We start from the raw sequence: 142600 nt of genomic DNA, 5'->3' as shown, positions 1-142600 counted from the left end.
AAATGATGCATTCAATAAGTGATAAATTGAGAATTTTTTTTAAAAAAATATATAAATGTAATTATATTTTTTTTATTTTGATAAAATAATTAAAAATAACTTATAAATAGAATTAAAGAAGTTATTAATATATAAATGAATATCTTAAGATTTTAAATAAACTTACGGTCAATATGATATATTATTATATAAAAAGGATATATATTTAGAGAAGTGCCACAAACATTCCAGCAATTTCTACATTCATGTTCTCCTATACCCAAGTTATCATTTATGAAATTCACTATAATTGTGTAAACGCAAGGAAGAAAATGTAGTGACATGATTAACAAGAATTGAATTTAATAAAGGGAGTTAGTTTTTTATAATATAATATTAATATTCAAATTCTTGTTAAAAAAAGTGCTTGTGGTATTAAGTACTTGTCTAGCTCTTAAACATAATTGTTTTTAAAAAACACAAGACTTTTACAAATATAGTTCATACTATAAAACCAAATTAAATAAACAGTCCAATGTTTAATATATGTATATTATGATCAGTTTATTATATTTATTAATGATATATCATTATATATCAATAATAAAGTCCTTGTAAATTTTTAAATTTTAATAATAAATTTTTTTACACCAATACTAAATCTCTTATATATTAATAATAAACTTGCCACACTTTTAATTTTTTTTAAAATTTAATTTTTTTTGGACGAATGGGCCAATTTATTCTAAAAGCATATGTACACGATTTAAAAAAAAATGCAGTGATATGACGTGAAAATTTAGGAAATATGCGGTTGGAGATATTTTGAGAAGGGAAGGTGGTTATCATTTCTGGTGGGGCTTCCGCCAAGCAACAGATGACTCCATGAATCATTGTATCTCGGCCACTGTTTGACTAATACTACCCAACCCAACTTACCAATTTACTGTATTTTCATTCACTTTCAAATCCTTTTATCATTTGTATCGTCACCTACGTTACTTCTATTCTATCACCTTTTTTAATTTTTCAAACGTATACGCATTGATACATTTGTTTGGAATGCAATATTTAAATGCTCCTGCGATATGCCGGATTTATATATTTGTTCCCACCATATAATTTTTTTTCTCCCTTCCTCACAGCACCGTTGGATTATCCTCTCTATTTTATTATATTTGAGTACATTCATTTATTATAGGGAAAGTATAATTCACGGACCATTGGCGGCATTTAACATCAATTAAGAATTAAAATATTCTGAAATATTATTGCAAGACTAGGAGAGTGATTTAAAAATAATTTTAGATGGAAAAAGATTATAATACCGTTGCTTGTCTTTTTTTAATTCATAAGTAGTCATTCATAAATTAATAAATAATTAACCATTCATATTTAATAAGAAACCATTAACAAATTAACAAGTTTAAGAATTTGTTTTGGGAAGGGATAGTTATAGATTGTATTTTCATAAATATTCATTTGCATTTAACAATGAGTTAGTCGATAATTGACAAGTTCAATAATTTAAAATAATTTAATTGTGAAAAAGGATAAGTGTAAATCATGTTTTAATAAATAACTATTAATTAAGTAATAAGTACCTGTTCACATTTAATAATAAGTCATTTGTTAATTAATAAATTCAAAAATTTGGTCATGAAAAGGGACACGTGTAAATTATATTTTAATAAATAGCCATTCATTAAGTAATAAGTACTCATTCACATTTAACAAGAAATTATTCTCTAATTTACAAGTTTTAAAAAAGGAAAAAAATAAGAGTATTGTAGTCTTTTCCCATCTGAAATTATTTTCACATCGGTTTCTTAATTCTACAATGATATTTTAAAATCATTTAATTCTTGTTTAATATTAAATTGCTTCTATGGTTCTTGAATGATATCTTCTTTTTATTATATATTGCTGTATTGATATAAATAGAGTCTTATTGGAGCATTTCAAAAGGAGGGAAGAACACAAAAATGGATTACCCAGTGATTTTAAAAGGACACATATAAATGAGTATGATATCACATCACACCTTAATATAAAATTTTAAGGCATTAACATTCCAATACAAAGAGTCAAGGGTTGATTAGAATGAGTGGTTTTTTTTTTTCTTTTTAAGGGAGAAGAAATAAAAAGTCCAGATGAAGGAAGAAGGATGGCCCAACATGAAAAAGTTGAGGGAAGGGGTACGGATGAATTCCGTCGCACGTAACAAATTTGATTAAAGCAATTAGGTTCAATGATCCGTTAATTATTAATATTAGGTATCCCCACTAAACACAAACATGATTAAAAATATAAACGTTAGTGCTTCCACACGCGCGCGCACGATCACTTGTGTCAATGCCCACAAAACTATCAATCTCTTCGTTATGTCAACCCTGTCCTCGCTCTCATTCAATATCATGACTCAGGTGTCATCAGTCATCACGCTTAATTTTTTGAAATCATATATAACTTGTTATACATGTAAACTAATGAGTATAAATGCGTTGAATCATTCACGCGATACACGTGTATATATATATATATATGTATGTGTGTGTGTATCACCACCATATATATATATGAAGTGAGAGAATTCTTTAAAGATCCTTTAACTCGAACACACAGCTTCTGATCATCACGTTAAAAAAAGATGGAAATCTACTTCATTAGCTCTCAATCATCATTCATCAGCTTTCCTTGATACTGTTTCCGTAATTTGTTAACATCATAGTGCCGATAATTAGTAAGAAGACCCACAAGACCCAATTGAGTTGAATATTGATGTCATTATCACGAGACTTGTAAACGCACTGAGAACAGGGCAAAGCACTGGAGGTGAAGAAAATATTGATCAGCCCAGCTAGTACGCAATTAAGATTGGAAAAATCACAATCAAGAAGAGACAATTAATTGCATTGCAGGGTCAAATATTTTGATATTATTCTATAGGATTAAGGGATCTAAATGTTTTTTAAATTTATTGTAAAAAAATAAAACTATCCTTAATAGATATTTGTTGTAATGGGGGAATTAATTATTTTTAAAATAAAAATTAGATTTTTTTTTCTCGAATGGAGATTGTTAACTAGATTACAATAATTTCTTTCTATCGAATTAATATTTTGTTGTTGTAAATAAAAAAATTGATTGTTATTGGAATGGAAATAGAACTTGTTCTTTCCTCTAAATAGAGACTTATTCATTAAATCACAACACTTATTCCTCTCCATCACCAAATTAATTTTTTGGAGTTATTAATAAAGGAATTGATAGTTGTTAAAATTGAAATGGAACTTGTTTCTTTCCGAATGAGAACTTGTTCACCAAATTCCAACACTCATTCTCATCCACTACCAAATTAATTTTTTAGATTTATTAATAAGAAAATTAATTATTGTTAAAGTGAAAATGAAACTTTTGTTTTTTGAGGGGGGAGTTGTTAAAGAGTGTATATATATATATATATACTCCCTTCATTCAAAAATATAAGATATTTTTTGAGGAGTTGGATGTTAATAAATGTAAGATATTTTTAATCTTTTGAGATGTAATTTTTTTTTCAAAAGTACCTGTATTAATTATGACTTTATATTTATTATAGGGTATTTAATAGAAATAAATATAGAAAGATAAGGTTAGTTTGAAAGTAGATAATTACTTTATTGAAAGGTGACATTCAATTCAAAATGCCTTATATTTTTGGAGGAAGGGAGTACATATTATGGGTAGTTTTGTCTTTTCATAATAAATTTTAATGGAAAATCAAATCAAGGACCACTAGAGATAATTAATTATGCTGTAGGAATGATTATGATATTATTACTCTGCAAGACCCAATGACCTAAATTGAATTAAAATTTATTGTGAAAAGATAAAACTACCCCTCATATATATTTATATACTCTTTTAACAATAATTCCCTATTTGGAAAAAAATCTCATTTTTATTTTAATAACAATCAATTTTTTTGTTAACAACTCCAAAAAATTAACTTAATGATGAAGAGAAAAAAATGTTGTGATTTGGTGAATAAGTTCGCATTCAAAAAAAAAAATCTCATTTTCATTTTAACAACAATCAATTTTTTTATTAACAATTTCAAAAAATTAACTTAATAGTAAAGGAAAAAAGTGTTGTAATTTGGTGAACAAATTTCCATTCAAGAAAAAATAAGTTTAGTTTTCATTTTTATTTTAACAATAATTAATTATCCCATCACAACAAATATACATTTGAGATAGTTTTATCTATTCATAATAAATTTAAATTATATTTAGATCTTTTGATTTTGCTGTGCAATTAATTATCTTACATGATTCTTGACTGTAATTTTCTCAATTTTAATTCAATTTATATCCTTTAATCCTACAAAGTGATGTCAAAATCATTTGGTTTGTATTGCAATTAATTATCTCTCCAGTATTCCTTAATTGTGATTTTACTTTTGAGATTCAACCATTTGCTTTTCCCTTGGCCAATGAATCTTTAATTAATTAATATTATTTCCCACCAAAACGATCGATGTTAGCGGCTAACAAAGAGCACGCGTGGAAGCAAGCCATTTGTGTGTCGATCTCAGGAATGAGGAAGAAGGTACACATTTTCGTACCCTAGGATTACAAAAGATAGTGTCACTTACACGTGTGTGTGTGTTGCCTGATCTCCTTTCCTTTTCACCTTAAAAAAACTATAAACCAAGGCGCGTCCCGTGCTCGCAGTCGCAGCTAGCCAGCCTTTCAGGCTCTTGATTTGCGTCAATAATAATAGGCGTATTAGAATCGAAAGTAGTTTATAGCCCTTAAAAAAACCCATCCTTTGTTAGTGCTCTCAATATTCACACCTTTTCTAGAATATACGATTTAATGTTAATCATGAAAGCAGGTGATCTTTAGACACGTGTGCGCGCGCGCGCGCAGTTTCTGGGAAGCTTCAAATGCAAAAGCAAACGTTAAAAGGAATCAACACACAGTTTATACGCGGTGTCTGTCAAGTGAATAATGCAGATTCATTTGCCAAATTAAATATAGATTGTGCTGCCAATCAGAATCAACATAGATCAACATAAAATATACGCGGTGCCTGTTAAGTGATGGTTAATTAACTCACTCTCGGTGCAATATAGTGGTCTAACTATCTGGTTCTGATCAGTGATCTGGAAATAAATGTGTAGAATGGATGATGATTTTGAATTTGAATGTTGAACTCATAAAATATATATATATATATATATAGAGAGAGAGAGAGAGAGAGACTTCTTAAGTTCTAACCATGATATGAGGGAAAACGCCAACTTGATCGCGCCAATAGACAATCAGAGGTTTTATGTTCTTTGCAATTCCCTTCCTCTATATCTCCCCCATTAATTGTGGTAAAATTCTATCCAAAATTATAATTCTCAATTATATGCTATGAACACGTTTAATAAATTGCTACATACACATACAAACACAATGCCGTGCGTAGGAGAAACTTCTCTTTAGTGTAATTCAGACAAACGCACTTACCAATTATCTTTTTCTAACTCGTGGTTTCATGCCCTCTTATTTAAAGATCGCAAGGGACTACCTAATTTTGGCTCGAACAGTGAAAGTGAGTCATACGAATGAGCGAGCTTGGTGATGTTGCTAGCTTGCTTAGCTATAAACCTTTCGGCACGAATAGCTGTGTTGCATTAATTGTAAAAATGCAGAGCATGATATGAGACATTCTTGACACAAACGTCCTTTAAAATATGATCATCTTTTGAACTCGGTACCTCTGAAACACATGTAAGAAACACGAATATGTCTCTTGCTTCACGATCGGACATGCACAAACACATATTATTGCTGTCTCCATATAGCAGCTTGCAGCGTGAGGTGCAAACCTGCTTTCTATAGTGGGATTTACCCCCACAACACTGCTCAAAAATCAAAATCATCCAATTCTATACTGCACTACCCTACGAAACATCGCACACCGAGGCGTTTTTGCGAAAAGACCTTTTATCTCGTCCTGCATAAGGGTCACAAGGGTCGCTGGCTTGTGTCTGCCAACGTGTTCCACTATGTCACTATGGTCGTACCATATGCATTTCGTCATGGGACTACCATAGTCTTGTCTCCTGTCTTGTCTTGAAGAATGAGAAAATGAAAGGGCCAGCTGGCCCACTTTGCCTGTGTTCCTATAAATGGGGTCTCTCTCCAACTAAAGCTTTGTCCAGAAAGAGAGAGTTTTTGAAGTCCGGCTAAGAGGAAAGAGGGCGAGAGAGAGAGAGAAGACAAAATGGAGTCAACTACTGATCATCATGTAATCTCAGTTAGGAATGGTGATGGAGAGGTTGTTGCTAATGAGGAGCACAAGAGGTTCAAGTTTTCAGTTTTCTCAAAGAAAATCCATTGCTCTCTTGTCCCCGTTTCTTCCAATCTGAGGGACAAGAAGAAAAGTGAACATGACACCATCAAGGTGATTCACAGTATCAAAGTTGGAATCTCTCTAGTTTTGGTTTCACTTCTCTATCTCTTGGATCCTCTTTACAATCAAGTCGGAGATAATGCAATGTGGGCTATCATGACTGTCGTCGTCATCTTTGAATTCTATGCAGGTTTCATCTCTTGTTTCAAAACACACACATTACTTATGCTATAAACAGACGTAATATATATTATTAATACATATGCTTCAAGTTAAATTAGATGTGATGAAGAATATTAATTAATTAATGTGTTTAGGAGCGACACTTGGGAAGGGCTTGAACCGTGGAATAGGGACCATATTAGGTGGTGGTTTGGGCTGCTTAGCTGCAGTTATAGCCCAATACATTGGTGGGGTTGGCAACTCTATCATCATTGCTGCTTCCGTATTCATCTTCGGTATGTGTTATGGATTATAAGAAATAATTCAACTTTGGGACCTTGCTCTGTTTGTGTGTCGTCATCGTCATCACCAACATCATTATATTATTAATTATCATGCGTGAACTGGATATTTCAGGGGCTGGTGCGACGTATTTTCGATTGGTTCCGAGCATAAAGAAGAGGTACGATTATGGAGTGATGATATTCATCCTGACATTCAATCTGGTGGTCGTGTCTGGGTTTCGAGCCAATGAAGTGTTGAAGATAGCACGTGATCGTCTCTTAGCGATCGTCACGGGTTTCATTGTCTGCATTTCTGTCAGCTTGTTCGTCTTCCCCTTGTGGACTAGCGACGAGCTTCATCACTCTACGGCCTCCAAATTCCATGACCTTGCCAATACAATCCAAGGTTCGATCAAGATTTATAATTAGTGTGTGTTTTTTTTTTTAGGCTTCCAAAGAAACATCCTATTGCACGGTCTAAAATAAAAGGCAGCTACGAACATGGACCAAAGGGAAATATGTGATATTACAACTGCGTAAGAAACAGGGGAATTCAGTTATGCATATGAACTGCTATACCTAAAAAGTGCAATGTTGTCTTTTCATTGAAGGGTGCTTGGAGGAATATTTCAAGTCCGACAGTGAAAAGAAAAACGCTAAAATGAACACCAGCTGCTGCAAATCGGTGCTGAACTCCAAGTCAAAAGACGAGTCACTGGTATTCTTCTGTCATTTAAAAGCAGAAACTCATTTATCGTTTCGTTGTTTTTATCAACAGAGCAAGAGAAAGGTACAAAACTCTACGTGTTGGGTTTTGCAGGCAAATTTTGCAAAATGGGAACCCTGGCATGGAAGATTTGGATATTCATACCCTTGGGGCAAGTATTTAAGTATTGGAGACATCCTGCGAGAGCTAGCTGCAGTTGTTCTTGCTCTCACCAGTTGCCTCCAATCATCCAGACAGGTACATAAACAGATCCGACCATGTCCATCCCTATCTAGTTCCAGTTATGACAAAAAGAAACAGCAAGAGATAACAGTTTGAATAAATTTGTGCGGTGGTGATATATGCAGCCAAAGGAATCCCTAAAAGAAGCATGTGAAGGAATTGGATCAAGCATTGCATGGAGTTTAAGAGAGGTTGGAGAGAGCATCAATCAGAGGAGGAAGTTGAAGGCAGAGAGTGAGATTTTACCGAAGTTGAAGGCAGTGAGGGCAGAGATGAGCTCCGTGTTTGGGAGGATCAAGATAGCAGAAGAAGAAGCTGAGAAGAACGAGGAAGATTTGACAACAGCAAGTTTATTAGTGTTGTTATTGACAGCGGTTGTGGAGAAGGTAGAGGAATTGGCAAAACAAGTGGACCAACTTGGAGAAATGGCTGCTTTTCATTCTAACGTGGCATTTACTAGCTAGCTTATAGCTAGTTGCACAGAATTAATAAGTACAAATACATGTACGTGCCAATTTTGGCCCCCCTGTATGTGAAAGGCAAACAGTGATGAAGTATATAAGCCATTGTACATTTGCACTACACTAATGGAGTTGGGGTATATATGTAATTCTCTGCTTTGAGGGCAAACAATGTCAAAGGCTCTAGCTAGAGCTAGACCATCATGTTTTCTAACTAAAAAGGTGTGGAAGTATAAGACAGTTCTATATTTTATAAAATACATGAAACCTATAGGAAAAAGCAAAGTCTGCTAATATACTGTGCTTTCACAACGTATACTCACTTAATATTTCCCATTTCTTTTGCCTTAATATTTCCCATTTCTTTTGCTCCTTTCTATAGTTGTTTTGGATTTAAAGGCCAACGTGTAAACAACCATTTTGGACTTTAAAAATTGAGTATTCGTTAGCAGGAAACAAAAAGAAAAGAAAAATAACTGGCCGGCAACCATGGTCATATTGAGCATCCACTGTACAAAAAGGTTTTGTCAACCACTGAAAAGATAGAGAAGGGGTAAAAAATAATTGAAGTTAAGCGACGGTCCTATCAAGACAATCTTGTAATCTTGTGGAAGGTTGAAACCGATTTCTTTTTGCACTTTGCTGCAAGCCAATAACTAACAACTTTTTTAAAGTTAATCGTATCGTAATTATAATTATAATTTTTATATGAATAACAGATCAACATTAGTACAGTAAATTACATAAATTCAATAACACTAGATAATGAATCCCATCCTATATGTAGAGTTTGAAATGAACACATTATTTATGACCTATATATAAATTTTATGTTGCATGATGATATAGCGATGAGTTAATAGCAGTGCAAGAGGACTCAAAATATTAAAATAAAATATACTCCACGCGATTTAATATAATTTTTTTTCCTTACTCTAGGTTAGGAGGTAGCGATATTCAATCTTCTAATGCTCTAAGAGTACAAAAAATCTACTGAATAGCTTCTTTTTAATAAAAATAAACAGATATTATTTGGATTGAATAGAACAGGGATGACCCCCTCATCATGCCTTCATTAATATTATCAAGTGGTTTTTGAAGCCTCAAAGTTTCTCCTGGCTTCAAGACCTAATCAAATGGTTTGTTCAAAAAGTATAAATGATAGCATTAAAATAATCAAAGAATACTATATCTATTCCCAGTTAAAAAACTAACAATAGACAAAGATTGGCATCAATAGACTTTTTTTCAAAAAAAGAATAAATAATGATGAAAACCAGGAAAGATCAAAGTTAGGTCAAGTCTAGAAGAAAAAGATCCCTAGGATCATTAAAAACGTTTAACATAAACAATATCATGAGATGTTTGATAAGTAACTATGTCCACATATTAATTTACTTCTCCAAAAAGCTTGTCCAAGGCAACGGTTTAATACAGAGCATCAAATAGCATTGTTGCATAGGTCAACGGAACAAGGCACTAGGCTTAGAACTAGGCTTAGAAAGATTAACAAAGTATCATTGTGATCGGCCATACAGGATGATGAAGAGGGTACCATCGCCCAAATATGCAGCAATTACGATTGCTATGGTATGCCTGTGGGCTATTGCTGAGTGTGTTCCCGATACCACCCTCATGAACGCTCTCTGCAACGCTGGTGTCTTCACCTCCGGCGATCCTTTCTCCATCAGCTTAGACTATGTTCTTCAAGAACTCCAGACGGTGACGTCAACGAGGACAACTTACGATTACCCCAACATTTCTCCTTATCCCAATGCCTTTGCCTATGGACATGCTTCCTGTAACACCAATCTCACCACCTCTGACTGCAATACCTGTCTTGCTGCTGCCAAAACGGCCTTGTTCGGGACGTGTCAGAATCGGATTGGGGCTCGCTCCTTGCTTCGTGATTGTACTCTCAGGTATGAGCAATATCCGTTTGATGATTAGAACGCTGTGGCTTTCGGTTTTCAGGTTGCAGTCCGAGGATTTGGATTCATCTCGTCAGGAACCGCACGACCTGTTTTATTTTAATCTTTATTAATACGCTGTGATTTCTTTCGTGTATGAAATTTGTATGACTATCTTGGCCTGGGTTTCAACGGCGCAGAGTCTTGTTTTGGGTTTTACTAGATGGCCAGTGTAAGCCGTGGAAAGTATAAAACGTGACACTCTGTTTTCTCCTTGACATGTTTCCATCGATAATTCATGGATGATCGTCCACAAGAAAAGTCAAAGCCAAACCCCACGTACTTTTTTCTTTTCCTGTCAAGAAAGGAAAAGGAACTACTCAAGGCACCATCTGAAGGATTTACACCTGCGTTTGCCTGTATAAAATAACATATGGCCATATAATCTAATCTAAGTACATAAACCTATATACGACGAAAAATTAGCTACAACAAATGTTCATCATTCTTCTATGTATAAGATTTACATCTTACGACATTTACATAGAGCTGCAGGTGTTTTCTGATCTATCACTATGGTTTCTCAGTGAAGCTTCTGTCACACGCTGTCCCTAAAATTCACCACCCAACATATAATTTCATGAATATGGTTGTGTTTTGACATATAATGCTGGAGACTACTCCAACAAGGATGAAGCAATCGTTTGCACATAAGGCAAAATAATATGTTAGATGCATTGACCACTGAACTGAAGTGACTGACCCCGCAGATTCCAACTTCAACCCAGCTTCACAATACTCACCCATCATAATGAAGGTAGCATGAAGAAAATTGGAAAAATTCTGTATACCTCAGCAAGCTTTCCAGAGAAATTACAATGAAACTTGTGAAACTCCTGTTGAATTTATTGCGCGATATGCCTCCCGTTTAAGGAGAAGTGCAAAGAGAATTTCATTCCATGAATCAGGAACACCAGGTAGGCACCAATGGCTGCAATCTTGTCTGCGCAAAGGGGCGGTACCCTTTTCAGGTCCAAGATAGTAAATAGAAGCATGGGCATCCTTTCTGCGTAATGTCATTTGAGTGATATTTAACAAGTCCAAATTCGTCACTTTCGATTTATTCAAGTGCCCTGATAATACATCCAAGACAATTTCGACATGGCTATCATGATATACGGGCAAGGGACCTAAATCAGGTAGTGTTTCCAAATGACAGCCTCCACCAGTATTCCAGTCACCACCTCTGATATACGCATCCAATGTGTCAGACCCATGCAAAACATCATTGACATTAAAAAAATTCAAGCAAATAAGGATACAATCATTCATGTATAAGCAAGACAATTAACAAGGAAAAGGCCAACCTGAAATGCACAGGAGCGTAAGTTCGAAAAAGGACATAAGTCTTGTTCATGTTTACTGCACCAGCAATCCAGTTAGTTACTGTCTCCATTGATCTTCTGAATGCATCTTCCATAGTCATATTCATCTTCACTTCCTGCCCCATTTGGTAATAACATCCCCTGTCAAAGTGAACCCAAGACCAGAGTCATGTTGCTGGTGTGTCCTCAGAACCATGATGGCAAAACCAAATAGTCCATCATGTTCATTATTGAGGAAACAACCACAAATTTTGGTAATTCAATCCTAACCAGCCCAAACTCAAGCTATAATCCCATCTTACATTCAGTATAGGGATATTCTATAATATATAGTTTAGCTCTTTTTTTTTTTTTTTTTTTACTATAACTTGCACGGAAGAATAAAATTAATGAACTCTGCAAAATTATCATCCCCTGAAAGTTACCACCACCAAAGCTAAGGCTACTCTAGTAGCCGAGTACCTTGACACTGAACATTTGGACTAAAAGATTTGTAATTCAAATTGATAGACAGGTTAAAAACTCCCTAGATAGCTTTTCAATGCAACGAAAGTAGTAGCTAGCCAAAAGTACTAAGTACAACAACCAGCTAATCGGAATAACTAAGCAGACCAACAATACCTACATTCTTATAGTCTTCTCATAATTCCACCAATGTCCAGCATTAAGAACGAGCAAATCTGCATCTCTCCAACGGTAAGAAGTCCAGTCCATGAGATCAATTCTCAATGTCATTTTTACCTTCTTAGGTGCTCCGGGAGGAGGCCTACCCTGCACCACCAGAAATGGTGATTTGTAGTATTCCACAGTGCAGTTGAAATCTTCAAACCTGAATGCCAAGAACCCTATGTGCTTTGTGATTGGACTCCCATTAATCTCATACACGGAAGTCTTGTTTTGAATAGCAGAAGAAAGCATACAAAGGAGTGATTCCCATTGGTTCCTTCCAATTGAGTCACCAACAAATACAAGGCGCTTGTTCCTAAACATTTCCAACATCTTCCCTGCATCAAATCTGTTCCAGGAGTAAGAAAGAACCCCACATAATAAGTACTTCAATGACAGAACCAAACACCACCAAGGATCACCAAATTAATTAATTAAATACAATGCTATCACGAAAGCCTCCCACCCCCTTTCACATTACGGGCTCTCAGCAAGCTACAAATAAGATTTACCAATGCATAGCTTATAAATACGAAGAAAGTCACACAATTTACACAGTAAGTAAAGCTAATTTCAAAGGCATTAGACATGTAAAACTAAATTACAACACGTGAAGATGAGATGTAGGAGTTTCTTAGCACCAGCTAAATGTCCCAGAATAGGCAAACTTAAAGAATATGATTGCTAAAATGCAATAAAAACAATAACAACCCTTATCCTATTAGGTGGGATCAGTTAGAAAAATTGTATGTACTCTATCATCAACCAAACTTTTATAAATATTATTAACTAAGAGATGTCGTTTAACAACTTCCATAAGTGTTCTTTTTAGTCTTGTTCTACCCTTTTTCACCAAAACTCAAGACTATCTGTTTTACCCTTCTTACTGGTACTCCCGACGGCCTTATCTGAACACGTCCAAACCATCTAAAGTAATGCAGTAAAATTTCCAGCTAAGAGAGGAAATACCAAAGCAGCACACCCCAACACAAAAGAATTATATAATCCTTAAAAAGGGGAGAAACAAAAGAAAATAGAAAGTGGGAGAAAGGTCGAGAGATCAACGCCAGAGTTTACGGAAATACAGGTGATGACAAGGGAGAATGACTCAAAAACGTTCCCACGTTCGCCTTTTGCTTTTGATCTGGGATGAAATATTTATCGTAGAGCCGTTAAGTAAAAAGTCACTATTCCTATTTCTAATTAACGTTACGCGAATTTCTAGGATGAGATTTCCGTATCCTTAAAGACCACGTACTATAGAATAGAACCTTTTCCTTCGTGCCAATTCATTAGAAGGTCAGAATCCAAGCGTCAAAGGGGTCAACACAGTCGAAAGGAGACTCCTCAAAACAGAAGGTTTTAGCGGCATAGAAATTTTGTCGCACCTAATTCACGGTGATCATGCAAGACGTAAGACAGAATAACACAGAACGCAATAGCCAAACACGACCTCAAGAAGGAACAAAGGAAAATGTCGTCTTCTTTTCCCCACTTTTTTTCTCACAACATGAAAAGCAGAAAGTAAAATCCGAACAAATAAAAATATTTACAACCTGGGCAACTTGCATTCTTTGGGCCGCCAGCGCCACTTGGTGTAGATGCTATCAGGCCTGCCATTCTCATTGCACCGAAAACCTTGATCCATGAAGGAACAAACAGTGGAATTATACAGAGGATAGCTCTCATCCCAAACCCAATTTCCATCAAACAGGTCGCAACTACCACCATCTCGGTGGAGGAATTCGGGGCGAGAATCCCCGATCAATGGAGAAGAAGAAGAAGACAAGGATGGAGTACCCCATCCCAGGAAAACAACTCCAGAGTGCAGCCCCCTGAAGATAGACTGGAAATCCAGGTAGAAGAAGCAGACGATGAAGAGAGAAGTGACCAAGAAGAAGCAAAATACTCCCAGAGTAGGTTCGAGAGGGCTAAAGCGCTTGGGCTTCTTCAGCATATCCTGGTGGGTCATGGTGTCGCCAGAGTGCTGAGAAGCTCGCGTACTCTTGGTCATTTCATCCGAGGGAAACGAAAAAAACATTCAAGCGTGTATCGCCAGAAGATGATATCAGAAACGGGAGAAGAGAGGGATAATCGCAGAACAGAGAGGGACGAGGAGGAGCAGGTGGGCCCAGGAACTCGGTGAAGGCATTAATGGCAGAACGACTCTGCTTTTTGCCTTTATGGGCTCGCCCACTGAACCAATGAGTTACTGAAACGAAAAAAGGAAAGAGAAGCTTTGTGAAATAGATGTGGATTGTGGCGTTCAACACGTTGCGCAGGCAAATACTAACAGTTATCAGTTAGCCCCGTGAAGGTGAAGCAGGTATAACGAATGGATTGGCTGGGAAGAGTTAGAGCCCAAAAAAAAAAAAAAAAAGGAACAAGACAAATTGGCAAACCCTTTATTTTCATTTTGGTGGGAGAAAAATATATGCTCTCTTTATCCGACAAAAATAGGAAAAAGCAATTTAGATTCCTTCTTAACACCAAAAAAAAAAAGAAAAAAAAAACAAGAACAACGCACGCAAGGAGAAAAATCTCTCAACAGATGGAAGGGAAAATGGAATTGTGCTGCTGCCTTCACTAAAAAATAGGAGAGATTCTGCTGCAACAAACCAGATAACAGAAACAGTAACTAAAAAAATAATCCCAGGAGTTAATGCTGGTGATAATTAAGTTAGGAAGCAACTAATAGTTGGATTTAACGAAAAAGGTAGTTTTTTATAACATGATGAATTAAAATTTAAATTATCATTAAAAAATATTATTTTCATAAAAATATTAATTAATTAAAAGAAATTAATTTGCAACTTATAAGTTTACAATAATTCTAAAAGGAGAGGGAGATTGAAGAAAACGCCAATAAATAATAAAAAAAAATGGAAAGGAAAAGGTTTGAAAGAGAGGGCGACGGCGACGAAGAGCGGAGGAGGAAAAATGCGTTTTTGAAGGCGCGTTTGGCGAATGGGCCTGTCCTACCATAAATGTCATGTCACCCAACACGGTGGACCCCTTGCTTATTTAAGTAAACAAACAAGCCCTTACTGTTCGATTTTTTACTCCTATTAAACTCAGGATTACTCTCATTTTCTCATTCACACGAGCATAATAATATGCCACTAGTTTCATGATCAACTCGTTCACCAGAGCTCAGAAGCATCCATTTGATTCTTTTGTCCTGTAAAGAGGCAAGTCCAATCCTTAATCACACACCTCACATAATCGTCACATCATCATCTTATCATGTAGGTGTGAAGGTAATTTTATGATACAGTGATTAACACCACAATTAATTGCATATATGCAAGTCATTGCTTAATTTCCATCACCCTTTCACTTGTCTTGCCGCATTCCTCCCTCACCTAATTTCTTCTTCTTTATGTCATGCTGCCTCTGAATCTTGATCCTTGAATTTTTTAGACAAGATAATCTTGCTAGTATTATATGTCTCCTTGAAAGAGACATTGTTCTCGTCCATAATAGTTAAAATAAATCAAATCTACGTGTCTTCTTTATTCTATTTAAGTTGTGATGTGGACCCAATGCAGAGGCGTGAAGGTCTTGCACGTTACATTGATTGATGGCTTGCTACATTTTGAGCCCAGAAATTTCCTTGCTTAATCTTGTTCACCAACGTCTTTTTAGCATATCCTTTTCTTTTATAAATATCAGAAAAAATATGTATGCATGTATAATTTAAAGTTTTGTTTGTGTGCAGATATTGTTATTTAACGTTAAAGTTTTACAATAAATCCCCTATAATTTTACCTTTATATATGTATGCAAATTATTCATGTCCATCGTTAATTTATCTGTTATTTCTAAGTCATTAAAACAATATAATATGATAAGGGGTTTATTTGCATATGACTTAAAATTTAGGGGTTATTTATGCATATATAACTCAAAGTTTGAGAAGGATTATCTAAAGAAACAGTTTAAGAAACTATTTCGTCAATGCTAACATATTATGCGTCATTGATGAATAATTAACAGCGAGTAATTATCTGCACAAACTTCAAATTTTAAGGTGGTTCTTTATCAAATTTTAAAAGTTAGGAGCCATTCTTATATAAATCAAAGTTAATGAGAGTTTAGAATAATTTAACTGAAAATTTTACAAACCTTAGTTTTGTTGCTGTTTTTTTTTTTTTTTTGGGTTCTTTGTTTGCCTTTTTGCTTTGGTGTTATTTGTTGTTTGGCCTGGGCTGTTGGACGACTCCTTTTTGTGGTAATGATATCCTTTTCTCTGGCAAAAAACAAAAAACAAAAATGAAAAATTTACCCGAAGTTATATATCCTCGCAAAATACGAATTCGGTGATTCACTTTGATTGCATGATCATATACCAATTTTTGTGTAAAATTATGAAAAAAAATAAGTATATATAATAAACTTTTTGCCCACGATAGTTAACATGTGCCCTCACTTTGATAGCGATCTCCCATCACGCTATCGCCTGCACTCAACTTGAACGAATTTTTTTGTGGTTGAAAAAAATTCAGATTTGTTGGATTTCGATAAGTTACGGATATCAGGACATGTCTCGACGTAGACGAAATTTTTTGTTTTCAATGACTCTCCTTAAAATTTAAAAAAAAAAAAATCAGAGGATTAGTTTGTTCTTTATATTCCATTCCCTCTCCAAATCTGGCAAAATATTTACGCCCTTGAAAATGAAAATGGCAGGCAAATACTACGATGTACGATGTTGGGGACCCCGCACAGGTTAACTTTTGAACTTTTCCAGTACCCACTGGGGATTGGTTACCACCCAAGAAAAAAAAAAGAGTTGAAAATTAATATAAAAATAAATTAAACTATCTTTTTTTATAATGAACATAATAAAACTTATTATATATACTACAAACATTAAAATCATCACATTTTTTAAAATTATCATAAATTATAATTTTTAATCTTATAAATTAAATTACTTATTTTTTTTATGAACGTGACTCATTTTTTTTTAATTATTTTATTTTTATTTTTATTTTCTTAATATATTCCATTGCATTCCTTTATACAAATCAAACGAGGCTTTAGAAAATATTACTTTTCCATAGGGATACTTCGAATCGTGTTATAATTGTTTGATTTCATATTTCTGACAGCTTAATATTCACGGACATTGTTGATGTTCATTAATAATCAGTTCATGCATTTGCTATGATGCCATTTATATGCCACAACGAATTATATGAGCTCTTGGATATTAGTAACTTTCCTTCTAAATATTTTTCTCTGGAAGGAAATTTTATTATATCAAACAATTTACATTTTTTATTAAGTGTGTATGTATATTGATATTACTATCTAATTGGGTCTGACGTCAGGGTAGCTCTACCAGAAGCATTTTATGCATTCAAATGAACTCAAATTAGAAATCTCATAATTAAGTGATCATAGCTTCTGTCACTGAGATCAATGCCTCTTAGTTTTATTAAGTTAAGCTAAGTGAATCTGTTCATGACTTCATACATTATATTTTTTCTTGATTCCATTCCATGGCTCGGTATCCTAAAAAACTCAATGGCCTGACGGGTATTTTGGAGATACTTTTAATATATTTGTTTAAAGCAACTGTATAATTTAAAATTTAAACTTGAAGTTCTAAAATAAACTGATTTAACTCTCTTAATCAGTTGGACCAAACACTACTCAAGTATTGTATGTTTATAACACTCAAGACACAAGATTATAGAAAAAGGAACACTTTGGTTTTGTAGAAAATAAATATATTAATTAACCCGCACTCTCTTGGTCAGATATTTAGCCCCAACTTAAAGCAGCTGGAATAGATAGCTAATCATCAAAGACCTGCTATACAGTATGAACTATAATCACACGGATAATTTTTTTTTTTAAATTTATAATGAAAAGATGACGATGAACTATTTATAAGTACAGTGTCTAATGAAAAGAATAATATGTGCATGTGCATCTTTCATCTATCCAATGTAACATATCACAGCTTTTAGAATGAGATCGTTCAGGCGATAGATTACGGTTACAAATTGAAGATTACTTTAAAAATGAATAGCCACCTAATTAATCATGTTGCTCATTCACTTCAGTAACAGCCAATAATAAAAATAATAAGGAAAATGATATTTTTGGATTTGAAAATTATAAAGCCATTGATAATTTTTTTTCAAACTATTTTTTGCCTTTTTCATTGGGAAAATGATAGGAAGGTTTCAAGGGATCAATTAATTTAAATTAAATCCTAAATACAAAACTTTAAGTATTTGAAAGTTTGACTTTCAATTTTATAACCTCGTTATGATGAATTTGCAGCTTAATAGGGAAACTAATTTTATTTAATTCTTTAACCATGTTAAAATTTAAAAAAACAAGTTACAAATTTATCATAACGAAAAGTTACAAAATTGAGAAATGAGTTAGCAAATTCCTAGAGTTTGGTACTTGAGACTTATCTATCATTTTCCTTTTTTTTTTATATTGCCAAAGTGTTATTTAACTGTAACAACAAAATAAAATATTCTAACTGTAAAAAGAACCAGGTTATGGCTTAAGAAACAAATAATGATTTCAAAAGATCTCTAACAGAATTGATTAAGTTCAAAAATTTTGGTTATTAAATTTACAACTTTTTTGCAATGTCATTCCTTTCTCTTTCCTTTTTGATTTTATACCAAATGGACTTGAAAGGTGTCAGCATATTTGATAAAAAGTTAAAGAGGCAAAAATACCTACAAATTGATCAGCTAGTACCACCCATACCATCCAGTAATTTAAAGTGAAGAAAATGACATAAACATTTAGAATGTTATATGAGTAGGTGCATAAGTGTCAAATCTATCTATTGGCTCTAACCTTCATTTATTTCAGGTGTTGACTGCTTATCTAACCTGCCACATGTCATTTGACTAATCTAACACTGATATGGCTTATTCTTGTGTAGCATTTACTTGTGGTTGGTAAAGGAAATAAATTGCCCACCTACTTTCACAAATTTATCATTTTATCATCCAAGAAGGAGAGCTTTAGTCAGTCTTCATCGTCTTTACTCTTTGTTTTTGACCTAATATATAGCATCATCTTCATCGTTGACCACCAAAATTAGCAAAAGGAGGGTGATACATATCAGATGAGCTCAACACAAAGAAGAAGATGAAATTCTAACTAAGCATTGCCACTGTGGCTTGGTGCTCCAAGATAGATAGCATGGACAAATGCTAACCTAGCAAGAAGATTTTATGGGTGTCCAAGGTATCACTAAGTAACATGATTTGAAATCATTTATTTCTCATTTATTTCCCAATTTCTTCAATTGCTACCTGGTGTCAATGTTAAACATCACAGGGGGTAAGTAGGGCTTCTTTTCTTGGCATGATGGTGATTTTAGTAAGAGGGAGAACTTGATGATATAGATAAGTTGTACAATGAGAATGCTTTGTTGAGAAGAGGATTATATGGTCAAAAATTCTATGAAGAGACTAATGTCATTTTAGCAAAGTTGAAGAAGCTCAAGGGAAGATATAAGAAGAATGAAACTGAACTTAGGAACCATAGATGGAGTTTTTAATTGGCAGTGGCGACATTGTTATTGCCATGGGTAATCTTCTTGTTTTGTTATAAGAATGATTGAGTAAATTGATATGGTTCTTGTGTATTGTATTGTAAGTTGCAGTGGTTAAATTTGTCCCCTATTATGATGCTAAATTTGTCTGATTGTCATTCAATTTCAATTTAGAATGTGGCCAAAAATTATCATTGAATTTATCTCCTGTTATGAGATGCTAAATTTGAGCCCTTCTAAATGTTGACATAAAAGCAACATAAGAATTTTAGTGTACAATTTACATCTCTATCAATGTAACAAAAGAATAGCCAAAGTATCATCAACTACAATTTATATCAGACTACTCAATATTGACAACCTAACAAGCTATTATACAAACTACATGTCAACTGTAAAATTTCTACACACTAATCACCATTAATTCTAAAATCCAAGGCAATTAAAGGATTAATTCAAGGAAGTTTACCAAGTTTATAAATTAAGAAAATGGGATTCCGAGTTTTCATAGTCTAAAATATATTGGAAATCATTTATTAAACCTTTCATCAAAGTAAAATAATGTTTGGAAAGCATGGGATACCTTAAAAGAGTAAAAAGAGACAAAAATAGTTGAAAAACCTCAAAATCTAAAAAACAGAGCTATGTGTCGCAACTTGTGCATGATATACCATGGCTCCTCACTCTCTGTGCCTCGTCATGCGTCGCGGCATGTTGCACGATATCAGACAACATTTTTGCTGTTAGTTGATAGCAATTTTAGGCAAATTTTGGTGTGCCTTATTTCTTCGTCTGACGTCCGAATGAGATAATCTAGGTGTCTATAAAAAAATCTTTTCATAAATTAGCTAATGGCATGAGTTTTACTTCTAAACTAAGTCACACAAGGAAGTTGAACGTCCAAATCCATTTTCATAACTTTTCACAATTTTCACCACTAAAGGGGTGTCTAAAACTCCATACTTGTGTCAAAAGCTATTCCTAACACCTAAACTATACTCAATCAATTTAGGACTACTTATACAACACACCACACACACATAATCCTAATTACATCAAAATTTTGCCCCTCAACCCCTTAATACAAAAATAGAAGGAGGAGGTTTTAACATTGCATTTCAACATCAATATTCACAATTGAAATCAAACAAATATCCCTACACTTGTACTAGTATTTTGGCCCTATAATACACTTAGGTAACATACACTTAAAATACATTCTAAAATCATAAACATCAAAAGTGCAAATGTATGCAAAATTTAAACCTAATTGGTAATATACTAATTATTACACAAAGATAAATAGGGTTAAGAGGTTATACAGTAGGAATCTTGGAGTCTTAAGCCTTTATAGCTTTTTTCCTTTCTGCATCAGAGTTAAAGCTTGTAAAAATATTAAAAGAAATAGGTGAGTTTAGCTACTCAGTAATCAAGATTCATCTATTTTTTGCAATTGTATATCAATTAATTTAAACACATAAAGTGAGTTGATTACTCAAAAACATTCAATTATATCTATTAAAAGTTATAATTCCACAATTCATTTCACCACACATATCACCTTGAGTCATAGGGTTTATTGCCATAAGATATACAAATATATGGTAATGACTCAAATTATTATCACAACTTGTTACAAACTTAAACAACCATGTGACACGTCAGGTAAACACATATGCATGATTAAACCATCCTTATACCCTTGTTATTTTCTGTAACTAAAACTGTGGGTCATAACATCAAATAGGGTTTCATTCATGTGACTAGACTACCTAAATTCATGAATTATGAGGTGTGACCCCGCCAAAGAACAAAGACTTATTCTCAAACTATGATTTCCCTCACTCTCGAATTTTTAGGGTATCATATACCCTAAGCTAACCTTCTTGATAAATTGGTAGAGATAGCTAGATTTTAGTCCCTTGACAAACTATGAGAAAATCTCTCGATAAACTATAGAACAAGGCTATACCCTCATACATTGGAAGGCAATCAAAAATACCATATGAATTTTAATATACTCCTTTTCTTAGAAAAACTCCCACCAACTGATTACGTAATGTATGATACTCATTGATTTCCCAATTTCATTACTTTAATATCAACACATTAAGCTTACAACAATGAGCTACCCAAGTGAGCATTAATCTCATTTTCACATATATCACCTATATTTACCATTTGCAATCTCAATACAATTATGTTTATCCCATTATACTTAATCACAATTCAAATTTATTATACCAATCGTCAACTACTTATTCCCATACCATATTGTAATTTGAAATCCATTTTAAATTCATGTTTGCATTTTTATTCAATGAAAGCAAATATACTAGCTCATGTTTCCTAGCATGTTTACACATTCACAAATCACAATTGTACATGCAAATAAACACATTTTTAGTTACAATGAAATTAATAAATAACTACTTAAAATAGGGTTCCTTTGGTTAACTTAAATTTTTGAGATGTTAAAGATTTACTCTTCAATAATTAGCTTTTAAGCTTGCTTTCTAAGCCAAATGTGGTGCTCAGACAATTAATTTACAATTAATAAAGTCCAACCTCAATTAACATTGCTACAAATACGCTTTTAACTCTCATTTTTCATGTCTAAAATATTCAATGCCCATATTTCTCACATTTAAGCCTACCTATTGGGTATATTAACTTTCTTTAGCATTATATAATTTCATTAAGCTCTTACATTGCCATAAATTCCTCAACCATCCCCATAACTCATATTTAATGCCCTATTTGGACATTTGTGCGCCATGACAGACATGTTACACGCCACGACAATTATGCTCGACAATTGCAATAGTTGTCATTTGTGCGCCATGACCATGACAGACATGTTACATGCCACGACATGTGGCATAGAGATGAAAATCAGAGGATGAATATCGGTGCTTACCCCTGCTTCCATAGATTCTTTTTCCTCTAAAACCTTAGCATCGATTCTTCTATCACATAGGCCCTACTTCCTTCGCTACCTCGTGTCTCAACCATTAGCGCTTTTCCCTTCTTCTTCCCAATGACAAAAATTGCAATTTCAGATGAACCCCATAGACCTCTTGATTTTTGATTTCGGATTAACATAGACAAGTTTATGTTAGATAACCTTAAAACCATTCATTTAGTATCTGACTCATCATTTTAAACCTAAGATAAGCCAAACGTCAATGTTAGACTAGTCAAATGATAGGTGGCCAGCTAGATAAACAATTAACACTTGAAATAAACAAAGGTTAGAGGCAATAGATGGATTTGTCATTTTCACATCCACTTATATAACATTATAAATATTTATACCATTTTCTTCATTTTGGGCTATTAAATGCTGGCCACTTTATGTATATTTTTACCTATTTACTCTTGATGGAAATATTAATCTTGATGGAAATAAAAAAGATTTCTTTCATCTATTTACGAAGAAATGTTCGCAGCCTTTTAAAAGCTAGTTCTCGTTGATGTCATTAATGATAGTGGTAGATTTATGTAATTGTTTCTAGTGGTTGGTCTTAGAAATAACCAAACATAAATCTCAATTATTTATGTCTCTCGCGTGCAGATCTCGTTAATTGTAGTTATTGGCAAGTCACTTCACATTTGATGAATGAATTTTCCTCATAAATGTAACTTTACAAAATGAATATCTGCAGAGGGACAAGACTTCGTTTAAAAACTTCTGATAGTTGATCGAAAGAGATCAAAATATAAGAATTAAAAAGGGCACGTTTATCATTAAAACTCATAAATAAATGACACTGTTTATTGAAAATGAATGTCTTAAACTTTAGATCTTGCAATTCTCCCTAATTAAAAGGATGTCATCAAGCAGAAGGCGATCGAATTAATACTGCATTTGATTGAACCATCATGATTCAGGTTGGTCCTGTCCTGTGACTTTCTTACGATAAGACACGTCGATCACAAAACAGGACAAGATCAGCTTATTCAATCAGCGGCCATGCCATTATAGGCTTCACTTGAATCCGTATACACTTTCCGAATTTCATATATGATGCATAAAATTCTATGGATCCAAAAAAAGGCAAAAGGACAGGAGAACAAGTCACGTCTTGATCTTAATAATCCATGTCTATGCAGGATCTAATATTCATGTGGCTAACGTAAGTTAACCCAGAGAATAAGTTAGCTGGGGAAAACTTTCGTGCTGCATAAACCTCGTAAAGATTGAGGATCCTTGCAGTTCTTAGATTGACGCTGACGGAGAGGCGTATCATACCTGCTGCAGATACAGACCCTTTGCGGGCCGATCATAATAAGGAATATTGAGGCTCAACACAGGAAACGTCCAATAAGCAACCTCTTTATTATAAGTAGCAAGCAAAATCAGATGTTACATACAAGAGGTGCCAAAGTCGAGCATTTGTTAGAGGAACATTAGCATTTCACAATACGCAGTACCAGAATGTCATGAAAGCAGCAATGCCACTTAGAATGCATAGTCTATCCAGCCTACTCTCGTTTCTCATTTTCTCCTCTCTTAACTCATTCTGTACTTTTGAATACATGCGACAAGATTCTAGAACTTCGCTATAATTTTTGCTCCTTCTGCAGCTAAGAGCTTCCTTGAGAATAAGCAAACTGTTTCTTCCATTAACATGAGCTCCCTCCATGTCTTCCAACTGCATGCTCAGCTCTGTTAATCTAAGCGTTGTTTGGGCTCCTCCCTCCTCACCGTGAACCATTCTAAACTTCATAATAAGGATGCATTCCACTACCTGACAAGGAAGAATGTCTTTGGCAGGAAGAACAGATCCAAAGCGTATCACAAAATCCTTATCAGTTGGCCAATGTCTTTGACCACCGAGAGGACTCCAGCTAGCAAGATTAGCTGCTTGGTTCATTTTTCTGTTTACAACTATCCAACTAAGCTGGAGCCCCTCTTGAAGCTCCCGCCATAGCTTCCCATCTTTCCTCTCTCTTTCCATGGATGTAATCGGTGGTAGACCATCAGATTCAGAAAGGGTAACCACTCCATCATTGTTATCATCTCTATCAGCGTAAGTGAGGAGATCAATCCGGAAAGGGCAGTTGTAAAACCAACCATTGAAGCTATTCGCATTTGGAATTCCCCATAATACTTTGGAGCAGACTGGTTTATCTTTATACCTGATATCTACGATAGAGACAAAATCTGATGGAGAGATGCTGTCAGATTCATTCATTTCTCCATAATATTCGGCCTCAGTCCAGTCTTCAGGGTATTCAAGATCATAACTCGGCTGATACTCCACAACCTCCTTGTTTACAATAAGTGGGAAACAATCTGCATAGAATTTTCTGAACCCACCAATAGAAGAGATTAAACTTTTGACATCCTCTCTATTCGTTGAAGGCCACATGGATGAACATACATTTTCCCATAAACTCTCTTCTTTTGAAATGGAACAGAATGCTGCACAAGTACATGCAGCACTAGCCAAAGTTACACCATCAAGACGTCGTAATATGTCATAGAATAGATCACTGCTTAGCGAGGCAGTACTCTCAACTGGTGCAACTGACATAGCGATAATTCTTGACTGTCAGACAAAAGAAAAAGATTAACAGAAAAGAAGCTTCTACTGGCTAAATTTTTTCCCCCTAAAAAGGAGTATTTTAGAAAAGGCACTTTTTGGCAATAATAAGGACTCTACAGTGGTTCCCTCCAGGACTATCATGAATCAAGTTATTTGTACCATCAAATTAAACAATATTTTCATCACAAATATGAACATAGTCAGATGTGCTCACATCATGAATATGTTTCTAAGCCATACAATACTAAATTCTATATAAGTGGAACACTCCCAAAATGCAGATTTTGTAAACTGTTTGGCATCACAGGATTGCAGCAGCATAAGCATGACCATATGCTATATCCCTGCCCCCGCATTAGGTGCCTCATGTTTATAGGAGCATAAAATATATAGGCAGCCCGAAGATTTCAGTGGCGTGTGCCAAAAACAAGCTCTCCCGTGCCATATCTGAGAGGAAAGTCTAGACCAAAGTCTTTAAGGAAAAGCAGCAGATTAGAAAATTTTGATGGTACCAAAACACCAATTTCTTTTTCATGTTTTCTGCAAGGATGGAGATGTCATGTCTGTATAGACTTTATTTTTGCCAATATTGACAGATGATAATTTGAGAAACTCATACTTATTTAGACAATGACCAAAATACAATGAAAAGAATGTCTGCATTGTAAATGTCATTGGATGTGAGCAAACCCTTTTTTTTTTTTATGGGCTGAGGATTAAGTAATTATGAGGAGAAATATAACCTAAAAAAGTCACTGATATTCAACAAAAAGCAACTTACCGATTCAATCTTCACTGTAAGTGTGCGGGAAAAAAGCTTTATCGTCATTTTATACAAGAAATCACATACATTTAGGCGTAAAGAAGCTTCCATATGTTAGTAGTGACTAATAATCTTTAATGAATTTGGATATCCCAAAATAACTTACAGGGTGTAAGTGTTTAAGTAACATAATGTTTTTAGCTTAGGTCTAAATGGCGGGTAGAATTGGCTCGTAACAATTCCATGCTGCAGATATAAATATGCATAGACAATTTATCATTCAGGCAAGAGGATTTCTTAGGAGTCTCATACTTAGAACTCATCCTTATATTGTGCTCAGTACAACACAATTAACAATACAGAATCCTGACCACTGCCTGGGAGAGGGCTTACTCAAGTGGCAACAAAAGCAACTAATTAACTAGTACACAAGTCAGTCATTATTACCAAAAATTCGCATACAAAGTTCAGATTTTAGAAGTAAATTGACAAAATTAACTTGCAACAAGTCGTATGAATATAGCGGAATGTAAATCCTTCGCCTTAAAATTTCCAATCCGCAAAACGAAAGGCTAAACGGACACAATACCCAAGCATAAGAAATGCCGCACATGCTTGGAAATTGAACAGATATTTCACCAAATTCAGCATCACGAGTTCATGATAACACAAGCCACAAACTCAGTAAAATGCAACTCATACATTGAAATTGAACCGATATTTGGTCGAATTGAGCATCATGAGTTCACGATAAAAGATGAAAGGCCGTGAATTTATTCAGTAAAAAGCGAGAGAGGGAGGTGATCACCTCAACTATCAGAGACAAGAAGCGGTCAACGACATGGAGAAGCCGAAGCAGACGAAGCGCGAGGCGAACAAAAGAGATGCACAAGCAGAAGGAAAATTAGGATTCGCACCGACAAAGATCGTAAAATATGGGTTTATGGTATGGGTCAGAATCCGTTTGTGATTAGAAGCAACGTCTCCCAGTCTGTCTGTGACTCTCTGAACCCTTCGCCACGGGACTTCAAAGGATCGTACCATCATTTCCCATAAGCAATCTGGATACAATAATAAAGATTAGGATTCTTTGTGATGCTATAAAATTCAATATATTCATTAAAAAAATCCTTTTTTTTTTCTTGGGTGTGGTAGTCATTAGTCAAGACGGTAATTACATTTGGTGAATTTATTTTTGACATCATCAAGTAAATTCAAGGACTCTCAGGAATTCACAAGAGAGAAGGGTACAGAAAATTCATGCAGTGGTCAACTGGTCATGCCATCGATGACGGGATGTACAAAATAAAATAAAAAGGTAGTAGTAAAAAGAATAGAAAACGTTGGGAGGTTGTGTTGTGAGAGTGATGAAAGAAAGAAACAAAAAGATGGGAAATCCCAGCGAAGCAGGCGATCAAAGGAGAGGGACGAGGAAGGTGGGGCAAGTGGCAAGCAATGGTCTTGACCTGTTCAATGTACATAGCGAGGCCTGCCTGTGACTTTATTTATGAGTCGCGGATCGTGACCAGTCGTTGAATGATCCCCTGCCTTCGCTACTCATCCATTGCTTTACACTCTTTTCTTTTTCCATTATCTTGGCACCAAGACAGTGAGGTCCCACCGACACCTCAATGCTTCTTGGCTTTGATTTAGTGTTTCAACTAATGCGTATCTGTACCCATTCATACGATTTAGTGCTGCAACTAATGTGTATCTGTAACATCTCCTTCTTATTAATAAACATGGTACTCCCTCTAGGTTGGAACTAAGAAAACAAAATGTTTCCAAGTTTTAGTTTTACCTCTTCGACGATTTTCTATTCAACTACTTTCATGATCTTCATTATGACCATCATCCCCCCATTTATTAATATGATACCACCTTGATCTCATTTTATAAGATGTTTTTTGAGGTAATTTAGTGTTTAAAATATAAGATGTTTTGGGGGGGAAAAGAGAGAGATTCCATTAATGATAACATTACTTCTTATTATTTCATTTTTAAAATGATTTTTTCTCTCTCTATCTCTTGTTAATAAAGAGTATATTTAAAAGTCTATAAAAAAAATTAAAATTTTAAATTATGTTTAATGAATTTTATTAGTATGTATAAATTTATTAAATAAATACATCGTAAATTTGGACAAGATGAGCACTATGTAATTGCACATGGTCCTTGTTATGAGATTAATTATGTTTGTTTTAATTTTTTAGAGTATAAATAATCATCTTTTTCGCGTATTATATGAAGTATAAAAAAGGTGTCACACTATTCAATACTTCTAAATATTACTACTTTTTTTTATTATTATTCATGCAAGTGTGGAGGAGCTAGTTAGATACTTGTTTTAATTATAAATGAAAGATTTTGTTTTAATTATAAATGAAAGATTTCCTTTTTTTTTTGGTCTTCTGTATTTTATTTTTGTTCAAAATACCCCATAATCATATTTTCATGCGGTAAATAAACTATGTTGATAATTATTGTGGTATAAATTATGAAATGGATATTTCGAGAAACCCAGTACAAAACTTGCACAAATAAACCAAGTTGCCTGATTTCATTAAGCTTTATGAATTAGTTTAGTTAACCAGTCACTACATTTAGAACGTAAGGGAATATAAATTGAATATTTCATAGAGAATTGATAATATATTGGATGGGACGTAGTTATCAAGAATGGTTGGATTAATTAAGATTATAAATTTTAAAAGATAACCATTATAGTTATACTGTTATATGCAAATAAATATAAGTAGATGCATATATTTGTGAAAGCCGTGAAGAGCAGACCTAGTTTTGAAATATTTCAGCAATAAAGTTTAATCGTGAAAACACTACATGTGTTGGCGGCGGGGGATGTGACTATAAACGCATCGCTGACATGTTAATAAAATTGGAAAGGCAAACGATAGCAGGTGAGGTAGAAACGTTGGGCCAGCTGGACTTTATATACTGGGAAAATGATCAAAAAAATTTTAAAAAATTAATTAATTTAAGTTAAGTTTTAAATACTAAATTTTAAAAATTTAAAAATTTATCTCTCAATTTTATAAGTGATAAATTTAAAATTTATTTTTAAAATTTTAACATGGTTGAAAAATAAAAAAATTATTTTTTTATTAAAATTTAAAATATAAATTATAAATTTATCACAATAAAATTATAAAATTAAGAGATTGAGTTATAAATTTTAAAAATTTAATATTTAAAATATAATTTGAATTAATTGATAGTTTAAAATCTCTATGTTTCTCTTTTTATATATATATATATATGTATGTATGTATGTATGTATGTATGTATGTATACGCGCGGGGCACAGGGAAGGATCACCCACTCACACTCACACATACAGTAACCGTGTATTACTTGGGCACAACCTCCTCTTTTGAAGGATGCCAAATCAGCCAGCTGGAATTAATTGCACTGATTATCATTTGTGTCGTTTCAATATAAATTTTTGTAAGCATTATTTATTCTGACATGAATAGATTTTTAATTTTTTTGGCTTTTGCACCATATTAAAAAATAAAAAAATATGATTTTTGGTCCTGTACTTTTTTCTTTATTTTAAATTTTTAAATTTTTATTTTTCAGTATTTTAATTTCTTTGCACTTGTTTGATGTTTTAGTTTTTACATTTTTATTTTTTAATATTTTAAATTTTTTTAAAATTCTTACATTTTGTTTATTTAAATATTTAAAATATTAAAAATAAAAATATAAAGATTCATAACATAAAAAAAATACAAAGACCTGAAATAAAATATAAATAAAATATACAGATTTAAAATTATTTTTTTAAAATAAGTAGGTGACCAAAATCCCATAAAAAAAGCGGCTAAACAATCCCATAAAAAAGGAGGCGCCACGTAGGCTTCACTCCCACCTCAGGTGGCTAAACTTAAGCCCCATGACATCCGCCAACACGCGCCCTTATCGTTCATATTTCTTCCTTCCCGACTTCAAAACATTATGTTTTCTTTACTTCCTAATTTTTTTAAATAAACATTTCCTATCAGATTTTTTTCGCAAAAAGTTCAAAACATTCGTTAAAAAGTATATAAAGTAGTATTTGACTTGAATTTAATATTAGAGTTAAAATTTTACATTTAAAACTCATATATTTAAAATATTTTATTTGAATAATATAAAAAATAAATGTACAGTAGAGCCAAATTGAAATTAGAAACAAAAAATTGAAAGTAACGAATTTACATATGCTTTTCAGATAGTAATAAATTAGAAGGAGAGATATAGAAGTGACAAAAATAATAAAGTTATCAATAATAAAAGTGTGAAAAAGATTAGAGATTCGAAATAGTTGGAATTTTAAATAACTAAGAGGGAATTTGAAATTATAAAAAAATTATTGTTTGCACCTAAATTATAAATTTAGAGACCTAGGTTCAAATTAATTTAATCAACTTTGATTAAAAAAAAGGAAAATATTTATGAAACCTTAGCCATTAAGTTAAGACCATCTATACTCCTTCCATGATGAATAACAACGATAGAAAAAGTGCTTCATAAATTTAAAGAAAGTGGCAATCATGAAATTTGGACACTAAACTAGGATCATTTATAAATAGAGGAGCCCTCTTTCAACAAGAATGATCAGCATCAACAAACTATCAATCAAAATTCCAAACTCCATGTCTGTTACTTTATTTCATTTTTTCTTTTATCATGTATTTTTAGTCTTTATTTTTCATTATATTGTCGGCATAGCCCTACCACCTCTTTCTTTAATTAATGTATCTATACTTTTTTGCATCTACTTTAATTTTCTTTACTTTACATTCTCACATTAGGATATACTGTAGTAAGGGAGCTCAGATTTTTCACATTTGATTAAAAGTCAGGTTTTTTCATCCTTTTGAGACTCTATATCTTTGACATGCCTCGTGACACTCCTTTTTATTTTTGCTGAACAATTATAACAAAACATGGATTTAAATTTTTGAATCAAATCCAAATTTATAAATTTTTATATATTCAAATGAGTAATTTAGTTCGAATCTAAACTCACATGCATATAAATACAACATATAAGTTCAAAGACGATGTCAAAAATAAAAAAAATAGAAGTTCAAATTAATTTGCTAAAAATGAACTAGTTAAGATAATAATTTAAATATTATTAGTTCAATTATAGTTGAAGTGTGATCAACCCACTTGTGTTTAAAACAATATGATTTAATTAAAATATACAAAAAAATATACATAAATAACCCTAACAATAATTATAATTAAACGAAAGGTCCTTAGTCCATGAGTAAATATATGAATGTTCCATTCATATAACCACAATAAGTCAATAAAAAATATAAACTAAAGTAATCCAACAAAACTATTGTTAATATTAAGATATTCATTATCTGAGGTTCTACAATATTTTTTTATTACTATAATATTTTTCAGTTATTATTATTTTGTGCATTTACTTTTTTAACAAAATCTTGTATATTTAATTTAATTTAATTGATATGTTTGTGCTCATAAATAGAAGGTACATTGGTTGTATTTTACACATTAAAATGAAAAAACTCACAATTCTCTTATCCTCTGAGTTATAGTTTTCTATTTACTCTCTCCTCTCCGTCTTCATTTTTATAATTATTAGCATGATTGTTCTACTCTTGACACCGTTGGGTGAGGGCTCTTATAATTATAAGATTAGAGATTAATTGTCATGCCAATGAACATCTCTAATAAAAATGGAGGCACATTCAATTGAATATTGAGTAAACATCTATCATCTATATACTCTTATTATTTTATACGTTACTCCTTTTCATTCAAAAATGTAAAGCATTTTTTAAGAAATTGAGTATTAAAAAATATGAGGTATTTTTAATCTTTCGATATGTAATCATTGCCTTTTTTTTTTTCAAAAGTGTCCTTATTAATAGTGACTTTATATTTATTATAGAGTGTTTAATAGGAATAAATATACAAAGATTAGGTTAGTTTAAAAATAAGTAACCACTTTATTGGAAGGTAAGATTCGGTTAAAAATGCCTTATATTTTTTAATGGATGGAGTATTTATTTATTAATTTTTTTCAATTATTTTTTCCTCCCTCTATTAATCAAAAAATTACATTGTGTATGTCACATTTAAAAATATGAGGCATAATTTAATTTTAAAATGATAGATCTTAAAATTATTCACACATAACATAAAATGGATTAAGAAATTATTCACACATAATATAGGGGACATCATGAAGTTATCTATATATAATATATAGTGAATTCTAAAATTTTTCCAATTTTGAAGATAACCACATACAATATATGGTAGATCCTAAAGATTACCACATAAAATACAAAGTAAATTTTGATGTTAGTTACGTTCAAGATACCTATCATTATATATCATGAAGTTATTCATAAAAAATATAAAGGGAATCATAAAGATATCCACATAACTTTTAGTGGATCTTGATGTTATATATCCAGGTGACATAACGTAGATCATAAAAATATCTACATTCAATCATTTATTTATTTATCCTCCATTCAATTTCCTATTTTTAATTCATTATATATATAATCCAATTTAGCTATATACATATATGATTTTTAGAGAAATGGATCATGAAGTTACCAACACATAATAGAATGGATCCTAAAATTATTCACATAAAAAATAAAGTAAATCTTAAGGCTATTCACAAAACTTAAAGTAAACCAAGTAAATATAATATTTACATTTAAATATTTATTTATCCTACAAATCCTTTATGTTTTATTATTTTATAATCAAGAATTGCAACTATCATATCTCCATTTGTTTACTTTATTTGATGGAACCATGTCTCAATTTTTTATTTTTGATTATATGATAATATGAAATTACGGGGATTATTATTATTAATGTATATATATATATATAGCGAGAGTTGCGTCCTCTTTTGAATTTTTAATAGATATACATATATATAGTGTTATATATATAGGGTGGCTTCATTATACTTGTTTATTTATATTTATATAGTTTTGTTTTCTTTTATTTACTTCTCTTTGATATTTTTACAGTAAGGTGATCAATAGCCATATTATTTTGATTGCGTAACTAGGTGGCCTAAAGCCACATAACTTTAAATTTTTATCATTTTATAAGTGATCAATTTATGATTATAATAAATTATATAGCTGGAAGCCGTTTTTGATTTTGTGATTATATGGTCAAAAAGTTATATTTGGTTTTGTGATTATATTGCTAGATATCATATTTGATTTAGTGACTATATGGCTGAAGCCATATTTGAATATCCTAAGAAGCATGTTTGATTTTATGATTATATGACTAGAAGTTATAATTAATTTTGTTATTATATGGCTAGAAGAAGTCATTTCACCTGGTTCATGACTATTCTATAAAAAGATGATTTTACTGCCCTAATGATTGATATAAATATTGTGAAATTTTAATGGGCATCTCAATTATCAATTCAATTAGGTCCTTGAAGGTTAATAATTCAAAAAGAATTGCCAGGTTTAAAATATTATTTTTTTATAATCTTAAAGATTATAGTTAATAAATTTTATGTTACAGAAAAATGATAGCAGCCTCTTAAATTTAATATGCTTATAAGCAGTTGTTGTAAAATGACGTGTGGCCATATAGACAAGATGTTTATTATTTATTGAACTTGAAAAATGCCAATGCCATTCGTTGTAAATGACCACGAGGTATTGGAAAAATGTCAATGAATGTTAATGAAAAGCTATTATAGTAATAAATTTATAAAAGTATTTATATATAGATAATTCTTATTATTGAGAAATTTTATTTCAAGGAAAAGCCTGCAAGTCATATAAGGGTATTTGGAGATTAATTTTGGAAGAAATTAGACATGAATAATCTTATTGTTTAAAAAAAAAAAACAGAAGGAGGAGGTGAGTAACATATCATATTTTTTTCTTCAAATTCTTTAATTATTTGTCCACATAGGTGATTGGTTATTTTTTTCTTATAATTTTGATGACATACAATAAATTTTAATTCACTTAGAATGAATAATATATTGCTTTCATTTAAAAATATAAGGTATTTTTTAAGAAGTGAGATTTTAAAAAATGTAAGGCATTTTTAGTCTTTTGATATGTAATCATTGCCTTTTTTTCAAAAGTATCCTTATTAATGAATGACTTTATATTTATTATAAGGTATTTAATATATTTAAATATGAAAAGATATAATTATTTTGAAAGTAGGTAACTACTTTATTGGGATAAAATTTAATTAAAAATATCTTATATTTTTTAATGAAGGGAGTAATAATTATGTTTTTATTTTGACTATCATTACTCTAAAGGCTAGAAAATAATAGCAAGAATTTTAAAATTAGTTTATGATTTAGTTCAAGAAATTTTTTTTTGAAAATTTGTATCATTTTTATTATTAAATTAAAACCATACAATGAAAAAAAATTCTCTTTAAATAATATTTAAAGGTGAGGATTAAAAAATCACTCATTAAAAAGCAAGTGATGTAATTTTTGTATGGGAAGGACAAAATTGATAGAGTCCTTCAAAAAAATTTCATACTCATAAAACAAAATTTATTTGTGATGCTATTAACTTTGTATAGTATATTTGAAGTACACTGATATTATTTAGCATGACCAGTTAGATTATCCTGGATTTGTATTGATGCAAAGTATTATTGATAATCCACAATAATATTTATTAAAGAACCAGGATATCCTTCCTAACTAGTAATGTGCCATATATTTAAATAATTTTTAAATGCTGTTTAAAGAAAATTATGAGATTATCACTAACTATGATTGGGATTGGATCCCAGCCATTTGCAAAATATATTAAGTTGCTATGAGCTCATTTAGGCACCATGTAAACCATGCAAAAATATAATGAAATTAACATATACATTTATAAGATGGTCACATGTGTATATATTAATCAATCCACAAAATGAAATTTGTGAGGAAAATTATGTTATGTGCATAATTTTTATCTTAGTGATTGAGATAATTCACTTAAAAATGTTAGTGATTTCATATCTCAGACTTTAATGGATTTGATATCAAAAATGCCTATTTATTAGAATGGTATAGTAAATATTATTGATGCTTCCAATAAAATGATTAGGCCAGTATTTGAAATACAGTATTTTTTATAAAAAATGCAAGTATGCATGTTACAGCACTTATATGCATAAAGTCAATCAAGTATCGTGAATAGTCCCTAAAATTGGTTGTCTAATAAGAGCCAAAGATGTTAATTGTGCAAACCTCACCATAGCTCAAAAGATATTCAAATAAAGTTGGGACTAGATGTTAGATAAGATACTTCTTATTTATTTCTAAATGAAACAAAATGTTGTTTATATAAGAAACAAATAGATCTAGAAGGCTTATATCTCATGGTTTGTCATCCCAAAATGAAAGAGAGATAATGAAGAGCTGTAAATGAAAAATTAAATAAAATACATTCTCTATATATTATATAGATCCTCATCTATATAGCTGAACCAAAAGTTCATAAAACATTGTATTCATGAAATATTAGAAAATAACTATTAGAAGTAAATATTGACAAAATGAAAGTTATTAAATTCATGTTTTAGTTGACATTGCTCTGGGATACATAGAAAAAAAAAAACTTAATCACGCCTAAAGCATAAAAGGCAAATTGGTTCTAAAGAAAAAAAATCCTAGAGAAAGAGAAAACAAAAGCATATGATCAAAATGATCATATTAAGGAAGTTAGCATTCTAAAAGAGGCTAAAACATAACTGACTTTAAATTTTCTAGAAGAGAATTAGGTACTTAATAGCAATAAAGAAATCTTGAGAAGTTATGTCAATATGAAAAATGAAGAAATCAAAGAGAATAAAGTTGTTGACAGAACTTTCAATGAGAATGAAATATTACAATTAAATGAAGATCTTAATAGAATGTGGATAGAAAGCTAATTAAATTAGAAAAGAGGATGCAATACAAGTAGAATTATATTTACTTATTTATGATTTCAAAGCTGTGAACTTATAGTTTAAGCAATTAAAGAATGATATTATACTTGATTATTTATGAGAAGGAGAAATATAAAATGTTACATGTAAAGCTTGACTTTTAATATAATAATATCTTATAAAGATTTAAGATATGCATTGGCATATTATTTTGTAGTGGATGAAATGATTTTTTTGTTTTACATGTTATTAGCCTAGTGGTATTGAAATCTAATATTAGTCTAATGAATGCAGCTTATCTATATGGCTTCTTATATAGTAACACCTACCTGAAAATTTTAGAAGAATTCAAGATAATAAAAGCTTATGAAGATTATTGAGAAATCTTCTTTATTATTATATCTATTCACATGATTATATACATATTAATTTGCATCAAAATTGATTAATTTAGCATTACTGAATATTTTAAAGAGTTTAAATAAACATTTGATTGTTGATAAGAGACGTTGAGATATTGAGGGACGTTGAGATATTGAGTGATTGGATGTGAATCAATATCATTTTTCTTAAAGAGAATAATGAAATATGATCTTAAAACACCACATATGAATGCTTTTATATCATAATTTATGGTTTTGCATTGATTTACAATGAAATTATGTAGTTGATATGATCTATCTAAGAAATTATTCATGATTATTTTACTAAACTCATTTAGAATCAAAATTAATTAATTATGCATGTGTTGTACATGTTTAGTTTGAACCATGAGAGTTAACCTCTAAGAGGTAATTTATTTATGAAAAATACATGTATATCAATATTATTTCAATATTATTTTGCTACTCCCATAGAAGAATATACGATAAGTGAAAAATATGTCTATGTCCAAAAGATGCATATAGAGAATATGTTTTAAAATATTTTATGAAATCAATGATTCATATATGGTCTAACAATAAGAGAATATTAACTTGCAAAGGCGTCAGCAACAACAATGTTTCAAATCAATGTGTAAGTTCATGGCATAGACTTAAGAAGACTCAAGAATAGTTAGATATATCATCATCAGGAGGATTAAAAGTTGTAATGTACTCTTTTTTCCTTGACCAATATTTTGTTCTATTAGGTTTTCCTAATGATGTTTTTAATAAGGCAACTTTAATAAATATGAAAATATTATGTACTCTTTTTCTTTCACTCAGTTTTTTCCCATAGGTTTTTCTTAGTTAAGTTTTAATGAGATATGATATCTGGACATCTAAGAAAGAGTGTTATGAATATTAAGATATTATGTAAATGTCCATTATCTCATATTTTCTAATTTTTTTGGTTATCTTAATATCTTTTAGTTATTATTATCTTATATATTTTATTTAATTTAATTGATATATTTGTACCTATATATAGAAGGCACCTAAATTATATTATACCCACTAAAATCAAAAAACTTTTAATTTTCTTAATTATAATTTTCTCTTTTCTTTCCTCTTCCCAACCTCTATTTTCATAACAAACAAAATTATTAAAGTACAAATATGTCAAATAGCTAATTTTTTAATTAAAAAATGATGTTGTTTTAAGCCCAATAAGGAAAGATAAAATATAAAATATAACTAAATCAAACCTTCCAAAACTCTTGATATGATGATATAAGAGACTGGTCCATAATTTCAGGGTTTAATTGGCTAATTTGGGTTGGATTTTAATATATTATGGTTTAGAGACAAAAAAAAAAAGTGAAATTGCCTTCTTCTGCACACAACAGATAACGAACGACCTTAAGCTTCGATCCAAGATTAACCAACTGAACAATTATGATGATAAATATGAAACTAAATGAAATCCTCTTGAACTTAGCTGTGTTGGACTCAACATTGATGGTTCAAATAATATTAACGGTGCTGTCGCTTGTAGAGGTATCATCAGAGATGATAAGGAAAATTGAATTAAAGAATTTTTCAACTATCTTGGCTACTACTCTAGCACAACAACTGGGCTCCTAAGAATCTTAAATAGCCTCAACCTTTGCTGGAATGAAAATCTTTCAAGAATTAACGTCTACTTTGATTTCATGAAGGTGTTATCGCTCATAGATAACAACTATTGCAATTTGCATCCCTTCTCTACAATTATCAAAAGCATCAAAGACCTAATTATGAAAGACTAGATAGTTATTTTTGATCATGTCTACAAAGAAACAAATAATTGTATTGATTTTCTATTCTACACAACATCTAACGAGGATTTCAATATTCTTATTTTTGACAATCTACCCCTAATGTAGAAGCCTTATGGCTTTTGACATGACCAGACATTAATCTTTTTTGCATGGTTTTCTTGTAGCCTTATATTAGAAAAAAAAAAAGACTAAAAAAAACCAATAAAGGCTGAACAACAACAACAGCAATAATAGACTTTTTTTGGACAGAAAAAAAAAGTTAGACATGAGTTTCATACATTGCGTATAATTAAAACACTCAATCACATCTGTATCCAAAAAAAAAAAAACACTCAATCACATCATCATCACCACCACCTAAAAAAAGCAATCATATTATCAACAAATTATGAATAATGATGAAGATGATGGCAGTTATTAAGCAATGCCGTCTTAATTTGATTTAGTGCCTAGTATGCCTTTGTCCATTTTTTAATGAGGCGTCCTTATATTGTATGCCTGTGATGGATAGCAGAGATTTTGGTGCCCCCTTTAAATTAAGAGCTCTTCCCAACTCATTATAGTGCATTTAACTACCCCCTGCTAGGGTTGAAAACAACAATGCAGGTCGGATGATTCAATAGGCCTATTACAATGATATCGATAACCTTCCTTAGAGGTGTATCAAAATTTTGGTAGCTATTCGTGGTGAGAGCCAACACCCCAGTTATTTTTAGTTTCTGCATAGATTAATTCCATAGCCGTGTTTTTTAGAAAAGAAAAAGAAAAATGATCATGCCCTGATTTTCTTATAAGTACCAGTGGCTATGTCAAATGAATTCGCCAAACTGTACTGTTATTCACGACCGGAAGCCGAAGCAGAAAAGTTGATTCCTAATTTTGATGAGCCATCGGTTCTCAAATGATGTATTATTACATGAAAAGAAAATTTATATACGAACAAGGGTTTGCAGAAGAGAGCCAAGGAATTAAGCTACGAGGTTCATCCATTTGAGTTCAGACTCGTGAACTTCCAGCGGAGAGAAAACAGGGCGAACATACCAGAGCATTAAAAAAAAAAAAACGATAATTGTAGTATCAACAGAGAAGGCAGACCGGGAATAACGCCTGAAAGCATAAGAATCAGGCGGTGTCTGCGGCTGCGGTAGAGGCGGCGTCTGCTGCTGGGGTAGAGGCGGCGTCTGCTGCAGGGGGAGAGGCGTCGTCTGCTGCGGGGGTAGAGGCGTCGTCTGCGGCGGGGTGAGAGGCGTCGTCGTCGGGGTCGCGATTCGGGTCGGACTTATCAATTGCAGCGCGGGTCTGTTGAAGGAAGGGCTTGAGAGCAATCTCTATGGCCAGCCACACGAAGGCTAGGCCTCCCACCACCACCAGCGCTTGCTTCGCTGCACTCCCTTCTCTCTTCCCCATTCCTGCTTCCTTCTCGAAACTCTTCCGATTTTTAATTTTATTTATTACATGGACAATGTAAGGAGAGAACGACATGTACAATTAATTCAAATAGGTCCTAATGCTAACTTGGAATTTGCAAATTTTTATTTTATAATTTTATTATAATAAATTTTTAATTTATGTTTTAAATTTTAATATAATTAAGAAACCATAAATTATAAATTTATTATAATAAAATTATATTATAATTTATAAATTATTAAAGTTTGACACTGACTTCTTTGTCATTTTTCCTAATGAAAATCTTCAAGAAAAAAATGAACGGCAAAGACGCGGGCCGCGCGTCTGACGGAGACCTTATCGGTGGCTGAACCGCGGAGTGTACATGACCATATCAGTAACAGCGAGGCTGAGATTTCTGCCGAAGTCATGATACAATGTAAATCGTTAAGCTGGTGAGAAATTCACAAGCAATGTTAATGGATGGTTAAGCTGTTAGAATATGGACCCAATCTCCGTTTATGCCTGGAGCTTTGGCACTGTAAAAGGTCTGTCGATAGTTCCTTAGCTGCGGGGAATGAAACGACTGCGTTTAACGTCCGCCTAGTCCCTTGGTCGAGGGCCAGAAGAAACGCACCGCTTTATCAGGACTGTGGCGAAAGAGAAGCCTTTTTATTCATTTATTTTTTTTGGTCAAAAAAAGAAGAAAGAAAAATGAAAGGAACAGGGTCAAGCAAAGTCGGTTGTCACGATTGCGGAGCGCCAGATCTTATAACGATTGCACTGCGTCGATGCTCTGTAGTCTTCATTTGGTTTTTCTCGCGTCGGTCCCTTAACCTAAACCCCTAATCGAATTCTCTGTCACTCCACTTTATCCCGTGTTTCAATCAGAAGCTGTAGTGAGACTTGTGACATGGTGAACACCTCGTTTAGGAGAGCATAAACTTAGTCTTTTAGATGTCATTCATGTTTTCGGTTGCTGCTTCAATCCATGTTGACGAAAAGAGTTTCATCAAGGGAAAGAAATTAAGTTAATTTACTGGGAAACGTTGTCATTTTTTTGGGTGACTTCTTTTGATCCTTATTGAGAGATTCAATATTTTTAAAATTAGCGGACGACATACCATTTTTAGTAGCGCATGAAAAATTCGCTAGTCTTACAGTTACTGAAGCTTTGCTGATATCTTTCTTTTGTACACTTGTCATTGGTTGAACACGAGCTAGGTCTGATGTCTGCTAGAGTGGCTTTTTCCTCATGAGCAACTTTAGATTTTAGAGACTGCTCTTTCCATCTTAAACCATTCTATCTTGTCTATAAATGTATTGAACTTTTTTTATTTTAGTTTAGGGTAAAAGATTGTCTGCACAAGTGTCAATTGACTCCATTATGCTTTGATGCGCAACTTTCAAATAGAAATGCTTGGAAACATAAATATTGCTCTTGTTTTCTTCCCCTTTCTTGGCAATTGCTTTTCCCTAATACTGAGAAATTGTTATCTCTTGCCAAGACAAATTTTTGTGCTTTGTTACTTATCATGACTTATTTATACGCTAGAATAATGAAGACACGCGCAGAGATTTAAAAAGAAAGTTCCCACATGTGGACCGGTTGCAGGAGCATGGATCTTATAACAAAAATTTGCTTCCTCCTGGTTGGTACCTTTAACATGCATAAACTTTATTGTTGTTGTTGTTGATTAAAAAAAAAAAAAAGTATTGTCATGACATATGGCACTGAAGTGAAATATTTGCCTTTTCTTTTCCTTTTCCATTTTTTTTTGGTTTCTCTTCAAACTTTTAGTAATAGGACTATAATTATGCTGCCCTTTGGTATCTCAATTTGAATTTTTCAGGTTGGTTGGGCTGCCCAGCGTATGGTCAAGAAATAGGATGCATTATCCCTTCGAAGGTTCCGCTTGGTGAATCCTTTGATGATATCATTACAAGTCAAAAATATTCTCCCAAGCAGGCAATTCTTCAACAAAGACATTTAGGTAGACAAGTAAGTATGCCAAAATCATGGTGGTACCCGTTTCTTAACTTGAGAAAAAGACATGTTAGTCAAAAGAGTGATGGTATATCTGTGTTTAATGTTTGAGCTTCTTCTTATGCAGTGAAAAATGAATTAAACAAAAATAAATACTGAATGAAAGGGCAAAATTTGCAACCCAGTGGGGCTTATGTGCATGCTAACTCTTACCAAGTAGCTGTGTTAAAGATTGAAGGATTAAGATGATGATTTTTAGTAATTTAGAAGTACCTATCACTCTTCTCATCTTTTCCCTTGCATAAGATGTCTGAATACTTTTGATTTTAATGACTTAGGCATTAATTTTTCCATCTCATTCCTTGACTTTATCAATTTTTCAGATCGGTCTAGTGATTGATTTGACAAACACTACTCGTTACTACCCAATATCAGATTGGACCAGAGAAAGAATTCGTCATGTTAAGGTGGGATAAAGCTTTCATACTATTGGTTTTTTAAAAGTTAATTAGAAGTTGTTCTTCTGTTCTGACTTGCTTGACGAGCATGATAGATAAGATGCAAAGGAAGGGATTCCGTGCCCGACGATGAATCTGTAAACAGATTTTGCAATGAGGCAAGTTTTCTTTTATAGCTTTGATTTTTGGCAGCGGTACAATTCATGGATTCTACTTTGAAGCACTGATTCCTGTGACTATGACAAAAGCTACCTGTTCTTGCCGATTCTTTGCTTGAGGTTTTGTAATTTACATTTGTTACACATGTTTTTTAGGTCCTGGGTTTTCTCTCCCGAAGAACAAACACAAATGAATATATATTCGTGCATTGCACCCATGGGCACAATCGCACTGGCTATATGATTGTTCATTTTCTTGTCCGCACAGAATCAATTTCAGTCACTGAGGTGAGCAAAACCTTGGGTCCTTGTAAGTTTATTTGCAATAGCTGCTTGCCCCAAATAATTTTTTTCTGGACATCATGTGTTGTTATTTTCCAGGCAATGAATAAATTTTCTGCAGCACGTGACCCTGGAATTTACAAGCAGGATTATATTGATGCTTTGTACATGTATTATCATGAAAGGAAGCCTGAAGAAGTTGTTTGTCCTCAAACTCCAGAGTGGAAGAGACTTGCTGATCCTGAGTTTCATCGCGCAGTTGACAAATCTGTAGAAAATATTGGTGGTGTTCCTTTGCATGTATGTGTTTACACCTTATTGTGGGCATGACTTCTCCTAGCATCACAGGGATATAATTTGCTTAATTGGTACTGACTTGAATTTTTTCTGGTTGCGTTGAAGTATATTATTATCCACATATTTGTATTTGCTTTAGGGTGCAAGTTGTGTGTAGTGATTGTGTTGGAGAGTATCTGATATGGAATGATAATAGAATTATCTGTACTCTTCTTATTTTGTCATATTACTTTTGTTCTTAGTTATTATAGTTGGTTGAATTCTTAGAATCACACTTGTTATTAGCCATGGAACTCACATTTTCTATGAGAAGTACCTTAATTTATTGCTTTTGCTATCAAAGCTATATGTTTATATTGATCATAAAATTTCCTGAAATTATAGGAGAATATCACGCGGAATGGAGTATTGACAAACGATGATGTTTTAGGAGATCCTGTACATTCAAATCAACTGCATTCAATGCGACTAGAGTGTTACCAACTGCTTAAGTTGGGCACAGGGGTGGGTAACAGAAGCACCTTGTGAAGTGTGTTTATCTTCTCGATTCATGAATATGATCTGGCATATTTTGGGGAATTAAGTGGGAATGGTGGTTTTGCCATGTTATTAAGGAATAAAGAACCTATGTAAGTCACGCTTATGTTCTATGTTTTATGGTTCTTCTAACTTCTTATTTTCGTTTTTTTATGATCTTTCTTGTTCAACTTGTTTAGATAACTATTGTACTTTTCTCATAACAGACGCCAACGTTGTATGTGATTTTGATCAACATACCTGGAAGGCAAAAAATAGTCAATAGTGTTTTCATCATATAACATCTTACTGAAGTAAACTTTAAGCTCTTTTATACAAAGGAGTTGCTTTTTAATAAAACATTCTGCCCGTTTACTGAAAAGAAGAAAATATGATAATTAGTTGGAAATGGGTGATCAGATCAAACATTGTCATGACTGGATTTATTGCCTTTTTAGGATTTTGGTCGTGTTTCAAATCCTGTAGCTTTTGGTCCGTTTGCCATTCTTTCCATTGTCATTTTCTGTTTCTTGATTATACCTGAAAGTATTTTTAAAATAATTATTAGATTTGGCACTGTATGGTTCTAAGTAATTTTTTTGCCCCCACACAATTTTATACAATGAATTACTTCCGTGTTTCCATTCAATACCCAGTTTTGTTATTCTGTTATGATTAACATGAGTTTTCTCAAATAATTTCTTTTTCCTAATCTATTTTTAGGGAAGGGGATCTTTGCAGTTTCCAGGATCACATCCTGTTTCCCTCAACAGGTTCAATATAGCCACATTTTATATTACCCAACTTAAGATGGACTAAACTAGATATAGAGACATAGTCATCAGGTCGATTTTAATAATTTCTCCTAGTCTAAAGATGAAGAGTACGTGTTCTGATTGTTTTCAATCATCAGTATGCTGTTGTTTGTAAAGTGTTCAGTTATTCATTGGACCAGGGCATTTTGTGGTGATTATGAATTTTGGTCGTCATCTTTTGCAAAAGTACTTAATTGAAATGTCTGTCTGGCTTCTGGCATTATATTTGTTACATTTATAATTCCTCACTATCTTATTTTGGGGACTTAATGTGTTAATTCTCCAATATTGACTCCTGATGAGAGGAGGAATAAAATCTGTAATCAATACTTCTGGAGGATCAGTTGGATCCAAGATCATAAGCTGATAGGAACTTTGATGCTAATATTGAGAAGTTTTACGCTTAACAAAGTTGTAATTCTTCAAATGTAAACTTGCTGGAGCCCAAGGACTTCAAAATTATTATAACTTTCAACAGAAACAACAACATAAACCCGGGATCACATTAAGGTGGATTTTTTTTTTTTGTCAAGAAGTCAACAAAAATGTGAACTTTTATATTATGTAGAACTTTCAGCATGTTAATGGGAATGAATCCATATGGGTATGAAAATGTAAAATATTGGTTACAAATATTAAGACATTCGCTTCTATCTTTGGCAGAAATTGAAATTGCTGTTCAAGTTTTGTTCCCAGTAAGCTGATGGGGAGGATTTTTTTCTGGGATAACTTATATTTTGTCTTATCATAAAAGGGATCTATTCTTTTCAATTTTGAGATTTGAAATTTTTTTCTCTAGAAATGAGTAACAGTAACACGAGTTCGGTGGCCATTTTTAGCTTTGGTTTTGTCAATTAAGATAGCAATTTATATTTTGCACTTTTCCAGGGACAATGTACAACTCTTAAGACAACGGTATTACTATGCCACATGGAAAGCTGATGGGACACGGTTTATGATGTTGATCACCTGTGATGGATGTTATTTGATTGACAGAAAGTTTCATTTTCGAAAGGTCCATATGCGGTTTCCTTGCAGATATTTGAATGGGGTATGCATTTCCAATTAATTCAAAAGTTGTTGCTAAGTGACTATTTTCAAAAGTTTCATTTTGATTAACATAGGGAAATTAATGGCTGCTTATCAAGTTCTATTTTGGATTTTTAATCAGCGTCTCCTAATGTTCTTTTTTTTTTTAACACAACCTATTCAAGGGCACACCTGAAAAGAATCACCACTATACATTACTTGATGGCGAGATGATAATTGACAAGGATCCACATACACAAAAGCAGGAGAGAAGATACCTTATTTATGATCTGATGGCTATTAATCGAGTTTCTGTGACTGAGGTACGTATTCCTTTCTGTGACTTGTTGGTTGCCTGATCCTATACAGCATGTTGTAGAAATTATTGTGAGTCCCTGTATGGTTAGCAAAAATATATCATATTGCACGGGTTAAATCTATTATGGTTTTGACAGAGAATTAAATGTCAGCAAACATTTTGGCTGGGTTTTAGACAAGTCTAATTGCTGGGCTCTAAGTTTGACTGAAGTTATGTAACTAGGATGATAGAGATGGATGTTCTTTTCAGTGGAATAATGTTTCTGTTTGTGAATAATGAACTGATAGTATGGAGATTATTTGCATAATTTTAGTTGCTTAGAGGGGTTCATTTTTCAAGTTTTGAACATGGTTCAAACTTTATAGGAGTTCTATGCTATTTAATTAAATATATATATATATATATTGTATGGATGTATCTTGGCAAACATCTTCAGTGATGTCTATGCATTTTGTTTATAGACTGTTCAATTTTTTTTTTTGGTTTGGGTTTAATACATGCAGCTGCCTTTCTATGAACGTTGGAAACTGCTAGAGAAAGAAGTAATTGAACCTCGTAACATGGAACGTGAGGCTCTTTGCAAGAGTATAAATCCTTATTATCGATATGACTTGGAGCCATTTAGTGTATGTCTGGTGATACTTACTGTTCAATTCTGTAGAACTTTTATTTCTTGTTCTGGTAGGATTAGGTATCTACCTACATATATATAATTTATTTATACATTTTTCAGATGAGGAGGAAGGGTTTTTGGTTACTGTCCACTGTGTCAAAGCTTCTCAATAAATTCATCCCGCAACTCTCCCATCCGTCAGATGGTCTTGTGTTCCAGGTAATTTGGCTAATTGGCTATCTAGAAAGCTGGTTGGCCATGTGAAATGGAGCAACCTGCCTAGATAAGGTGGACAAATTAAATAATTGCTAGGTGATATAAGAAAAAATGGCAGTTCTTTACCAGTGGTTTGCTGATGTGATGCTCGGGTGAAACTAATCTGATCTGTCCAAAAGCTTTTCGTGGTTCTTAGTTTAATGTTGACGGCGGTAATAAGTAATCCAATAATGAATACATAGATTGCGCCTGATGTATCAACTTGCTAGTGAATATTGTTGTTTTACTCTGTCAGGGCTGGGATGATCCTTATGTCCCCCGCACACATGAGGGTCTTCTGAAGTGGAAATACCCTGAAATGAACTCAGTTGATTTCCTCTTTGAGGTAGTATTAGTGGCTTTGGTTTAGGGATTGATTCAGTCCCATTTATAACCTAAACACCCAAATATTTGATATCTGTTCACAGTTGGGAGCAGGTGGTCGTTACCTGCTCTTTCTTCATGAACGTGGAAGGAAGAAGTTGATGGAAGGGAATAGGGCTTTTTTAAAAGGTTGAAGCTTGAAGGCCCTCAAGCTATCTTCAATTACCATCACCATTCCTGCTAATATTATTTTTGTTTTGTAAATCAATTTCAGACGCATCGGATGCATCTTCCTATTCAGGGAAAATCATTGAATGCTACTGGGACCCCAAGGAGAATCATTGGGTCTGTATGCGGATAAGGACTGACAAATCAACTCCGAATGAGATCAATACCTATAGAAAGGTTCTACATACCAATGTCTCTGGAATATCTTTTACGCTTATCTCACATTACATAATGATTTCATTGATGAGGAAAACCCTGAATTTTTGTAACGTGGATTCAGGTAATGCGAAGCATAAAGGATAACATCACAGAAGAAGTTGTTTTGAACGAGATGAATGAGATCATACGCCTGCCCTTGTATGCGGACAGAATAGAAAGGGATATCAAGGCTCACCAACAAATGGTCTCTGCAAAGCGAAAGTGAGGAGGAGGCAGTGTATCAGATAATCAATGACAGTGAGGAGGAGGCAGTGTATGAGATAATCAATGACGCTAAACATGTTTCTTTGGTTAGCCTCAAGGTGCCTCAGGCGAGCGGTTGAGCTCCTCTTAGTTGCTGTGGATTGGTATATAACACACACACACACACACACACACACACACACAGGCGGATTTTTCCCTAGATCCGGGACGTATTATCTATTTGGTTTTTTTGGTCTATTTGATTCATCCCCCTCCATTTATGCGACATGATCGCGAGTGTTCAAGATCATGCCAGATAAAAGCTTGACAAAAAAGCTTCAATGGGGTTATATTGAAGCTTACTAGTTGATTTGACATATTGACATTTTTTTGGCCAGATGACAAGTTAAGTTCCCTCTTTTATTATTATTTTTTAAACTATACCTCTATTAAGATTTTACTATCCTAAAATTAGGGAGAATTATGTTCTTTATATGATTTTGGAAGTTATATTACATCACATTCTTGTGCTGAATCAAATGACGAGTCATCAGATTTCTGATAACTGAAAAATGGTTGACAGTTAACTCAGTTGATAAGTATATGATGTAGCATGAAGTATGGATTAGACACCGGTAACAAAATCTAAATCTAAATAAAAGGGGGAAAAACATTTTTGGCAATTGTTTCAAGCTCTGGCTTGCCACTTAAAAAAAAAGGTATAGAACATAAAATCTTGTGAAAGATGCTAATTCATTTAACAGTCAAAAAAAGAAATCTTGAAATAAATAAATTCATCATTATTCTCTTAATATGAGTATACATTTATTAACTGGAATTGCAAAATTTGTCATAATGATTACCTAGTCCCTTGCGCTGCGAGTAAGTTTTTTCTAAATTGTCGTCATCGATGATGGCTACAAAAGCAGATCCAAGGATACGTTAAAATGGGGAATCGAATTAATTAGAAGGCTTAACTACTTTTAGTTTTTTCCCCTTGCATTGACTTTTGTAGGTTGGTATAATTATAAAAATTATCAAAGATTATGTATAAATAGTACCCTAAAAACTTTCAAGTTTTGTGAGACATCCTGATTTTTAAGTTAAAAATTAATTGAAAAAATAAGAGTATTTAAATATTTAATTGAGTTTGAGGACTTAATTAAAGGAATATGTGTATGGAGGATTTAATTTAGAATTTTTGTGAATTTCAGTTGTTAATTAAGGAATCATGTATGATTGAGATTTATTAAGGTTAATTAATTGTTTAGACACTTAATTATGATTAAAATTAGACCTAAGGTCAACATGAGGGTTGGTTGAAATCTACATAAAGTTTTAGGTTAGACCTCAACTCAATGTATTGGGCTTAAGTAAGAATTCAAGAGTTGTACTATTCATCATGGCGAACAAACAAAAATCAAACTTAATTGTCTGTTCGCGAAATATATGCCAGAGAAAAGGTTTTTGAAGAGTTCTGGGCAATTTTCTTTAACTTTGCTAGGGTTTTGACTTTTCCATTACTAGGGTATGGATTCTAACCCTTAATTGTTTAAGGCAACACTTTTAATCCATTTCCTACCCTCTAATCTCCTTTTTAAGCAAGTTTAAATAGTGATTAAGGTTAGGATTTTGAATATGAAGTAACTCCAGCCACGAGGATTGAAATTTATGGGTTGTCTGAGATTAAATAAGTGTTATTTAGGTTGTTTCGATAATAGTTATCATAATGGAGCTTTTACATCCAAAACCCTAAACTTGAAAGAGAATGATTAATAATGATTAAAGTAATTAAAGGCTAAATTTATGATTAAGAAGTGTAATGAGGATGAGAATAATTAAGTTTGATTATTAAAGTGTATGGGAATGCATTAGGGTTATAGATTAATTAACCTAACCCTAAGATTAGGGGGTGATTAATGCTTAATCATAATTGTTAATTATATTTAGTATTTAATATTTTTGTAGATTATGGTATTGAAGTCATTGGTGGTATTAAACCATGCTTACTAGGAAGTTATTTGCTAAGGTATTAAGGTAACCTTTATTTTTATGTTGTGGTGTATGTTGTGCAATTGATTGTGTGTAAATTGTTGAAAATAATTGTTGTTTGGAAAGTGCATGTTTGGAAATATATATAATTATTGTTAGAAAAAAATGTATTGTTAGTGGAATGAAAAACTATATATCATTATGTTAGGTATGAAATTATAATTATGGTGAAAGTATGATTAATTATTGGCAATCGCAATTGTTTGGAGATTCTATATGTATGATATTAACACATATGGGTTTTGTTAAGAGGGTGTATTGAGACTTGAATCAGTGCCACGTGATATGCCCTCATTTGAATGCAATGAGTGGCAAGTAGTCGACTTTGGCCAGGTAGTTAAGCACTAGGAATGGACATTGGTCCATGGACTGGGGAGGAGATAAGGTGTAGATATGTATCATTTGTTTAGTTTCCTTGCATCTAAATTGTTTGAAAATATGTTTTGTATCCTCACTTAACAATCATATAATTAGTTACATGACATGCATTATGGCATAATAGCATTAGTTATTGAGACCTTATGTCTCATTTTCTATAGTTAACATTTTTACATGACAAGTTCAACCAAAAAAGTTGTGGTGTTTGTGACACCACTTTGTTTTATTAAGCCTCATTTATTGTCAATGTATACTTATACCCGTTTAGGAGCATATTTTATGAGATTCAACATTTGTAACTTTATATTTTGGATTAAATATACATATGACAACTGGAAGTGAACTTTTGCCCCTCATTGTCTCGTTTTGATATCATCTAAGTATTGTTTTTTAGTATGTTTGGGTGATAATATTGAGTACACTAAAAATATGTTAAGTTTATCATTATATTTATATTAGGTAGCTGTAACCTAACTAGTAAAATTCTATGTATATGATAAATATGATATTTCATCTAAGTTATTTTGTTCATATGTGATGTAGTTAAGTGGTTTACACATGTGTCTAGGCTTTGGTTGTGGTTTTGGTAAGTGAAAATATTTGGGAAAAGTATTTTTTTGACCTTTAATGATGCTTTGGGGATAAAATTCTCACATAGAAATTTTTTTTATATCAAGCCGAAGTCATTAATTAAATTTTGTTATAAATTTTAAATCACTTAATTTGGAGTGGCGTATCAAAAGCTATGCATCTCTGAACTTTGCTGTTTTGTTCATTTTGTCAAGTTGCTGTTAGAATTAGTTGGACGTGGCGCATAGCTATTCAGCTGCGACGCACGATGCATCAAGTTGTTGGCACTTGGCCTGTCGTGGCTAACGTTCCTAGCCGCTGCTTAGTGCCTCTATGCTGCTCGTCATGATGTACGGGGAGTTGGCAAAGGCGGATGGCACACTTTGGACAAAATGTCCTTGTTCTACTTCTGATTTTTGAAATAATTCCTTTTGGTCTTGTTATTCTTTACAAACTTGTTTTTGAAAGAATTAGTCCATGAGGATTATGCTTCTATATTATTTGAGTTTCATTACAATATTTTAAATTTTAAATTAATATTTGAAAGAGATCTCAACTTGAATGTAATTTATGGTTGGGATGTAAAGACAATACTATCCTTATCAAAATATATTAAATTATATATAAAAAATGATGTATTTATATTTATAAAACATGAAAAATGACTTATAAATTAATAATTTTTACTTGTAAATTTTGAAATTATAGTTATAAATGAAAGGTAAATATAACTTTAGTCTATTATTTATTATATATAAAATATAACTTGTAAATTTAAAATTTAAAATTATAGTTATAAATAAAAAGTAAATATGACTTTATTTTATTATTTATAAATGAGTTAAGGGTCATTTTCATCCTTTAATTGTATTCTGAAGGCCATTAAAAATCTTAAATTTAATTATATGTCATTTATATTTTTTAATTTTAAATATTTTTTATTCCATCGTTTTGTCTTTTCCTTCATTTAATTTTTTTTTTGTGGGCGGAGTTTATATTTAAATTTTTTAATTTTTTTATTATTAATATTTAAATGAGTCCTACCATTTAATTTTTTTTAAACATTTTTTCTCCTTTCTTCCCCCCCTCATCCCCCACTCTCTCTCACTCCCTAAGTCCGTCTTCCATGGGCTTCTTCCACTGATCCTGTATCTCCTGTCCCACAGCCGGCAAATGGCTCGCTGAAATCTTCGATGGTTCCGAATTCCGTTCATGGAGCTCCCGAAGCCCATCCATCTCTCCAAAGATCTCTACTTCCTGAAGGCCTCCGGGAACGTCTTCCTCTTCTCCAACATCGTGAGAACTGCCAGTGGTCTTCGTGTACGACGTCATCACTGACACATGAAAGGCCATGGAAGCAGAAGAGGACACAAATAGAGGACAAAAAGAAGAAGAAGGCATATTCCTGAATGTGATCAACGGTCGGAGAGAAAGCATGCTGGCGGAGGTTGAAGTGAAGCGACGGTGAGGGCGAGAGAGACAAAGAGATGAGGGTAGGGTTCAGCTGGGGGAAGGTGATAGACAGACTACATGTGTACGGTGACGGGTACATGATGATTGTGGAATCAGGAGGAGGAGGAGGAGGAGGAGACGGGAAGAAGAGGGCAATGAAGGGGATAGAGATGTGGGGCGGGAAGGGAAGAAACGGGAAGGAATGGCAATTCATGTCAAAGGCACCAATCGAGGTGATCAGATGAACGGAGGATGGGGTCATGATGGGGTGCTTGGAGCAGAGGAACGGAGTAGTCAGAGCATCTCTGGTGACGAATTGGGAAGGAGTTTTAGGACATCATGTGGATCTCCTTCGATGCCCCCACGAATCAGTGGTCATGGATTCCCACTGCCGGACTGCAATATGAAAGGCTATAACTTGGCTTGAATCAGCTTCTCCTTCGGCCTCATGCTGCCATGATTCATTAGAAATCCAGGCAAGTGCATTTCATGAAGCAACTGAGGTTGTGAGTAGTCCGGCTTGGCTTGCTTGTCACTTGTGATGTTTGTGTATGAATCAGATTTCTTTTTTTTTTTTTTGGTTTTCTTGGGGAACAAGGCCTTGTAATTGGAATGGCAGGTGGAGTGCGTTACAAAAAGAGGAAGTAAAGGTGATTGTTAAATGTGAATTGATGAAGGCCTAAACGTGAAGGTGTCAGGGAAAAAAAAAAAAAAAAGGAAAAGCAAGTGACTGATGAAGGTAATCGACACTCTCTGCTCATGCTTCATCCTGCTTGTTTTGCTGGTGCTTGTGGCCAGGAGAAGGAGGCGGGTAATGCAAGCCTGCAAGGAGTGCAAATGAATGGGATCTGCATGGAGCCAGACGGGAGAATGAGAGGTAGCGGGCAGGAGAGTGAGGGAGGAAGAAAAAAATAAATAAATAAATGGTTGGCCCCACTGAATATTTTATAATAAAAATTAAAATGTAAGCCCCACTAAAAAATATTTTAAAGTTGAGAAATATAAATGACTCATAATTAAATTTAAAATTTTTAATAACTTTTGTGTATAATTGAAAGATAAAAATAATCCTTAATCATTTATAAATAATGAAATATGACTTATGAATTAAGAATTTATATTTATAAATGATGAAATTTCAATTGCAAAAGTAAGATAAATATGATTTTAGTCTGTTGGTTCCTTTTGTTTTAATGAGTAGGGGCACGAAGGTCTTTTGGCTAAAATTTTAATTGGAAGAATCATATTCAATGAGCATTCAAGTAAATTATTCACAGATAAAAATTAACAACAAATTTATTTGAGAAAAAATAAATTATGTTCATATTTTGATAACAATTTATTTTGTGTTGATCATTGTCTGTAAATTTTTTTAAAATGGTCTTTAAATGTGATTCTTCCATTTTAATTACATTTGGATTCTAAAAGAATTGTCTGCATTTTTTTCAAATTTATGAGACTTCTATAAGACTTATACATAATTTTTCCTTTAATCTTTGAATAATAATTTTATAAAAAATTAAATCTTAAGTCATCCAAACATAGTTAGAGAAGGGAAAAAAAAAAGAAAGAAAGAAAGAAAAGAAAAGAGATAGAGAATGGGAATGGTAGGGAAGAGAATCTGGCTCCTTCTTTTGAGCCTTGTTTTCAGAAAAGTTTCATTTTACTTCATTGTGAAAATTTAATTTTTTTAATAGATAATATGTTTAATTCATTGAATATATTTAATAATATATTTGGTCTCATATAGAGTTTAAGCCACTTTAGTTTTGAATTTTCTTTTGTGACAGTAACAACCATTGCATATATTATGGATGAAAATTTTATAAAACAACGTATGCATTTCTTTTAAAAAAATTATTGTTTTTGTATATTTTAATATTTTATTGAATTATTAATATCTCATAATAACATTTCTCTCAATAATATTAATATGAAATCCATATGAAAATTAATATTAAAAAATTCTCTAAAGTATACAAACTTTTCAAGGTTAATATATTATGTTTTTAATTCATCATCATATAAAATTTCATATCATTTGAATTAAAAATAATAATATTTCATTTTAAACAACCGCTTTCAGGTGAATAACATTAAAAAAATAAAAGATTGAATTAAATTTAAATAAGGATAGAAAAATTTAAAAATCCAAAATTAGGACCGAAGATCCTTTATTAAATTTGTTTAAAAATTCGTTCAATATATGATTTGCAACTATCAAAATAAAAATTTGCTAGTGAAATTCACTAATTTACGAAAAACTAATATTTTATTTTAAAAAACTATTTAAAGGTGAATAAGATGAAATAATTAAAAGATTGAATTAAATAATCCAAAAGGTGAATAATATGAAACTTTTTAAACATATAATTATTTTCAATAATTTGCTACTCTTATTTGTTACCCTCAAAATATGAATGTGGAAGTAAGATTTTTCAATTTTAAAATAAAATTATTTCAAAACAATGTTATATTTGACAAATTTTTCTTTCAACTTTTAGATCAATTCACTAAAAAAATCTTTGATCAGTATTTTGAATTTTCAATTTTTTTGTCATTATTTGAGTTTAATTCAATTTTTTCATCATGTGATTACCCCATGTTTAAATCTGTTATAATAAAAGAATATATTGACTCAATACCAAAAAAACAATCTTGATTTAGTGAATTTAATTGTGTACATAATCCCACCACTAAAAGTCTACGGAAAGGCTTTTTTCTATGAATCATATATATATATATATATATATATATTCAATTATTACCCAAGAAAAATAGTAGCTGATACAAGGCTTGTTTAGATGATTAATCCTTGCGGAACAAGGCAAGGCAACTGTCTAAATAGTTCCAGGGTTTGTATTTCACCGCCCATGGCGAGAAGCTCAGGATTATGCGGATACAGAGAACAGAGGAAGAGAATTGGTGGAGTTCCACTCTTGAACTCCAAGAAGAGAAAAGAAACCTTGTTTAGAAAATGTCATGAGCTTACTGTGAAGAGCGACGCTCGCGTGAGTTTAGTGTGCATTGGGCCTAATGGAGAAATTGAGACATGGCCAAATCATGAGATAGTGAAGGCCGTGCTCAGGAAGCACAGAGAAAAGCAAGCTGATGAGAAGATGAAGAATGGCGGCATTAAGAAGGACAAACACTCGCACGTGTCGGAATCAGAGGAAAAGAAGAAACCAACGAACGATTCGGCGGGGAAGCTTTCTGCAGAGTCACTGATGACTCTACTGAGGGAATTGGACTCGAAACTGGAAACTGTGGATGAGAAAATCAAGATGCTGAGTACCCAAAAAGCCACTCATTTCTGTGCTGGTGCGAATAATTCTGAGAGCTTCTTGGAGGTTTGTGAATATCGGGATGATCTGTCAACACACAAGATAGAATCATACGGCCAACCTACGGTTTCTTCTGTACAACCAAATCAGCCAACCCAATTTACAGAAGAATCGCTGGCTGTTACTGCTGATACAGATTGTTCATTTATGAGCAGTATCGGCAACAAGAGTCTGTGGGTTCCGCAGAATACTGATAATTTCGTGCCGAACCATATTTGGGAGCCAGAAATAGAATTGCTTTGTACTTGTATGAATGGGGCACAACCCTCGACGGGGAATGGAAGAGATGATATCGGAGCATTGCGGAATTACTATACGGGAAGCGATTGGAATCACCTGCTTCAGTGGTGAGAGGAATTTCATCCATATATCTTGGGTTTGGGAAGATGAGGCTGAGATGTAGCCTCAATTTTCAGAGCCTTTCTGTAATTGTTTAGGTGGGATGAAAATTTCAAGCTGTGCAAAGGAAAAGGCATAGTCTTTTTGTTCAAGTTTTGGACAGTAACGTTAATGGTTAATACTCAACATCTACTGTATCGGTTAGATATTATGGGAATACATATTGTACTGCTGTGGTTCAGCTGATTCAATAAATTTGAGTTTTCACTTATCTTGTTTTTCCAATCTTTGGTAATTGGCATGGCATATTAGAAATTATATTAATCAATATAACTTCTGTTGGAGTTGGGGTTGCCTCAATGAAGTACTTTTGCTTTGTTTAACCATGGATATGCAAGAACATGAAACACTCCATTCTGATACTAAATCTGATTAAATATTTATTTTTTAATTAAACTTTGAATATGAACTCATTAATTATCATTGAAATCTTTACACATCCAAAAGATCTCACAGGATCTGTAGAAGAGAGAGAAACGGGTGATTTAATTTGATGGGATTTTTTAATTATTAAGATTTCTTACATATAAATGTATGTAACAAAATTAAACAGCTGTAAGAAGATTGTTAAACAATCATAATTGATAATCGTGTTCATTAATTGAAACTATATGAAGTAAATACGGTGGATCTGTAGAGAACTAGAGATCGTAAAAATATAATTTGAGTCTCAGTGCCAAAATAAGGAAAGTACTAAATATGCTTGGAGTTAGAGCATTTCTTGTTCTTTTCCTTCTCCCGGGCAAACTTTTGGTATTCGAACATCAAACTCAACAAGATATTTAAATAGAGAACCATCCATACGAAATCAAAGCAGGATAGGTTGTATCAACTCATTTTCATGTGGATTAAGATTTTACTAACCCAACTTGACTCATGTGAATCGTTAAATCAGATAGGTTAACCTACAAAAAGCCACACAATGTTTTCCCATAAATTCTAATAATTTTTGACATATAAATTTAACTCACATAATGCATTATTTAATTTAAACCCACATACTACATTATACACATTATCAACATAAGCTTGTTCAACATAACATAATTTACCACTGAAGAAAATAAATTGATACCAACGTCTATAATATATTTAAAAGGCAAAAGATAGTCATGAAACATAACATGTTTATCATCCTTGATCCATCACGAATATAAAATAGGACAAAACTTTTATACTTAAGGTGATATGTATATCCTTTATAAATTATTTATTCCATAACAAGTTTTTGTTATTAATATTATTAACATTAAAATTCACTTAAATTAATTTAATTAGGTAAAAAAATATAAAGTATATAAAAGTAAATATCTAAATCTTGCCCTATAAAATGTGGGTTTTAGCTTTTAGGGTTTGAATGTGTGGGAGATAACCCTCCGTTTTTTAAAAAACAAAAAACGAAAGGGTTAAACCGGCCAAATCCTAACCCCAAATATGCGGGTTCATTCACAAGAAAATGCAACTAGAAGGGTTGGAAACTTGGAATCACCATTAGCATAGCATGCATGCCATACTACTTTTAACTCTACAGCCTGTGCATGAGTTACATTCTCTCATTACAAATATTCATATCCAATCCCATCAATCTATTTAATTATTCATTTGATTTAATATAATCATATATTGAAAACGAGTAAGATTTATTATAAGAAAATATCGAAAACGAGTCAGAATCTAATCCTGTGTGTGTGTGTGTGTGTGTGTGTGTGTGTGTGTGTGTGTGTGTGTGTGTGTGTGTTGACACACGAGCGTGTAGAAAAGCCTATGTCAAAGTGTGTAATGTATTGGTACATCAACAGTTGAAGAAATATCTAAGATGTGTAAAAACAGGAGATCCTGATTCCACCTGAAGGAAGCAAAGAGAAGCTGGGGCCGGATTAGAATTACACTATTAGTCTATTCCTATCTTGTAATTGCATTAAAATACAATAAACAACCCACAATCATGCACCGTCACCGACACCATCCCACTTCATCTTCCTCCCCTGTCTCCGTGTCTCTTCCTCCGTTGCCTCCATTTTCACTGCAATTCCCAAACATGTCCCTTTCCTTCTTCATCCTCTTCCTCATTCCCCTTTCCCTCTCCCCCATTCCCTCCCTCCAGACGCCTCTCCTAGCTCCCATCTCAAAAGACAATTCTACCCTCCTCTACATCCTCTCCCTCTACCTCAAGACCCCTCCCCAACTCACCCTCCTTCAGCTCGACCTCGGTTCCTCCTTCTCCTGGCTCCTCTGCGACTCCAACTACACCTCCTCCTCCTTCCTTCACACTCCCTGCAACTCTTCCCTCTGCTCCTCCTTCCACGCCGCCGCTTGCTCCGACTGCTTCCGTCCCCCTGGCCCGCATTGCGCGAACAACACTTGCGCTCTCTTCCCTGAGAATCCTGTCACCCGAAAGGCCCTTCTAGACATCGCGCTCATCGATTCCCTTGCTCTTCCCACCACAGACGGCTCCTCTCTCGGTTCCCTCGCTCTCGTCTCCGATTACATCTTCTCTTGCGCCACCACCCCTCTGCTTCAAGGCCTCCCTCACGGTGTCACTGGCTTAGCCGCGCTGGGTCGCTCTAACCACTCTCTCCCCGCGCAAATTAGCACCGCCTTGTCGTCTCCGCGCTGCTTTGCGCTCTGCTTACCTGGCTCCCTCTCCGGCCCCGGCGTGGCCTTCTTCGGTTCGCGCGGGCCTTATATTTTCTCTTCCAAAATTGACCTCTCCAAATCGCTTGTTTACACGACTCTTATCTTGAACCCAGTCGGTGACACCGTGATCACCTACAACGGACAACCGTCCGATGAGTATTTCATCAACGTCACTTCAATTCGTGTCAACGGAAATCCCGTACCTCTCAACGGGTCACGCTTGAGCATTGATGAGAACGGATTTGGTGGCTGCAAGGTCAGCACAGCCAGTCCCTACACCATCATGGAGACTTCTGTATACAAGGCATTCACTCAACTGTTCGTGAACGAATCCTCTGCTTTCAATCTCACAGGAACGGTGGCGGTGGAGCCCTTCAGCGTGTGCTATCCTGCGGCGGACCTCACAGAGACAAGAGTGGGACCTGCGGTTCCGACCGTTGATCTGGTGATGCAGAGCGAGGAAGTGTTCTGGAGAGTGTTCGGGTCGAACTCGATGGTGAGGATTTCGAGGGAAGGAGGGGATTTATGGTGCCTGGGCTTTGTGGACGGTGGGACCAATAGGAGGACGCCGATTGTGATCGGAGGGCATCAGTTTGAGGATAATCTGCTGCAGTTCGATCTACAATCTCGCAGGTTGGGTTTTAGCTCTTCTGTGCTGCTTCAGGGAACCGCATGTTCTAATTTCAATATCACCAATTTCGCCCATTTAGGGAAATAGTTCAGGAAAATGTGGGACATCATTGTTATTCATAATATATTTAGTTACATGAATAACATGTGCAAATGGTTGAAGAGTGAAGTATGGAAAAAAGACTCGCCCTGTAACCTGCAAGATAGCTTTCGATGCCTCAAACTTGGTGACATGGTGGTCTTGGACCATCGATTCTTGTACCAGATGCAAAATAGAATATCATTATAATTTAATTTCACAATTTCAGTGGGGAAACTTTAAGCAAATAAAATGGACTCAATTGGATAAAGAATCTGAATATATTAATCAAAGCAACTTGGCTACCTCCCCTCTTTCTCCCCACTATTGTTGCTGCACTGTCAGGGGGCGGGGGAGGGGTGTGGCAGTACTTTGATGAAGCAGCAAACTAAGCAGATGTGAACATCATCTGAATCATAAGAGACAAATTTATAAATGACTTATTTCCTAAGTTTCCCAGATCCAACAATCAACTACTACTGTTGACTCATGGTATGTTACAATTTACAGGGAGACCAATTAAATTGCAATGTTATTTAGGAACACTGAACACATCATATTAAGCTACAGCCTACAGGAGGAAGCTTTATCTACAGCTACAGCAACGTCATCTCTGCCTCCACCTAGTGCAGTTACCAACTGCCTTCCTTAGACATTTTCAGGAAGTGGGACAGAGTGATACTTGGGAGCACCGGAGAACCCTTTTTCTTCTTCTTTATGGTTGTCACCTTAGAAGCCTCCATTCCATTTCCTCCCGTCACTGTAACGGAGACTAAGTTGTAGAACTGTGTACAGAAGAAAACCCCCACGAATTATACACTTTCAAGCACAAGCACATGATTCTCTCTTTACATTGTTAGTTTGCATGGCGATAAGTATAGAATGTTCCAGTTTTAAGGGAGCCGCATAGCTTAGATACCTCACAGACACCATGCAGCAGCAACCTATGAAAAGGATCTCGTATGCGTAGTTCAAGAACATCCTGATCGGTGCTCTCACTGACGAAAGTCCGTATACATTCCTAAAAGAAAAGGTTAATCTTTCTGTTATCTGCCATTAACATATTCTATAAAAGTCCGTTCTCCATGCCTTTGTACAGTTGGCTGAGGCAGGGAATACAATTCATCAATAAAATGTAATTACCTCATAACCATCTATCAGCTCCCATAAAAAGCTGCGGCGTAGTGCCTCTCTTGTTCGGGAATCCACCCTACGCCAAGCATTCAATACTTCCGCCTTGTCGGCATCAATATGACCTTTCTTCTTAGTGACAGAGCTTTCCAGGGCATGAATAATATTAACCTAGAAAAAGAAATAACACCTAGGTTTAGATGATGGTCAGCCATCCCTGCATCCCATTACTGATTACCACTGGCTACCCAAAATTTGCACATATTAGTAATTTATAAGGTATCACAATCAAATTGCGTTTTCAAAGCAGTGGAAAATTTTCAAGGATACTAAAAAAGATAAAAGAAGCAACTCCAACCTCTTTATCCATGTCTATATTCCTAAATCTATCCCACTCTCCCACATTTGTCATGCAAAAAACCGAAGGTGGAACTTCATCACCTGTAAAATGAATCCAAAATTATTAAAATGAAATACTAAATAAAAAAATAATCAGCTGAGGTTTATAGAATGCTGCAAGCTTGGAATCAGTTTCACCTGGAATTACAGTAACATAAAGACTTGAAGCAGATTTTCAGGGCTGACCCATAATTATCTCACATAATGTGCATGTATATAGAAAGAGAGATGAATGATAACTATATTTCCATCTCCGATGCATTTAATGCAATAATGAAACATGCACATAGAGAAGAAGCTAAAAGTGGAACTATCAATTAATGACTTACAAAGGCAACAAAACTTCTGCTAACAATTCAATTGTGAAGAAAATCTTGAAGATGCAAAACGCCTGATTGAATGCAATGAATAGCGCGTGCATCAGATAACAATCCAGATTATTACCCCATGGTGGTGGAGCGAACAAGCCCCTAATTTCCTCGGCATCCAGTCGAGGAACAAGTTCCATTAAGAGACGATCATTTAACCACCTACGAGACCTTCGATTTGTAACCTGATAAAATTAGCAAGTCACCAATTAATCGATAAACTATCAAAAGGATGAAGAATATAGTTCTTCTGATCGTCATCATTTTAGTTTAAATAAGATGGAGTTCATGTCAATGAGTTTACAAAATTTATTTAAACATTTATTGAAAAAGAGTCAAATTAATATTTAATAACAAGCTTATAAAGAACGTCTTTCACGCTGTAAGTACCAAAATCATGAAATTGATGAGGGTTCTCATAAATAAAAAGAGATAGTTGCTTCCCCCACAAGTATTGTCAGTGGCATAAGATGGCAGGCTAAAAAACTATTATGCCACCATGGCAGATGATGGCATGGCAGCTGCCATGTGCATATGCTTAGCTGCCTTTTGGAAAACAACAACAACAAAACCTAATCAAAATGAAGAAAGGCTACTCACTTGTGGTCTGCTAATATAAACTCCAAATCACTACGAATCTGCCTCTTATCAGAATGTCTATTGTCCATATCCATGTGAAATTTAACATAGTTTTATCTGAGTCTAACACAGCTCTCTTCTTTTATCTGGGCTTGGGACATGCTATAAAACATAAGTGGACCTGGAAGGTATCCATGCTCATGAATACTAACAAATTTAAGGTAACCAAGTTTTAATATACAAAAGCATATCAACAATCTTTAATCTCCGAACCCCTCCGAACCTAATAATTTCATCTTAGATCAACCAAAGAAAGCATTGAACTCACTAATGTACTCATAAGATTCCCGTAAAAGAAAACACCAACATCCACCATTTGTCATGAGTCTTATGACACAACCAGCACTAAATGAGATACACAAAAACAGTAATGTAAAATCTTACCTTTCCAGTCAAGCTCTCGAGGAATTCGATCTTTTTCTCAATTGTCATCCTCTCGGATTTAGCATCATCTCCTGTTCATTGAAAAAAATTATTCGATGCTATTCTAAACAGCCTTGCCAGGAAGAGTAGGAGCGAATTCACTGATCTCGGCATGTAAAATTAAAACAGAAAATTCGGAAAGGAAAAACAAAATCAATCCCGACAAAAGGTAACTTATAAGTATTCCTTGTCATATCGCAAGAGGTAAGTCTAGAGCTTTATTTCGCTATTATGATTCTCAGTTAGCAGGACGAAAACTTCATAAATCATAGAACATTGGAATAGGAGATGGAAGATTAAAAAAGAGTACCTCTTGGAGGTTCAAGAAAAGAACGAAGAAGGTCGTCTTCTCTGAGAAGAAACTGAGAGGTCGCCATGATTATGTGTAGCAGCAAGGGAGGGCGATCTTGGAGTGCGAACAGGGATCCAAAAGTAAGGTCTCTCTGACCTCCGACTGATGTTTCTGTTCTGTTAGGTCTCTTTTCTGATCCGGATGTGGCTCGTGGGGTGGAGAGAAGGATTAGATTGGGAAAACTTAAGGAAATGATGGAGAGGGGGCAAATCACAGAAACCAGATAACAAATCAACACATGAACGCAAAGAAGTGTTTCTCAATTAAAAAAGGAATGTAGAATAGTAGGAATATGCTTTCTATATGTTTCCGCGATTCGGCGATACCTTACATCAACCCGGGAATAATAGGTCCCAGCCCCAACTACCCACTTTTTTACTTTGTGAACAAGTAATGGGCTCGACCCATTCTTAATGGGCTTGCAATCCTTCCTATGCCTCGTATCCAGGCCCATCTTCTACTTAATGCTCCGAGTCCGACAGTCCAACTAACGATCATCAGATTGCTTAGTTGATTTATCCTTCCCTTCAAAAATCAGTAGTTAAATTTTATTATGATATTCATACCTACGAGGTTTCAACTTTATTTGCTTTTTTTTTTTTTAACACTCACATCCTACGCTTTTTTTTTTTTCCATGGAAAATCCCCACACACTTCATTTTTGACCTAAACCTTACCTTGTTAGAAATTGCGACCTTTTCAATTGGAGACGTCTTATTGTCACTGATGACTAAACTAATTGGGCATGAGTGAAGTAGTAATTTTATTTACGGATAACAGATCTTAGAGCTCTTTCGTAGACTTACAAGTACATTTCCGTTGGGTGAACTTGCATTGGAAATAGAAGATTAAAAACTTTATTTTACGGATATAAAAGATTATTTTGCATGTTGATGCAGATACCGTATGCTTGATGTCTTCATATCAACTAGGTTTAACGGTAAAAGTGATAGACTCTGCAGGTGAGATATTCCTTATATAAACTCAAATATTTTTCATATATGAGCTAGCAAGGGAAGCAATCAAAATATATATATATATATAATTCTTTATAGATACCTTTTTAATTAACTTGAATTTAATCTCATATTTTTGAGTTTTTTAATTCGGTCATTTATAAATAAAATTACTGCCAATTATCAATTTAAAAAATAAATTTAACATATTTGATTATATTATTATAATGATTATATTTCAAATGAAATATGTTAAGACTTTTTTTTTTTGTAGACTCACCCGATATCCTAAAACATTTGAATATACTGGGTTCATTATCTGTCAAGTTCATTTCAGACTAATTCACATGTTTGTTTAGCTTACCCTCTTAGAAAGGATTTTGCAAGCACCACTGGCGTTACTGCATGGTCTGAGAGACTGAGACTCAAATATGGGATTTCAGGTTCAATTGTCTTAAGTTCATGAGAAGTTATGGTCTCATCACAGGGCGCATCGGCCCAAAGTGCAAGCCCTAGTCCATATAAAGTAGGGTCAAAATCGGTATTTCATTAGAGTATTTCAGTAATGGCCAGCACATCATCTTCGTTGGGCGGACATGCGACAACGTACCCGCTCACTGACACAGCAGAACACGCGCATCCCCATTTTATCTCTCGCTCGCTCTCGATTCAAGTAGATGCCCCAAAACGCCTCTCTTCTCATTCTTCAGGTCTATCAAGCAACCGCCTTTCTCCTCCATCGTAATTCTTTCTCCTTATCGCGCTGTTGTTTGGCGATGGCTATAGTGCGATATCTGTGTTCGTTTAGAAAGCTTTTGGCTCAAGCAACTATCTTTTATAGCCTTCAACTCGTGTAGATTCTAGATTCTTATCCCCGGATGTTTCAAAAGCTCCCCGTAGTTTTATTTCCGTTTCAGTTCCTGTTTTTTATTGAATCAAAGAATTTCCCACTTCCTGATTCACTGCATTTCATTTCATTCATAAATAAGTTGGACTTCTTGAAATACCAAGTCTTGCTATCCAAGGGTTTTAACACTTAGATTTTTTTTTTTCCTTTTTATGTATATTCCTTGCAGATTATATAAGTGATCAGAAAGCTCTTCAATGGAAGGACAAAGTGACCAAGAGAACCCTCCGAAGATGATGCCTTCCAACTCTAGAGGAAGTGGTGAGGATTCCGCCACAGCTGATGGAAAAATTGGGAATGGAAGCCAGGGGACCTGCCTCCCAGAACCATTTCATAACTATGTGGAGTATCTCACAGAAGCCTCACCATATCTGCCAAATACTACCGCCGAGTATGTACTTGGCAGCTGTTATCCTCCTGTTGGTAGCTTACACGATGTTAATGGGGTCAATGGAACAGACAGGAACTTCTTTTATAATGATCCAGGAAAAGCATGCTGTTTTAAAGCTCCTGATTCTTCTGCTGGCATAGACTTTAGGAAGGTGAAGACTGAAGACATTGAACACAAAATCACTTATTGAAATAAACCTCAGTGATGATGTTGCCGTTCACTTAATATGCCTGAACAGATTACAGAAGTTGACTATTTCTCTCTGTTTTATTACTTTTCTCCCGTGTTTCACCAGGTGGGTTTTTGGAGACCAAATAGTGAAGGCCACCAATCGAAGAAATTCGCAACTAACCAACCCGACCATCATTCTGAGGTTAATTATTCCCTTAATATTTTATTAACAAGCATATCTCTAGTTTTAACGTCAGTGATAGATTGTGCTTGAAGCGTTTCAATTCTTGAGATTCTTCAACGTTATAAAATTTCTGACCCTAATAATAACTTGGACTATAATTCTGTAGCAGAGCCAAGCTCCGTGGAAAGCAGAATCAACTGGAGATAAGCATTCTGCTTCAAAACTTGATCGAAGGGTAACAGGAGGTGAACCTGGTTTCCTTCCCAAATCACGAAGTAGTTCATCAAAACAGAAAGCCATGGCAGCTGACCGTGTAAGTAAAACACTAACCGTTGACCACACTGAATGTTTTTAACTTACAGCCCATATCAAGGCCACTTATTAATTTCAAGATCATATTTGGCTTACAGTCTAATATCAAGGCCACTTACTCATTTATTGATTTTCTGATTTTCTTATACTGACTATATTCTAGCTTCCTCATTTCATTTTCTGACATATTTTAGCTTCCTTATCTATCTTTTCTACATCCAGCAACGCAGGCAACGTATTGCTGATAACCTTAAAGCTTTGCACGACTTGCTACCGGCTCCAGCAGAGGTAATCTGTTGTTTATTTCTGAATGTGACCTGGTCTACAGAGGAGGACCTTTTCATTATTTGTCATTGGTGCGATGTTTCATAGTTGGTCGCGTTAGCTAGATAATCCAAAAATTAATAAATAAATCAAAACTGTAATCCAGGCACTTGAATTAGTGTGATTACTGTGCATATAAATGCCAGCTGATGAACTGACTTCAAACCACAGAATTTACTGAAGGTCTAGCGAGTAAATTACAGTAAGTTTGGTTAAAAAGGGACAAAGGAAAGACATGAAACGGATTCTAGGCCATTGGTAACTGTAGTAGTGCTTGCTACTAAGTTGGTTTCAGCAATGTGAGAGTGGCTTTTAGTCAAAATGTGGTTTTGACTAAAACCAAAGCAATCCCCAACATACTTGTAAACCATTGAACACTTTTTACTGTGGCACCTCACCGGCAAGGGAAAAAGTATATAGATACTTAGCTTTAGAAATTGGTGCGGGAGTGAACAGTTCATCTGGGAAGAATATGGTGCTGAAAACAGGTTAATCTGCCAAATAATGTACTTTTAGTACATTCAGATTACCACTGGGGTCATGACCTTCCTAGTAAACAAACAATACCCAATTTTTGTCACGTACTGATTTTTTTTCTGCAGGGTTGCTCGACATATATACTGGATGACATCATTGACTATGTCAAATATTTGCAGCTTCAGATAAAGGTATCACTCTTAATGTTCTCATCAATCACGTGCTTAGGTAGTCTCACGTGCATACAGCGCAAGTTTGTCATACTATACAATAGTCTATTTCATTAATTACAAGATTGTAGGAGAATGGCAGCGATTAGAAAAATGTAAATACTAAAAGAAGAAGGGAGGCTCAACTTGCTCAGAGAAAAAGGCCATTTCTGTTATTAAAAAAAGAAAAAAGAAAAAGAAAAAGGGCCATTTCTTTATGTTTATAACACAAGCTGAAATACATTTATGGATAAAATTGCTGAACAACATCTAATAATAATAAACATGCAACTGAAGTCATATTTGATTCTCTTGCATGCCTTCCTCTATAGATCCATTTACAGGGATATCAGCATTAAACTTCGATGACTGGGTGAGGAGATCTTCTTGTTGAATTTTTTGAGCTTCCGAGTAGGTTACAATCAGAATCTAAGCATGTTTTTATATTTCATCATTGACTGATCTAGAAATGAGACATCAGATAGTTCCCTTTCCATATGACATGATGACATATATGTGCGTCGAATGGTAAGATAACCTGAAACTTCTGTAACCAGAATTTGTTGTTCCTTAATATTTCCTTGCAGGTATTAAGTGGAAGTAGATTGCAAGGCGAATCACCTGCCATGCCACTCACATTCCGTGAGGTATTACACCCAGAATCACGATAAAACTAATATTTCCAAAATCAAACCCCGTGGAATTAGTTTCTCTTCACTGTTTCTTTTCTTTCTTTCTTTCTTTCTTTCTTTCTTTCTTTTTTGCTGAAGGAAGAACCTTCTGCTGTATTTATGATTTTGCAGGGTTATGGCCACTATATTAGCCAGCAGATGCTGAATGAACCTCTTGAGGAGATGATGGGAAAACTGGTTGAGGAAAATCCAGCAGCAGCAGCTCAGCTGTTAGAGAGCAAGGGCCTTTATCTGTTGCCTTTGACCTTGGTTGAAGACTTACGCCAAGCTATGCAGATGTTTGGCGGGAATCCACGTGTCTAAATAAAGGAAAGGATTTCGTTTGTGGTGAAATTTATCTTCCACAAAAATCTCAAAACCAGAACGCTTTTTCTTTAGCCTTTTGGTCATTTCTCCTGCCCATGCAATGCGGGCCAAATTGAGATTAATTGACATTGTAGCTCTAGAGAGATTTTCATTTCGGGCCCACTATATGGTTAAAACTTATACGGACAACATGATCCTGTATTATCCAATTCCACAGTGCATGCTCGATGGACATGCCTTAAGCGCACTGGCATTGAGCATTGACTTGCTTGAAATTTTGGAATTATTTCATCTGGAATGCGGCCAACTGGCCCGCATATTCCTAAAGCCCATGAATTAAAAGTCTACTCTATCATCTTCCCTCGACCTCTAGAGGTAAGGAGGCCAACAGCCGGTTTTTGAAATGGCTATCTCACAGTATTTTTTTTTTCTTTTTTCCATATGTCAAATAAAACCTACGTTAATCCTATGGTAATGTCACATATCAGGTGAACTACTGGGGAAAAATATGTAACAAAAACCTAGCATCCATTCCGAAATCATAACCTTTTGCTAGGGCCAACAGCCCCATAAAGTAAATATCAAAGGTAGTTTCCCTTTAAAAATAAGCAGTATAAACTATAAAGTAGGAGGAGGAGACGATTTGATTTTACTTTTTCCACATCTGGTGAACAGAGAGTGAGACGCAACGAGGTCAAAAGTGATAAAGAAAGCAAGTACTAAGTGGGAAGGAAGTCAAGATAGGAACAAATGAGACGATAATTTAGTGCAGTCTGCGTTTTTCAGGAATGATATGAGAAATAATGAATGGCACAATTGATTAGTGTAGCGTGACTTGTCATGAAGTCTAGTTTGGGCCACTGGGATTGCATTTTCAGTACTCCTATAACTTCATTAATGCTATCAAAGTCCACTCACTCGTCTCCCACCATGGCAGGCTATGTGCATTATGCAGTGCTGGCTTACAACCGGCAGGATCATATCCGCATTCCAAGGAATTACTTACTTTACAGTCCATATATTACCGGAATTAACTAACAGTATGGCCACTTAACTTTTTTTTGTCAGACTTGTACGTAATTAAAGATGGTCAATTTGTCAATCGTTAATCAAAGTATCAATACTGATAGCTTTATAGCTACTCATTAATTACAACGTGTTTCTGAGCAAACTAAATTAGTACGCATGTCCCTTTCAACCTACGTATGTACATTGGTTGGACCCCTCCTTGTGCTGCTCTCCAGTAAACCCAACAAAAGCATGTAACTGCAGCTATTATATATTCTCGTTCCCATCCTCACAACCAAATAACATACTCCCTCTTGTTCCTTTTTTTTTTTTTTTTCTTTTTTCAAATACACGTAACTGTCACCCATACATATATACCGTAAACTATATTGAGATTTTAAAATAAACAAAGGCTAGTTAATTATGAATAGTAGGATCATAATAATTAGAGAGGGACCTACTTGGTAGCCAGAGAGAAGCAAATTCTCCCGCAAGGGAAAGAAAAAATTGAATAAACTGGCCCAAAAAATTTCAGTTGCCCCCCTATTGAAGGGAAAAATTCATCTGCCCCCTTGAAAAGGTTTGCTTATCGCCCTAAAAGTTTATTCAACTCAAATCTAATTTATATATTATAACTTCAAATAATGATATAGTTTAAGAATGAAGGAATAATAATTTAAAAATAATTTTTTAATTGTTTAAATAAAAATTACCACAAAAAACCATCTACAGCACATGAGTGGTTAAATTTTATTTATATTAGACAGTTTTATCTGATAAACTATTATAATGTTACGCTTCATGTCTTATTCTCTAATAATTATTTAATAAATATTTAAAATTATATTTTTTAAAAAAATAAATATTTATCTTCAGTAAAAATTTTGCCCCCACTACTTAATTTTTCTGGGTTCGTCACTTATACTAATTAGTGTTTATTTATCTTTTTGGTGGGTGTAAAAAAAAGGCGATTAATGTGAATCACGCAGTAGTGTTTGAAGATCTGAAGCGGGTAAGTCATAAAGAGAGCAATTAATCTTGAAGATTTTGATATTGACAAGCATTCACTCTATGTTTGATACCATGAGTCTATGACCATATTGTCACGTCATGAAGGCATGCTTAATCTTCGGATGCACTAATTAATGACTTCCACACCAAAACTTGTAGGCTTTGGTTAGAAAGTGGACTCCAAAAATGCGTTGGCGCAATTAATCATTCTCGTTTTATATTTTTTTTTTTTGGCACGAGATAGTCATATTCATTCAGAGAAAAATGATGTTAAAGACCGAAAAATAAATAAAACTTCTGCTCATATTGAAGGTGTGTGGATGGATCAGGATGTTCTTACGAAATAAAAATGCACGTGTGAATAATTTTTAAATTTAAAATACTTAAGTGATTATTATTTATTAGTAAAATTTATTGAGTCGAAATTATTTTGGATTCGCATCATTTAGTGAACGCATGCTTTGGTTGTTTCCATATTCTACCATATCCCTGAGATATCGGCTCGCGTGCCACAAGCATGATTGCTCAACATTCAACGCCCTTATAATCCCACAACCAAGATGGAAATGCGCGCGCGCGCACACTATGACGAATAATGTATACTGATGTATGATTAATATGTGTGTGTGTATATATATATATATTTCTTTTATTTAAAAATATAAAATATTTTTAATTAAATCTCATCCTTTAATAAAGTAGTTATTTATTTTTTAATTAACCCTATCTTTTTAATTTTTTTCTATTAATATTATAAATAGGGACATTTTTTTAAAAAAGACAATGAATATATTTTGAAAGACTAAAAATACTTTAATTTTTTTAACGTCTAATTCTTTAAAAAATACCTCACATTTTTTAACGGAGGGAGTATATATATATATATATATATAATAAAAATTATTACAAATCATAATATGATCCTAATTTTGGGAGGAAAGAAGAAGCTATTAGTGAATTTAACAATATTTTTAAAATCGGACCTAATATTAAATCAGAAAGATTAGCTATCCATAGTTCATATGGTCCAACTGATAATGTAATAATTAAAGTAAAAATTATATATATATAATAATCTAAATATAAAAAATAAATATAAAATTACTACTTAACTAAAAAATAAAATAAAATATTTTAAGTTTATCATAATTTAATAAGTCACATGATGTAACATAATATTAAATAATTAAAAAATTAATTTTTTTGTTAAAAAATTGATAAAAATGAAAAAAATAGTATTTTTTTAGTAGTTTAATTTTTAAAAATTTAGTTTAATTTTTAATTTAACCTTGATTCTTGACTTGATTATTAGTCCAAAGTGGCCCAACCTTCAAATAATTTTTTCGTCGAAATTCAAACCGATCGATGGTATGCAGGTGGATTCGATTTAGCTTTTTCAATCATTGGAATTTAATCGATGGCGGGGATATATGCTGTGGTGTCCAGTGATTTATGGCTCGTGCACATAGTACCATTTAAATAAAAAAGAAAAACAGAGAGAGTTATGTATATATATATATATATAAAAGCTGACAATAATCTACCTGATGTGACAGTGCATGGATACCTGATTATTTCTCAATACAAGTTTAATATTTATACTTCCCTCACACCCCAATCCAATCCCATCATTCTTTAAAATTTCTTGTGATCCCCCTTCCGCTCTTTGAAAAGGGTCATCCATTTTGTGGCGGCATAAAAGGTCAAGATATTATCAGTAAAAGTAAGTCTGTACAAAAAATAAGAGGGTATTAAATTTTACTCTAACTCGAAGTTCAGTCTCTTTCATAAAAAAAATTGGATTAGATAATCCATAATCTAGTCTTGTTCAGTAATAACTCGAAGATTAATAAAACCGAACTTGATCCATAGGACTGGGAGACTGGTCTTGTCAGTCTAGTACTCACTTAACTTTTTTTTTTATTCTATGAGAGACAATAATTCATTTCAACATAATAAACTTAATTAAGATAGTAAAAACACTTATAATAATAAATTCATAATAATTTCTAATAATAAAAAAATATTCTTGTTATAGTTCAAATGATTTAAATTTATAACTTTAACAAAAACAGCACTCAATAAAATTCAACAACACTATATTGTAATAATAATTTAAAAATAAACTCAACAAATCTTTATATAATCATCTCCTTGGCATCAATTACACTTTAAACATTTGTCAAAAATAAATTAATTATAATTGTAATAAAAAATTTAATAGGACTGGACTGGACCAAGTGGTCCGAATGCCCAGTCTCTTGTCCAGTCCAACCCGAAGAAATAATTTGATCTTTTTAGTCTTTTTGGTCTTGAAGGATCAGTGTCTATACGGACCGAATAAGACTGAGACCATCTCGGGTTGGACTGGACCAGACAGGATTGGAAGACTTTTGCACAGCCCTAAGTAAAAGTTAGTTCGGGTTTATAAAAATTTGGTTAATAATATATAAATTTATAAATTTAAATCTTCTTGTTAATATAACAATATTTTTATGAACAATTTATAAATATTTTTATAATTTTTATTTGAATTTAAAGATGTATTTTAATTTTAATAAATCTCCTAAACATAACTCATCACTTAAACATTTTTTATGCTATAAAATAAACTATAAAGAAAGAGGTTACGCTTTACTCTCTCCGCTAGAAAAATATAAGATATTTTTAATTAAATTTAATCTCTTAATAAAATAATTATTTACTTTTTAATTAATCTTATCTTTTCATATTTACTTTTATTAAATACCCTACAATAAATATAAATTTATTATTAATAGGGACACTTTTGAAAAAAATAATAATTACATCTCAAAAAATTAAAAATTCCTTACATTTTTTAATATTTAAATTCTTAAAAAATGTTTTATATTTTTTAATAAAGGGAGTAGATATATTTTGAGAAAAAATCATGCACCTGGTATTTTATTTTTTAAAATTAAGATATGATGTCAAATTTATCTATATAATTCCATATAAAATTTAATGAGAAATGAAACAATTAAATATCTTGTATTTGATCTTTTCAATTCCTCACAGTGCATGCACGCATATTCCTCATCTTTACACACACTAGCTAGAAGGATTATTTGAACCTTTATTACTGTTATAAGCGCGTATTTTTCTAAAAGAAACAAGTGAGATATATATGTACTTAATTAATTATAAAGTCTTAAGAATAATTATAAGAAAAAATTAATTTTTTCATGAGTCTTAACTGTAGATTTTAGAACCATTCAATTTGATACTCCTAACCAATACAAGTTGAGTTGGACCGCATACATGATGAGTTAAAGATCTCCCAATATGGTTTATTGATTCACAAAACTTGAATTGAAGACAATGCTCGAAGACGTGGAATCTTTATATATATATATATATTAGACTAAATCATTATGTAAAGATACCTGATAATAAAATAATTAGGAAAAAAAGTGAATACGAATATAATCTTAAGTGTAAGTCCTAACGTTAGAGAAATATTACAGGAGATGCGAGACTGGAAAGTTAGTTAATTAATAATGAGAGGATACCTAATCTTTGGTTAAATATAAATTCGCGATAGATGTGCCTTGATAGTCAATAAATAAACGTGCCCATTAACTCTGTCGCCGAATGAAATGCTTGGAAATTATGCTTGCTTGATCTCTTAGATAAAATTAAGATATTATTATATGTAGTTCTGATGATATTCTCTGGGACAACACGGGTGATTAGAAGTTAATGAATGCTCAGGCATAACTAATATTATCCAAATGAATCCTTTTAACGTATTCGGGGCAATTTATCAATGGTGAAGTGAAACATGGTATCTACTTTGATCATGGAGTCAAAGTATTGGGGGTAGGCACAGCACAAATCCATGCACGATACTTGTATATATAAGACGTATGATAATCTTGCACTGGATGATTAGAGAATTAATCACAACTGTATCAATATGTGACGAGTCTTCTCAATGCAACTTAAGTTATTTTAATATAAGTGACAAACTTTAGCTTGTGATTAATATAATACTATAATATGATATCAAGAGAGGGCCAATTTAGAACTAAAAAAAATTGATATTAAAAACACAAAAGAAGAGAGAGGAAGGAAAAAGTAGTCATGTTCAAGGTATCAAGAAAGTAAGTTATTGTTGTATTAATGACAAGCCTTCATTTATAATTAATGTATAACCCCAACAACTTGTATTCAATTCAATTTGAATTTGAATAATTAACTGGCAATTTGAGGGAGGAATTTGTGCTATTCTGTTCTGTGGGGACAGGCTTCAATTAATGAATCCAATAAACGCAATACATGCCACGAATTACACACACGGAACTGTGCCTTCTCTCATCACAACGTCGCTCTAACTTATTACGCCCCTGAAAAATTCCACCGCGTTATTTACAGGCATCGAATCTTTTCTCTTCTTTCAGATCAGTTCAATTATGGTATATATTTTTCCTGTTCGAGTTAAATCAAATATATTCCCTTTGATTTGACTTGTTTGTATTTTTCTTCAGTAACTATTTCTGTGACTGACTGATTTGTTCTTGAGGCTCGCGAGGCATAACTAAAATTTGTTTTTTTCCTTTTGATGTAGTTTTTTTTTTTTCCCTCAGTGACAATTCAATCCACAGCCTCATTTAAGGGGGAATTTCAATCGACCTAGCTAGCTAGCTACAATATTTGCGCTAACATTCTACCAATATGCTAATTCAACCAAAAGTAGTTAAACTTAAACCCGATGATAAATCAGTATCAAAACACGTGTGTGTGGGTGTGTGAATCTCAATATCTGCGGAAAACGACAATGTTAATGTATATATGTTGTGTATGGAATATAACGTCAAGTTCAAGTCGATGACTTGTACAACTAAGGAAGAACCATCTGGAACGTCTGGCATCAAAATCGCTGCATAAATATGGAATTTGGGACCAACTTAGCAAGGTGAGAAGAGTAAAGTCTATTTTGACAAATTAAAACATGTTGCAAGAATCTCAACTCCAAGTCACACAAATTGCGACACGGTCAACCTCCATCCATCTTCCATGCACGGAGCCTCTTTCCATCAATGTCGATTTCACAACTTACTCTCATACTCAGTACTACTCCTTACGGCTCACTGTTCTCGTCCCCAGAACAAATGCCTTCGATTGCTTACGTCACCTTTCTTTATTTCCCTTTTGTCACATTCTCCTCCGCCACTCACCGCAAATATATGTTGAAGTGCCTGTTTTCGTGTTGCATGTTAACTAGCATGGACTCTCCCACGCGATGCACACGGAGAACATTCTGCAAGGGGGAAAAAAAGCTAAGCAAGCTCTTTCAAACCAACCATTCAACATTCATTTCATAAGAGAACTGACAATCAAGAAAAAATCATTCACTAATCAGGAACAAATTTTGTGTGTTGTATGTTAATTATACTCCAAACACACCAAAAAAAAAAGGCATTAATCTTCTCTTCTCTTGACTCCCACCTCGAATTTTTCTAATGGGTTTTGAGAACTTTGAAATCTCAATGTGGATTCAAATATTTTATATTTGTACAGAGTAAGAGTTGCATCAAATATATTTAAGCCTATCTTGTGAGATGGAATTTCGTGGGAAAGTGCGTGGTTGTAGTTGCTAGATATTATTAGATAGCTAGCAAAGAAAGGATATACAAGACAAAAACCGTAACCTACAAACAAAATGGAATAATTAGAAAGACCTTATCAATAGCCATATTCTAATGCAATTTGCTGTTCTTTCCACAAAATGAGCCCACTATGAAAATTGAAAAGAACCTCCCTATGCCCACTGAGTCTAATTACCTAGACGGACAACACGGCGTCGCAGTTCCTCTTTCAGCAATGGCTCAATTGAAGCTATGGCCATTCATATGGCATAAATCTAAAAGCCTAAAACACTTTGGGACAGAGAGTTATTGGGCAGAATATTGGGCAACGCCACTTTTCCTAGTTGACCATTTAATAATTCTTGCTTTAACGAGAAATGCAAGTCCACTAACAGGGGCAGAGAGTGACCCTATTGACGCAAGGTTGCACGCTATAAATACCACACTCATTCTCTTCTCACAAATCAACCTTGACCAGTTCTTGTGTCAGCAATCTAAATTAAGAAATAATGGGACTTTTTCCTCATTGATCAGTCTTACTTCTCTTGGTTTCTTCTGTTAATCATCTGTTCTCCTTTGTCTAGATTTCTTTCTCAGTCCCGCTGAGAGAGTGAGAGAGGTGCCAACTTTAGTGTGAGCAATAACAAAATTTCTTCCTTATTCGCCATGACCATCACTATGGTAACGTGCAGACTAACACAACCACTAATAAATATTTCTTCTGTTAGCCCAAAAATAAACGTTACCTCTCTTCCACGGCAGAAGGAGAAGGTTTTGCTCGTGATGGGAACCACCGGCGCCGGCAAGTCCCGGCTCTCCATCGACCTCGCCACCCATTTTCCGGCGGAGATCATCAACTCCGATAAAATGCAAGTGTACGAAGGACTCGACATAGTGACAAACAAGATCGCCGAGGAAGAACAACGCGGTGTTCCTCACCATTTACTAGGAACAGAGAATCCCAACTCGGAATTCACGGCGAACAATTTCTGTGACATGGCCTCGCTCGCCATTGAGACAATCAGGGATCGTGGAAAGCTTCCGATCATCGTCGGAGGCTCAAATTCGTTCCTGGAGGCTTTAATCGACGACGACGACTATAAATTCCGATCAAGGTACGATTTCTGCTGCGTCTGGGTAGACGCGGGCTTACCAGATCTTTATTCGTACGTGGCACAACGGGTGGATCAGATGCTGGAGAAAGGAATGGTGAATGAATTGAGGCCGTTTTATAATCCAAAAGGGGACTATTCACGAGGGATCAGGAAGGCAATCGGAGTTCCAGAATTCGATAAATATTTTCGAAGGGAAGCAAGCGGGGACGAGGAGACGAGGCGGAGGCTGCTGGAAGAAGCGATGAGGGAAATGAAGAAGAACACGTGGAAATTGGCGAGAAAACAGCTGGGGAAGATCCAGAGGCTGTGGAGCGTGAAGAGATGGAAGATACATCGCGTAGATGCGACGTCGGTGTTCCGGAAGCGCGGGGAAGGAGAGGAGAATGACGAGTGGAGGAAGGTGGTGGCGGAGCCAAGTGCGAAGATCGTCGCCCAGTTTCTTCGCAACTCGACAATGACGAAGAGTGGGGTGGCTGGGGGGCTGAGGTTGGCGTCCTGGGAGAGCGCCATTGCTTCGTCGGCTCAACTTCAGTCTCTGGGTCGGTGCCCTGTCTGATCAATAAAAAAAAAATTAAAAATTTAAAAATCACGCTCCATGAGAAGCTTGACCGTGTTGCTCTAAATTGTATTATTCATATAAAAAAAAAAAAGGTGAGTTATTATAATAACCAATATGTGGTGATATTAATAAGGAGAGATTGGATTAGCCGATTAGGAAGGAAGGAAGGAGGGTGTCAGGTGTGGCCGTGTGGGTGTATTAGGACTTGGGAAAGGGAGGAGAACATGAAGGGAGGGAGGGTTGATAAGATGCGAGGAGCAAAACGGCGTCATTTCCTATCACGTGTTTTTAAGAAAGCCGTACAGCGAGAGGTGGAAAGGATGCGAGGGGATTAAACTCAAAAGTTAGAAGCGCAGAGAGAGAGAGAGAGAGAGAGAGAGAGAGAGAGTCACGCCGCTTTCCGTACACGAACCAGAATGGGATGCGCCGATCGGGTCCCGTCCCAGTCCTATTTCCCAATCCTGGATAAGCGCCCTTGGGACCACATTCCCTCCTCCTTCATTTTCTAATCTTCTCTTTTCACCCATTTTTTAATGTTAAAAAAAAGTATATTAAAGTTTCACGTTAAAAATTTATTATAAAATTTATTAACAATTAAATTAAATGTTCTATTAATTGTCAATACATTTTATAATGATTAATTATCATTATAAAATTTATTAATAATTAAATTAGATGTCTTTTTAGTTGTCAATATATTTCGTAATAATTAATTTTTTTATGTAAAATCTGATTATATTTTTTTTTAGAAAAATTAATACTAATAGATTCAATTGTGCCATTTTCAAGTGTGCCTTTTCCAACATGTTAACATGTTAATTTTTTTTTGGGTTTTCAAATATTCTACTTGCCAAAGAAATATGTATATATTTTAAAAAATTAGGGATGTATATTTAATTTGTTATTTGCTTGAAATGAGGTTGGGATGTATTTTGAGAATAGAAGAGTGATCTATATATTTTTAATAAAATAAAAAATATTTGTATTAGCTTGGAAATATCAAAAAATTGCATACCTCTAATGAGATTTTTGAGATGTAGTGAAATTCACCCCTTTAGTCATGACTCTAAGCAGCTGGAGTTTTTAAATATGGAATTTTGGTTTGGAATTACTGAACAATGTTGGATGGAAAGCGGCTCTTGAGAAGGATATAATTGAGTAATTTGTCGTTTTGCTGTAGGCATCGTATTTTTTTCTTTGACCAACAGTGAGATGTGATTTCTTTTTCAATTGAAAAATGGTCCAAGCAGAGTATATAATCCTTTTTTTTTTCCAAACAACGCATAAAAAGCCTTAACTTTTTGTCTTGTTCCTCCCCGATAATGACATTTATTAATTTATCTTTCTTTTGATTTGGATTCCCACAAGCCTTCCCCCATTGCTGCAAGTTGAGTTACCTCAGCTTTTGGTCAAAGCAGTAGTCCCGCTACCTCCAAACACCATCTTCATCAACCACACGACCTCACATATCCTCCATCAACTTCGTGCATTTTAACGGCTACCGAAACGAAGTTTCATTTAACTCAAAAGCTAATTGTTGCATTAGCGGATTCATTGAAGCTTGATGAAGGTAGCACCACTGATATATACTTAATTACGAGGGGAATGTGGAAAGAGTGTGAAAGAGGAAATTAATAACCACTTGCAGAGGATCAAAGTGAACGCTCAAGTCGAAAAACCTATAGATACTGGAATCACCGTCTTTTAAGCTTCGTCTCTGCGCCAACTGCCCCTACCTAGTGACGCAAGCTTCTTATCAAATACGAATCTTCCAGTGAGTCGCGTGCTTGTGCTTAATTTCGATTCTTTGCTCTTGGACCTTCTCAAGGGTCGTCATTTTTACAGTAATTCATTGGAGATTTTGACGTTAAACAGTTTTTGTAATTGTTCACGTGGTATATTATTGTCGCTCAAAGCACCACACTTTCCCAACACACTTGGGACTCATTCCCAATTTTAGATGGCAGTGAGAAAGGAAGTACACACCAGCCAAATGTGAATAACAACAAAAGGCAAAAAAGACTAAAGACGACAGATGAGCAAAGCTTCAAAACACCTAAAACGGAACGCTACCGCGTTAAATCATTTTCCGGCTAGTCGTACGGTTCAAACTCGCGAATCAAATGGGGCCACCGCACGAGTAAGTGACCTCGCAGGATTCTCCAATGGTGAGCGAGTACTGATGCGATGGCCTCGTAAGAAAAGTGGGCAAGCGAAAGTGAAGCAGAAGTTCACACACACATTGACCGTCTACATTCTTAGCCCACCGGCAGCAGTTTTCTTCTTGAGGACTGGGCTGCAGGTGCCGGTGATGGTGCCCGTGGTGATGGGCATGGCCATGTTCTTGGTCATCGGGGTGTGCAGGTAAACTTGGGGGCCTTCGCACGAATAGCAGTGATGAGCAAGCATAGTTTACTAGGGAAAACTGGGTTGCACAGAGTGGGCGAGGTTCAGGCGATGTCACAACGTGGCTCTCCCGCATCGGCACTAATGCCAGAAATGTCACAGTCATTGTTATTAACCTAAAAGCCACCACTTTCTCCATGCTTGATTTTCTCTCTCTCTTGGGCTAATGTTTCAGAAACTGGAAAAAATTTTCAATGCCCCTACGACCCCGTAATCCTGCTTAAATACTTGCATACCGTTATGCTTCTCGATCCCATCGGGTTGTTTATTGCCAAGAGAATGGTTATGGCTTACTCGTTTATATTCTTCATCCATTGTGTGTGACGACTTTGTAGGTGGCATGCAAAGTTACCTTAATCAGTATCGCACCACCAACCTGCTTCCAGACTCATTTTAAAATTTAAAGAACAACTCCAACATCAGGGAAGAGTGTGAGGGAAAGGATGGTTGAGATATAAACCGCAAATAAACAGAAGATCCCATGAGGACATGATTTAGTAGGAAATTGTTTTCCATTGAATCATTTGGCTGCGACAACCCTCTTCATGAAACTTGCATGACCTCCCATCGAACTTTAGTTCATTGCCAGGTAAACAATTGCTGCATCGCTGCTCTGAGGCCGAGGCGCGGTAGCAGAAAAGTTTTCCACTCAGACTCGGAGTAATCAGACTTCAGCGCATCAGAGAGTATTCAGACACCAGATATTCATCATTAGCATAGACAATACTTCTTACACGTCTCCCAAAGAGTTTCATTGCGCTTTAATCCTACCACATCACTAGCATACCATGTCATTGACTTCTTATAGCACGCCATTCAACAATGATTGAAAATGCTCAAATGTGAAAGCAGAAAAAGGGGATTCGTTGTATGCTCCCTCCTCTCCTGTTTATAGAACAGGAAGAGAAGATTTTTTTTTTTTTTACCTATTTAAAATAATATCTCATAAATTACTCTTTACTTTTTTATTAGATGTTAAAAAGAGAAAATATCATATTAAAATACGTATATTTGATAGTGACAAAATAAAAAAGTTTTTAAATTTTTAGATTTTACTTATTTCTGAAACACGTTGGAAGATTTGACCAGAGGAGTAGGTTAATAAAGCAGCGTGGACAAGTTCATGAATTAAGCCCATCTTACCAAGATGAAGTTAGACTTCGACTCAAGTTCTCAAATTGGAAATTCAATTTGTCGTTTCCAAATCAAGTCAGCAACACTGCGAGTGAAAGTGCATATGATTCAAACCGCAATCTTTCAAAGTTTTATTGCTCTACAAACATGATGAAATTGACCTCAACAACATAGACCAAGAAAAATGTGAATCACTAAATAAAATTACTCTACAGCAAACTTACAGCTTTCTTTATTAAAAAAAAAACATTTATAACAGGGTATTAACTACAATCTCGACATATATAATAATATATAAGGCTTAATCTCAATTTACCTGCCGTTCTTATTACGGTTACCAAGGCCATCTGCCGCTATAAGCCTTTCATACTTCAATAACGCCCTTTTTATATTCACTATCTTTCACAGCTGAAATTTCCATGTCATTCTTAATTCATTCACTCGCTTTCGCAGCTAAAATTTTCATGTCTTTCTTAATTTGTTCTCCTCGCAAACGCAAGTCCTCTGCTCTTTGCTGCCAACCGTCTTGCAACAACTCAGCAAATTTAGCTTTGATCTCAAGCAGTGGATCTCGATCAATCAACTCACCATTTTTGTAAGCTTCTCTCAACATTGTTGTTTTAATCCCTCCTTTTAAGGAAACATAGAAAATCCCCGAGTGCCTTGTAAATGCACTCGAAAATGCATTTGAAAACCTATATTCGTCACAAAACTTTCCCAGTATTGGCACTGGAATCCTTTTATACAATGAAAGAGAAAGCAACTCGTGGAATACCCCAACCGTCCTCTTCTCCATTTCTCGTGATGCTTGATCCAAATGGGACACGTCCTCATATGGCGATATGTAATCAAGCTCCATCCAATCTCTAGTCCACTCTCTCATCTCTTTCCTTAAGAAAAAACCTGGAGGAAGCTTCACATTGAAATTTGGCCGAACCCTAATCCCCGTCAATTTCGTCTCCTCTTCAGCCCTTTGCTCAATAACAGATTTTGCAAATTCGGGGTTCCATGAAACCAATTCAATAAATGATTTTTCCTCCCCAGGACACCCAATTAGCCTAAAATACTGCGGATACTGAGGAATCAAATTAACTAAAAAATCATTCGGGAACCCAAATTCCCTCTTCACGTGAAGCAATTTATCTGCACTAATCACCTTGTTCTTCGACATCATTAACAATTTACACAACTTCGACACGACCAAGGGCTCGTTTTCTCTATAAACCCTTTTTTCTTCATACAGAAAATTTCTAAGCCGATCGCTAACCCTTAGAAAGGGAACGCGATCCGATTTTGGTTTGATACGATCATAGTAGACATCAAACAGGCCAGGGTTTTGGTTTAAAAAGGTTGTAATTTTAACATTAAGACGCATCCTCTCACGTCGTTTCTCAAGATATCGCAATGGGATTACTTGACCTGGTTCATTAAGAACCTCCTTAACAACACGAGCGCAGAGCTTATATCGCTTGTCCTTCTCTATCGCTAGGTCCAGTTCAGGGTCTTTCCTCCATACTACTTTGAGGCTACTTATAGATTTTTTCACGCGAAGATTGAACTTGCGATCAGCAAAAAGAGCATCTAGATTGTGAACGAAAATGTTGCGGGATTTGTTAAACATACCTGATGCGGAAGAGCAGCCTGGCCTCACAACCGCCACTGTGCCTTCAAACAACAGTGGTCAGCAAGGACAACCACGTATCGAGGGAATTTCTAACAAAACCAAAATGGGCTCATAGTTTCAGATTTCACATACGAGAGGATCCACTACAATTTGGGTCGAAAGCTTAATGGCTTCGTTTTCATTACTAACTTATCGTAAAATTATAACGGTTCGGGCAAGGGGAAGAAACTTTCCTTGGCGACACCGTGGAGGCGTGGTCACACTCGACAGCGACGAATAGAAGCCTCAGTTCAGTGTCTCAAGCTCTCAGTCGAGCCGCGCAGATTGGAGCTCTATGACTGTAAGTGGAAGCTTCACCGTGAACTCACGTGGTGGCGATGAGCTTGAGAAGACAAGGTAAACTCGAAGAGAGTCGAAGGTGGGGGATATCGCAAGACTGGACTGGTGGGCTGGAGGAGGACAAGAGCTGCGCCGTCATGGAGATTCAACTTAGGGCAGGGCACCAAATGAAGCGATTATGAATTAGTTAGGGTCGCGGCAATTAAAGGGAGGGAAAGTGGGCAGGCAAGTGATGCAACAGCATTTTTTTTTAAAAAAAAAAAGAACCCAGCTTGTATGTAAAATGGGCTAATTTTGATAGCCCATTTTGTAAAACTTTACGGGCTAACAGAGTGGCCTGTTGTGTTGAGCCCATTTTAAAAGAGATTTGTTGATAAAAATTAAAATCGTTAGATGATCTGATAAAAATATTTATATTTAAATGATTTTAATTAAAAAAATTTAATTTATAATTATTGAATAGAGTAGGAGTTGTATAAAGTAATATTAATATTATTCCTCTTTCAAAAAAATTACTATTTTGTTATAAATATTATCATATTTTTATAGACGTTATATTTTTTATAATTCAAATAAATAGATCATAATTTTCATGAATTACTTCATTTTATTTCTCACCGTTCATGAATCTAGGTTATTAAATACAAGATTGTTCATATATATCAAATATGTCAATGATTCTTTGATTTTGAAAAATCTACATTACTCCTATAATGTTAGTAGAGAAATATAGTGTAATTTATCACGTATTAGAAAATCCACCTCATGAGGATTTACACGTCCATTGAGAGATGTTCCAATCGTGCTTGTCGAAATGATGACCATCAAAACTAGACTTGAGGTTGCCTTCCAACTTGAATGTAGCAAAATTATTCTATACTCTGACATGTTGAATGCCATTAACATGATACTATAAAATTATGTTGTGGATCATTCTTGAAGGATTGATGTCAATGATGTACGAGAACTCATTTATAGCAACAAAAAGGTGGAGATCCATCATGTTTATCGAGAAGTCTGCAATGTGCTGATTATTTGGCATTAAATAGTCATCAAATTGATACAAAAGTTAAATTCCTTCATATAATACCTCCTGTTTTGCATGCAATATTGTGTGAAGACAGCTTAAACATTATTTAGTTTGTTGTACTTTTCTCCAAGCCTCAGGCTTGCCTTTTCATTCAAAAAAAAATGTATTTAATGATTTAAAACTTAACGATAAAAGCCCTCCTCAAAATCTTGCACCCATGCTGATGAATCAAAGTGAATGAGAAGATTTTTTTTTTCCTCACTTCTTTTATCTAAAATTTTCTCTTGCTCTTATTTTCATTGGTTTCATCAAGATTTTCTTTTTTACTAGATTTTTTTAAATCAACTATTGTAAAGGACGTCCTAAATTAGGACTTAATCATCATACTAACCATGGTTAATCAAGGACTAAGCCAAATGGATTATCCAATACGAGATTAACCCAAATGAATTCTTAATATGTATTTTTTTAAACTATTTAATATAAAGGGATCCCAAGTCTTTAAAATATTTTAAAAACTCATATCATTCAATTAAACCTATACGGAAGCATGATAATAATTATTTTTTACTTGCACAAATATTTTGGCCTATTAATATAACACAAGCATCAAAACACATTCTCAAGAGCCCAAAATACCTTTCCATCCTACGCAAAACCCATAGTACAAGTAGATCAAGAATATATTATCTTAGTTGGCAATATTATAAACTAAATACACATATCAAATAAAAGGAGAGAGGCCTACAGAAGTGATTATTATCACTCGGCCTAATACTCCTTTCCTTTGTTCTTCTGAGATGAGCTAGCTCCTGTAATATGTTAAAAGAGAGGAGTGAGTACAATCACTTAATAACCAAAGTATATCTAAGTTATACAAATGCGTGATAATTAATCATGAATGCAAGTGGCCAATAAATTTATCAAGGTGACCATTCAAACAATCACATTAATAACATGTTAATCACATTAACATTTAACTCATGTGAATAATTTTAAGAATAAAGTCAAGTATAAAATTTGAACAAATAGCCACATATACATTATTCACATAATTACTACATATTTTCATTTTCACAATTATAATCATATTCTCAACATAGCCATCAATCACTCAAATGGCATGATAATAATAATATGCATAATCGATCTTTTCCTTATATCCTCCCTTATTTCCTCTGACATGAAATTCATGGGCCAACAACCGAAAGGGATCGTCCATGTGGTGAGACTACCCAAGGCCTTAATCATATCATGAGGGACTGCCGGGCCAGGGTTACCTTACTCATCGATGAACACGGTTTCTCCCAAATCACACACTATAGGGTGTCGTATTCAAAACTAGCTCTACCCAAAACTCCAAGTAGGCCAGTAAGGTCAAGTCCCTTAATATGAACAATGCTATAGTACCTTACAAGGTAAGTAGCGGCTATAACCCCTAGGATTATTGGTTAATAGCCAAGTACTATATGAATTTTGTATAACCGCTAACTCTTTCACTAAGGCGAACTCCCGCCATATGATCATACTTATGAGAAAATACATTTCAAAAACTCATATATATAATTTAAAATTATCCCACATGCTCATCAACTTTCTTGCTCAACAAACATTAAGAATCATCATATTTCAATCATGCCTTTTGCATTAATTTTTTTTAAATTATCATACAAAACCACATTAGCATCATGCAAAACTCAACATGCTCATACCATTCATCACTGTGCATAATCCATGACTTATATCCAAGAGTATACACATAATCATCAACCATCAATCTCATTACTCACACCAAGTCATAATTAACTTGGTCATAAGTCATAGAATCTCAACAAAGTCACATGCATTACAAACAACTATTTCAAATTTATATATATATATATATATATATATTCTTTTATTTTACTAACATAATTAATTAATTAACATACAAATGCATAAAATAGATTTTCCTCGATTATCTCAACCTTTGAGAGGTCAAAGGTTACCCCTCAAGTTACAATACTTCCAAAGCTTGAATGGTGTCAGAAGGAAATTAATCTACAATTAATCATACCCCAAGGTGTCAATAATATTATTAACACAATTTTCACTCATATTATAACACTTAAGTATTTATTTTATTTTATTTCATTTTTTTAAGACCTTAGTCTTAGCCTCTTAAGTTTTAAAATTTAATTTTATGTATTTGAACCTATCTACTAGATTCAATAGTCTCCTTTACAATAATTTCATTCAAATAATTTTCTAATATCAAGATTTCCCTTTTTATTTCAAAAATTCGCATATAAAAATACCCAAAAATTACGAACTTGATTTCAAGCCTAGAATCATTATTCTATAGCTATAATAATTTATTTTTCATCTCAAATAATCATCTAAATATCAATAAATCAATTTATATTTTTAAATTTAACCAAAAATCTACCCATAGGGATCCAGGGATAAACTCAAATGCCTCAAATTTTAATTCTATCAACAAAATAATACTCTAGAATATTTATTACACTACCAACAATCTCAACAATTAGATTTTCTCACCAAAAATTCATTCCTCTTTCAAACCTTAGGTTTTCTAAAATTTTAGAATCTACAGCTCAAAGGGAAAAATGACTAAAAAAATATTTAGAACACTTACCTAGTCTTAGAATACTTAAAATCTCATCTGAAATATCCTAATATGGAGCTTCACCTTCTAAATCAGCTCTGTCGCAGGTGTCACGCTCGTCGTCTCTTTTTTCATTCTCTGTGTTACGCAAGAAAGAATGAAGAAAAGAGAAGAGAAATGAAAAACACAAGAGAAGTCTGGTGATTTTAAAATAAAGAGTGAGTCCCACTTCCCATTACCTCTTTCTTCTTTCTTCTTTTTTTTATTATTATCTAATGTCAAACTTACACACACGCGTAGAGAAGGAAACAAAAGAAAGTGAGTGGGAAAAACGGTTTGTCTCTTTTTCCTTTTTTCCTTTTTTTTTTATCATATCAAACACACACACTCACAATAAACCGTCCCTATCCCCCTTTTTATTTTATTTTTTTTATTTTACATATCCTTTTTCTCTTTTAATAATAATAATAATAATAATAATTTTATTTTTTTTAAAAATCATAACTTAAAATTTAGATTTATACTAAATTAAATCTAATAATAATCTCCTTACTAATTTGCTTACTTTTAAATATTTTTTAAAATTTCTATTAATTCAAATTAACTATTAAAATTTAAATTGAGATGTTAAAACTATCATATTGAAATAAAATATATTCAAATGAATTTTTGATAAGAAAAATATAGCAATTATTTTCAAAATAAATTTTTTATTTTTAAATTATTATATATATAAAAGTTGGGTTAAAGGCTACGAGAGAATGCCACATGTCCAATCTAAAATATAAATTAACTCAAAATAATCAATTTAATGTGTGTAAAGCATGTTGATTATTTGATGTATATATGCAGTTAAATGTGAATAAATTAATTCTTAAATTAATTTAATTTTTATTTATATAATCCACAGAGCTACATTTTGTCATTTTATATTTTAACATTTATGAATTTTTTTATCTAAATAATTATGCTTTCTTTTTTTTTATCAGCAATTACACTTTGTCAATTTATATGGTTGCCATTAATATTTTATAGTTTATGTCAACATATTTTAATTGTGTTATCTTCTCTTTAAACAATAAGGATCATATCAATAAAAGTTAATATCTATCTATTTAAACACTCTATCCAACTTAAACATATATAGAAGATAAAAGGTGAGAGTGAGAAAAAAGTGCTAATTTCACACTCTTGATTGTATGTTTCTCTATAATCAAGAGTGAGAAACGTATGACATTTCCGATGCTGTAAAAGAAAGCCACATTAATAACAAAAAATGGATGATTGAAAAATATAATTTCTAAAAAATCCCAAGCATTATATATTTTGGACTAAATTTAATTGAGAGAAAATATCTTATAATTTAGATCCGATGCAGCAAGACTTTAAACACCCTATCCAATCTAAACATATAGAGAAATTTTAGGGTATTTGTATGCAAATATATTATGTGTTTTAAAATTTATTATTACCTATTTGAAATTGAAATTTGATTATATGTGTATTTAAATTAATATCTATTTATTTAAACACTCTATCCAACCTAAATATATGGTAAAATTTTAGGTTCATAATATTTAGAGTTTTTGTATATATATATATATATATATATTGAGATTCAAATTTAAATTAATACATATCCATTTAGATTAAAAATTAAAAAAGTTTTAACTACTTAAATCTATCCTCTTTAATCTCAAAAATTATAAATATAATTTTTATTAATATATGAAATTTGACATAATATATTTACAATTATTATATCTAATCTTGACGCCCATAATTCTGTATATATATATACCACACACACACACACACACACATTATGATTAAAATTTATATTAATATATGCATCTGTTTAAATATTCAGAAAAAGTATTATGTGTTTAAAAATTTATTATTACATATTTGAATTCAAATCTAATTATATGTGTATTTAAATTAATATCTATTTATTTACATACTCTATTCAACCTAAATATATGATAAAATTTTAGGTTCATAATATTTAGAGTATTTGTATATGTATATATATATATATATATATTTCTATTCAAATTTAAATTAATACATATATATTTAGATTAAAAATTAAATTTTTTTACTATTTAAATCTATCCTCTTGAATCTCAACAATTATAAATATAATTTTTATTAGTATCTAAAATTTGACATAATATATTTACAGTTATTATATCTAACCTCAACATGCATAACTCCATGTCTACATACTACATATATATATTATGATTAAAATTTATATTAATATATATTTGTTTAAATATTCAGAAAAAATACTATGTGTTTAAAAATATATTTTACCTATTTAGAATTTAAATCTGATTATATGTGTATTTAAATTAATATCTATCTATTTAAATACTCTATTCAACCTAAATATACTGTAAAATTTTAGGTTCATAATATTTAGGGTATTTTTATTCAGATATATATATTAAAATTCAAATTTAAATTAATGCATATGTGTTTAAATTAAAATTTAAAAAAAATTCACTATATAAATCAATCCTCAGGAATCTCAACAATTATAAATATGAATTTTATTAGTATCTGAAATTTGACATAATATATTCTCAATTATTAATGCTAGGCTCAACGCTCATAATTCTGTGAGACTTAAAAAATTTTAATTTTTACCTATTTGAAATTTAAAAAATGATATGTTATGAAGGAGTTTTGAGACATGTATATTTAGTTTAACATATATCTAAATATACACAGACACACACACACACAGAGATTAGGTTTTCATGAGGCACTTTGGAACTCAAAATATATTAATTTCATATATTAAGTTTGGTAAAATCTAAATTCCTTAAATATCTACATTGAATAAAATAATTTTAATATCAATCATTTTGATTTTTTTTAAATAACCTCTTAATTTTTCCTTCTAAATCATCCTTATTCAATTTTAAATTACTAGGTTACACTAATAGAATATTTTACAACTTCACGTTAGAGTTTTATTGCGTTAAGTTCATCCTCTTTTCCACCATTATTCATACTACCCATGGCTTCTATTTTTGAGATCCGTGCTATTCGTGCTATCAACACAACAACAAAAAGTTTGGCGCATTATGGTTAGGGTGATTCATATTTGAAGATTGTCAAGTAAAAATTCATTCAAAAAATCCAATGGTGTTAAATTAGTCTTCCAAGATGCTGGAGTAAGTGTTTATGCATTTTATTTTTCGGATCCCCTTAATTATATCTAATATATAATACTTATCCTATCTATGGGACAATGTTGTTGTAGGTTGTATCGCCTTAAAATATATAATAATTTCAAAATTGAGGGTCTCTTAGTGCTATACATTATTTATCAATAATTCATGTTTTTTTAATAAAAAAAGGTGTTGAATATGATTTATGCTTTTTGCTACAATTATATTGCCATGATGTTTCCAACAGCATGTGCAATTCATGAAATCATTATTTGTTAGACAACTTTAATAGTATCATTTAGTGAAATTCAAATAGTGTGATCGCATGTGTCATGTTCACTAATATTATGGCTAAACTCAATCGTGTATATATTTATATCCAACATCATAGTTCATAAAAATATTTATTTCTAATAATTCACCATTAATTACCTTTTATTCATATAATACAAAATATAATAGTATGCATTTATTAAAAATCTAAGTGAAGTTTTCATTTAGTAAAGTTTAATTGTCAACAGCATGCGCAATTTGTGAACTATAAAATATCAACATTTTAATAGTTTCCATTAATTACCTTTCATTTAGTAAAGTTTTCAACAGCTTGCGCAATTCGTGAAATCATTATTTGTTAGAGAACTTTTATAATATCATTTGGTATTATTAAATTAACCTTGCATAAAAAATATTTGTGAAATTCAAACAATGTGATTGCATCTGTCATGTTCCTGAATAGTATTATTTGTTCTTATATTTCATATTAATTCATGATTAAGTATTACTCTAATAATCAACTTATCATAGGGTGATCGGATTTCTGCAATCATTTGAAAACCTTTTGTGATGTTTATTAGTATTTAAATCTATCCTCATAAATCTCAACAATTATAAATATGATTTTTATTAGCATCTGAAATTTGACATAATATATTCCTGATTATTAATGCTAGGCTCAACGCTCATAATTTCGTGAGTCTCAAAAAATTTTGATTTTTTGATATTTGAAATTTAAAAAATAATATGTCATGAAGGAGTTTTGAGACATGTATATTGAAACTCAAAATATATTAATTTCATATATAAAGTTTGGTAAAATTTAAATTTCTTAATGATTTATACTTTTGTATTGTTTGTTCTTATATTTTATATTGATTTTTGATTAAGTATTCCTCTAATAATCAACTTATTATAGGGTGATCGGATTTCTATAATTATTTGAAAACCTTTTGTGAGACGTTTTAAAGATAGGTTGCATCCTTTTAAAATATATGAAATTTTAAAATTTGAAGTCTCTCAGTGCTCTGGATTGTATCGAACAACAGATCATCCTTATATGATTAGCTTCATGTTCTCTACTACTATAAAGTTGCATCCTGAGATAGGTTCAATTTATTGTTTTGGGTTCAATTTTATTAATATCTCAAATATTGCAGATAGAAAGGCAATGAATAATAATAACTTAATTGGTATATATTTAAATTTTCTAAATTTGTTCTTCAAAAAACTCTATTTGATAATATCCTATTTTAATTTTTTTATCTATTAAAAATCTTATTGCTTTTTTTTTGGAAAAAACACTTGCCAATCAAATAAAAGTAGGGCAATTACCAAGTTTAATTTATCTATTTTGATCTATCTTAATCTTTAATGGTCTATTGTTCTTAATGACATGTGATTAAATGGCATACTTTTCTTTCATGACAGATATGATTGAAAGATTATCTAGAATTGGAGAGTTGGAGGAGCCAATTAAGGATGGGAAAAAACAAAAACAAATAGAAATAAACCTAAAAGATGCAGAGTAATATGACACAAACTTCACCAATTAATATACTTGAAACCTTCTTTAATTTGTGGTGCCTGTGATGAAAATTCATTTGATACTATTCTTATCATTATAGGAAAAATAAGGTGAGTTGTACTTTATGGGGGGCCTTTAAAGATGATATACTAAACTTGACAGAAGAGGCACTAAAAAAGCTAGTTATTATCATATTGCAGTAGTTTAAGATTAGGGGGTTCAACAGTACGTGTCCTTACATAAATGTCTGAACGATATTGATTCAATTATATATGCATTCTCTCTAAATGTTTTGATTCTTACATAGAAATGAGGAGGCTTACTAGCATAATGTATTACTCACGAGTTTTTGTACACCCTTCAATTCCAGAGGTCTTCAGTTTTATTTCTAAGTGAGTCTGTCATACCATAAAATTTTGATTTAGTATGTTATGCCATGTTTATACTATTGTCAGTGGGTTATGATTATGGTTTTGATAAGCAAGTTATATGAATATAATCTTATTTTATTTTTAATCTTAAGGTGTCAGGTAATCACTTAGATGAAGACATAGAGCTATTGACTAGCCAAAATTCTCAGTCTATTGGTGAATCTTTGCTTGCAATGCCAAATAGGGTTAAGATTTAAGAACTATCAGATTGTAAACATGTAAGTGTTGTGTATATTGTAGGTATATTATGAATATTATATTGATTTTGTATGATGATTGGAGTATGATATGACAAGCTAATATAAATGTAGAAGGATGAAGTTGTGACTCTTAGCATTGTTATCGATATTAATACTGATAGAGATTGGTTCTACAATGCATATAAGAAATGTAATAAGGGAGTACACCTTGATTGTGATGGGTTCTATTGCACTCTGTGCAATAGAAAAGTCAAGACTGTTGTACCAAGGTATTTGTTAAAATTGTGTATTAATGCAAATGATATTCATTTATATTCTAAAATTTTACATGTATGTTTGTAGGTTTAAGATGACATTTACTGCAGCTGATAATACTGGATCCAACACATTCATTATGTTTGATCCTGTATTTTCTAAGTTTGTAAACTGCACTGCTGCTGACTTAAGAAAGTATATTCTTAAGGTATGTATTCGACGCTGTTCCTAAGGTATGTGTTCAACACCATTTTTATGTTTAATAGCAATATGAATATTGCACACACATATTGAATATCAAATTGCAATAGCAATACACATATAATAGATATTGAATTAATGACAATTTTAATTTAATTGATATTGATGACTCTATTAATTTTTTTAAAATCTTATATTAATAATTAAATTTTATAAAATCAAATATGATATTCAACCATAAAATACATTATCATAAATGTAGGAATCTAAAGATGAGGTTGTGCTTTTGGATTGTTTTTATGAGTTTATTGGGAAGGAGTTTGTGTTCAATGTCTCTATTAGAGATCCTGAGAAACAAGGTTTCTCGGCTGGCCACATAGTGACCCATTTTTGTGAAGATTCAAAAGTATTAAGAGCATGTAAGGAAGGCATAGATGACCTTCCAAATAGTCCACACAATGACAGTCATATTGAAACCACAACTGTAAGTATTTTTTAAATTTATGTTCTAAATATAAAAAAATACATGAAATATTGATTTTTAATACAAATTTTATTCTATTGGGAATGTGATACTTCGCATGTAGACTTAGAGGTTGGTAATACAGGTGAAAGCACTCCTTCAAAAAGTATTAGCTCTAAAACATGTCCAAAGTTAAGTGAAAAAGATGCTAATAGTGGTGATTTTTTCACGAATGTGAACAAGATGCATGCCCTTCCAATTGGTGCCTCAATAAAGGAAAAAAATATGCGTGACATGACTGTCGATAATGATAGTAGTGATCATGAACTTATTTCGTCAGTTGTGAAGCGTGTGAAGATAGAGAAATGATCAAATGTTTTTTATATTCATTAATTATGAGCACTGATCAAACTTTTTCTTAGTCTAACTACTTAGGATATTATTTTTAATTTTTTCCAATGTCTTCGAGATCTTTATATTTTTTTGTTGTGTCCTTTTATTGGTATGATGACAATAATTTTATCCTTTATAAATTTATTTGTTCTTTATTATTCTACACATGGGACCTCTTTATTATTTTATATTTGTTTAAGAGCCTTTTACAAACATACAGGGTAAATCCTTCTAGCAATAGAGTAAGCAAAGGAATGACATCGAAATAAATGTTTAGTTATGTTTATATGTCTATTTAATTAATTAAAGAAGTCAAATTAATATCGATCTTTCTAATAAAAATTTAGAAAAATTAATCTATATTTAAAACTCTCAATATACCTTGATTAGTCTATGCATTTCAATCAATCCTAATGTTTTCCTAAATTTTAGCTTTATATAGTAAAGTATATATAAATCTATTTGAATTCAAAACAAGCATCTATCTAAGCATTTAGAAAAAATAACCTGAGTTTAGAAAAAAAGTATATATATTTGAAATGCACTACAATTCTTTCCTTCAAAATGGTTTTAGTTGCTAATTTGGCTATGTTGGATGCACAGGATGTTGTCAATCAAGTTCTTTTGTAAATAATCAAAGCAATGGGTGTGTTGTTTCAGCTAATTATCCTGCATATATCTCAATGTCGGAGCAAGGTAATTTTATTTTTATTTTAGCATAAGCACTAATATTAGCCCACCTCTATGATATTATTTTTATGATGTATAGATTACTATGATAATAGAGATCAAGTTTAAACATGTCAATATTGCCATATGAAGTTTTGGTCTGATGAGAGGTTAAAGAAGGATGCCGACAAATCTTGCCCATCATTTGGCGTGTGTTGTCTCCAAGGAAAGATTGAGCTACCTCAACCTAAGATGCCACCTAAATCATTATATGAACTATTTAATAATAGGGACTGTCGAAGTAAAAATTTTTACAGTAATATTAGGATGTACAACATGATGTTTGCATTCACATCAATGGGGGTAAAATAGATAGATAGATAAATGATGGTCATGATCCTTACGTATATAGAATGAGCGGCCAAAATGTTTACCTTATTAGAAGTGTCTTCCCAATAAATAGGGCACCTCCCAGGTTCGCTCAACTTTACATTTTACAACACAAACAATGAGATTTCAAATAGGATGAGGGCTGTTTGGTGAGTTTGATAATCATAGATTTTTATTAATGGTCTTTAGGTTTAGTCATGTGAATGTTTAAAGTTAACGAACTAGTTCTTTATATGGCTTGTAGTGGAAGTAATAAGATAAACCTATGCTGCCATGATATTGTTGAGGAATTAAGGAGAACGTTAGATTCATGCAGCATTTTTGTGCAAACATACAAGAAGGCAAGAGATATGATAGGTGCAAATGATTCGCAATAGGTTAAGAGATTGATATATAAACATCATACAGATGGTAGGAGCTATAACCTTCCAACCACATCAAATGAAGTTGCAGTATTGATTGTTGGTGACATTCATTATACTGAAGTTGGTCGAGACATAATTGTACAACATAAGATTGGCTTGCTAGAGCGTATATTTGAAAAGCATCCCCTCTATTTACTAATGCATTATCCTTTATTATTTCTATATGGTGAGGATGGGTATAGAGAGAATATTCCCCATAATGTTGAAAAGCTGAGAGGTAAAGTTACTTATGTATCACTGCAGGAATACTTTGCATATATGATTCAAGATCGTGATATTGATCATTTGTTAATTAGACGAAGTTGGAAATTGTTCCAACAATTCATAGTTGATGGGTATACAATGGTTGATTCATAAAGATTATCATTTGTAAGGCACGTTCAAAAGAAATTAATATCAGAGTTGTACCAAGGTTTTGCAGATGCTGTATTAAGGGGTGAAAATACTCTGTCTTCAATGGGTAATAGAATCATCTTTCCATCATCATTTACTGGTGGTATTCACTATATTGTTCAAAATTACCAAGATGCAATGACGATTTGCAAGTGGGCGGGATATCCAGATTTGTTCATAACTTTCACATGCAATCTAAAATGGCATGAGATTTCTCGATTCCTAAATTTCATAAATCTTCAAGTAGAAGATCGTCCTGATATATTAGCACGTATTTTTAAGGTTAAGTTAGGCATGATGATAAATGACATTTATAAGAATGAAATTTTTAGAAAGGTCAAAGCAGGTATATATTATTCACTGACATTATAATATCAATTTTTTATTATCTTTATTTTTCATTTAATATAATGCAAATTGTTTCTAAGTACAATTACTCTTTCTTTTCCAGTGATATATACAATAGAGTTTTAAAAGCGTGGACTCCCATATGTGCATATTTTAGTTTGGTTGTGCAACAAGGATAAGTTTCCAACATCTCAGGATGTTGATAAGGTGATTTCAGTGGAGATATCAAATAAGGATGAAAATCCAAAGCTATTTAAAGTAGTCAATTTTTTTATGATGCATGGTCCTTGTGGCTCGATGAATACCAATTCACCATGTATGGTTGATAGTAAATACTCTAAACACTATCCTAAGTCATTCAACTCTAGCACAGTTATTGATGAAGAAGGTTACCCACAATATAGGAGATTAGACAATGGGAGGATAATAACAAGAAATGGTATTGATTTGGACAACGGGTATGTAATACCATATAATTCATATTTATTGCTAAAGTATAATGCTCATATAAATATTAAAAGATGCAATCAAGCTTAGTCAATTAAATATCTTTTCAAGTATGTGACAAAAGGACATGATAGGGTCACAATCATATTTTGTACTGATTCGTGTGACCCAACTACTGGGAGAATCCATGATGAGATTAAATTGTATTATGATTGTAGATATTTGTCTCCTTCCAAATTTGTATGGAGGATATTTTCTTTTAATATCAATTACAGAAAACCATCTATTGAGAGGTTAATTTTTCATTTGCCTAACCAACAAAATGTCATATTTGATGACGATGAACCGTTAGATTCAGTTATTAATTGCAATACAGGAAAGACCACAATGCTGGAGGTATGGTTTAATACTAATGATAATGAGGATAATGATGAGGCTAAGGGCTTAACATATCCTGAATTGCCAACTAATTTTGTTTATAAGAAATATTTATGTGAGTGGAAGCTTAGGAAGCACGGTTTTTCAATTGAAAGATTATACTATACCCCTCCAGGTAATGGTGAATTGTATTATTTACGAATCTTCCTAGCCATCGTCAAAGGCTGTACTTCATATGAGAGTATACGTACCATTAATGGAGTCATTTACCCTACTTTTAGAGATGCCTGTTATGTATTAGGATTATTAGATGATGATAAAGAATATATTGATGGTATTATAGAAGCAAGCCAATGGGCATTTGGACAATTTCTAAGAAGGCTGTTTTATACTGCTCATATCTGCAATTCTTTCTCTCGACCAAAGGTTGTATGGGATATTACATGGTCTTCTTATTAGATGATATTGTGTACAGGCAAAGAAAATATTACTGGACACCACGGTATATAGTAATTACATTTGCATTCTTTAATTTTTTTTCTACAATCTAATAGTAGTAATAAAGTTTATATAAATTATCAAACAATATTGCTGATGTAACAACAATATTTTCATAGGATTACAATTAGATGATGCTAATTTACACAACTTTACATTGATTGAGATTGTGAAAATACTTTAATCTAATGGGAAAAGTCTCATAGATTTTGAGCCTATGCCTTTACCTGACATAGCAAGCTTGGATGTAAGTGAGAACAAGCTCATAAGAAACGAACTAAATTATGATAGGGTTGTGTTATCTACTGAATTGGCAAGGTTGTTGCAGACACTAACACTTAAGTAAAAGATAATTTATAATAAAATCATGAGTGCTATTACATCTAACAAAGGAGGAGTTTTTTTTTCCTCTACGGATATGGTGGTATTGGAAAAATATATGTTTGGAAGACACTATATACTTCATTAAGATTTAGAGGTAAAATTATTCTCAATGTAGCATCAAGTGGGATAGTTTCTTTATTGCTTCCAGGAGGATGAATAGCTCACTCACAATTTTGCATTTCACTTTTTGTGACAGAAGACACTATATGTAGCATAAAATAAGGAAGTAACTTAGCTAAATTATTAGTTCACACGTCATTAATTATATGAGATAAGGCTTCAATGGCACACAAGTTTTATTTTGAAGCTCTTGATAAATGCTTGAAAGATATTTTAAAATTTAGTAACCCATTAACTGCAATCTTTCATTTAGAGGAAAAGTTGTTGTGTTTGGCGGAGACTTCAGCAGATCTTTTCTATTATTCTAAGTGGATCCAAAAAAGAGATTGTTTTTGCTACCATTAACTCTTCATACATATGGAATAATTGTTAACTTCTTACATTAACAAGAAACATGAGACTTATGGCAACAAATAATATGGCATCTAACAGTGATATTTAAGATTTTGCTGATTAGATTATCTCAATTGGTGATGGGACTGCTGTTGGAGTTAATGAATAATCTGTGGATATTAAGATCCCAACTAATTTATTATTGGATGGTTTAGAAAATCCAATAAAGTCTATTGTTGATTCAACTTTCTCAAATTTCCTTAACAATATCAATAATTCTTCATATTTTAGAGAGAGAGCTATCTTAGTCCCTACATTGGCTGTGGTTAGAAGTTTAAAAATACATGTTATTCATGATCCTTGGAGAGGAAGTTGTATACTTGAGTTTTGATAGTGTTGTAAAAGATGATGGGGACATAAATTCACTCAATGACTTGCACTCTACAGATTTTCTAAATTCAATTCTGATGTCAGGACTCTCGAATCATGAAATAAGATTGAAAGTCAGTGCCCCAATTATTTTGATGCAAAACATTAATAAGTCTATGGGATTGTGCAATGGTACACGTCTCATAGTTACAAGAATCGAAAAAACATGTTATTGAAGCCCAAGAAATGTCTGAGTCAACTATAAGGATAAAAGTATGTATACCTCGTATTGCTATATGTCCATCTAATTCTAGGTTTCCATTTACTTTGAAAAGGAATTAATTTCCTATTATGTTGGCTTTTGCAATGATCATTAATAAAAGTCAAGGCCAGAGCCTGTGTAATGTCTGTTTGTACTTGTCTCGTCCTATTTTCACAATTATATGTTGTTGTTTCTTGTGTTTGAAGTAGGGAAGGTTTAAAAATATTGATTCTTGATGAGAACGGTCAATCCATAGACAAAACTTTTAATGTTGTTTATAGGGAAGTTTTCGATAATTTGGTCTAATTAATTATAAATTTTTATGAATATGCTTATTGTATCCATTCACACTATATTCATTTAGTTTTTACATTGACTTAATACTAATATGCATATTTAACATTAAAAATGATAATTATATAGCTCCACTACATTTATGATGATATGGAGTATTAGAGATGATATGCTATAAGTTATTCTTTTAAGAAAAATCTTTTCACAAGATTGACATTTATTTATAAAAACTTTAATTCATCATAAATGATAAATATGTTACTCATTAAAAAATTATTGTATATAACCCGTGCATCACACGGGTACTTTACAAGTTATATTTGGTAGCATAATTATCATATGAAAAATCTATGCAAAACATGAAGGAATAGCGAGGAACCAGAGAAAGAAAGCATCTTCATTCAAGGCTCATCATAGTGTTCACCTAACCCTCCATTTTAGCTTAAAATAATATTTGCCATTCTTTTAAATTAATTTTTAACTATTTTTAATATTATATTTATTAAAATAAAAATAAAAAAGTTTAATATTAAATCTGCACTATTTAATTATTTAATTTGTAAAATTTATAAATATTTTAATATTAAATTAGGTCATATAGATTATATCTAAACTATCCAAAATTTATCTGGATATTCAAAATGTAAAATTTTAATTTTTTAATGTCAAATGGCTAGATTAAATCCGTATTGGTTAAATTGATAATAAACATATTTATTAAATTTTTGAAAATTTTATATTAATAAATATAATATTAAAAATATTAACAAATAAAATTAAATAAACAATAAAGATCAATTTAGATTGAAATGGAGAGCTAGGATTACTCTTGGCCCTGGTTAGCACACGGCATCGAATGCGAATCTAAGAAAGAAAGGTAAAGGGTACTATGGGCTTATTTGACACTATTTTTATTTTATTATTTTAAAAATTGATATTTTATAGAATATGTTTTGAGAATGAAAAAAATAAAAATAAAATCCTTTAATTCTCCCTTTTTTCTAAAATAATCATTCCAGAACATCTAAAAAATATTTTTATTTTTATTCTTCAAAATAATATTCTATTTTTTATTTTTTATAATACTTTTTACAAATACATTACCAAACAAATTTTTTTTATTTTTTATTTTAAAGAACATAAAACTTTTTTCAAAATATATTGTCAAACAGGCTCTATATCATCATCCAAGATTTTGAAAATTAGCTTTAAAATCTCTCCCACAGCAAAACTATGGAGGAGAATCGCATCTAAAAATCTCTTAAAGAAATTATCCATAAACAAAGATCAACAATAAGTTTCATTTGAGAAAGAATAAGTTACACTTTCATTTTAACAATAATTTATTCTGTATGAATTTTTATTTGGGAATAATTTTTTTAAAGAGTCCTTAAATACGTCTCCCAAACTACAAATGCAGAATCAACCCCCGCTGCTTCCATACTCAAACTGGGTTCTGGAGAATGAATTGCATTCCGTCAATGTAAATAATGTTTGGTTTCCATTTTCGGCTTAAGGGAGTTTGGCCTTCAAAACTTAATTTTGAGCATTCTTAATGGCCTATTTAGATTTCCATTTGAAATTAATTCTAGGCACTGAGATCATAGTTTTGCAAAAGCTCATCCAAATACTCATGATTTTGCAAATTTTCATTTGACTTGTGAAACTTCATTTTGTTTTTCAATATAAAAATCAACTCTTAACATTTGAGCATTTTCTATTTTCCCCCATCTTTACAATCGATTATGAAAAATTATCCAAATATTTTTTAATTATCAAAATTAATTTCAGAAGATAATATCAAAATGTAATCACATTTTATTAATCAATTTTTTTATCATTAAATTTTGTCAATTAAAATTCGAACACACCCTATAAGCGATTGCTTCCTGAAAATGCGGGGACGTCGGCATTATTTTCGCTGTAAAAAGAGTAACAATAACACAACAAAATCAGAGGTTAGGTGGACTTCTTCCATAAAAAAATTAATCACGCTCATTTCATCAGCAGGTACATATATTTTTTGAAACCGTGATAAAATAATTTCTGAGCTACTTGGCGCGTGCTTCAAGTCATCCCATCCATATGTTACAATAGTACTACAGAGCAATAAAAATATTTGAGATGAATTAATAATGACCAAAGCATGAAAGTAACGCTTGGTTAATAGAAAGGAAAAGAATAGAATGAATTAAAAAAAATAAATATAAAAATTTCCTCCTTTTAGTAAATATGATAAAAATTATTAATATATATGATAAATGTGAGAATCATCATACCTTTTAAAAATTTTATGAATTATAATTATCAATTTTATTAACTAAATTATCTTTTTTTTATGAATGTAATTCACAATTTTTTTTGATAATTTTATTTTTATTTTTATTTTTTATTTTATTTTATTTTAATAACCAAACGTAACTAAAGTGATTTATAAGAAATACCAAGTACACATATAAAACTCTGTGTCCTTAAACCACGCATGCATCTTATTGAAAAACTTATTGCGCATTACCGAAAAATCTCGTCAGCCACCAGCTCATACAATCAGTGATGATTTCATTACAGCAATTAGTTTAAATTAAGCCAAAAATGAATAGCTGAGAGCCAAAAAAACTAAATAAAAGAAATTGACAAAATACATGATCTAGTTAGTAATTAGGATAATACAGTTATGTGGATGTGCAAGTTCAAGCAATATTCAGGCCAATCGATGTGTTTCCTTAGTAAGATACACTGGCTAAAAACAAACGGAGTTTGCTGCCCTATTTGCATGAACGTACATTATTGTTTCGCTTTCACGCGCAGTGACACCAACGTAATTAGAAAAACGACAGCTTCTGGAGCACATATTTGAAACGCGCAAACGTCGACCGTTTATCAGCATGGGACGGTGGAGCCCACGTCCACTATCAAACGGTAGTTGGTAGAATGAATTATTGAAGCCCACGCACTGGATAGAAGTGCATTATGTAAATGCAATGATGTGTTCATGCCTCTCGCCATATTTAAATCACCCCGTGAGGCCCTTTATATAATTCAATACAATATTCATTTGGGTCGTTTCATGCACTGTGCTACTACCTCTTTTAGCTACCATCATTGTTTTCGTCTCGGCCACTATGTTGCCGCTGAATTCCCTGAGATTGAAGCTCGCTGGGACGAAGTTGTCGCCGGACCACATCGTATACGATGCAGAGGATATTGAGTTCGAGACCTTATGGTGGTTCGTTTATGCTGGGGTTTCTTGCCTTCTCGTCCTCTTCGCTGGCATCATGTCTGGTCTCACCCTCGGCCTTATGTCTCTGGGCATCGTTGACCTTGAAATTCTCCAGCGCAGTGGCACCACCACAGAGAAAAAGCAAGCAGGTACGTCAACCTAGCTCCTTAGTCCTATATGCATGTTGCTGTCTTTGTACGCTGTGCGAGAGAGATTATTAATTAAGCCGTTGTCTTCTACTTTTTATCCCCCCGCCGGGCCTCCCTGGGATATTCCATTTCATATAGCTGCTATATTACCAGTTGTTCAGAAGCAGCATCAACTGCTCGTTACTTTGCTTCTCTGCAATGCTTGTGCCATGGAGGTATCCGCGAATCACTACTTATTTACTTCTTTTTATCTTTTTGGCTCTACTATGCTCCTACTTAGTTATTTCGGAAGTTATCTTGCTTCTGGCTTATTCGAAAGCAAGTGGCCAGAACTGAACACTCATTCCTCAGTAATGAAAACAGTCTGAGAATACAGTACGTACTGACAGTAGTATCCGGATAGTAACCGACATTTGTCTCTTGCTGGCATATATCCGTTTGCATATTCTGAACAATCAACGCATTTCTCATCGCAAATCTGAAGCTATGACAATATTCTCTTGCTAGTTCTTGGATCACTCGTAACTGACCTGTAACGTCCTTCACTTGTTCTGTAGGCTGTTGCTTATTAGTACATATTATTATTGGAATATGAAAATTACCAAATGTTCCTAAATGTAGGGTCATTAGGTTCTAGATGGTTCCTTTTCCCCTTAATTAAAGAACGTCCTTGTTACTAGATAGTCAGTTATCAGTCATTCAGGTACAAAGATGCTGAAAGATGCCGAGTTTGACAAATATTGAACTGAAAATATATTCAAACCCCATCGAATTGGATCTAGCGGACCTTTACAATGAAGTTTGAATCTCTTGTAGGAAAAGTCCCCGCGCGTAAATTTTGCATCTCCGATAGGACAAGTTCCCGCACTTAGTACCCAACTGTGTTTTAAACAATATTTCTTCTAATAGTAGGACACCTTTGTGCATAAGATAAAATATACTTAACCCTCCTGTTGTTTATCTGGCTTTCCAATTTTCCACTGATAGATCCTCCTGTCCTGTATTTATCTTTGGTTTTTCCTCTGCAGGCAGTTCCAATTTACCTTGACAAAAATTTTCACCCTCTTGTGGCAGTAATATTGTCTGTAACATTTGTTCTGGCTTTTGGAGAGGTAAAACATACGTGTTTTCCCAACCCAGCACTATACACAGATATTGGAGCATTTCATATCTGCTAACTGTATGAAATTTGAGCTCAGGTTATCCCACAAGCTATATGCTCAAGATTTAGGCTCTCTGTAGGCGCAAATTTTGTGGGGGTGGTGCGTATTTCTGATGATAATCTGGTATCCAATCGCTTATCCTATTGGAAAGGTAATGTCAAAATTTGCAAGTTTGCTTGAACATATTATTTGAATTTTGTATCGCATTCTGACATAGCATGAAGCAAAGTTCATATAGCCTATTTCACTTGAAAAGGTCATGGCTTTTTCAGCATATAGTTTTTTAATAATTATGGTTGTTTTGAACCGAGACAATTCATATATGCAATATAACGAGTTCAATAAATTATCAGTACCAACACTAAAAGGCCCAAACTACAGTCCAGCTCAAATACATACTTCTGAGACTCAAAAGACTAGAAACACACAACCAGACGGAAGACGAAACGAAAGAACATAACAAAAGCAATGAACAAGAATCTTGACCGGGTTTCCATAGCCTAAGGGTAAGTCATCCAAATGACTAAATTACCCACCATCCTAATAAGGCAAATATGTGGGCTAGATTTGATTTCTAATGAAGTCCATTCGCTATAGATGAAAGGAACACAAAAACGGGCCAGGACTCGCTTAAAATTTAAACAAGGGGCTGACTCGACTCTAAATGACGAAATTTCAAGAATGTGCGGTCCTCCAATTTTGTTTATAATATTTGACCAATATATAACGAAGAACCCTGATCGGCTGGTCCATACAAAAAAAAAACCCCCTGTTCGTTACAGAGGTATGCCACGCTACAAACAACCAAGTAATAGTACCCCATGACTTTATTATTATTCTCTTTTGGATGCAAAATCAAGAAGAGGAAGTCACTTCAGCTTCCACATCCACCATCTCAGTAGCCTGTCCATCTCCATTGCGATCAATCTCCAACCTTTGTGTTTGGGAAGCATTGTTGAGGAGATGCAAGAGATAACTGTAACACAAGAATGTGGCCACGACCAGTACCAGCGAAGACACGTTGACGAGGAACCACTTGACAGGAGAGACGAGGACCAGCAGAAGCAGCTGACAGGCCAGAGTTCCAAAAACATGGCAAACCACAATGTTAAAATTGCGTGAGCGTTCATTGAGTCAATCAAATAGAAAGGTGAAGAGGGAAATGACGTAGACAAATTGTGTGATGAGGAAAAGCAGCATGATGGAAGGGTGGTCATGGAAAGGGTTGTTGATGGATCCTTGGTACTTTATTTCCACCAAAGTAAGTAACAAGCCAACTACATATGCGTATATGGTGTGTGGTGAAATTAAATTTGAGGCTCTTCGCAAAAAATGCATTAGAAAAGTTTAAGAACTGGTCAAATAAGAGAAACAACAAGGATAAAAAACACAAATAAATAAATAAATAGGCGGTAACCTGTTATGTGATGAAATTTGAATAGCATGGCCACTTGAGGAGGAAGCCTGGGAAGGAACAGAGAAGGAATGAAGGAATGAAGAGATGGAGCTGATGAAGAAAGGAAGCGAAAGTAGAGGCATTCTTAGCTCTGTGTTGTCCAAATGTTTAATACTAGTTGGAGGGCCATCTTATACATACATATATATATTAGATATTTGAAAATAATCGATAAATAATCTTCTCTTCTCTTGACACCCAGTCTCCCACCTCGAATTTTTCTAATGGGTTTTGAGAACTTTGAAATCTCAATGTGGATTCAAATATTTTACACTTGTACAGAGTAAGAGTTGCATCATATATATTTAAGCCTATCTTGTGAGATGGAATTTCGTGGGAAAGTGCGTGGTTGTAGTTGCTAGATATTATTAGATAGCTAGCAAAGAAAGGATATACAAGACAAAAACCGTAACCTACAAACAAAATGGAATAATTAGAAAGACCTCATCAATATCCATATTCTAATGCAATTTTCTGTTTTTTCCACAAAATGAGCCCACTACGAAAATTGAAAAGAACCTCCCTATGCCCACTGAGTCTAATTACCTGGACGTACACCACGGCCTCGCAGGTCCTCTTTCAGCAATGGCTCAATTGAAGCCATGGCCATTCATATGGCATAAAGCTAAAATTAAACACATTGGGACAGAGAGTTATTGGGCAGAATATTTGGCAACGCCACTTTTCCTAGTTGACCATTTAATAATTCTTGCTTTAACGAGAAATGCAAGTCCACTAACAGCGGCAGAGAGTGACCCTTTTGACGCACGCTATAAATACCACACTCATTCTCTTCTCACAAATCAACCTTGACCAGTTCTTGTGTCAGCTCTCTAAATTAAGAAATAATGGGACTTTTTCCTCATTGATCAGTCTTACTTCTCTTGGTTTCTTCTGTTAATCATCTGTTCTCCTTTGACTAGATTTCTTCCTCATTCCCGCTGAGAGAGTGAGAGAGGTGCCAACTTTAGTGTGAGCAATAACAAAATTTCTTCCTTATTCGCCATGACCATCTCTATGGTAATGTGCAGACTAACACAACCACTAATAAATATTTCTTCTGTTAGCCCAAAAATAAACGTTACCTCTCTTCCACGGCAGAAGGAGAAGGTTGTGCTGGTGACAGGAGCCACCGGCGCCGGCAAGTCTCGTCTCTCCATCACCCTCGCCACCCATTTTCCGGCGGAGATCATCAACTCCGATAAAATGCAAGTGTACGAAGGACTCGACATAGTGACAAACAAGATCACCGAGGAAAAACAACGCGGTGTTCTTCACCATTTACTAGGGGCATAGAATTCCAACTCGGAATTCACGGCGAACAATTTCTGTGACATGGCCTCGCTCGCCATTGAGACAATCAGGGGTCGTGGAAAGCTTCCGATCATCGTCGGAGGCTCGAAATCGTTCCTGGAGGCTTTAATCGACGACGACGATTATAAATTCCGATCAAGGTACGTATTTCTGCTGCGTCTGGGTAGACGCGGGCTTGCCAGATCTTTATTCGTACGTGGCACAACGGGTGGATCAGATGCTGGAGAAAGGAATGGTGAATGAATTGAGGCCGTTTTATAATCCAAAAGGGGACTATTCACGAGGGATCAAGAAGGCAATCGGAGTTCCAAAATTTGATAAATATTTTCGAAAGGAAGCAAGTGCGGACGAGGAGACGAGGCGGAGGCTGCTAGAAGAAGCGATGAGGGAGATGAAGGAGAACACGTGGAAATTGGCGGAAAAACAGCTAGGGAAGATCCAGAGCCTGTGGAGCGTGAAGAGATGGAAGATGCATCACGTGGATGCGACGTCGGTGCTCCGGAAGCGTGGGGAAGAAGGAGAGGAGAATGAGGAGTGGAGGAAGTTGGTGGCAAAGCCAAGTGCGAAGATCGTCGCCCAGTTTCTTCGCAACTCGACAACGACGAAGAGTGGGGTGGCTGGGGGGGCTGAGGTTGGCGTCCCTGGAGAGCGCCGTTGCTTCGTCGTCTCAACTTCAGTCTCTGGGTCTGGGGCACTCCCGTGCCCTGTCCGATGAATTTTAACCCTTTTTATATTTACATCAATAAAAAAATTAAAAATTTAAAAATCACACTCCATAAAAAACTTGACCGTTTTGCTGTAAATTATATTATTTATAAAAAAATAATTTAATATAATAATTAATATACGGTGATATTAATAAGAAGAGATTGAATTTGAAAAAAAAATAGAGGTGAAAGGTGTCAAGTGTGATCGTGTGGGTGGAATGCTAGATTTTTAAATCTAACCTTCATATTCTCCTCCTCTTCTCAAGTCCTAAACTCCTAATACACTCACACGACCACACCTGACACCTCTTACTTCCACCTTCCTTTCAAATCTAATTTTTTTTTATTAATATCACTGCATATTAATTATTATATTAAACCTTTTTTTTTTTGAATAATACAGTTTACAGCAAAACGATAAAGCTTCTCATGGAGCGTGATTTTTAAATTTTTATTTTTTTTTAATTGATGTAAATATAAAAAGGGTCAAAATTCATCGGACAGGGCACGGGTGCCCCAGGACCCAGAGACTGAAGTTGAGACGACGAAGCAACGGCGCTCTCCAGGGACGCCAACCTCAGCCCCCCTAGCCACCCCACTCTTCGTCGTTGTCGAGTTGCGAAGAAACTGGGCGACGATCTTCGCACTAAGGCTAAATGAGATGCGAGGAGCAAAACGGCGTCATTTCCTATGAGGTGTTTTTTAAAAAGGCCGTACAGCGAGAGGTGGAAAGGCCGCAGAGGGTTAAGCTTAGAGAGAGAGAGAGAGAGAGAGAGAGAAAGTTACGCCACTTTCCGTACACGAACTTGAAGGGATGCGCCGATCCGGTCCCGTCCCAGTCCTATTTCCTAATCCTGGATAAGCTCTCTTGGGACCACATTCCCTCCTCCTTTGTTTTCTCATCTTCTCTTTTCACCCATTTTTTAATGTAAAAAAAAAACAGTATATTAAAATTTCACATTAAAAAATTATTATTATAAAATTTATTAACAACATCCTTTCAATTATCAATACATTTTGTAATAATTAATTATTTTTATGTGAACTCTGGTTATAATTTTTTTTAAAAACTTTTAATACTAATAAATTCAATTGTGCCATTTTTAATTATACCTATTTCAACATGTTAATTTTTTTTAGTTTTCAAATATTCTCCTTGCCCAAGAAATATGTATATATTTTAAAAAATTAGAGATGCATATTTAATTTGTTATTTGCTTAAAATGAGGTTGGGATGCATTTTGAGAATCGAATAGTGATCTATATATATTTAATAGAATAAAAAATATTTGTATTAGCTTGGAAATTTTAAAAAAATTGCATAGCTCTAATGAGACTCTTGAGATGTAGCGAAATTTACTCGTTTACTCGTTTAGTTATGACTCTACAGCAGCTGGAGTTTTTAAATATGGAATTTTGGTTTGGAATTACTGAACAATGTTGGATGAAAAGCGGCCCTTGAGAAGGATATAATTGAGTAATTTGTCGTTTTCCTGCAGGCACCGTATTTTTTTCTTTGGTCCACAGTGAGATGTGATTTCTTTTTCAATTGAAAAATGGTCCAAGCAGAGTATATAATCCTTTTTTTCCAAACAACGCATAAAACGCCTTTACTTTTTGTCTTGCTCCTCCCCGATAATGTCATTTATTAATTTATCTTTCTTTTGATTTGGATTCCCACACGCCTTCCCCCATTGCTGCAAGTTGAGTTACCTCAGCTTTTGGTCAAAGCAGTAGTCCCGCTACCTCCAAACACCATCTTCATCAACCACACGACGTCACATATCCTCCATCAACTTCGTGCATTTTAATGGCTACCGAAACGAAGTCTCATTTAACTCAAAAGCTAATTGTTGCATTAGCGGATTCATTGAAGCTTGATGAAGGTAGCACCACTGATATATACTTAATTACGAGGGGAATGTGGAAAGAGTGTGAAAGAGGAAATTAATAACCACTTGCAGAGGATCAAAGTGAACGCTCAAGTCGAAAAACCTCTAGGTACTGGAATCACCGTCTTTGTAGAGTGGAAAGCTACGTCTTTTAAGCACGTCACTGCGCCAACTGCCCCTACCTAGTGACGCAAGCTTCTTATCAAATACGAATCTTCCAGTGAGTCGCGTGCTTGTGCTTAATTTTGATTCTTTGCTCTTGGACCTTCTCAAGGGTCGTCATTTTTACAGTAATTCATTGGAGATTTTGACGTTAAACAGTTTTTGTAATTGTTCACGTGGTATATTATTGTCGCTAAAAGCACCACACTTTCCCAACACACTTGGGACTCATTCCCAATTTTAGATGGCACAGTGAGAAAGGAAGTACACACCAGCCAAATGTGAATAACAACAAAAGGCAAAAAAGACTAAAGACGACAGATGAGCAAAGCTTCAAAACACCTAAAACGGAACGCTACCGCGTTAAATCATTTTCCGGCTAGTCGTACGGTTCAAACTCGCGAATCAAATGGGGCCACCGCACGAGTAAGTGACCTCGCAGGATTCTCCAACGGTGAGCGAGTACTGATGCGATGGCCTCGTAAGAAAGGTGGGCAAGCGAAAGTGAAGCAGAAGTTCACACACACATTGACCCTCTACATTCTTAGCCCACCGGCAGCAGTTTTCTTCTTGAGGACTGGGCTGCCGGTGCCGGTGATGGTGCCCGTGGCGATGGGCATGGCCATGTTCTTGGTCATCGGGGTGTGCAGGTAAACTTGGGGGCCTTCGCACGAATGGCAGTGATGAGCAAGCATAGTTCACTAGGGAAAACTGGGTTGCACAGAGTGGGCGAGGTTCAGGCGATGTCACAACAACATGGCTCTCCCTCATCGGCACTAATGCCAGAAATGTCAGTCATTGTTATTAACCTAAAAGCCACCACTTTCTCCATGCTTGATTTTCTCTCTCTCTTGGGCTAATGTTTCAGAAACTGGAAAAAATTTTCAATGCCCCTACGACCCCGTAATCCTGCTTAAATACTTGCATACCCGTATGCTTCTCGATCCCATCGGGTTGTTTATTGCCAAGAGAATGGTTATGGATTACTCGTTTACATTCTTCATCCATTGTGTGTGACGACTTTGTAGGTGGCATGCAAAGTTACCTTAATCAGTATCGCACCACCAACCTGCTTCCAGACTCATTTTAAAATTTAAAGAACAACTCCAACATCAGGGAAGAGTGTGAGGGAAAGGATGGTTGAGATATAAACCGCAAATAAACAGACAGATCCTATGAGGACATGATTTAGTAGGAAATGGTTTTCCATTGAATCATTTGGCTACGACAACCCTCTTCATGAAACTTGCATGACCTCCCAACGAACTTTGGATCATTGCCAGGTAAACAATTGCTGCATCGCTGCTCTGAGGCCGAGGCGTGGCAGCAGACAAGTTTTCCACTCAGACTAGAGTAATCCGACTTCAGCGTATCAGAGAGTAATCAAACACCAGATATTCATCATTAGCATAGACAATACTTCTTACACGTCTCCCAAAGAGTTTCATTGCGCTTTAATCCTACTACATCACTAGCATACCATGTCATTGACTTCTTATAGCACGCCATTCAACAATGATTGAAAATGCTCAAATGTGAAAGCAGAAAAAGGGGATTCGTTGTATGCTCCCTCCTCTCCTGTTTATAGAACAGGAAGAGAAGATTTTTTTTTTTACCTATTTACAATAATATCTCATAAATTACTCTTTACTTTTTTATTAAATGTTAAAAAGAGCAAATATCATATTAAAATACGTATATTTGATAGTGACAAAATAAAAAAGTTTTTCAATTTTTAGATTTTACTTATTTCTGAAACACGTTGGAAGATATGACCAGAGGAGTAGGTTAATAAAGCAGCGTGGACAAGTTCATGAATTAAGCCCATCTTACCAAGATGAAGTTGGACTTCGACTCAAGTTCTCAAATTGGAAAGTCAATTTGTCGTTTCCAAATCAAGTCAGCAACACTGCAAGTGAAAGTGCATATGATTCAAACCGCAATCTTTCAAAGTTTCATTGCTCTACAAACATGATGAAATTGACCTCAACAACATGGACCAAGAAAAATGTGAATCACTAAATAAAATTACTCTACAGCAAACTTACAGCTTTCTTTATTAGAAAAAAAAACATTTATAACAGGGTATTAACTACAATCTCGACATATATAATAATATATAAAGCTTAATCTCAATTTACCTGCCTTTCTTCTTACGGTTACCAAGGCCATCTGCCGCTATAAGCCTTTCATACTTCAATAACGCCCTTTTTATATTCACTATCTTTCACAGCTGAAATTTCCATGTCATTCTTAATTTATTCACTCGCTTTCGCAGCTAAAATTTTCATGTCTTCCTTAATTTGTTCTCCTCGCAAACGCAAGTCCTCTGCTCTTTGCTGCCAACCGTCTTGCAACAACTCAGCAAATTTAGCTTTGATCTCAAGCAGTGGATCTCGATCAATCAACTCACCATTTTTGTAAGCTTCTCTCAACATTGTTGTTTTAATCCCTCCTTTTAAGGAAACATAGAAAATCCCCGAGTGCCTTGTAAATGCACTCGAAAATGCATTTGAAAACCTATATTCGTCACAAAACTTTCCCAGTATTGGCACTGGAATCCTTTTATACAATGAAAGAGAAAGCAACTCGTGGAATACCCCAACCGTCCTCTTCTCCATTTCTCGTGATGCTTGGTCCAAATGGGACACGTCCTCATATGGCGATATGTAATCAAGCTCCATCCAATCTCTAGTCCACTCTCTCATCTCTTTCCTTAAGAAAAAACCTGGAGGAAGCTTCACATTGAAATTTGGCCGAACCCTAATCCCCGTCAATTTCGTCTCCTCTTCAGCCCTTTGCTCAATAACAGATTTTGCAAATTCGGGGTTCCATGAAACCAATTCAATAAATGATTTTTCCTCCCCAGGACACCCAATTAGCCTAAAATACTGCGGATACTGAGGAATCAAATTAACTAAAAAATCATTCGGGAACCCAAATTCCCTCTTCACGTGAAGCAATTTATCTGCACTAATCACCTTGTTCTTCGACATCATTAACAATTTACACAACTTCGACACGATCAAGGGCTCGTTTTCTCTATAAACCCTTTTTTCTTCATCCAGAAAATTTCTAAGCCGATCGCTAACCCTTAGAAAGGGAACGCGATCCGATTTTGGTTTGATACGATCATAGTAGACATCAAACAGGCCAGGGTTTTGGTTTAAAAAGGTTGTAATCTCAACATTAAGACGCATCCTCTCACGTCGTTTCTCAAGATATCGCAATGGGATTACTTGACCTGGTTCATTAAGAACCTCCTTAACAACACGAGCGCAGAGCTTATATCGCTTGTCCTTCTCTATCGCTAGGTCCAGTTCAGGGTCTTTCCTCCATACTACTTTGAGGCTACTTATAGATTTTTTCACGTGAAGATTGAACTCGCGATCAGCAAAAACAGCATCTAGATTGTGAACGAAAATGTTGCGGGATTTGTTAAACATACCTGATGCGGAAGAGCAGGCTGGCCGCACAACCGCCACTGTGCCTTCAAACAACAGGGTGGTCAGCAAGGACAACCACGTATCGAGGGAATTTCTAACAAAACCAAAATGGGCTCATAGTTTCAGATTTCACATACGAGAGGATCCACTACAATTAAATGGGTCGAAAGCTTAATGGCTTCGTTTTCATTACTAACTTATCGTAAAATTATAACGGTTCGGGCAAGGGGAAGAGACTTTCCTGGGCGACACCGTGGAGGCGTGGACACACTCGACAGCGACGAATAGAAGCCTCTGTTCAGTGTCTCAAGCTCTCAGTCGAGCCGCGCAGATTGGAGCTCTATGACTGTAAGTGGAAGCTTCACCGTGAACTCACGTGGCGGCGATGAGCTTGAGAAGACAAGGTAAACTCGAAGAGAGTCGAAGGTGGGGGATATCGCAAGACTGGACTGGTGGCCTGGAGGAGGACAAGAGCCGCGCCGTCATGGAGATTCAACTTAGGGCAGATGAGGGCACCAAATGAAGCGATTATGAATTAGTTAGGGTCGCGGCAATTGAAGGGAGGGAAAGTGGGCAGGCAAGTGATGCAACAGCATTTTAAAAAAAAAAAAAAAAAAAGAGGCCAACCCAGCTTGTATATAAAATGGGCTAATTTTGATAGCCCATTTTGTAAAACTTTACGGGCTAACAGAGTGGCCTGTTGTGTTGAGCCCATTTTAAAAGTGATTTGTTGATAAAAATTAAAATCGTTAGATGATCTGATAAAAATATTTATATTTAAATGATTTTAATTAAAAAATTTTAATTTATAATTATTGAATAGGGTAGGAGTTGTATAAAGTAATATTAATATTATTCCTCTTTCAAAAAATTTACTAGTTTGTTATAAATATTATCATATTTTTATAGACGTTATATTTTTTATAATTCAAATAAATAGATCATAATTTTCATGAATTACTTCGTTTTATTTCTCTCTGTTCATGAATCTAGGTTATTAAATACAAGATTATTCATATATATCAAATATGTCAATGATTCTTTGATTTTGAAAAATCTACATTACTCCTATAATGTTAGTAGAGAAATATAGTGTAATTTATCACGTATTAGCAAATCCACCTCATGAGGATTTACACGTCCATTAAGAGATGTTCCAATTGTGCTTGTAGAAATGATGGCCATCAAAACTAGACTTGAGGTTGCCTTCCAACTTGAATTTAGCAGAATTATTCCATACTTTGACACATTGAATGCCATTAACATGATACTATAAAACTATATTGTTAATCATTATTGAAGGATTGATATTAATTATATACAAGAACTCGTTTACAGCAACAAAAAGGTGGAAATTCATCATGCTTATCAAGAAGTTTGCAATGTGCTGATGATTTGGCATAAAATAGTCATCAAACTGATACAAAAGTTAAATTCCTTCATATAATACCCCCTGTTTTGCATGCAATATTGTGTGAGGATAACTTAAACATTATTTAATTTGTTGTACTTTTCTCCAAGCCTCAGGCTTGCCTTTCCATTCAAAAAAAAAGTATTTAATGATTTGAAGGTTAATGATAAAAGCCCTCTTCAAAATCTTGCACTCATGCTGATGAATCAAAGTGAATGAGAAGAATTTTTTTTTCCTCACTTCTTCTATCTAAAATTTTCTCTTGCTCTTATTTTCATTGGTTTCATCAAGATTTTCTTTTTTACTAGATTTTTTTAAATCAACTATCATTATGAAATAAAATATATTCAAATGAATTTTTGATAAGAAAAATATAGCAATTATTTTCAAAATAAATTTTTTATTTTTAAATTATTATATATATAAAAGTTGGGTTAAAGGCTACGAGAGAATGCCACATGTCCAATCTAAAATATAAATTAACTCAAAATAATCAATTTAATGTGTGTAAAGCATGTTGATTATTTGATGTATATATGCAGTTAAATGTGAATAAATTAATTCTTAAATTAATTTAATTTTTATTTATATAATCCACAGAGCTACATTTTGTCATTTTATATTTTAACATTTATGAATTTTTTTATCTAAATAATTATGCTTTCTTTTTTTTTTATCAGCAATTACACTTCATCAATTTATATGGTTGCCATTAATATTTTATAGTTTATGTCAACATATTTTAATTGTGTTATCTTCTCTTTAAACAATAAGGATCATATCAATAAAAGTTAATATCTATCTATTTAAACACTCTATCCAACTTAAACATATATAGAAGATAAAAGGTGAGAGTGAGAAAAAAGTGCTAATTTCACACTCTTGATTGTATGTTTCTCTATGATCAAGAGTGAGAAACGTATGACATTTCCGATGCTGTAAAAGAAAGCCACATTAATAACAAAAAATGGATGATTGAAAAATATAATTTCTAAAAAATCCCAAGCATTATATATTTTGGACTAAATTTAATTGAGAAAAAAGATCTTATAATTTAGATCTGACGCAGTAAGACTTTAAACACCCTATCTAATCTAAACATATAGAAAAATTGTAGGGTATTTGTATGCAAATATATTATGTGTTTTAAAATTTATTATTACCTATTTAAAATTCAAATTTGATTATATGTGTATTTAAATTAATATTTATTTATTTGAACACTCTATCAAACCTAAATATATGGTAAAATTTTAGGTTCATAATATTTAGAGTATTTGTATGCAGATATATATATATATATATATATTGATATTCAAATTTAAATTAATACATATCTATTTAGATTAAAAATTAAATTTTTTTTACTATTTAAATCTATCCTCTTGAATCTCAAAAATTATAAATATAATTTTTATTAGTAACTAAAATTTGACATAATATATTTACAGTTATTATATCTAACCTCAACACGCATAACTCCATGTCTATATACTACATATATATATTATGATTAAAATTTATATTAATATATATCTGTTTAAATATTTAGAAAAGTATTATGTGTTTAAAAATATATTTTACCTATTTAAAATTTAAATCTGATTATATGTGTATTTAAATTAATATCTATCTATTTAAACACTCTATCCAACCTAAATATATTATAAAATTTTAGGTTCATAATATTTAAGGTATTTTTATTCAGATATATATATTAAGATTCAAATTTAAATTAATTCATATATGTTTAAATTAAAAATTTTAAAAAAATTCACTATTTAAATCTATCCTCAGAAATCTCAACAATTATAAATATGAATTTTATTAGTATCTGAAATTTGACATAATATATTCTCAATTATTAATGCTAGGCTCAACACTCATAATTCCGTGAGACTCAAAAAATTTTGATTTTTACCTATTTAAAATTTTAAAAATAATATGTTATGAAGGAGTTTTGAGACATGTATATTTAGTTTAATATATATCTAAATACACACACACACACACACAGATTAGATTTTCACGAGGCACTTTGGAACTCAAAATATATTAATTTCATGTATTTAAGTTTGGTAAAATCTAAATTCCTTAAATATCTACATTGAATAAAATAATTTTTAATATCTATCATTTTGATTTTTTTTAAATAACCTCTTAATTTTTCCTTCTAAATCATCCTTATTCAATTATAAATTACTAGGTTAGGCTAATAGAATATTTTACAGCTTCACATCAGAGTCACTCTTCTAATTTATTGCGTTAAGTTCATTCTCTTTTCCATCATTATTCATATTACCCATGGCTTCTATTTTTGAGATTCGTGCTATTCGTGCTATCAACACAACAAAAAAAGTTTGGCGCATTATGGTTAGGGTGATTCATATCTGAAGATTGTCAGGTAGAAATACATTCGAAGAATCCAATGATGTTAAATTGGTCTTCTAGGATGCTGGAGTAAGTGTTTATACATTTTATTTTTTGGATCTCCTTAATTATGTCTAATATATAATACTTATCCTATCTATGGGACAATGTTATTGTAGGTTGTATCGCCTTAAAATATATAATGATTTCAAAATTGAGGGTCTCTTAGTGCTGTACATTATTTATCAATAATTCGTGTTTTTTTAATAAAAAAAGGTGTTGGATATGATTTATGCTTTTTGCTGCAATTATATTGCTATGATGTTTCCAACAGCACGTGCAATTCATGAAATCATTATTTGTTAGACAACTTTAATAGTATCATTTGGTATTATTAAATTAACCTTGCATAAAAAATATTTGTGAAATTCAAACAGTGTGATCGCATATGTCATGTTCACTAATGTTATGGCTAAACTCAATGCTCAGGTTCTGTGTATATATTTATATCCAACATCATAGTTCATAAAAATATTTATTTCCAATAATTCACCATTAATTACCTTTTATTCATACAATACAAAATATAATAGTATGCATTTGTTAAAAATGTAAGTGAAGTTTTCATTTAGTAAAGTTTAATTGTCAACAGCATGTTTGAACTATAAAATATCAACATTTTAATAGTTTCCATTAATTACCTTTCATTTAGTAAAGTTTTCAACAGCTTGCGCAATTCGTGAAATCATTATTTGTTAGAGAACTTTTATAATATCATTTGGTATTATTAAATTAACCTTGCATAAAAAATATTTGTGAAATTCAAACAATGTGATTGCATCTGTCATGTTCCTGAATAGTATTATTTGTTCTTATATTTCATATTAATTTATGATTAAGTATTACTCTAATAATCAACTCATCATAGGGTGATCGAATTTCTACAATTATTTGAAAACCTTTTGTACTTTTTATTAGTATTTAAATCTATCCTCATAAATCTCAACAATTATTTGAAATTTGACAAGATTCAATTCATCATTTTGGATTCAATTTTATTAACATCTCAAATATTGTAGATAGAGAGGCAACGAATAATAATTACTTAATTAGTATGTATTTAAATTTTTTAAATTTGTTCTTCAAAAAACTCTATTTGATAATGTCCTATTTTAATCTTTTTTTATCTATTAAAATCTTATTGCTTTTTTTTTTGGAAAAAACACTTGCCAATCAAATTAAAGTAGGGCAATTACCAAGTTTAACTTATCTATTTTGATCTATCTTAATCTTTAATGGTCTATTTTTCTTAATGACATGTGATTAAATGGCATACTTTTTTTCATGACAGATGTGATTGGAAGATTATCTGGAATTGGAGAGTTGGAGGAGTCGATTAAGGATGGGAAAAAACAAAAACGGATAGAAATAAGCTTAAAAGATGCAGAGTAATATGACACAAACTTTACCAATTAATATACTTGAAACCTTCTTTAATTTTTGGTGCCTGTGATGAAAATTCATTTGATACTATTCTTATCATTATAGGAAAAACAAGGTGAGTTGTACTTTATGAGGGGCCTTTAAAGATGATATACTAAACTTGACAGAGGAGGCACTAAAAAGCTAGTTATTATCATATTGCAGTGGTTTAAGATTAGGGGGTTCAACAGTACGTGTCCTCACATAAATGTCTGAACGATATTGATTCAATTATATATGCATTCTGTCTAAATATTTTGATTCCTACATAAAAATGAGGAGGCTTACTAGCATAATGTATTACTCACGAGTTTTTGTACACCCTTCAATTCCAGAGGTCTCCAGTTTTATTTCTAAGTGAGTCTGTCATATTATAAAATTTTGATTTAGTATGTTATGCCATGTTTATACTATTGTCAGTGGGTTATGATTATGGTTTTGATAAGCAAGTTATATAAATATAATCTTATTTTATTTTTAATCTTAAGGTGTCAGGTAATCACTTGGATGAAGACATAGAGCTATTGACTAGCCAAAATTCTCAGTTTATTGGTGAATCTTTGCTCGCAATGCCAAATAGGGTTAAGATTTAAGAACTATCAGATTGTAAACATGTAAGTATTGTGTATATTATAGGTATATTATGAATATTATATTGATTTTGTATGATGATTGGAGTATGATATGACAAGCTAATATAAATGTAGAAGGATGAAGTTGTGACTCTTAGCACTGTTGTCGATATTAATACTGATAGAGATTGGTTCTGTAATGCATGCAAGAAATGTAATAAGGGAGTACACCTTGATTGTGATGATCAAGACTGTTGTACCAAAGTATTTGTTAAAATTGTGTATTAATGCAAATTATATTCATTTATATTCTAAAATTTTACATGTATGTTTGTAGGTTTAAGGTGACATTTACTGCAGCTGATGATACTGGATCCAATACATTCTTTATGTTTGATCTTATATTTTCTAAGTTTGTAAACTGCACTGCTGCTCACCTAAGAAAGTATATTCCTAAGGTATGTATTCAATGTTATTCCTAAGGTATGTGTTCAATGCCATTTTTATGTTTAATAGCAATATGAATATTGCACACACATATTGAATATCAAATTGCAATAGCAATACACATATAATAGATATTGAATTAATGGCAATTTTAATTTAATTGATATTGATGACTCTATTGATTTTTTTAAAATCTTATATTAATAATTAAATTTTATAAAATCAAATATGATATTCAACCATAAAATACATTATCATAAATGTAGGAATCTAAAGATAAGGTTGTGCTTTTGGATTGTTTTTATGAGTTTATTAGGAAGGAGTTTGTATTCAAAGTCTCCATTAGAGACCCCGTGAAACAAGGTTTCTCGGCTGGCCACATAGTGACCCATTTTTGTGAAGATTCAAAAGTATTAAGAGCATATAAGGAAGGCATAGATGAACTTCCAAATAGTCCACACAGTGATAGTCATATTGAAACCACAACTGTAAGTATTTTTTAAATTTGTTTTCTAAATATAAATAAAATGCATGAAATATTGATTTTTAATAAAAATTTTATTCTATTGGGAATGTGATACTTCGCATGTAGACTCGGAGGTTGGTAATACAGGTGAAAGCACTCCTTCAAAAAGCATTAGCTCTAAAACATGTCCAAAGTTAAGTGAAAAAGATGCTAATAGTGGTGATTTTTTCACGAATGTGAACAAGATGTATGCCCTTCCAATTGGTGCCTTAATAAAGGAAAAAAAATATGCATGACATGACTGTGATAATGATAGTAGTGATCATGAACTTATTTCATCAGTTGTGAAGCGTGTGAAGATAGAGAAATGATCAAATGTTTTTTCTATTCATTAATTATGAGCACTGATCAAACTTTTTCTTAGTCTAACTACTTAGGATATTATTTTCAATTTTTTTCAATGTCTTTAAGATCTTTATATTTTTTTGTTGTGTCCTTCTATTGGTATGATGACAATAATTTTGTCCTTTATAAATTTATTTGTTCTTTATTATTCTACACATGGGACCTCTTTATTATTTTATATTTGTTTAAGAGCCTTTTACAAACATACAGGGTAAATCCTTCTCGCAATAGAGTAAGCAAAGGAATGACATTGAAATCAATGTTTAGTTATGTTTATATGTCTATCTAATTAATTAAGGAAGTCAAATTAATATCGATCTTTCTAATAAAAATTTAGAAAAATTAATCTATATTTAAAACTCTCAATATACCTTGATTAATCTATGCATTTCAATCAATCCTAATGTTTTCCTAAATTTTAGCTTGATATAGTAAAGTATATATAAATCTATTTGAATTCAAAACAAGAATCTATTTAAGCATTTAGAAAAAATAACCTGAGTTTAGAAAAAAAGTATATATATTTGAAATGCACTATAATTCTTTCCTTCAAAATGGTTTTAGTTGCTAATTTGGCTATGTTGGATGCACAGGATGTTGTCAATCAAGTTCTTCTGTAAATAATCAAAGCAATGGGTGTGTTGTTTCAGCTAATTATCTTGCATATATCTTAATGTCGGAGCAAGGTAATTTTATTTTTATTTTAGCATAAGCACTAATATTAGCCCACCTCTATGATATTATTTTTATGATGTATAGATTATTATGATAATAGAGATCAAGTTCAAACATATCAATATTGCCATATGAAGTTCTGGTCTGATGAGAGGTTAAAGAAGGATGCCAACAAATCTTGCCCGTCATTTGGCATGTGTTGTCTCCAAGGAAAGATTGAGCTACCTCAACCTAAGATGCCACCTGAATCATTATATGAACTATTTAATAATGGGGACCATCAGAGTAAAAATTTTTACAGTAATATTAGGATGTACAACATGATGTTTGCATTCACATCAATGGGGGGTAAAATAGATAGATAGATAAATGATGGTCATGGTCCTTACGTATATAGAATGAGCAGCCAAAATGTTTACCTTATTAGAAGTGTCCTCCCAATAGATGGGGCACCTCTCAGGTTTGCTCAACTTTACATTTATGACACAAACAATGAGATTTCAAATAGGATGAGGGCTATTTGGTGAGTTTGATAATCATATATTTTTATCAATGGTCTTTAGGTTTAGCCATGTGAATGTTTAAAGTTAACGAACTAGTTCTTTATATGGCTTGTAGTGGAAGTAATAAGATAGACCTATGCTGCCATGATATTGTTAAGGAATTAAGGAGAATGTTGGATTCATGCAGCATTTTTGTGCAAACATACAAGAAGGCAAGAGATATGATAGGTGCAAAGGATTCACAAGAGGTTAAGATCTGATTGATATATAAACATCATACAGATGGTAGGAGCTATAACCTTCCAACCACATCAAATGAAGTTGCAACATTGATTGTCGGTGACATTAATTATACTGAAGTTGGTCGAGACATAATTGTACAACATAAGACTGGCTTGCTAGAGCGTATATCTGAAAAGCATCCCCTCTATTTACTAATGCATTATCCTTTATTATTTTTATATGGTGAGGATGGGTATAGAGAGAATATTCCCTATAATGTTGAAAAGCCGAGAGGTAAAGTTACTTATGTATCATTGCAGGAATACTTTGCATATATGATTCAAGATCGTGATATTGATCATTCGTTAATTAGACGAGGTGGGAAATTGTTCCAACAATTCATAGTTGATGGGTATACAATGGTTAAGTCACAAAGATTATCATTTGTAAGGCACATTCAAAAGAAATTAATATCAGAGTTGTACCAAGGTCTTGCAGATGCTGTATTAAGGGGTGAAAATACTCCATCTTTAATGGGTAAGAGAATCATCCTTCCATCATCATTTACTGGTGGTGTTCACTATATTGTTCAAAATTACTAAGATGCAATGGTGATTTACAAGTGGGCGGGATATCCAGATTTGTTCATAACTTTCACATGTAATTTAAAATGGCTTAAGATTTCTCGATTCATAAATTTTACAAATCTTCAAGCAAAAGATCGTCCTGATATATTAGCACGTATTTTTAAGGTTAAGTTAGGCATGATGATAAATGACATTCATAAGAATGAAATTTTTAAAAAGGTCAAAGCAGGTATATATTATTCACTGACATTGTAATATCAATTTTTTATCATCTTTATTTTCCATTTAATATAATGCAAATTGTTTCTAAGTACAATTACTCTTTCTTTTCCAGTGATATATACAATAGAGTTTCAAAAGCGTGGACTCCCACATGCACATATTTTGGTTTGGTTGTGCAACAAGGATAAGTTTCCAACATCTCAGGATCTTGATAAGGTGATTTCAGTGGAGATATCAAAGACGGATGAAAATCCAAAGCTATTTAAAGCAGTCAATTTTTTTATGATACATGGTCCTTGTGGGTCGATGAATACCAATTCACCATGTATGGTTGATAGCAAATACTCTAAACACTATCCTAAGTCATTCAACTCTAGCACAATTATTGATGAAGAAGGTTACCCACGATATAGGAGATTAGACAATGGGAGGATAATAACAAGAAATGGCATTGATTTGGACAATAATTATGTAATACCATATAATCCATATTTATTGCTAAAGTATAATGCTCATATAAATATTAAAAGATGCAATCGAGCTTAGTCAATTAAATATCTTTTCAAGTATGTGACAAAAGGACATGATAGGTTTACAGTCACATTTTGTACTAATTCGTGTGACCCAACTACTGGGAGAATCCATGATTAGATTAAATTGTATTATGATTGTAGATATTTGTCTCCTTCCAAATATGTATGGAGGATATTTTCTTTTAATATCAATTACAAAAAACCATCTATTGAAAGGTTAATTTTTCATTTGCCTAACCAACAAAATGTCATATTTGATGACGATGAACCGTTAGATTTAGTTATTAATCGCAATACAGGAAAGACCATAATGCTGGAGGCATAGTTTAATGCTAATGATAATGAGGATAATGATGAGGCTAAGGGCTTAACATATCCTGAATTCTCAACTAATTTTGTTTATAAGAAAGATTTATGTGAGTGGAAGCTTAGGAAGTAGGGTTTTTCAATTGAAAGATTATACTATACCCCTCCAGGTAATGGTAAATTGTATTATTTACGTACCTTGCTAACCATCGTCAAAGGCTATACTTCATATGAGAGTATACGCACCATTAATGGAGTCATTTACACTACTTTTAAAGATACCTGTTATGTACTAGGATTATTAGACAATGATAAAGAATATATTGATGGTATTATAGAAGCAAGCCAATGGGTTTGGACAATTTCTAAGAAGGCTGTTTTGTACTAATCATATCTGTGATTTGTTCTCTCGACCAGAGGTTGTATAGGATAGTACATGGGTCTTCTTATCAGATGGTATTATGTACAGGCAAAGAAAATATTACTGGACACCACGGTATATAGTAATTACATTTGTATTCTTTAATTTTTTTCTACAATCTAATAGTAGTAATAAAGTTTATATAAATTATCAAACAATATTGCTGATATAACAACAATATTTTCATAGGATTACAATTAGATGATGCTAATTTACACAACTTTACATTGATTGAGATTGTGAAAATACTTTAATCTAATGGAAAAAGTCTCATAAATTTTGAGCCAATACCTTTACCTAACATATCAAGCTTGGATGTAAGTGAGAACAAGCTCATAAGAAACGAACTAAATTATGATAGGGTTGTGTTATCTACTGAATTGGCAAGGTTGTTGCAGACACTAACACTTAAGTAAAAGATAATTTATGATAAAATCATGAGTGCTATTGCATCTAACAAAGGGGGAGTTTTTTTCCCCTACGGATTTGGTGGTATTGGGAAAATATATGTTTAGAAGACACTATATACTTCATTAAGATTTAGAGGTAAAATTATTCTCAATGTAGCATTAAGTAGGATAGCTTCTTTATTGCTTCCAGGAGGATGAATAGCTCACTCACAATTTTGCATTTCACTTTTTGTGACAGAAGACACTATATGTAGCATAAAATAAGGAAGTAACTTAGCTGAATTATTAGTTCATACGTCATTAATTATATGGGATGAGGCTCCAATGGCACACAAGTTTTATTTTGAAGCTCTTGATAAATACTTGAAAGATATTCTAAAGTTTAGTAACCTATTAGCTGCCAATCTTTCATTTGGAGAAAAAGTTGTCATGTTTGGCGGAGACTTTAGGTAGATCCTTCCTGTTATTCCAGGTGGATCCAAAGAAGAGATTGTTTTTGCTACCATTAACTCTTCATACATATGGGATAATTGTCAACTTCTTACATTAACAGGAAACATGAGACTTATGGCAACAAATAATATGACATCTAATAGTGATATTTAAGATTTTGTTGATTAGATTATCTTAATTGGTGATGGGACCTCTGCTGGAGTTAATGAAGAATCTGTGGATATTAAGATCCCAGCTAATTTATTATTGGATGGTTCAGAAAATCCAATAAAGTCTATTGTTGATTCAACTTTCTCAAATTTCCTTAACAATGTCAATAGTTCTTCATATTTGAGAGAGAGAGAGCTATCTTAGTCCCTACATTAGCTGTGGTTGAATAAGCTAACAAATACACGTTATTCATGATCCTTAGAGAGGAAGTTGTATACTTGAGTTTTGATAGTGTTGTAAAAGATGATGGGGACATGAATTTACTCGATGACTTGCACTCTACAGATTTTCTAAATTTAATTCTAATGTCAGGACTCTCGAATCATGAAATAAGATTGAAAGTGAGTGCCCCAATTATTTTGATGCAAAACATTGATAAGTCTATGGGGTTGTGCAATGGTACACGTCTCATAGTTACAAGAATCGAAAAACATGTTATTGAAGCCCAAGAAATGTCTGAGTCAACTACAAGGATGAAAATATGTATACCTCGTATCGCTATGTGTCCATCTAATTCTAGGTTTTCATTTACTTTGAAAAGGAATCAGTTTCCTATTATGTTGGCTTTTGTAATGATCATTAATAAAAGTCAAGGCCAGAGCCTGTGTAATGTCAGTTTGTACTTGTCTCATCCTATTTTCGCGCACGGTCAGTTATATGTTGTTGTTTCTCGTGTTTGAAGTAGGGAAGGTTTAAAAATATTGATTCTTGATGAGAACGGTCAATCCATAGACAAAACTTCTTATGCTGTTTATAGGGAAGTTTTTGATAATTTGGTCTAATTAATTATAAATTTTTATGAATATGCTTATTGTATCCATTCACACTGTATTCATTTAGTTTTTACATTGATTTAATACTAATATGCATATTTAACATTAAAAATTATAATTATATAGCCCCACTACATTTATGATAATATGGAGTATTAGAGATGATATGCTATAAGTTATTCTTTTAAGAAAAATCTTCGATTGACATTTATTTATAAAAACTTTAGTTCATCGTAAATGATAAGTATGTCACTCATTAAAAAATTATTGTATATAACCCGTGCATTACACAGGTACTTTACTAGTTATATTTGGTAGCATAATTATCATATGAAAAATCTGTGCAAAACATGAAGGAATAGCGAGGAACCAAAGAAAGAAAACATCTTCATTCAAGTCTCATCATAATGTTCACCTAACCCTCCATTTTAGCTTAAAATAATATTCGCCATTCTTTTTAAATTAATTTTTAAATATTTTTAATATTATATTTATTAAAATAAAAATAAAAAAGTTTAATATTAAATCTGCACTATTTAGAGTACATTTAATTATTTAATTTATAAAATTTATAAATATTTTAATATTAAATTAGGTCATATAGATTATATCTGAACTGTTCAGAATTTATTTGGATATTCAAAAGGTAAAATTATAATTTTTAATGTCAAATTGCTAGATTAAATCCGTATTGGTTAAATTGATAATAAACAAATTTATTAAAATTTCAAAAATTTTATATTAATAAATATAATATTAAAAATATTTAAAAATTAAATTAAATGAACAATAGAGATCAATTTGGATTGAAATGGAGAGCTAGGATTATTCTTGGCTGTGGTTAGCACATGGCATCGAATGGAAATTTGAGAAAGAAAGGTAAAGGGTACTATGGGCCTGTTTGAAACTATTTTTATTTTATTATTTTAAAAATTAATATTTTGTAAAACATGTTTTACGAAAAAAAAAAATTAGATTTTTTTATTCTCCCTTTTTTTCTAAAATAATAATTTCAGAACACCTAAAAAATATTTTTATTTTTTATTCTTCAAAATAATATTATGTTTTCTTATTCTTCAAAATACTTTTTAAAAATACATTACCAAACAAATTTTTTTATTTTTTATTTTAAAGAACATAAAACTGTTTTCAAAATATATTGGCAAACAAGCTCTATATCATCATCTAGGATTTTGAAAATTAGTATTAAAATATCTCCCACAGCAAAACTATAAAGGAGAATCATATCTAAGAATCTCTTAAAGAAGTTACATCCTTATTTTAATAATAATTTATTCTGTATTAATTTTTATTTATAAATAATTTTTTTAAAGAGTACTTGAATATGTCTCCCAAACAACAAATGCAGGAGCAACCCCTGCTGCTTCCACACTCAAACTGGGTTCTCGAGAATGAATTGCGTTCCGTCAATGTAAATAATGTTTGGTTTCCATTTTCATCTTAAGGGAGTTTGGGCTTTAAAACTTAATTTTGAGCATTCTTAATGGCCTGTTTAGATTTCCATTTGAAATTAATTCTAGGCACTGAGATCATAGTCTTGCAAAAGCTTATTCAAATACTCTTGATTTTGCAAATTTCCATTTGACTTGTGAAACTTCATTTTGGAGGAGCTATTTGTTTTTCAATATAAAAATCAACTCTTAACATTTGAGCATTTACTATTTTTCTCCATCTTTATAATCGATTATAAAAAAGTATCCAAATATTTTTAATTATCAAAATCAATTTCAGAAGATAATATCAAAATGCAACCACATTTTATTAATCAATTTTTTTATAATTAAATGTTGTCAATTAAAATTCAAACACATCCTATAAACGATTGCTTCCTGAAAGTGCAGGGACCTCGGCATTATTTTCGCTGTGGCAGTAACAATAATAACAAAATCAGAGGTTAGGTGAACTTCTTCCATAAAAAAATTAATCACGCTCATTTCATCAGCAGGTACATGTATTTTCTGAAAACGTGATAAAATAATTTCTGAGCTACTTGGAACGTGCTTCAAGTCATCCCATCCATATGCTGCAATAATACTACAGAGCAATAAAAATATCTGGGATGAATTAATAATGATTAAAATATGAAGGTCACTGTTTGGTTTTTAGAAATGAAAAGAATGAAATGGATTAAAAAAATAAATATAAAAATAAACTAAATTTATAAGAAATACCAAGTACATATATAAAACTCTCTGTCCTTAAACCACGCATGCGTCTTGTTGAAAAACTTATTGCGCATTACCAAAAAATCTCGTCAGCCACCAACTCATACAATCAGTGATGATTTCATTACCGCAATTAGTTTAAATTAAGCCAAAAATGAATAGCTGAGAGCCAAAAAAACTAAATAAAAGAAATTGACAAAAACATAATCTAGTTAGCAATTAGGATAATACAGTTATGTGGATGTGCAAGTTGCAAGCAATATTCAGGCCAATCGATGTGTTTCCTTAGTAAGATACATTGGCTAAAAACAAACGGAGTTTGCTGGCCTATTTGCATAAACGTACATTATTGTTTGGCTTTCACGCCCAGTGACACCAACGTAATTAGAAAAACGACAGCTTCTGGAGCACATATTCGAAACGCACAAACGTCGACCGTTTATCAGCATGGGACGGTGGAGCCCACGTCCACTATGAAACGGTAGTTGGTAGAATGAATTACTGAAGCCCACGCACTGGATAGAAGTACATTATGTAAATGCAATGATGTGTTCATGCCTCTCGCCATATTTAAATCACCCCGTGAGGCCCATTATATAATTCAATACAATATTCATTTGGGTCGTTTCATGCACTGTGCTACTACCTCTTTTAGCTACCATCATTGTTTTCGTCTCGGCCGCTATGTTGCCGCTGAATTCCCTGAGATTGAAGCTCGCTGGGACGAAGTTGTCGCCGGACCACATCGTATACGATGCAGAGGATATTGAGTTCGGGACCTTATGGTGGTTCGTTTATGCTGGGGTTTCTTGCCTTCTCGTCCTCTTCGCTGGCATCATGTCTGGTCTCACCCTCGGCCTTATGTCTCTGGGCATCGTTGACCTTGAAATTCTCCAGCGCAGTGGCACCACCACAGAGAAAAAGCAAGCAGGTACGTCAACCTAGCTCCTTAGTCCTATATGCATGTTGCTGTCTTTGTAAGCTGTGCGAGAGAGATTATTAATTAAGCCGTTGTCTTCTACTTTTTATCCCCCCGCCGGGCCTCCCTGGGATATTCCATTTCATATAGCTGCTATATTACCAGTTGTTCAGAAGCAGCATCAACTGCTCGTTACTTTGCTTCTCTGCAATGCTTGTGCCATGGAGGTATCCGCGAATCACTACTTATTTACTTCTTTTTATCTTTTTGGCTCTACTATGCTCCTAATTAGTTATTTCGGAAGTTATCTTGCTTCTGGCTTATTCGAAAGCAAGTGGCCAGAACTGAACACTGATTCCCCAGTAATGGAAAGAGTCTGAGAAAACAGTACGTACTGACAATTGTATCCGGATAGTAACCGACATTTGTCTCGCTGGCATATATCCGTATACATATCCTGTACGATCAACGCATTTCTCATCGCAAATCTGAAGCTATGACAATATTCTCTTGCTAGTTCTTGGATCACTCGTAACTGACCTGTAACGTCCTTCACTTGTTCTGTAGGCTGTTGCTTATTAGTACATATTATTACTGGAATATGAAAATTACCAAATGTTCCTAAATGTAGGGTCATTAGATTCTAGATGGTTCCTTTTCCCCTTAATTAAAGAACGTCCTTGTTACTAGATAGTCAGTTATCAGTCATTCAGGTACAAAGATGCTGAAAGATGCCGAGTTTGACAAATATTGAACTGAAGATATATCCAAACCCCATCGAATTGGATCTAGCGGACCTTTACAATGAAGTTTGAATCTCTTGTAGGAAAAGTCCCCGCGCGTAAATTTTGCATCTCCGATAGGACAAGTTCCCGCACTTAATACCCAATTGTGTCTTAAAACAATATTTCTTCTAACAGTAGGACACCTTGTGCATAAGAAAAAATATACTTAACCCTCCTGTTGTTTATCCAGCTTTCCAATTTTCCATTGATAGATCCTCCTGTCCTGTATTTATCTTTGGCTTTTCCTCTGCAGGCACTTCCAATTTACCTTGACAAAATTTTTCACCCTCTTGTAGCAGTAATATTGTCTGTAACATTTGTTCTGGCTTTTGGAGAGGTAAAACATACATGTTTTCCCAACCCAGTACTATACACAGATATTGGAGCATTTCATATCTGCTAACTGTATGAAATTTGAGCTCAGGTTATCCCACAAGCTATATGCTCAAGATTTAGGCTCTCTGTGGGTGCAAATTTTGTGGGGGTGGTGCGTATTCTGATGATAATCTGCTATCCAATTGCTTATCCTATTGGAAAGGTAATGTCAAAATTTGCAAGTTTGCTTGAACATGGTATATGAATTTTGTATCGCATTCTGACATAGCATGAAGCATAAAGTTCATATAGCCTATGTCACTTGAAAAGGTCATGGCTTTTTGAGCATATATATACTGCGCCTCCATCCTCACAGGTTCTGGATGCTGTTCTCGGGCACAACGATGTCTTGTTTAGGCGAGCACAATTGAAAGCCCTCGTTTCAATCCATGGTCAAGAGGTAATCCATTTATATAATCAACGGTTGGATTTCCCTTCAAATCTGTGCCTAATGAAAGTGCTTTCAAGTCATCACCACATGGTTGGAAAACAAAGTTTAGTGATTACCACGTTTAAACAAGAGAATGATCACTGACACCACAATTTCGACCGTTTTAGGCCGGTAAAGGGGGCGAACTCACACATGATGAGACAACAATTATCAGCGGAGCTCTAGATCTTACTGAAAAGGTAGCTTTTGCTTTGAAGAACATTTTGTGTGTGTGTGTGTGAGAGAGAGAGAGAGAGAGAGAGAGTGAGTGAGTGAGGCAAATAAAATCAAACTTTTATTCGGATATTGACCTTTTTCTATTGAGGAATGTAATTATACATTGTATTTCAGACTGCAGAGGAGGCAATGACACCAATTGAATCAACCTTTTCTTTGGATATTGATTCAAAGTTGGACTGGTGGGTTCATGAACTTTTTCTGTCCAAACGCACATAGCAGTCATATAAGCTTCATTTGTTTTTCTTTCTGACATCTGCTTGGTTGATATTGATGTAATTAGTTGTTCTTAATCAATCAAGTTTGTATTCAAACTATAAAAATGATTGCAACCGAATTTTGTAAACCTAAATATAATCTCATATCAATATAGAAGAAACTGAATGCAGAAGCATAACTATATCTGTAGTGAAAAATGTCATAAGATTTTATAGGTTGATAGATTGATACTGTAATTTTTTAGATTGTAAATGTTGGAAACTTCCTCATGGTTCTCTAGAAGGAAAGCAAAGAACTGATTTCTTGTCACAACCTACTCGGGGACCATGATCCCTATTCATAGACTTAATTTATAATATTTTCAATTTGGCCCTCAACGAATTATAAATATCACTATCATCTCTATGCATAAATTCTATGACAATTACACCCCGAACGTTTTAGAACTTTTCCAAATAGATCACTCTATTTAGACTTTGATTATACTTACACGTGTAGCTACTTCTGTTTCATCTCTTCACCTATGGCTGGTCACTTTGCCTATGTTTAAACTTAGAGATGACGCACGTTTCTTCCTTTCTTCACGTGACAGGGAAGCAATTGGGAAAATTCTTGCAAAAGGTCACAGCCGTGTTCCTGTGCATTGTGGGAATCCCAGTAATATAATTGGCCTCTTACTGGTAAGTGAGATTACCAATACTGAATGCTTGAAAATAAAATTATCTCTTGGTGTCTAACGGCCACTTACTCTTGCTAGGTGAAAAGTCTTCTCACTGTCAGAGCCGAAACAGAAACACCAGTTAGTGCTGTTACCATCAGAAGAATTCCAAGGCATGAAATACATTGCCCAACTGTCTCTTCTTTTCTGATTCGTTTCATTAACAACAAATCATCAAGGCTAACGATGTCTGTTGTTACAGGGTTCCATCAGACATGCCTTTGTATGACATCCTGAATGAGTTCCAGAAGGGAGGCAGTCATATGGCAGCCGTAGTTAAGGTGAACAGGGAGAAAAATAACACTCTGACTGGTGCTGAAAATGGGAAACTTCAGAAAGACAGGGTCACAAATCACAATTCTCAACTGACAATGCCATTGTTAACCAAATCTTCTGAGGAAACGAAAAACATCATTGTTACTATTGATAAACCTCCTATGGTTCCCAAAAAGCAACAAATTAGTATCCACCAGTTACCAGATGATCTTGAAGATGGGGAAATAATTGGTATCATAACACTTGAAGATGTTTTTGAAGAACTCCTTCAGGTAACTTGTACTTGTACTACTCACTCACGTCTTGTATTATCCACTTGAACTGAAGAAATAATTGTTCTTTGCTTATATTCTAATGAATGCAGGAAGAAATAGTAGATGAGACAGATGTATATGTTGATGTACACAGAAGGTATTTTATTTATCCCCATCTCTCTTCCTCAGTTCTCACCCAAGCTCTTGAATAAAAATCTTAACTAGAGCCATCTACGAAACATTAAATAGATCGAACTAATCATTAACGATGTGTGTAGTGTCTGTTAAACCTGTTGTTGATGAATATGGCAGAATACGTGTGGCTGCTGCGGCTGCTGCTTCATCTGTGGCACGAATTCCATCTGCTCGAAAGCTGACAGGCCACAAGCCCACGGTAAGTTCAACAATGGAATAATAGAAATAAACTATGTTGAGACACTTTATATCATATACATAGACAGGCTTCTTCGTTATGAATGGAAATCAAGTTTATGTCTTTTCTTCATTCTTAAACCAAAGAACACATAAGCTCTGCAACAGTTTGAGTGGTAGAAAACTTTTGACTGTCCATGGAAGTATGAAGTTGACAAGATCAAGCTTCTTATCTTTGGATGACGTAATGTTTATTATTCAACTAGTAAATTTCAAGCCAGGCGCGTTTAGTTTCATGCTGGAAAGTACAAAATCATTATTTTGATGGTTTACGACAAGAAACTAAACACCCTCCAAATGTTCAGTTCTGAAAATAATTACAGGATAACCATGACCAACCGTCTGCTAATTTTAGACATCTTTGATCTTTCTGAAGTAATGCTCCTATTTTTTTTTTTTTTTCAGGGAAATCAAGCAAGCAAGGTAAAGTTTTAAAAAACTATGAGGAGGATCATTCACATTCAATGAGAACTCCATGATTCCTCTCTGGTCCATGGAGCTTCTTTCTGGACAATAAACGATCAGCTTCGATCAGGCAACAAAAATGTTGAGCTGTCACTGTGTTTATGTGATCACTAGTTGAAGCAGAGCATGAAGATACAGTCCCTGTAATCTTAAAATGAAAATGACGATCTTGGATCTTGGAAAATAATATATTGTTGTCTTTGATCTATTAATTATTTTCCAAAGCAATTGTTTTGGGCCAATTATTCTTTAATTTTAAGAGGCTTTTCAGTTTTCACATCATTTTTTCCGGCTAACAGCTTTCACGTCATTGATTATCATAAAATTTAAAGCAAATAAATACTAGTTAGTTTATTCTTATCTCTTATCAGTTTAATCAATTAACAAAATAGACTGATTTCGGGGAAAGAAAAATAAAGAAAATTTATTCTGCTATTATTTTTGTTTTTGGCCGCAATAAATGCTCCGGTTGAAACCTTCATTTGCTCTCAAGCCACAAGTTCTGATACCCAAAAAAATTGAAATTAAGTTGTAATATTCAATTACTCCCTTTGTATAGCATACTGTATATAAACTGGGGTCCAAGATACAAGATATTAAATAGTTCTTCTAATTTTTTTAACTATATCTTTATTTCATTTATTATTTTTTTAAGAAGTAATTCATTGAATTTTTCATTGTCATTATTAAAATATTTGTATAGAATATTTAATAAAAATATAATTAAAAGGATGTAAATTTTTTACAAAAAAATTAAGATTTTAACCAATTATTTTTATAAATAATGAAATAGTTACCACCAATGCCTTATACTATGAATAAAAAAGATTATTAAATTATCCAAACTCTTTGAATATGTAAAATTACTTGAAAGATATTTCAGTGACATTTCAGAATCCATTTTAATAACTGAACACCACAACATATTTTCAATAGAAAACCTAGAATCTGCAATAACATTTCAGAATTTTATGAGCCGTTGCTGTTCATACTAATAAGTCTCTTGTGAGGTACTTCCTCCGTCTTTTTATATATATATATATATATAAATTATATTATATAATTTAAAAAAGTTAATTAATTATAATAATTGTATTTAAAAATTAAAAACAATTATATTATAATACCCTATGTTATTCAACATAAACATGTATTAAATATTTTTTATTAATATAAATTATTGGAAGTGATTTAAAAAATGTATAATAATGCTTATTGAAATATATAATTTTGCTTATATAAAGAAATAAAAAATAATAATTTTTTTATAAATAAAAACTGAGTAGTACTAAATGAGATTTCTCACAAGAAAATTAATCAACTAATCTTAAGCAGCCCCCCAAAAAAAAAAAACAACAACAACAAAAGGGGAAAAATAATCTTTGAAGCGGCACATCACGAAATTGTGGGAGGGCAGGGGAAAACAAAACAAAAGTAAAGGTCAGCTAAAGCTGGAGTCCTGATTAATTTTGTTCTGACGAAAATATCCTCACATTTAAATAAAACGACGCATATATCCAAACCCAATTCCTTAGGTGGGAAGGAAAAAATAAAAATAAAAAAATCCTTGGCTCGATCTTCCTCCACATTTTCCGAGAACAGAGACTACAAATACCTGAGTCGCCGTACTTTTCGTGTGCTTCTTCCTGGTCTCCTTCTGAATTCCACTGTAGTCACTTTAGGTTTGTGCGATTCCTTTGAAAACTATCTTCGTTTCATTTGGTTGCTATCCAAAAGTTAATGCATCGAAGGAGGGATGAAACCGAGGAGGAAGCTTCGTGGTCATTCTCTGTTTAACCGAATTTGTTTTTAATATAATCGAACCTTCCTCCGCGTCAATAGTTCTGGAACGGAATACTTAGGGTTTTTTTTTTTTTTTATTCTAGGTTACCCCTGTCTTGGTGGCCATATCGAATTTAATGTATCTGAATTGTCCTGACAATTTACAGTACGTGATTATGGAAAATTTTGTCGGTGGTTTTGTTCGTGTGCTTTTCTAATTTTCTTGGGGGATCATGCATAGGTGGTTTTTTAGGCTGGTCCTCCAGAACAGTGAAATTAGGGTTGCTTCTTTCTGTGTCTCTGCGAAATGAATTGGGAATCCTAATAAATAATTTCGCATCAAATGGGTTTTGACATTTTACTTTCTGTGTTTCATTACTTTACTGAAACCTCAACATAAAATGAGTTCCTTCTTGTTTTTTTTTTTTTGGACCTTGCAGTTAATAGCGCCCGATGGGTTTCAACTCTGTCTACAAATGCTTGCAAGAGATATTTCCACAGGCATGGCTCTATATATTGAAAAAACTAATAATTTTTTTTTTCAGCTTGATTTTTATGTATTATTATTAGTTGCTAAATCATGTGGGTTTATTTTTCCATGTTGTTTTGAATTGCTAAGGTAAATTTAACGGGTATGGAGACATTAAACAAATTAGATGAAGGTTATGCATTGGACTATCTAATTTCGTATTAGGTGTATGAAGGTTTATGTTCTGGATGAGTGGATATTTTTACCCTTAACTCCTCTCTCTGCACACAACTATTTCTTATTCTTACTTGTAATTGCGTGCTTTTTGACAAATCATCAATAGAAATCTTGTCCCCCTAAGAATCTAATGGTATGCTGCTAATACTTCAAGCTTGAGGATGAGTTAGTCATCTGGCAATTTACTAGACTTAGTATTGATGCTTGCTCCTGGCTATAGACTGTTTGATTGAATGCAATTAACAGGTTGATGCCAGGGTTCTTAGGGCCGTGGCTATTGAGCACCCTAAGGATGTTGACTTAGCTGCAGGGATTGTATTGAATGAAGTCATTCCTCTAATGTCTAAAAGGCCCATGCCTTTCGCAGCTCCTCCATCTGATAAGGGTCCTGAAACTGTAGCATTTGTAGAAGGTATATTTACTTGTCCGAATGTATATACATCTTTATGGATATCTCCCTTGCTTACATTGAGCTGATTAACTGATATATTGCTCACGATCAATTTGCATTTTGAAATAGCGGGACAAGAGAATAAGTTGAGGTATGAACAGATTGTTGACACTGTATCTGCTGAAAATTTAGAAACTGCATCCTATTCTGTTGGGCCACATCAAAGGCTGATTTTGGAAGGAACTGAAGTTCCAAATGCTTGTAATTCCAATGGCAGTACTGATAACTTTCTCAGAATTAATGAAAGTGAGGAGCAATATGCCTTGGGTAAGGTTGGAGAAAACTTCTCTGTAGATGTCACATATAAGATTACAGAGAATGCAGCAAATGGTTTGAAGTATGGTGCCAGTGGAAGCTGTGATCATGAGCTAGAACGTGTGGGTATAGAGAGTGAAAATCTGTTTTCTTCTGGAACGTGCCATGAAATGCAACTTGCTTCCACGAATGACAATGGCAATGGAAAGGAGGGGAAATCTTTTGACAGTCCCACTGCTGATAACCATGGTGCAATTAGCTGTGCTATAAGCCACAGATCAGTGAGTTGTGAACCTTCCTTGATTGAGGGAGGAAGTCCTGAGGTTGAAGCAGTTGATCAAGATCAAAGGGATATGCCACATTCTAAGGAATGTGAATCAGCACTTGATTGTAGCCCTCCTTTTGCTGCTGAAAGAAATATGGAGAGTGCTTGTTCTTTTTCTGAACAAGATTACCTTGTGAGTAAAGCCGGTGAGGTTGAAGATGAGATCAGTGGGGAAGATGTGGTTAGACAGTCTAATCAAGAATGCAGAATTGATCTGCTTGAAGAGATCATTGATGAAGCTAAAACTAATAAGGTACTGTTGCCTTTGTACTCTTATGTTTGGATACGGGATGTTATAAATATTAGTTTTTGAGTTAGATTTCTAAATTACAATAGTGTAAAAATGACTTTGCTAATGCCACTGACTATGTCGTATATTCTTCTGTACAATTTGCTTTCAATACAAATATCATTTTGTCATTTTATTATGTAATCTGATTTTGAGATCTATCATTCACTAAATTACAACTGCAGTCTTCACTTTAATTTTTCATGTTTCTGCAGGATTATTGTGACTAGTCATATATATAGTATTTTGTCCAGTTAATCTTGCCTTCGATGTTTGAAGATATACTGCTGATAAAAAATTTGTCTTCAATGTGTAATGGTAGATTGCTTCTTATTTGCATTTGGGGTTACCCTTTTCATGTGACTATCTTTTAGTTGTAAAGTTAATTAAGTTCAATCATTCTTTTACTAGTATTGAATGATCACATGGTTGGTGAAGCTGTAAAGGTCAGACATTTTAGCAGCGTTGCATTTGATCATAAGTTAATAATATATTGAATAGCACTTATATTCTTTGAATTTATTTTCTTATAATAATTGGCATGTTAAGTAGCATTTTTTATTGTTCCATAGGACTAAATTAATAGAACTGAACGTGTACTTTGGTTTGAAAAAAGTAGAATTGAGAACATTTTGAGTCACTGCATAGATTGAACGCCTTTCACCCAGTATCTTAATGAATGAGAGTATCTAGGTCTTTGCTTGGGTATGCCCATTCTATGCGTGCATCATTATGAGAATAATGACTTAAAGTCATCATGGTTTTATATATGAGCAAATGGCCAATCATCGTGTAAGACTTGTTACTTGTAGAATAATATTTAAGTATAGCTTGGAGTTTGAAATCTGGTAAGAACCTTAGTTAAACTTATTGAATCTTATGACGATTCAACAACGATGCAGAAAACCCTGTTTTCATCAATGGAATCTCTTATCAGCTTAATGAAAGAAGTGGAACTTCAGGAGAAAGCTGCAGAGCAGGCCAAAATGGAAGCTGCTCTTGGAGGATCTGAGATTCTCATTAATGTGGAAGAGCTGAAAAAGATGTTGATGCATGCAAAAGAAGCAAATGACATGGTAGTAAATGTTATGAAAGAAATCTCTTGCTTGCAAAAAATACTAGATTTCCAGCTTTGACAGTGTTATGTATAATGAATGCAATGTTATGTCTCTTTTGTGTTGGCAGCATGCAGGAGAAGTTTATGGAGAAAAGGCAATTTTAGCTACTGAAATGAAGGAACTTCAGTCCCGTTTGCTCAGTTTGTCGGATGAAAAGAATAAATCACTTGCAATTCTTGATGAGGTGCTCTGCCTTTTCCCTTCAATTTGCTAATCGTTCATCATAACCTTTTTCTGCATCTATTGTTTCTTCCTGAAATTACCTTTTCTGGATCTGCCATGGGTGGCATGTCTATTTTGAATTATTTCTTTTTGCTATAAGGTTAGTTTTATGTGTTCCTTGAAGGACTTCTTGTGTCATTCTAGACTTGTAATTCACGCACTGCAAATCACACTTTAGCGTTATTGTACGTTATAACATAGTGGTCATTTGTAATGTACAAATACATGCACAAACATTATTTTTTACCCTTGTATTTTTTACCTCTACTCTTGATTTTAAGATCACGGAGAGCCATTGTATGTTATTATATCAGTTTTCTTATGTTGCTGAAACCCGCAAGTAGAGTTTAGTTTGAGTGCCTTACCAACTCGTTGGGGAAAAAAAAAAATAGGTAGAATCATTTCACGATTGCTGCTTGCCTCTTATAGAAGGCATGTGACCTAGCAATGTTGTCTATGGAACGAAATCCTATTATTTTGTATGTTAGAGAGCTTTGCTTAAATTATTATGTGGAAGTATTAGTATCTTCCATTGATTCATTCTCTGTCCGTCTTTTAGATGAGCCAATCTCTTCGAGTTCGGTTAGCTGCAGCTGAAGAATTGAGGAAAGCAGCTGAGCAGGAAAAGTTGGAAAAGGAGGAATCTGCAAGAAAGGCTCTTGTTGAACAGGAGACAGTCATGGAGAGGGTGGTCCAAGAATCTACAAGACTAGAACGGGAAGCAGAAGAGAATTCCAAGGTTGCTATTGCTTCTCAGCTCTAAAATGATTTTGTTATATGGAATATACGTTTAACATATTTTGATTCTCTAATTTTTCTCTGCAGTTACGGGAGTTCCTCATTGACCGTGGACGAGTTGTGGATATGTTGCAGTGAGTTATTTTATGTTTAGGGCTAACTGTTACTTTCTTGTATGCATTTGCCTCAGAATGCCTTTCTAATTGCAATCTTTCTGCTGTTACTTTGTTTTTATATTTTGATTCACTTATTCAAACTTCTTATTGGTTTTCTATATGTTTTGCATGCTTTGAGCCCTCTTGATGACCTTGAACCCGTTTCATGTTATTAAAAGTTCCCCTATTCTTCCATCTTCTGGAAATTTGAAAGGAAAGAATGCAGTTTGTTTGACATTTGTTTCACCAATTACTGTTTCATTGTATCCTCAGAATTTGTGATTTATGATCTCAAGATAATTTGTTGAGCACAATGAAGTTGTATAATTCATGTAACTGACCTCACCTAGTGGAACAATGCTTCTTCTTCTAGTTGATCTTGACATAATTTCTAATATACATGCTGTTCATTTAACTTTCCAGGGGAGAAATTTCTGTTATATGTCAGGACATCAGGATTCTCAAGGCTAAATTTGATGCAAATCTCCCCTTGAGCGAGTCCTTCACGTCAAGCCAGACTAGTTGCATCTTAGCTTCATCAGGTTCATCTCACAAAAGCTTGGCAACCGATGCAGGCTCAGATCATGCTGATTTATCTGAAATACTTGCGTCAAAGCCTGCGCCCCCAACCGGTGAACTGTCCTCTGAAAGTGGGAATAAAGAAGAAAGCGGGAAAACTGAACATAAGGCTCCTCTGGACGACGAGTGGGATTTAATCTTTGAGGAAGATTAAGAGCTCTATTCCTGAATTTTGCTAGGAAAAAGGACTGGGAGAAACAGAAAATGGGAGTCAAGCTATTGTAGATACGACAAAATAAGCATGTTGGAAACTCGTCTTATTTCATTGATTGAAATCAATGAGATTTTTATGTTTCACGGTTTTATTGTTCATATGCTAGTTACCGTCCTGACGAAACTCTGAAATATAGTACATTCAACTATATATGAATCTAACTAGTCGTGGATGGTGTTGTTTCTTTCCCGGCTATTTTGTACAGAAAACGTTGAAGAGAATTGTTTGACTTTTTTTTTTTTTCATATATCTTTTTACTGTTTAACTAGTGTGGTATGAATGGCAGCCTATGTCAGTATGTCGTTGGAAATTCCTGTGGAGAAGCAGATAAATGAAAATTTTTATGTCTACGCCTTGTTTGATATGATGGAAGGTTCAAAGGGAGTAGAAGAGGAAATGAAGGGGAGGGGGTTTAAGGAATTAACGTTTGGAAGTACGCCTTAAGTGGACTTAGACTGGAGGATTATATCGGATATGATTCATGGTTCCCATGGAATTGCTTGGGGTTTCTTTGCTGCCATTCAGGGAATACAAAATGGGTTACTCGGAGATGCTTCAGTCTCTGATAAGTTGAGCTAGTGAGTGGATGATCCGAAGCCTGGCCAGGTTAAAAATGATTGGACGTAGAGGGATGATGAGGGGGCCATTTTTTCCCCCCCATATATATATATATATATATATATGAAGAGAGTGAACTAGCCCAAAATTATAACAAAACTATAAAGGACAGGAATTAAATCCCAAAATGTCATTCTGCATCAGGGCCCTTGTGAAAGCAGGGGCAGCACCAAACACTCTAGACTCATTGAAACCATATTTGGCCATGGCATCAGCAGCACAGTTGGCATCTCTTGGAACGAAACTTGTCTGGGAATCTTTTTGAACTGTCAATATAGCTTTGATCTCCATCAAAGTTGAGCTACGTCTCATCTTGCAAAACATCTTATTGTAGATTGTCCACCAAGAGCTTCGAATCTGGTTAAAAAATTACCTTCTTGTAACTCACCTCCATAGCTATTTGCATATGGGGCCTTTTTCTAGAGCGGCTGCCATTCCCTTTTCTGGTGTAGTTTGTTAATATGGGCCTAGCTCATCAATGTTCATGGCACATCATGGTTATCGTTGCACATCAATTATCAAACATGTGTTGTGGTTTGAAATATTCATGAACTTCAGATTTTGGATTCCACGGATCCGGGAGCTCCCATAAATCATGGACTTCAGGTTAAAGGCAGTTTGATGGAATTAGCCTCTTCCCAACTAAAAAACGAAATGTTTCCAGGTAGATGAGTTTCTCGCTGCGCGCCGCACTCAACGGCATTTCCAATCCACCAAATGGCGCACTGGAAGTTGGAACTCATGGTTTCCCCTGAGAATTGTCTTTCAGAACTTGGACACAAGGATAAATCACATAATCTTTTGGGAGGATGACTTGACCACCTTAATTTTTTCTATTCATTTAAAATATAAGCATTTTTTTTCAATTAATTTTGATTTATACTATAAGCAACTTAATACATATAAAAAATATTTTTTAAAATTTTACCCTAATAATTATTAACATAGATATTTGTATACATTTATCTCACACTCATCATAAGATATATTAGAAATTGAAATTAAGAGTAAAAATATAATAATATTTTTTTGGTATGCAAAATAATAATAATATATATTTTTATAATAGCAATAACTTTATTCATATGCGAATTTTTCTTAAAAACTATTTATATTTTATATTGGAAGGAGTAAGTTTCAACATCACCAGATTCAATTGCAAAATCTAACAACTGCGTAGTAGTTAGATGAAGCTAAAATGTAAATGGGAAAATTACATCTAATGGATTGAGATTTTGAAAAAATGAATTTAAATAATATTGGGAATTAGAATTGTAATTAAATTTTGCAAGACTTATGATCAAATAACATAGAACATATAGTTTCAAATACTTTATCATGCTTCTTTAACAAATTTAATTTAATAGTAATTTTTTAATTTTTTTATAAAATTTATTAAAAATTTTGATCTTTAAAAATAACAATTTTGCAAATCTTTTAATTTTACAAAGGGTGGAAAACCTTGAGCCCTCTCCTAAGTGAGAAAGCAAAACGCATTAGACTGTAGTCTGTAGGAATGCGAAATAAAGATTAAAAGAAAGCCTCACCAAAAAAACGGAGAAAAGTAAGATTAACAAGGAAGAGCCAGAAGAACAGAAGGAAAATAAGATTAAAAAGGAGAAGCAGCAGAGGCAAAATGTTAAATGTTGGCATCCCTATAGTGGGCCAAAAGCAGACAGCGCAGCAGGTTGTCCTTTTTAAGACCAAAGCTTGACTTTGCCCTTTACTTCTTGTTTTCCTTTCTCATATCTACCTATATCAGATTTCAAGCCTTTTCATTTTGCAACCAAAATGTGGTGTTCCAACAGCAAACTGGGTTCATTCTTAAAAAAAAAAAAAAAAAAATCTAAAATGGAACTGAAGGGTTAAACTTGAAATATTAGCTTTCTTTCAACTTTTTATGCTAATCTGGACTGTACATATTCAGCAGCTTCAGCTAGTTCTTCTTTCTCCTAAAGAAAAAAAACCACGTCACCATTGATTTTCTCCAATCTCCCTCCAGAAAAAAAACAAAAGGGTATATATATGATACAAGCTAGAGTTCAGTTTTATTGCGGACTGTATCGGTTTGGTTAGCCAGCAAAAGTGGGAACTTCAGATTCAGAGAAAGATGCACACTCTGCGCTCAGCGAAAGTTCTAACCGAGAGTCATTCTGCAACAATGAGTGCCACCAAGCTCTGATAATCTGCCTAGTCATGGCAACACAAGAGCAGCACAGTGCATCTCCAGATTATGTAAAGCCGAGTCCTCTGCTGCCTGATGTGCTTGGAACATCTTTCCCATGACCGAACCTTTGAACCCCTGACACAGAACACACCTGCCATATTTGTTGCGTGCTTGTAGCTTTGGTGGTTCCAAGTTATTTATTAGAGAGAAGGGTTGATACGGAAGCTGTGCTTGTGGCCTGGGGAATCCAAAGTCATATATATATAGACCAAGAGGATGAAGATATGAAGGGAAGCAATTTGTGGTGGATGACTTGGGTTCAGGTCCATGTGGTTGTGGAGATGAGATATGTCCCAGTGTCCACCTAAGATCTACAAGTGACACCTATCAGTCTGTCTCCTGTGCCAAACACGCTTGAGAGTGACCGCTCATCCACTTTTACTTACTTAGGCTCCTCCTTGGCCTTTCCTTACCTTTTGTGGGATGCATCCCTTGGGGTGCTTCTTTGTTATCTGATCTGTTGTTCTTTTAAAAGAAAAGAAGAAAAAGAAAAGAAAAGAAGAGAAGAGAAAAGAGAAAGCTTATCTTGTCTTCAACGGACTAAACAATGATGCCGGATGACAATTGACAAACTTGTCTACGTCTAAAAAAAAAAAAAGGCTTTTTATTCGCTTAAGGATAGACTGCTGTTTGTGATGCAGCCAATCAAATTCAATTATTTCTTCAATGAATTGGTTCCGCTGATTAGGATAAATAGTCCATGATTTTAAAAAACTTGCAATTTGTTGTTTATGATTAGCTCTATTCTATAGATAGTTATATTAAGGTCTAACTACTTCTGTTTATCCAAGTATGTGCGTGCATTCTCTTCTGGTGATAGATCAAAAAGACATTTAGCCTGACACATTGATGACTTTGGCAGCTGTTTTACACATGTCACTGACAATTTTGTTTCACATTATGAGTTCCGAAAATCATGCTTTGCAGAATGAATAGCCCCTGATTCTGTAGTATTTGATTTGTGATCTCAGCTGCTAAGTCAATATTTGAATGACAGTTATTGAGACCAGTTTATGTTCTAATCTAAATGTCAATATCAATATATACAAGATAAAAGCTCTAACAAGCTGCACTTTATAAGGATAAATAATCCATGATTTTTTAAAATATGCAACTTGCTCATGATTAGCTCTAAACGTAATTTTGTAAATGTCAAACCATATTCTTTTTTTTTTTTAATGAACTATGTTCTGTATTAATTATGGATCAAATAGACATTTAATCAGACGGATGATGACTGAGACAATTATTTTACAATTGTCACTTATTTTGTTTGACGTTATGAACTCGGACAAATATGTTTTTTTTGTCAATAAAGATATGCTAACAGAATGAATGATCATGATTTTGTAATGCTCCATTAATGATCTCAGCTGCTAATTCCATGTATATATACATATATACTAGACACTGGAGCAATAATTCAAAACAATTTTTCGTCATCTAACACCTTCATGCAAAAAGGTGCTAATTACATATTTGAATGATGGTTATACATTCACAACCATTTTATATTTTAATTTATATATCTATGATGATATAAAAATTTTAACAAATTACATTTTTCATAAATAAAAAACAATGCTCCTTTCATCCTAATTTATAAGACATTTTTAAACAAAATTACATATACTAATAAAACTCGATAAATATATTTTACAATCTTATTATTTTATTATAAAAATATAAACTTTTAAAAATACCTTCCAATTAATATTCCACGTGTAAAAGAATTAGAGAAAGAATATAATAAAAAATGTAATATTTAAAAAATATTATTAATAAAATTTTACTCTTATTAAAAAGTTATATATCTTATAATGTTAAAATTTTTTTGAAAGTATTTTATAAATTGAGATAGAATCTAGTGAGAATAACCTTAAATGGACAAATGATGACTGCAAGGCAACTATA

General features: G+C 33.3%; 17 protein-coding genes and 1 pseudogene across 32 annotated transcripts; 11 read left to right on the top strand and 7 right to left on the bottom strand.

Moving 5' to 3' along the window:
• The first annotated feature begins 6008 nt into the window (after positions 1-6008).
• LOC129294693 (aluminum-activated malate transporter 13-like) lies at positions 6009-8349 on the top strand. The gene is made up of 6 exons (XM_054933157.1): positions 6009-6562; positions 6690-6830; positions 6952-7224; positions 7430-7536; positions 7639-7782; positions 7893-8349. Exons 1-6 carry the CDS (start codon positions 6244-6246, stop codon positions 8229-8231), a joined length of 1323 nt encoding a protein of 440 aa, XP_054789132.1. The 5' UTR covers positions 6009-6243; the 3' UTR covers positions 8232-8349.
• A 1217-nt stretch (positions 8350-9566) lies between these two features.
• LOC129285895 (protein trichome birefringence-like 10) lies at positions 9567-14571 on the bottom strand. 2 transcript variants are annotated; one of them, XM_054921870.1, is made up of 5 exons: positions 13746-14571; positions 12149-12538; positions 11506-11664; positions 10990-11384; positions 9567-10493 (listed from the first exon to the last, which is right to left on the bottom strand). In XM_054921870.1, the coding sequence occupies exons 1-4, from the start codon at positions 14228-14230 to the stop codon at positions 11012-11014; spliced, it is 1407 nt and encodes a 468-aa protein (XP_054777845.1). In that variant the 5' UTR covers positions 14231-14571; the 3' UTR covers positions 9567-10493; positions 10990-11011. The 2 variants fall into 2 exon arrangements, with proteins under 2 accessions (XP_054777845.1, XP_054777835.1); XM_054921860.1 differs by lacking the exon at positions 9567-10493 and having other exon boundaries at positions 10586-11384; positions 13746-14569.
• Positions 9768-10272, top strand: LOC129301905 (antifungal protein ginkbilobin-like protein). The gene is made up of 2 exons (XM_054940539.1): positions 9768-10150; positions 10203-10272. The coding sequence occupies exons 1-2, from the start codon at positions 9768-9770 to the stop codon at positions 10270-10272; spliced, it is 453 nt and encodes a 150-aa protein (XP_054796514.1).
• Positions 14572-24061: 9490 nt separating the features above from the next.
• Positions 24062-27508, bottom strand: LOC129293051 (F-box protein At2g27310-like). Of its 2 annotated transcripts, none has more exons than XM_054930855.1 (3): positions 27235-27508; positions 26865-27117; positions 24062-25296 (listed from the first exon to the last, which is right to left on the bottom strand). In XM_054930855.1, the coding sequence occupies exon 3, from the start codon at positions 25279-25281 to the stop codon at positions 24160-24162; it is 1122 nt and encodes a 373-aa protein (XP_054786830.1). In that variant the 5' UTR covers positions 25282-25296; positions 26865-27117; positions 27235-27508; the 3' UTR covers positions 24062-24159. The 2 variants fall into 2 exon arrangements, with proteins under 2 accessions (XP_054786830.1, XP_054786837.1); XM_054930862.1 differs by having other exon boundaries at positions 24062-25274.
• Positions 27509-39006: 11498 nt separating this feature from the next.
• On the bottom strand, positions 39007-39650 carry LOC129293822 (outer envelope membrane protein 7). Its single transcript, XM_054931937.1, has one exon. The coding sequence runs from the start codon at positions 39597-39599 to the stop codon at positions 39315-39317; it is 285 nt and encodes a 94-aa protein (XP_054787912.1). The 5' UTR covers positions 39600-39650; the 3' UTR covers positions 39007-39314.
• Positions 39651-40143: 493 nt separating this feature from the next.
• Positions 40144-47722, top strand: LOC129320405 (uncharacterized). Of its 7 annotated transcripts, none has more exons than XM_054965840.1 (17): positions 40172-40497; positions 41137-41233; positions 41435-41583; positions 41952-42035; positions 42122-42184; positions 42341-42472; positions 42566-42766; positions 43148-43267; positions 44003-44052; positions 44983-45145; positions 45309-45446; positions 45946-46068; positions 46176-46274; positions 46567-46656; positions 46739-46823; positions 46909-47054; positions 47143-47722. In XM_054965840.1, exons 1-17 carry the CDS (start codon positions 40495-40497, stop codon positions 47284-47286), a joined length of 1887 nt encoding a protein of 628 aa, XP_054821815.1. In that variant the 5' UTR covers positions 40172-40494; the 3' UTR covers positions 47287-47722. The 7 variants fall into 7 exon arrangements, 6 of the variants coding, with proteins under 6 accessions (XP_054821835.1, XP_054821862.1, XP_054821815.1 ...); XM_054965851.1 differs by having other exon boundaries at positions 40197-40497; positions 46909-47039; XM_054965860.1 differs by lacking the exon at positions 45946-46068 and having other exon boundaries at positions 40144-40497.
• Positions 47723-54589: 6867 nt separating this feature from the next.
• On the top strand, positions 54590-55611 carry LOC129301898 (uncharacterized). The gene has a single exon (XM_054940528.1). It carries the CDS (start codon positions 54590-54592, stop codon positions 55409-55411), a length of 822 nt encoding a protein of 273 aa, XP_054796503.1. The 3' UTR covers positions 55412-55611.
• A 1629-nt stretch (positions 55612-57240) lies between these two features.
• Positions 57241-59028, top strand: LOC129322051 (probable aspartic proteinase GIP1). Its single transcript, XM_054968085.1, has one exon. The coding sequence runs from the start codon at positions 57405-57407 to the stop codon at positions 58812-58814; it is 1410 nt and encodes a 469-aa protein (XP_054824060.1). The 5' UTR covers positions 57241-57404; the 3' UTR covers positions 58815-59028.
• Positions 59029-59067: 39 nt separating this feature from the next.
• Positions 59068-62407, bottom strand: LOC129322060 (uncharacterized). The gene is made up of 7 exons (XM_054968097.1): positions 62076-62407; positions 61727-61797; positions 60780-60888; positions 60295-60377; positions 59949-60107; positions 59725-59826; positions 59068-59590 (listed from the first exon to the last, which is right to left on the bottom strand). Exons 1-7 carry the CDS (start codon positions 62140-62142, stop codon positions 59438-59440), a joined length of 744 nt encoding a protein of 247 aa, XP_054824072.1. The 5' UTR covers positions 62143-62407; the 3' UTR covers positions 59068-59437.
• Positions 62408-63664: 1257 nt separating this feature from the next.
• Positions 63665-67373, top strand: LOC129292958 (transcription factor bHLH7-like). Of its 3 annotated transcripts, none has more exons than XM_054930724.1 (8): positions 63665-63783; positions 64150-64522; positions 64667-64744; positions 64896-65039; positions 65261-65326; positions 65965-66030; positions 66636-66695; positions 66852-67373. In XM_054930724.1, the coding sequence occupies exons 2-8, from the start codon at positions 64178-64180 to the stop codon at positions 67041-67043; spliced, it is 951 nt and encodes a 316-aa protein (XP_054786699.1). In that variant the 5' UTR covers positions 63665-63783; positions 64150-64177; the 3' UTR covers positions 67044-67373. The 3 variants fall into 3 exon arrangements, with proteins under 3 accessions (XP_054786699.1, XP_054786685.1, XP_054786692.1); XM_054930710.1 differs by having other exon boundaries at positions 64893-65039; XM_054930717.1 differs by having other exon boundaries at positions 63678-63814; positions 64893-65039.
• A 7758-nt stretch (positions 67374-75131) lies between these two features.
• Positions 75132-77703, top strand: LOC129316052 (adenylate isopentenyltransferase 3, chloroplastic-like). Its single transcript, XM_054960302.1, has one exon. It carries the CDS (start codon positions 75344-75346, stop codon positions 76346-76348), a length of 1005 nt encoding a protein of 334 aa, XP_054816277.1. The 5' UTR covers positions 75132-75343; the 3' UTR covers positions 76349-77703.
• Positions 77704-78318: 615 nt separating this feature from the next.
• LOC129316039 (protein WHAT'S THIS FACTOR 1 homolog, chloroplastic-like) lies at positions 78319-82012 on the bottom strand. Of its 2 annotated transcripts, none has more exons than XM_054960281.1 (2): positions 79901-82012; positions 78319-79535 (listed from the first exon to the last, which is right to left on the bottom strand). In XM_054960281.1, the coding sequence occupies exon 1, from the start codon at positions 81510-81512 to the stop codon at positions 80325-80327; it is 1188 nt and encodes a 395-aa protein (XP_054816256.1). In that variant the 5' UTR covers positions 81513-82012; the 3' UTR covers positions 78319-79535; positions 79901-80324. The 2 variants fall into 2 exon arrangements, with proteins under 2 accessions (XP_054816256.1, XP_054816265.1); XM_054960290.1 differs by having other exon boundaries at positions 78319-79524.
• An 18780-nt stretch (positions 82013-100792) lies between these two features.
• LOC129304912 (putative DUF21 domain-containing protein At1g03270) lies at positions 100793-102572 on the top strand. Its single transcript, XM_054944790.1, has 4 exons — positions 100793-101103; positions 101242-101318; positions 102132-102215; positions 102303-102572. Exons 1-4 carry the CDS (start codon positions 100857-100859, stop codon positions 102444-102446), a joined length of 552 nt encoding a protein of 183 aa, XP_054800765.1. The 5' UTR covers positions 100793-100856; the 3' UTR covers positions 102447-102572.
• A 2155-nt stretch (positions 102573-104727) lies between these two features.
• LOC129304829 (adenylate isopentenyltransferase 3, chloroplastic-like) lies at positions 104728-106187 on the top strand (annotated as a pseudogene).
• A 1769-nt stretch (positions 106188-107956) lies between these two features.
• On the bottom strand, positions 107957-111788 carry LOC129304990 (protein WHAT'S THIS FACTOR 1 homolog, chloroplastic-like). Of its 2 annotated transcripts, XR_008591863.1 has the most exons (3): positions 109939-111788; positions 109631-109706; positions 107957-109260 (listed from the first exon to the last, which is right to left on the bottom strand). XR_008591863.1 is itself a non-coding variant. In XM_054944904.1 (2 exons), the coding sequence occupies exon 1, from the start codon at positions 111241-111243 to the stop codon at positions 110056-110058; it is 1188 nt and encodes a 395-aa protein (XP_054800879.1). In that variant the 5' UTR covers positions 111244-111785; the 3' UTR covers positions 107957-109706; positions 109939-110055. The 2 variants fall into 2 exon arrangements, 1 of the variants encoding a protein (XP_054800879.1); XM_054944904.1 differs by having other exon boundaries at positions 107957-109706; positions 109939-111785.
• Positions 111789-126495: 14707 nt separating this feature from the next.
• On the top strand, positions 126496-131260 carry LOC129306547 (putative DUF21 domain-containing protein At1g03270). Of its 2 annotated transcripts, none has more exons than XM_054947218.1 (13): positions 126496-126828; positions 126982-127043; positions 127855-127938; positions 128026-128139; positions 128293-128376; positions 128535-128606; positions 128758-128825; positions 129455-129542; positions 129620-129693; positions 129783-130128; positions 130221-130267; positions 130423-130504; positions 130948-131260. In XM_054947218.1, the coding sequence occupies exons 1-13, from the start codon at positions 126582-126584 to the stop codon at positions 130975-130977; spliced, it is 1398 nt and encodes a 465-aa protein (XP_054803193.1). In that variant the 5' UTR covers positions 126496-126581; the 3' UTR covers positions 130978-131260. The 2 variants fall into 2 exon arrangements, with proteins under 2 accessions (XP_054803193.1, XP_054803184.1); XM_054947209.1 differs by having other exon boundaries at positions 126498-126828; positions 126967-127043.
• Positions 131261-132552: 1292 nt separating this feature from the next.
• Positions 132553-138062, top strand: LOC129286369 (uncharacterized). 3 transcript variants are annotated; one of them, XM_054922342.1, is made up of 9 exons: positions 132553-132689; positions 133230-133290; positions 133742-133907; positions 134016-134779; positions 135718-135891; positions 136001-136117; positions 136715-136894; positions 136981-137027; positions 137472-138062. In XM_054922342.1, exons 2-9 carry the CDS (start codon positions 133243-133245, stop codon positions 137779-137781), a joined length of 1806 nt encoding a protein of 601 aa, XP_054778317.1. In that variant the 5' UTR covers positions 132553-132689; positions 133230-133242; the 3' UTR covers positions 137782-138062. The 3 variants fall into 3 exon arrangements, with proteins under 3 accessions (XP_054778317.1, XP_054778326.1, XP_054778323.1); XM_054922348.1 differs by lacking the exon at positions 132553-132689 and adding an exon at positions 132767-132788; XM_054922351.1 differs by lacking the exon at positions 133230-133290 and having other exon boundaries at positions 132668-132689.
• A 2262-nt stretch (positions 138063-140324) lies between these two features.
• LOC129302308 (small polypeptide DEVIL 14) lies at positions 140325-141019 on the bottom strand. Its single transcript, XM_054941086.1, has one exon. The coding sequence runs from the start codon at positions 140782-140784 to the stop codon at positions 140650-140652; it is 135 nt and encodes a 44-aa protein (XP_054797061.1). The 5' UTR covers positions 140785-141019; the 3' UTR covers positions 140325-140649.
• Positions 141020-142600: the final 1581 nt, after the last annotated feature.

This window comes from Prosopis cineraria, unplaced genomic scaffold (assembly GCF_029017545.1).
Source record: "Prosopis cineraria cultivar Desert tree isolate PC_DT_omini unplaced genomic scaffold, ASM2901754v1 PC1, whole genome shotgun sequence".
Taxonomy (NCBI): domain Eukaryota; kingdom Viridiplantae; phylum Streptophyta; class Magnoliopsida; order Fabales; family Fabaceae; genus Prosopis; species Prosopis cineraria.
This window is presented reverse-complemented; position numbering and strand designations above follow the sequence as displayed.

Coding starts and splice junctions, on each gene's coding strand:
- LOC129294693 (XM_054933157.1), top strand. CDS start 6,244: ATGGAGTCAACTACTGATCATCATGTAATCTCAGTTAGGAATGGTGAT. Junction 6,563..6,689: donor CATCTTTGAATTCTATGCAG/GTTTCATCTCTT, acceptor TAATGTGTTTAG/GAGCGACACTTGGGAAGGGC. Junction 7,225..7,429: donor CCTTGCCAATACAATCCAAG/GTTCGATCAAGA, acceptor TTTTCATTGAAG/GGTGCTTGGAGGAATATTTC.
- LOC129301905 (XM_054940539.1), top strand. CDS start 9,768: ATGATGAAGAGGGTACCATCGCCCAAATATGCAGCAATTACGATTGCT. Junction 10,151..10,202: donor CTTCGTGATTGTACTCTCAG/GTATGAGCAATA, acceptor TTCGGTTTTCAG/GTTGCAGTCCGAGGATTTGG.
- LOC129285895 (XM_054921870.1), bottom strand. CDS start 14,230: ATGTTTTTTTCGTTTCCCTCGGATGAAATGACCAAGAGTACGCGAGCT. Junction 12,539..13,745: donor AAAGAATGCAAGTTGCCCAG/GTTGTAAATATT, acceptor CTCCTGGAACAG/ATTTGATGCAGGGAAGATGT. Junction 11,665..12,148: donor TATGAGAAGACTATAAGAAT/GTAGGTATTGTT, acceptor TCACTTTGACAG/GGGATGTTATTACCAAATGG.
- LOC129293051 (XM_054930855.1), bottom strand. CDS start 25,281: ATGTCAGTTGCACCAGTTGAGAGTACTGCCTCGCTAAGCAGTGATCTA.
- LOC129293822 (XM_054931937.1), bottom strand. CDS start 39,599: ATGGGGAAGAGAGAAGGGAGTGCAGCGAAGCAAGCGCTGGTGGTGGTG.
- LOC129320405 (XM_054965840.1), top strand. Junction 42,185..42,340: donor TAAACAGATTTTGCAATGAG/GCAAGTTTTCTT, acceptor CATGTTTTTTAG/GTCCTGGGTTTTCTCTCCCG. Junction 47,055..47,142: donor GAAAGGTTCTACATACCAAT/GTCTCTGGAATA, acceptor ACGTGGATTCAG/GTAATGCGAAGCATAAAGGA.
- LOC129301898 (XM_054940528.1), top strand. CDS start 54,590: ATGGCGAGAAGCTCAGGATTATGCGGATACAGAGAACAGAGGAAGAGA.
- LOC129322051 (XM_054968085.1), top strand. CDS start 57,405: ATGCACCGTCACCGACACCATCCCACTTCATCTTCCTCCCCTGTCTCC.
- LOC129322060 (XM_054968097.1), bottom strand. CDS start 62,142: ATGGCGACCTCTCAGTTTCTTCTCAGAGAAGACGACCTTCTTCGTTCT. Junction 60,378..60,779: donor GTTCGCTCCACCACCATGGG/GTAATAATCTGG, acceptor TTCATTTTACAG/GTGATGAAGTTCCACCTTCG. Junction 59,827..59,948: donor AGCTGATAGATGGTTATGAG/GTAATTACATTT, acceptor CTTTTCTTTTAG/GAATGTATACGGACTTTCGT.
- LOC129292958 (XM_054930710.1), top strand. CDS start 64,178: ATGGAAGGACAAAGTGACCAAGAGAACCCTCCGAAGATGATGCCTTCC. Junction 64,523..64,666: donor CTGGCATAGACTTTAGGAAG/GTGAAGACTGAA, acceptor GTGTTTCACCAG/GTGGGTTTTTGGAGACCAAA. Junction 66,696..66,851: donor TGCCACTCACATTCCGTGAG/GTATTACACCCA, acceptor ATGATTTTGCAG/GGTTATGGCCACTATATTAG.
- LOC129316052 (XM_054960302.1), top strand. CDS start 75,344: ATGACCATCACTATGGTAACGTGCAGACTAACACAACCACTAATAAAT.
- LOC129316039 (XM_054960281.1), bottom strand. CDS start 81,512: ATGTTTAACAAATCCCGCAACATTTTCGTTCACAATCTAGATGCTCTT.
- LOC129304912 (XM_054944790.1), top strand. CDS start 100,857: ATGTTGCCGCTGAATTCCCTGAGATTGAAGCTCGCTGGGACGAAGTTG. Junction 101,104..101,241: donor CACAGAGAAAAAGCAAGCAG/GTACGTCAACCT, acceptor CATTTCATATAG/CTGCTATATTACCAGTTGTT. Junction 101,319..102,131: donor GCAATGCTTGTGCCATGGAG/GTATCCGCGAAT, acceptor TTTCCTCTGCAG/GCAGTTCCAATTTACCTTGA.
- LOC129304990 (XM_054944904.1), bottom strand. CDS start 111,243: ATGTTTAACAAATCCCGCAACATTTTCGTTCACAATCTAGATGCTGTT.
- LOC129306547 (XM_054947209.1), top strand. CDS start 126,582: ATGTTGCCGCTGAATTCCCTGAGATTGAAGCTCGCTGGGACGAAGTTG. Junction 127,044..127,854: donor GCAATGCTTGTGCCATGGAG/GTATCCGCGAAT, acceptor TTTCCTCTGCAG/GCACTTCCAATTTACCTTGA. Junction 128,826..129,454: donor ATTGATTCAAAGTTGGACTG/GTGGGTTCATGA, acceptor TTCACGTGACAG/GGAAGCAATTGGGAAAATTC.
- LOC129286369 (XM_054922342.1), top strand. CDS start 133,243: ATGGGTTTCAACTCTGTCTACAAATGCTTGCAAGAGATATTTCCACAG. Junction 133,291..133,741: donor TGCAAGAGATATTTCCACAG/GCATGGCTCTAT, acceptor TGCAATTAACAG/GTTGATGCCAGGGTTCTTAG. Junction 136,895..136,980: donor AAGCAGAAGAGAATTCCAAG/GTTGCTATTGCT, acceptor TTTTCTCTGCAG/TTACGGGAGTTCCTCATTGA.
- LOC129302308 (XM_054941086.1), bottom strand. CDS start 140,784: ATGGCAGGTGTGTTCTGTGTCAGGGGTTCAAAGGTTCGGTCATGGGAA.